The sequence below is a fragment of the Amblyomma americanum genome, chromosome 9 (assembly GCF_052857255.1).
Source record: "Amblyomma americanum isolate KBUSLIRL-KWMA chromosome 9, ASM5285725v1, whole genome shotgun sequence".
In the NCBI taxonomy this organism is placed as follows: domain Eukaryota; kingdom Metazoa; phylum Arthropoda; class Arachnida; order Ixodida; family Ixodidae; genus Amblyomma; species Amblyomma americanum.
The window spans coordinates 71068618-71212796 of NC_135505.1; the positions used below are offsets into that span (position 1 = coordinate 71068618).

Sequence of the window (144179 nt, forward strand, 5' to 3'; positions counted from 1 at the left end):
AAAAACATTGAGGTGATTTTGCAGGGTTCGATAAAGAGGGTGAATGTCACCTGCTGATGCAAAAAAATGCAATATTGTTGGCATACACACACGTTTTCACAATTTAAATGCATTAAATTCAGTTTAGAAAAATCCTAAAAAGAACAAGTGAGAGAACTGATCCTTGCGGTACACTTCTTGTCTGTGGAAATCTCCTTGAGGAGACACCATTTTGGCACAAGTAAAATTTTCTATTTTCCAAAAAAGACGGAAATTCAGGCTACAAAATAGCTTGGGAAGTTCAGTTCCTGTAATCCTAGTAACATAATCGAGTGCTCAACGCTGCCGTATGATTTACTGATATTGAAGGTGACAAGCGCAGCAAACTGTTTTCTATTGCGAGCTAATTTAATACGAGTCTCTAGGTTAGTATGAACACACCAAATCGAACAACCCGGCCTGAAACCAATTTGACATGGATTCAAGAGAGCAGTTTCCGAAATGAATGACATGACATGGCTGAGAAGGACCCTTTCCACCAATTTCACTAGGTTCGATGTTAATGAAATAGGGCGTATGTTGTCTAAAGTTAAGTCCTGCCCTTTTTTTTAAGCAATGGAACTATTTCAGCAAGAAGGCACTCATGAGGTATCCAAGAACCTTTACTAGAATGGTTAAATAGAGCCAACAGGTCTGCAGGAGATTCATTGAACAAAATTTTGATCATAAATGAAGTGGCCTTATCAGGGCCAGGAGCCACTGGGGATAAGTGCAGAACAATTTGCGACAGCTCAGACATAAAGACCTCCGTGAAATCACTTGAGGTGCATGTGAATATAGCAGGAGAAGGTAGAGTAGATGTAAAGTGAAGCTCTAGGTCAAAAGCAACATCCTCTAAGGCCTTTGCGATGTGAGCAGGGGACTGAACGAGTGATTCAATGCTGGCAGCCGCTGGAATCACCTTGTTGCGCCTCATGAAATTAAGCAAAAGCTCGTTTATTTCCTGATTGTGAAAGGAAATTATAATTTGTATTATAGTCCTCCTTTGCATGTGCGACAGTGCGCTTAAATGTTGCTGCAACATATTTATAATCCAACAACGTTTTTGGGCATTGATTGATTAGAAAATTCCTCCAAGCTGCTTTCCATCGTCTATATGCACGCGTGCACTCAGCAATCCACCAATTGTTTGCGATTGCACCCTTGGTTCTCTTAACCAAAAATTCAGACTTTTGCCTTGCATGGTCTAGTGCTGAACATAGATGTGCAGCCTTGCTTTCGGCACTTGTCTGATCGCAAGGGTCTGAAATGATTTGGAGGGCTGATTTTAGCGTGTTTTTAAAGCAACTGTAATTTATTAACGTGCGGTGAAGTCGCTCATGAAAAGTTAATTTACACGCAAACTAATCGGTAGGTGATTACTGTTTGTTGCACTGTCAACAGGCGCCCAAGACATAACAAAGCCTCCTGGGAAGGAGAAAGTTAAATCCAAGGCAGAGCAGCATTGACTCCGAACAAACTTAGGCAATCCGGAATTGTTGCAGATGAAGTTGTTGTCAGAAGCCCGATCAAATAGTCTAGAACCAAAGCTCTTTGTTTTAAAGCCCCCCGTCACATAGTGCGAATTGAAATCTCCAAGTAATGGAATTTGAGATCGGCCACTAGACATGACTGAGTCAAGGGGCCGAGTGTCACGAATACCAGGCGGGAAATATGCATCAGCTACCGTAAAGGGCTGTTGACTTGGGACACTGAGGTCAACCGCTAGGATTTCACATTCATTGTCCGCATATTGGAAAGAAATGCATGCCCTGTGGCAGAACTTTGTAGAGATGAAAACTAACAACCCTCCCCCTATGATGACCGGTCAAGGTGGAACGGACTGTAATCCTTAAGATCAGAATTGAAATTTGTAGTTAGTCATGTTTCCTGTAAAGCAACTAAATTTGGTAGAAGCTGATTGCATAGGCATTTTAAATCTGTTGAAGCTGAGACAATTCCACTGGAGTACACTTACGAACCCTATCTTGGCAGGAGTACCGCAGTCGCGACTGCGTTTTCTACAATCCTGGTCTTAGCATTTCGACTTGCGTTACTTTTCTTTATCTTTGACTGAGGGCAAGATGGACCTGAAATATTCAGAGGAGACCCACTTCATTTCTGGGCGCAGAGATCAGACTCCATATCTATACAGTCCATAGAGGATGCGTCCATAACGTTGTTCGAAGGAGAGGCCTGAGGGGTCTTTTGCTGCTCACATTGTTTTTGGACCTGTGGAGCGGGATCGATTGATACAGAGGGAGGAGTAGCTTCCGAAGCCAAAGAAGGCAAGAGCGGAGCGGTGGACGCCTGCAGAATATTGGTCATCTGAGCAGCTATGACCTGCGGAATGCACGTGGACACGGTTTCCATAATGCGATCCATTACATTTGCCACAGCCTTCTCAACTGCCGCTGTAATAGCCTGGGACCAACTAGAATCCGTTATGGGTGGGTATATGGCGGCCACACTAGAGTAGCCTGAGACTTTCTCCTTGTCTTCGGCAAAAGCCTCTATCCGCGTGCATCTGCACTTGTCTATAATCTCGAGCACCTGAACTTCTTGTGCTCGTGCAGGACAGTCAGGCGAATAAGCAGAGTGAGCATCACTACACAAACAACGTTTCTCTTGCTGTTCAGGAGATTCTTCTCTGCAATCACGTTCCCCACAGGTACAGCAGCGTAAGGCCGATTTTCAGGCTTTGCCGCTGTGGCCAAATCATCAGCACTTTTTACACTGAAGGGGCCGCGAGTTAAAGGCATCTACTCGAAAAACCAATGGCCACGCCTTAATCTCTGACGGGCAAAATATTCCAGCAAATGTGGCAATGACGGGCTCCGTAGGAATTTTTACTCCGTCAACCATCCTGCTGCATCGATGGACAGCAATCACTCCTGCAGACGAGAGGTTCTCGAGCGTTTCCACAGGGCTCAATCGAGAGTCGAGCCCTCGGACCAAGCCCTTGGAACATGCTAGATGAGGCGGAATGAATGCGCTTAGCAGGTGGTTGGCGAAGGTCGTACACTTTAGCAGGTCTTCAATACAGTCTTTATCCGGTGACCTGCACAAAATACCACAACTGCCGAGCTTCCGGACATCAGTAATGCGCTTGAAGTTCTTCGATCTGGACTGAAGAGCCGCCTGTAGTCCTGCGGGTTGTTCAGTCGGATAGCGTCTCCATCGGAAGGCACTAAAGCGACCGGAATGCTCGAAACTTCACTGCGGAAAAAGAGACCAACTGGGAGCTGGTCTTGAGGAAGAGATGCCGACCAAGGGGAAAACCCCTGGCCGGGAGAAGAAGCTCTCGTCGTGCGCCCATTCACCCCAGAACAAGAGCAAGAAGGCATAGACAAAAAGGAGAAACTTGCAAGCTAGCGCAGCACCGCCAGGTACATAGCCACTGCCCCAAAGCCTGGATTGCTGGCCCACATCACCTTCGCCGATTAAGACCGGAAACAACAGCCTTCTCCTTGCCGAGCATGAGACGGAACCAACCAACTCGTTCCCCTCTTCTTCTGTATATTCATCAATTCCGACCAAGATGCCGGCCATATAGACTAAGCATCGCCTTTTCTTGGGCGTCACACTTCCCCCATGGCCGAGACACTTGTCTCGCCGAAGAGGCCCAGCGCCTTGCCCGCCTTCGTATCCTCGCCTTCAAGATCGGTACAAAGTGCCCTACGATGCCCACCGCCGTCACATCACTTACAGCCTTGGTGATTTTGTCGCGTTGTGGTCGCCTGTCCGAAAGCAAGGACTGTCCCAGAAGCTGCTGTGCCACTACGAAGGACCCTATGTTATTATTCAGAAGATTAGTGAGCTCAATTACCGCATAGCCCGTACCACGGCAAGCGGCCGTTGTTCTGCACCAACTCAGGTGACTCAAGTTGCCCGGCTGAAGCCCCGCAATACTCGCCTTGCGTGTTGTAGGCAGTAGCCACATGGAGTCGCTAGGCCATCTGCGTGGCTGGGCTTGGCTGCGCGGGTGGGGGGGGGGGGCGTCCACGTGGGGCTCGCGGCGGCTGGCAGACGTCTTGTGCTAGTGCCGGCATTCGCTGGGCTGGAATAGAACTGTCCGGTTAGCGTCTCAACGCTCTCGTTTTTTTCAACCCAACATGGTGTCAGAAGTAATGCAATTCCAACAGTAAGCCCAGCCGGGGCTGTTTCCTTTCGCTCGGATACGCATCAATGGTGGCACACGTCACAGCAGCGTCTATGGCTTGGACAACGCGGCCAGTATATGGCGTCCTTCGTCATTCAACCGCCCGAAGCCTTCTGCTTCACGACTCCTGCTGAGTGGCCTGGCCGAAATGGAGGAAGTGGTTCGAGCGTTTCTGCACGGCTTGCGGTCTCTGCGACAAATCAAGGTCACATCAGGTCGACACACTCCTTTACATGATGGGCGACCAGGTCGATGGCGTCTTCGCAACCTTCAAACTCTCTGGTGGGAACGCTCAGAACTTGGAATTCGTCCTAAAGCTGTTCGACAGCTACTTCATACCGCGGCGAAACGTCATTTTTGAACGTGAACGCTTCAATACGAGGATCCAAAACGTCGGCGAATCCGTGGAAGACTTCGTAACACTTCGGAAGACTTCGTAGCTTCACACGCTTTCAAACTATTGTGAGTACGGCACCTTCCGAGAGGAACTGGTTCAAGACAGACTGGTCGTCGGCATTCAAGACCAGAAATTGTCAGCGAGACTGCAACTAAATGCCGATCTTACTCTTCAGAAGGCGCTTGAGAGTGTCAGGCAGGTCGAAAGCATTCATCAGCTGCCAGTGGCGCTTCACCCCGAACCTTTGACCGTCAACAAAGTTGCATCAGGCAAACAGCAAGTCAGGCACCCCACAATCGCTGCTCACATCAACGACTGCCGAGAGCACTTGGAATCAAGACCACATCAGCGTCCAGCTGACAGCGTTCCATGATCGTGTCGTTAGTGTGGGAAAGAACGACACCCGCGTTCACTGTCTCTAACGCGGACGCTGGTATCCAGGGGCTGCCCCAAAAAGGGCCGCTACACGTCTGTCTGCATGTCACGCCGGGTTGATATCGTTCAAGCATCTGGACCCCACAGTGAAGGGGGCTTTATCGGAACCGTCTCATCCTTCGAGTTTCCTTCAAGACCACGGGTGAAAGTTGCAACGGACCTGTTCTTCAATAGCCACTCGTGGTTAATCGTGACTGATTATTACTCCAGATACCCGGAACTGACTCGTCCAGAGAAGCTGTCATCTAGTACAGTGATCAATCACTGCCATGCAATTTTCGCCTGGCACGGCATTCCAGAGGTTGCAGTCTCCGATAATTGTCCGCAGTTCTTGTCCTCCAACTTTGCCGAGTTTATTCAAGAATACGGGTTCAAACACGTCACATCAAGCCCACAATACCCTCAGAGCAACGGACTCACTGATGCTGCGGTAAAAATCGTCAAAACTTCATTCAAGAAGACCCAAGACCCGTACCTGACCCTCTTGTCCTGCCGGTCAACTCCATTGAAAAATGGTTGCAGTCGTTCTGAACTATTGATGGGGAGGCGGTTGCGGAAACAAAGATTCCTCTGACTCCTGGAAGGTTTGTTCCTCATTTGCCAGAGGCCACTAAACTTCGGAATTTTGAAACTCAATACCGCGAACAGGAGCGAAGAGATTAGGATAGACGACATGGCGTACGGCAACTTCCGACCTTTCTGGAAGGAGATGAATTATGGTTTACAGAATTAAAGCGAAAATGGAACATGGTGTCGCCCGCAAGCGAGCCTAGGTCATATATAGTTGACACTGGGAGCGGCACTATACGGCGAAATCGAACCCATTTTATCCCTTTTCTCAAGCCTGCGAAAGAGGGGAGAGACTACCAAGACGTTGCATACGACGAATCTCTCCCTGGGAGTTCAGTTTCTCAGGAAGATTCCCAAACAACCTGCACTGAAGCCCCTTACGAGGAATCTCCCCCTGTGACGTCAATTTCTCTAGAAGATTACCAAACAACCTACGCTGACGCCTCCCACCGGCACACCAAGTGTGGACGTTGCGTCATTCCTCCAAAGAGGTTGCTTTTCTTTCGGGGGAGATGTTGTAGGCAGTAGCCACATACAGTGGCTAGGCCGTGTGTGAGGCATGGCTTTGCTTGGATGGGGGGGGGGGGGGAGGGCGCCCGCAAGAGCCTCGCGGCGGCTGGCAGGTGTCTCGTGCTCGTGCCGGCATTCGCTGGGCTGGAATAGAACTGTCCGGTTGGATTCTCAACGCTCTCGTTTCCCTCAAGCCAACACTGCGGGCTTCGGCTGCGTAGGGACAGTGTGACACCCATGTAGAGGCGATGCTTAGTCTATTTGGTCAGCCTCTTGGACGGCATCGATCACTATGCAGAAGAGGAGGAGAACGAGGTGTTTGGTTTCGTCTCGGGCTCGTCAAGCGGATCCAGCTGGTTTGAGTCGCCCGTCTTGGTCTCATTAAACGCTGGGTTCTAATATTATGTTCCGAATTTCTATATGCTTACGCTTGAAGGTATACATATTTACGCGGCTGTTGAAAAGAGGAAAATCATATTTCGGCCCTTCAAACCACCGTCTCATTCAAAGGAGATGGTAGGTTAAATGCTGAAAAAAATTGGGTTTTAATGCAGATTTTTATTGCGTAGGCGCTGTTTTCGCAATAAAGGCAAAGTATAGAAGCTAAATTGGGCTTCCTTCACAAGCTCTAATGACAATACTACACAAGTGTTACTTTCAATCTGTTCATTTTAAGGCTCGCCAGCGGTATTATTACGTTTGACCGCCTTCACTGGTTCTGCTTGTGTCATCAAATATTTCGAGTCTGCGATGTCTGCTAACTGCTTTCTACTTTATAATTACACTACAAATGCAGCAATGTCTTCGTGCTGTGCCGATGCTCGAAAGGAGTAAATCCTCAAACAAACAAGTGTGTCAAACAAGATGCATTTTCAATCTGCCGCTGGATCGTATGTACGACCACTTGATAGCAGATAGACTGGCAGTGCTGTGATGAAACAAGCAAAAAAGGAAGATGAAGAAAAATTGCACAAACGAATTCAGGACGCTGTGCAGTGAAACGACGCTCAAAAGAATGCTCCAGATGGATAAGAGAATTGTGAATTCGAGACATATCATTGCGACAATTTTCAAACCACAAATTTCGAATTCAGAGACCATTCCTCAGCAGCAAATTCAACACTTATTTCGAGTTTCTGAACTTGAATAGATGTTTGGGGCATTTACTGCACGAATGAGCTATAGGAATTTTATTTTCCTGCAACTTTTTCAATTTTTTTAACACTTTGTCCTTGAGCTCAGTGCAAAAACTAAACTGCATGCATTGACCGCATGACACTAGGACAGAAATAGCAAAAACTACAACAATCAGAAAAAACGAACGCGCAATATTTAGTACATGTTTGGCATAACTTTCGTTGCTGTTGATGACTTTGTGCCAAAATTGTGTTACTAAAAAAAGGAGACATTGAATTTGTTGTTCGATAATATTAGTGGGCTTCGGTAGTTTTGCATGAAATTCTCTCTCTTATTTTTTATTTTGTGAAATAAATGACACCAAACTTCATTCAACGTATTAAAACCTACTACAAATACACAATATTCACAAAAGAAATCGCCGGCATTCAAAGAGCAAAAGCAAAAAAGTCGGTAATTACTACAGTCTCGGCATACCAAATACGTAAAGCGCAGAATATTCCGGAAAAGTGGCGAGCGGTAGAGGCAAGACAAAAATAAGTTGAAAGTGCCAAAACCATAACACAAATATATGTAAACCCACAGTTCGGACAGGCAAGAAAAATATTTTTCAATAACGCCGCAAAATTATGTTTGAGTTTGATATCATCGACAACTTCATTCCATATCTGTGAACAATTGTATTCTAATAGCCCTTGATCATAAGTTTTATGGCGGGGGGGTAGGTTAGATCTATTATTAATGGTGCCACTTGTTTCTTTCAGTGGTGATCTAAAGAGTGAAAGAGCAGAGGAATCATTCGTTGCAATTACAATGTTTATTACTTGACCTATGTTTAGTTTGTATGCACCTGATACTGGTAATATTCGCAAGTGTTATAAGAGTGGTCGGCTAGGGTCGAATTTCTTTGCCAAGGTTATGGGATGAGCGGCAAGTTTTTGGTAATTCATAATTGGTTCTACAAACGTTTTATGGGCACCGCTTTATGTCTCTAGACGGTAAAACAAGTTACTATGAACCAACGCGAAATACAATACAGGTAAAATCGCTTCACGAAAACATTGCCTTCCCTTAATGAAATATGAGAGCCATGAGCTACTTTAGAACAAAAATTCTAAATTTGTTGCAGCCAGTGCATATTCGATTCGAAGACGACACCCAATCGCTTAGTGCGTGATGTGTTAAGAAAATGTTTACAATTTAATGTTATAATTGAATTATCACAGCTAATATCTTTTTTCCTTGAGTGAAATAAGGTATAGGTTGCTGCTCAGTGTTAATTGTGAGCCAATTGTGTACAAACCACTGCGAAACTTCGCTAAGTTCGTCGTTAATTTTTCTCTCTGTTTCCTATATTATATCCCCTGTAAAGATCGCACAGCCTCATCTGCATATTTACAAGCTTGAAAGACATTTAAGAAACCGTGGCAACCCATTAACGTGCGCACAATTCTGGGCGCACATTTTATGTGATTTTTCATCATGCTAATATATGTTTTTATCTGGATGGATAGAAAAATGTTGACAATACATATACCTTCATTTAGTATCCTACCATACCAGCCAAAGACTGAAGATGTAATTATTAAAGGCATGGCTTAAATCTGCCTCTGCGCTTACTTTCTGGAAGCCTCTCGTGAACGCATGAGAATCTTCCTATCGAAGTAATGAGTGGTTACATATCACTGCTATCCCTCTCAGTCGATGCCAATCGTAATTTAACATTGCAAAAAATACATACCTGTGTTTAGTCGAGTGATCCCATTTGTTAAAATTTTCACGTTGCCGAAAATTAAGAGCTATTTTTCGCGGCACTTTCTCTGGTACCGACTACGACTAGGTAACATCTTTATCTGCTCTAGGTGGAGCGCTTTTGACATCGGCTAGTGTCAAGGTAGATGCTTCGCACGTCTTAGGCATAGATGGAAAGCTTTCTAAAGTTTTTTTTTATTTTTTGAAGCTCCCGGCCGCGGCTTCATCGCTGTTTCTTGACTGTCGCCACTACAGGAGAGTCTCTTGTGAGGCGTAATGCGTCATTTAGGCTCTGAAGTGCACGCTGAGTCGACGTACACATCTCATGTTCCCCAGAGAACTCTGAAAACAGCTTCCGCCACAAATACCTGTTTGCGTGCCTTCTTCTGCGGGAATGTTACGGCTCCTACTACATCTGCACGCTTAGTTAATACAGAAGTCGAGACGTCCTCCGCACTTGAAGCATGCCTCATATCACTGTGGGCTATACGGGTGGATGTCTGTAAAATTGGAGAAAGCGTGTAGAATTGCTCCGTCGTTATAGCCAGTACGTGCGAACAATATGACAGCACCTAACCAGTGTATCCCAGACGGCTCGCAACGTGTCACTGCAAAAAAAATGTTAAAGATGTGCGGATCCTCTCATTACTAAGCACTGCGCGATGTCTATATTTTTCCTACTATCCAAACATAAGTAGCAAAAGCTGCAATAAAAAGTCCTTCGTATAACAATCCACTTGTTTCATTACGTCAGGAAATCGGCATCACCAAATGGCGCTGAATTTTTTCTCAGCAGCACTGCACTGAGCTGAGTGTGCCTGACTGATTTAGCTTAGTTCACCCTGTGGTGCGCGACGTAAGTACTGCGAATGAGATATTCAATTCTATGCAGTTTTAATTGAGTTCCCTGTTCGACGCGACTAGGCTTGCTTACCAAACCTAAAAAAGAAGCCTTTTCCGTCATACTGAACCCATGAGAGTCAAAATATTGGTTAATAAAGATGTAGGATGCCCAGAGGACGTGATTTACTGTATGCGTTTCTGCTTGTGATCAAATTTATTCTCTTCAGGCATTAGTAAATTATCAAAAATAGTTGTGTTTAGTCATACTATATACATCATTTCCTGAACAAATCTCGTTGTTCTTTTACATACGTCAGTACAATGAAGGAAGCATTTGGGCTGATATGCCTCAGTGCCATACCTTGCTACACCCTCCCAACGCCTGAGCATTAGGAGTGTACACTGAAATGAAGCGGAACAAAATCTTTCGAACCTAAATCGGTATGCAAAGCAAGTAAAAGACCGATTGCTATTTATGACATCAAGAGGCGTGGGTGCAACTAACAAATCAATTGGATGACACACTATTTTTCACCCGTAACAAACTCTTTATTTTTTCCATGAATCAGTACCGCCTAGATATGCAAGTATTCGTGTAGAAGTTTAAATACGTTGCAATTCATCTGTTTTGATGTAATAGGGCACGCTGCTTGTAGCACTACGAGATGCTGACTTCAGGCATCATCTGAAAGGAAGAAGACACAAAGGAATGGTTCAGAGTTTGCTGACATAACATGGAACAAACATGCGGAAAGGTTTCCAATTAAAAGGTAAATAATTACTACCGAAGAGGGCAAGTTGGCAGTTATAATTTTAGAATGTCGACTTAACGGGAAAGACAACAGAGCGCACGTTTCAACCTAGCATTCACGAAAGGCATCTGAATATTGAAATAAAAAACCCAAACAAGACTCGAAAAGTTGCACGTCGTCTACTACAGTTCCTCTCTCTCCAAATGTGGCTCGTTTTCTCTCGGGTATAAGCACTTCCAAGAGCTCTTTGTATGCCTCACGTATTGTTTAACATCACTTTAAGCATTGGTCCTGCTTAGCAAGGAATATACCGGTGTAATGTGGTGTGTCTGGTTTGAGTTTTTGCTTCACTGGTTCGTCTTCTGACTAGTCTGCGTTTCGGCCACGGTTTTCAAAAACTTGGCAGAAGCAGGGCCGACGGTGAAAGAATCTCAGGGTGAGGAGGAACTATAGCCCAGTTTAAAAATACGACAGAGCCGATCGCACAATACAACAGAAATTCTGGTCGTCCTGCCATTACAAAAACTTTTTCTGTGGTGTTGAGATTTTGCCTGTTCATGCAACAGGCCTAGCTCTCTTGATACCAGCAGAGAGTTCTCAACATGACAGATAATCTTGTTACTACAATAATTGCCCTTTTTAGGTCCCAAAATACTGCAGGAAAGTTTGTTGTAAGAAGAGAAAATTTTCTGTTGTGTTTTTCGATAAGGTAGGGAGGGATTCAAGGAGACTCGGAGGACACAGAGTTAGAAGAGAACGGTCCCTGCTGTCGATCAGAAAGGCGGCATTCTAGTCGATAACATTTGTGCCGCACTCGCATGTTAATGAAATAAATTCTGTAATCTGTAATCTTCGAGTGGCTCATCTTATTAAACAGGAGACTTGAGAGAAAACAGTGCATGTTCTTTAATTGCGTGCTTTTCTTTTTTGTTTTTTCTCTCATTTCCCTGCCTTGATGAGAGTACCATCTTCAGGGAAAGAAAAAGGTGGCTGCTTGTCTAAGTCGGCGCTTTGCTTCTTTTCAACTGTTATATTATAGTTAGGGCCTGCTGCTGACGCTGTGAAAGTTAAAATGCATTGCAGAGAAATTGCTGCGAAAGTCATTTTTGAATTTCACTAGAAAATGGTCACTACATCGGCTTATTTTGCATCTAAAGACAGCAACACAAAAAATATCGTTACAGTGCCCACAAATGAAGTCAGCGACGTATTGATTGAAAATTAAACATGGCGCGACTACACCACATATACAACGATTAATATAACCGTCGAATAAAAAGCGAAAATCAGTGATTTTTCTATTTTTGATGAGTGGCATATAAGGCTGAAAATCTCACTTATAGCACTCTGTCGCCCTCTCCAGCGTCAGTAAAGCGGGTATCCATAAAGGCACAGCACATATTCTTTAAAATGGCGCCAATTTAGGAATTTGAATGGGTGCTGTGGTCCAATAAATTTTATTATTCTGAAGCGTTTGTTAGTTGTAGCCAGTGCAGAAATTTCATGCATGAAAACACAAAAACAAATTCAAAGTCTCATTAATATTTGGATGTAACAGTAATGTACGACGATAGTAATAATGCTCAAGGGAATCTATGGCCAAAGAGCGCCATAACACAAGGTGGTTTCGTGTACTGAAGGTGGGGTTGTTGACAGATTTGCCAAACAACTTCACTTAAAGAAGCCCAGCACAAAGCCAGGAGAAAGCTGGCACAATTTATCACCGGTGGGTACCCGGCGCAGCTGGGGATCGAACCCACTAAGCCACCGCTGCGGTGTAACTTGCTGTGAGCAGTAAATGCTACAGTAATTCGGTTACACTTTTCAGGCTTGCTGAACAATATTTGGTCATCTAATTTAATTAACTTTCAAAGATTGGTTTGCCACTCATGCTAATGCATTTACAAGGCTTTGAAAAACAACTGGACCGTTCTTTGTGCAGTTGAAACACATCTGTTGCAACTATTACTTTAAATTTATTATAGTGCGGTTGTGCAGCGGCAGGGTTATGGGGTTTATAGGGTCAAATTCTGGCTCAGGTAGACTGAACTTCTGTAGAATTTTAGTAGAGCGAGACCGGAGGCTCGCTCTTTTTTCTTAACATTAACCTCTCCTTTATTCTAAACATTAACCAACAGCAATTTTCCTTGGTGCAAACGCGCTAAGCTGCAAACGCACAGCCGATTTGACTACGCAATTTGCGTGTCATTTTTATCATACACCCGTATTTGAACCGGAACAACGGAATCGATCGGCTGTCATACTCTCGTCTAATGGTTCCGCAATTGTGCATAGTACGGGCCTTATTGAATAATTTTTGTTATAACGGGACAGAGCTAAAGGAAAGCGCAGATAATTGACAAAGCATGATGAATATCCACTTGAGCGCTTACCTTCTCCGCTGCTAGGTGCCATTAAAAGACAAACATATCGCAAACTGAGCTTGGATGAAAACATCAGGCACAGTTCCTAATAATATTGAAACTAAAACTAACCTGTAAGATTTCCGAAGCAGTTCTACTTGTTCTAGTGTCAGAAATAGTAAATCAGGTATAAAAATAACCGGTAAGTTTCAGCCAAAATTTTCACCTGAGTGCACCCAATATTTAACAAAGTTGCGGAGTGATGCGCGCTAACCTGCCATTTGTCAGATTTTCAAGGGCAATCAGTTTTATGCCAAACATAATGGCTCTCCGCAGCATGACTTTGAGCCGCTTTGAAAAGGCAAATATATCGCGAACGCAGTTTGGATGAAAACATCATGCACAGTCCCTAATAATTATGGAACAGAAGTGACTGTGGAAGATTGTACTCTCATAAATAGTTAGTCAGATATAAAAACGGCCGGTAAGTGTCAGGTTCAAAGCAAATTTTCACCTGAGTGCACCTATTATTTAAAAAAGTGGTTGAGTGGTACACACTCACTTACCATTGGTAAGATTTTTATGTGCAAGAAGTTTTATGCCGAACATAATGGCTCTCCGCAGCATCACTTTGAGCCGACCATAGACATGTTCTTTTAGGGTGAAAATCTTTTTAGAGCTTCCTATTTACAAGACAGGGAAAACTACCAATGAGAAAAAGCAACTCGAGTATGTCCGTTCGCTCAAGCCGGGACAGTGCAATATTTTTGGCAGTAATTAAAGAAATAAAAGCAATACGTACTGCTTCCACTTTAAAAATATCCACTTTCTCTCCAAATGAAGCTTTTATGTAGTCCGGCTTATCCACCTTAAGGAAGCTGTATTTTTTGTTTGGGTTAAAGTCGTTGGTAACTAAGTACCCGTTGGTAAATAAGCGTACTGTGTACATTAAAAATTGTCCTCTTTTCAATCCACGTATAGTGAAGTATGATGTTTGGCCACCGATTGTGATGTAAAGGCTAGAAAAAACGCAAAGACAAGCTGAATTAATAATGCGAAATTATTATCTACTACACTTCAACGCAAGTTATGTGACAAAGATGCAATCTGAAGCCATCCCAAGTCACGTGACAATGATAAATTCGATGCTATACCAATTCCCGTTATAACGGCATAATGAGAATAACAAGCAACGTGAAAACGATGTAATTCGACGTCATACCGAGTCTTGTGACACACAACTGCAATTAGTTCAGGCCACGTAACCAGTAAGCTAATGCCAGAGTTACGAAGATACCCTATCCCTACTCCCTAAAACATGAAGGTGTGCATGAAATCCCAGCTATGGATCACGAACAGATCTCAATGTGGTGGCGGTATTCTCCAATACATTCGCATCAAAGTGTTCAGCAACCGCTTGTCGTACAGCGTTCCGGGTGATGTAATAGAATCTCTCTTTTCATACAGCTTTCACTTAAGAGTGCACGTTGTCGTACATATGTACCTAAGCAAAGAAATGCGCAAAAAAAGAACACGAACGAGAAGAGCAGCAGGATGAGGGTGTCCTTGCAACTGACTTTATTCAGGAAAAACATATATTCCTTTATGCATGTCAATTTATTGCCTAAGGCGCACGTGCCAGCAAACCTTTTTAAACCAATTTGATTGATATGATTCGTACGCAGTTATCTCTGACCTGAACCCTGTGTGAAAAAAGCCTCTGCCATCTCAAGTGCCGTTTGCTAACGACTGCGCATCTAGATTTTGAATCTAGCCGGCATGTCTTACCAGGCGTAGCCAAATGGCCAGCGCCGCAATGTAAAGGCAAATAGGACTCTTTCTTTTTCTTCATCGCAAGGTGATGCTGCTCCATTCGTTGGTTAATACAACGGCCCATTTGGTCTATGCATAGTTTTCCACATGTCAAGGGAATTTCGTGCACAACACACGCCGAACACCTGCCAAACTGAGGGGCGTGGCGTTTCGTGCATTCTCGCACGCACCTTTCCCCGGAGACGTTTCGGGGGCACAAAAAGGCCAACTTGCGTGGTGCAGAAAAAACCACCGCTACACCGTAGCGATTGGCTACGTTCTTCGGGCTGAAGAACACCCTGTGAATACAGGGGACACATAGCCTGTCTGATATTTGACCGACCGCCACCAACTTGTGGTGCTCCAGCGTTCAATGTTTGTAAAAGCTTCTCTGCCAGAGAAGCCTCGACAGACAAAAGAAAACCAGCTTCCTGTAACCTGTTGAGGCTGTCATTCACCAGGTGAACACAAATACACAACATGCCAATGGCTTGACTTGATGTCTTGGAATATGCAGATTCTAAAGGCAACAGGTCGTTTCGGGCTCGTGGCGAGAACATTGAACACATGTGATCTGGTGTTAAGGTCAAGTTATTTACTATTATGGTGAGGTAGTTCGCAGGTCAATGTTAGATTCATCCCGTGTCGTTCAAAGACGGATATCTTGCACGAAGTCCTTGTTTGTCAAACCAGGTTGCTCTTTAAAAAAATGAAATATTCTTCCACGTGCCTAAAAACTTTAAGCTTGTGGTCGACCAAAGATTAGACCGGTGGTTGTCGCCTAAATTCGTAGAGTGTCGTACAGACCGAAAAATGCAGGGAATCGATAAGGTGTGCCGGTGGCTTTTTCTGCACAGAGCAATTTGGCCTCTTTGTGTCGCTGGATCGCCTCCGAAAAATGATGCATGCGAGAATGCACGAAGCGTCACGCAACTTAGTTTGGCCGGTGTGCGGTGGGGATTCTGCATGAAATCCCACTGACATGCTGAAAACTATTCGGCCCAAGGGGCCGTTGTATAAATCATCGAGTGGTACAGCGCCAGCTTTCGATGAAAATGGGAAATGGTACAATTTTCCTTGACATTGCGGCGCATGCTCTTTGCCTACGCCTGGTAAGCAATGCCAGCCTTTTACTGGCTAGAACCAAACTGTTGAGGCACAGTCATGACGAGATGGCACTTGAGCTGGCAGAGGCATAAAAGCAGGTATAAAGGTGTATGTGTTTTTCTGAGTAAAGTCGGTCGCGAGTATGCACCTGCCTTTGCGCTCTTCCAGTGCGTGGCAGTGCGTGGCATTTTTTCTTGTTTCACATATCTCTTCCTGAAGTATAGCTTGCATGTTTTAGTTGAATGAGAGGCCAGTTTGCCAGCGGAGTTCAGACCGACGACATCTTCAGCTTCATTTTCGTGCTTTAAGGCGTGGCGGAGATATCCACCTAGATGTCAAGACGTAAGAGCTACTGCTCAATTTTCTTTACTCAAAACTTCTGCTTTACTCAAAACACAAAATGTCGCATTTTTCAACTTGAGTAGACAGATGTGCTTCATAGATCAGAATTTTACTCACGACACCGGAAGAAAAAAATTGGCTGCGGTAAAACTTAGGTTAACCCTGGAGAGAAGCGAAAGTTTTATTGGCATGGCTATGTTCAGAAATGCCAAGCACACTGCCGATCGGATTGTCTGTAAGCGTCGATGAAATGCCCGATGCCCGATGGGGCAGTTGCCACTTGCCACGGTGGGCAGAATGTGATGACGTGAGTAGGTTACATGACACCATGCGACACCTGCGATGACAACAGGCGACACCTGTCACGTGACTGCACTTACGCTTCTCTCTTTAAAGCCTAGCATATTGAAGCTTTTGCTTCAAAAACGCGTTCGGAAGCAGGAGGAGGAGAAATAATGACGCATTAAGAAGCCTGGCTAGAAGAAGACTGAGCAATGAAGCATAGAAAGTTGAAGCATAGTATAGAAGAGGCCTAGCTTCGTGGCCCAGTTGGTAAGGAAGAGAGGTAAGACTTTACTTTCCACGGCTGTCGGGAAAGAGTTTAGGTGGATCCTATGTTGTCCCCAGCGCGGGCGACTTCCCGGGCCCACGAAATTAGTTCAACTTTCGAGTTCTTGTCTGGGTGGGTGACGAGTTCGTGCCAGCTTTCCACAGAAGGAGCTTGTAGCAGGGCCCGTGGGAGCGGGTTATCTTTGCATCTTCAGAGAACATGCGCCTTAGGGGCAGGTTCGCCGTGGTTGCAATTTGGTCATGTGGAGTCATATTCTTTGTTGGTCATTACTGGTAGCTTGGAGTGGCTATGAATTAAGTAAATCGGCTGTCAGGTGAACAGCGTGGCTTGAGCTCTGTGAATGACAGGGTGAAGAGGCAGGCACCTCCGGCTCGTCTCGAAAGACGCCCAAACATGAAGCCTACCATTGAAGGAGATTAGCTTCAAGGGCCAGATTAATAATAGAGAAAAATATTAATCATGCTGCTGTATGATATTGAAAAACGCCACTAGGAAAGACTCGTTTACAATACGAATAGAAAGAACGGGACTGAAAGCTTCGTCTAGAGGAGACAGAAAACGTAGAGAGAATCTCTAAGGTGAAGCATAGGGTTGAAGAACGTAGCTTGATGGGCCAGTTGGGGCATCAATTTGAAAACACTAGTAGAAAATACGCGTTTTAAGGAATAAGGACTAGAGAAGATAAACAAGGAAGCAGGTGGTCCGAAGGCGACTAATCATATAGAAAGACACCCAAACATGAAGCATAGCATTGAAGATCAGCTTGATGGCCCATATGGTGCACCATAGCTGAAGACTCTAGGATAAAAGACGTGATGGCAAGAGGAAAGAGCAGACACGACGGCGCTGAAAGCAAGTGATCTGATAGAAACTGAACATGAAGAAAGACGCCCAAAGATGAAGGTAGTAATGCAGAAACGTAAGTATATCGGCAGTCTGGTCATCATTCTGGAATACTAAAGTATAAAAGTTAATAAAACGTCTAGGTGTATCCCACATGATGCAGTAGGTTTGTAATACGGGAGTAGATTTGTAATAATTCATTGACATCCACCCGAGCGCAGCTATCCGGGTACAAAAAACTACACAGCTTTCTCAGAAACTTCGAAGTAAAAGAAAAATTCGTCCTCATCCGGGGTTCAATCCCGGGATAACCGTTTCACTGGAGCAGTCCCTCTACCAACTGAGCTAACCGGGACTGCAAGCTTAAGGTTGGGCGAGAGCGAGTTTATCAATAACTCGAAGTGGGAACAATTTTGGGCAAATGTTAAGGGGAATCCCTGAGGATGTAACGGGTTGGTCGAGGATGTAGTGAGGACGAGGATTCAGCGGGTTGGCACAGAACACTGTGCGCCATACCTTAAGCTTAGACAGGCATGAAGACCCTGCAAATGTAGAGATAACATCATCATCATCATCATCATCATCAGCCCTACTACACCCACTGCAGGGCAAAGGCCTCTCCCATGTCTCTCCAATTAACCCTATCCTTTGCCAGCTGCATCCACCCTTTGCCTGCAAACTTCTTAATCTCATCCGCCCATCTAACCTTCTGCCGCCCCCTGCTACGCTTACTTTCTCTTGGAACCCACTCCGTTACCCTTAAAGACCAGCGGTTATCTTGCCTTCGCATTACATGCCCTGCCCAAGCCCATTTCTTTCTCTTGATTTCGACTAGGATGTCATTAACCCGTGTTTGTTCCCTCACCCACTCTACCCGCTTCCGATCTCTTAACGTTACACCTATCATTTTTCTTTCCATGGCTCGCTGCGTTGTCCTTAACTTAAGCTGAACTCTTTTCGTTAGCCTCCACGTTTCTGCCCCATAGGTGAGTACCGGTAAGATTATGCTGTTGTACACTTTCCTCTTGAGGGAAATTGGTAAACTGCCACTCATGATCTGCGAGAATTTGCCATATGCACTCCACCCCATTCTTATCCTTCTAGTTATCTCCCTCTCATGATCCGGATCAGCTGTCACTACCTGCCCTAAGTAGACGTATTCCGGCACAATTTCTAGGCTCTCGCTGCCAATTGTGAACTGTTGTTCCCTTGCTAGGCTGTTGAACATTACCTTGGTTTTCTGCATGTTAATTTTTAGACCCATCGATCTGCTCTGCCTGTCTAACTCGTTGATCATGATTTGCAGTTCACCTCCTGAGTGACTCAGCAAGGCAATGTCATCAGCAAATCTCAGATTATTTAGGTATTCTCCATTTATTCTTATTCCCAACTGTTCCCAATTCAGGCCTCGAAATACCTCCTGCAAACATGCGGTGAACAGCATTGGCGAGATCGTGTCTCCTTGCCTGACGTCCTTCCTTATTGGAATTTTATTGCTGACTTTATGGAGGACTATAGTAGCTGTGCAGTTGCTATATATATCTTCCAGTACTTTGACATAATGCTCTTCTACCCCCTGATTACGCAATGCCTGTATGACTGCTGATGTTTCCACTGAGTCGAATGCTTTCTCGTAATCAATGAAAGCTATATATAGAGGTTGGTTATATTCTGCGCATTTCTCTATCACCTGATTGATGGTGTGAATATGATCTATTGTAGAATATCCTTTACGAAAGCCTGCCTGATCATTTGGTTGATTAAAGTCTAACGTTGCCCTGACTCTATTAGCGATTACCTTAGTAAATACTTTGTAGGCAACGGATAGTAAGCTGATCGGCCTGTAATTTTTCAAGTCCTTGGCGTCTCCCTTCTTATGAATTAAGATAATGTTTGCATTCTTCCAAGCTTCTGGTACAGTCGAGGTCAAAAGGCATTGCGTATACAGGGTGGCTAGTTTTTCTAGCACGATGTCCCCTCCATCCTTCAACAGATCTGCTGTTACCTGATCCTCCCCAGCTGCTCTTCCCCTTTTCATTGCTTCTAAGGCTTTCTTTACTTCATCTTTCGTTACTGGCGGGATGACGCATTGCTGTGCACTGCTGTCTTTCTCATTAGCGTTCTGATTACATTGGCTACTGTACAGGTCTGTGTAGAACTCTTCGGCTACGTTAACTATCTTATCCATATTGCTAATGACATTGCCCTGCTTGTCTCTTAATGCATACATCTGGTTTTTACCTATGTCTACTTTCCTCTTCACTGTTTTTAGGCTACCTCCGTTCTTTAGAGCATGCTCGATTCTCTCCATATTAAACTTCCTTATGTCGGCTACCTTGCGTTTATTTATCAACTTTGATAGCTCCGTTAGTTCTATTCTATCGGTAGTGTTAGATGCCTTCATGTTTTGGCGCTTCTTAATCAGATCTTTCGTCACCTGAGATAGCTTCCCGGTATCTTTTCGAACTGTCCTACCGCCTACTTCTACTGCGCACTCCGTAATTATTGATGTCAGGTTATCGTGCATTGAATGAACATCAAGATCATCTTCCTCAGTTAAAGCCGAGTATCTGTTTTTCAGCGCTATCCTAAACTCCTGTGCTTTCCCTCTTACGGCTAACTCGTTAATGGTCTTCTTCTTCGCTAGCTTCTTCCGCTCCCTCTTCAAGTCTAGGCTAATTCTAGACCTTACCATTCTATGGTCGCTGCAACGCACCCTTCCGAGGACGGCCACATCCTGAATGATGCCAGGTTTAGCGCAGAGTATGAAGTCTATTTCATTTTTAATCTCACCATTGGGGCTCTTCCAGGTCCACTTCCTGTTTTCTTGTTTGCGGAAGAAGGTATTCATGATCCGTAAATTATTTTTATCCGCGAATTCGACTAATAACTCTCCCCTGCTATTTCTAGAGCCTATCCCATAGTCACCTACCGCGTGGTCGTCAGCCTGCTTCTTGCCCACCTTGGCATTGAAGTCGCCCATCAGTACAGTGTACTGAGATTTTACTCTATTCATTGCTGATTCTACGTCCTCATAGAAGCTTTCAACGGTCTGGTCATCATGGCTGGATGTGGGTGCGTAGGCCTGCACCACTTTCAGCTTGTACCTCCTATTCAGCCTAATTACTATAGCTGCTACCCTCTCGTTAATGCTGTAGAGCTCCTCTACGTTGCCAGCTATATCCTTATTAATGAGGAAACCCACACCTAGTTCTCGTCTACCCTCTAACCCGCGATAGCACAGTATGTGTCCGTCCTTTAGTACTGTATACGCCTCACCTGTCCTCCTAACTTCGCTAAGCCCTATCACATCCCATTTAATTCCCGCTAGTTCCTCGAACAGCACTGCTAGTGAGGCTAGTGAGGCTAGCCTCACTAGCTAAAGTTCTAGCGTTAAACGTTGCCAGGTTCAGATTCCAATGGCGGCCTGTCCGGAGCCAGAGATTCTTAGCACCCTCCGCTGCGTCACAGGTCTGACCGCCGCCGTGGTCAGTTGCTCTGCAGCCGCTGGGGACTGAGGGCCGAGGGTTAATTGGTTTGATCATAGAAGGTTGTGGCCAAGTACTAAACCAGGGTGGCCAAATCCTGCTCTGGTGAGAGAGTGCGTAGTCGGTTCTGGTCACCGAGATAAGGCCGCACTCCAGGCCTGGTTATGCAATTCCATCGACACGCGGATTTTTTTTTAACCCGGTGAAGAATTGCGCGGCACCAGGATTTGAACCCCGGTCCTCTTGCACGTGAGGCGGATGTTCTACCTCTACGCCATCGCTGCATCTCTCAGAGAGAGATAACAAACGCTCTATTAACTCACGAGAGCCATCAGTATCTCTGGTACACTCAATGTCACCGGTGTCCTGAAAGTCTTCAAACATTTCCTGAGGAGAGGACGATGGGTCCTCGTCGCGGATTATGCTTTTGGTTTGTGAAGAATGCCGCTCCTGCCGAAGCCACTCACTTCAGAAATTTCCAAGTGGAAGCTGATTACAGCCGTCAGCTCCTCCTAAATCATATTAGAGTTTTTGTGTTTTAGGTCACAGTCTCCAATAGGTACAAGCGCTACTGGAATCTTACGTCATTCCGCCCAAATGAACCAAGGGGAAAACTCTGGGATGCCAGACTGGCAACCAGGATGTCGTACTCCAACCCGCGCAGGCTAAAGGCATAGCTCGAAGCCTAAAGAAACATATGTCTAATACCGCATCAATAAAAAAGCAATGCCTGGCCAGAACCTCAACACGTAGAACGGCATCACAGTTGAACAAGTGGAACAGCCTTATCCGGGAAAGGCAACGAGATCGCGCGGAGAAAAAACCATGGTGTTCACGATGGCAGCTGCCCTGTTTTAGTTGCCTTGGTGACATGGCACATACCCACGACAAGAGGACGGCCAGGGTTCAATGATGAGAGATTAAAAAAGAGGGTAAACTAGTGCCAAACTATTGGTTGTTCTTTGCGCGATATATTTGAATAATTAAAGAGGAAGAAACAATATAACGGAAGAGAATTTCATAGAATTGGAATAATAAAAACTGCTAAAAGTTTTTTTAAATGAGGAAATTTTGCATACAATCAGCAAGGGAATCTGATGCAGCTGTTATGTAATTGAGGAGGTCTTCGCAAACTTGATGCAATGCAAAGCCTCTGGCGCTCGCACCAAAAGAAAGAAGCATGAATGACAAAGTTAGTCCCAACTTTGTATTGGAAGTTTCTAAATGCATCCTTCTCTGATGTGCAAACCTGCGACAAGATATCAGAATATTATCCGATGTTTCTACTTATTTACACGCCGTAAAAGGTTTGTGGGACTGATCCAGAGTCTACATAAGTAAAGATTTCCGCGGAGGATACTCCCTAACATGAGGGTCATCGCTACCTCAAACTGGCGGTATTCACACACGCGAGCGTTCCATGGGTACATGAGATGTTAGTAGTCAATGGTAGACAGCAAGGGATCGTTGCACGTGGCAGTTGTATACTGATAACGCTGAAAACGAGTCTTTCCGGAAAGAATGAGATTGGGGACGCTACAGGCGACAGATGCATTGAGAGCTCAGTTACTACGTGTGCTGCATCATTCTGGAATACCAAATCTAGGATTTTCCTACACTGCTTGTGATCCGCGAAGTCTACAGGATAATAAAAAATAAGCGCGTATACAGAACATGGCTGCACGCTTTGTCACTGAAAATTACGAACGACAGTTCTGCGCTTGAAGAATAAAACAAGAATTATAATAGGAGCTGCTGGGCGTTAGACGACGAAAATTACGATACAATACAATACTTGTACAATAGTGTATACCATTCACCAGTAAAGATAGGAAGATACAAATATATTAAGCGGCCTTTTTATGTCTCTGAGTGTACGGACCATCATTTAAAGGTGCACGAAATTTCTTGCCGTACAAACTTATTTAAGACGTCATTTTTCCCCAAAGCAATTCTAGAGTGGAACCAGTTGCCTCGTAATGCTGTCAGCGTTGTATCGAATGATGTATTCTTTTTGATGTTGAGTGGCGCGTTGACTGTGCCACTGAGTATTCTTTTCTCGATGTTGACTGCCTTTGAGTGTTTTGTCTCTAAAGAGTACTTCATTTCGGCATGGCACGAGCTCATGAGTCTGGTCTCCTTTGTAAGCTTATATCCCTTCAACCCCCCCTTTCACTTTAATGCCTACACTGCTGGGGTACTGAATAAATTAATAAATAAATGAATTTTGTAAAATGCCACCTCTTTCACCCATTCAAGATTAAAAGACTTTAGTGAGCGGCTCAAAAGAGCGTCCCGTGTGAACTGTGGCGTCAACAAAACAGTGAGACAATTTGAGAACAATATCACCTGTGAAAAATTTGCGCAAAATTTCAACGCAGCCGGCAAATGACAGATAAATATTGCTAGAAATATGGGTGTGTAATCCGTAACTCGAACCGAAAAGCTCCCAGAAAGAGACTAAAAACATACTGAACGCTGCCTTCTGGCCGGCCCTAGACGCATCTGTAGGAATCACATTCTGGTGCGGGAAATGGTCAAGGTGATCATAAAGGAGACCAATTAGTGGCGTGGGAAAATATAACCAAAGGCAGTACTCAGAGGAGACGTAGCGTAGCCAACTCTACATACAAAATTGAGATCAATACCATTGTTCGATAAAAGGTTCAGACTAAAAACAACTCGAGGGAGCCAAAATCTTGGCCAAAGGTGAGTGAGAAAGAGGGCTGGGTGGGAGACAAAATTATGTGTAGACACACCAGAAGCAATCTCAAATTCGCACAAAAAAGTTCTCACAGTTAAAAGGAAGAAACGAGTATTAAGATCGGGATTACGAACCTCCAGGTGCAAGCTAAGGTGGAAACTGATTGAGGGAGACGTAGGCAGAGGTGGAGTGCCCGCCTTTTAACAGAGGCAACGAATGAAGCTTATATTTCAGGGGAGCAGAAAAGAGTATGGATGCCAAATTCCAAAATGGGGCTGGCATAGGCTTTGTAATGAAATGGAAGCGTGTCCTGGCACATGATAAATTTTGTATTACTTATTCTTAGTAGCCTACCTAGTGCACGCTCACCTTTCTCAACGTCAGTTTTGAAGTGAGGCTGTCAATCTATACTGGCGTGATAAATAACGACTAGAAACTTAAAGATTGCAGCTTTGGTATGTCGTGCGAGCGGCAGTATAACGCGATATATAAATTCATGTTGGATTTACTAACAAGCAAAATAACAAGCAAAATTAATGTTATACAGCCAAACATCAAGTGCACTGAGGTTAGCCCTGAGAGAACGATATAGGGCATAGATGTCGGTTCGGGATGCAAAGAAGGCTATGTCGTCTTCATAAACATGAACTGCAGCGTCACTGTGTACGGGAGTGTAACACATCAGCATATTGAAAAGAACTGGCGAAAGAACCCAACCTTATGGAACACCTATGGTCTGGGCATAGGTGTTTGAGGTGAAGGAACCGTAATTACAAAAGTACTGTCGTTCTAAAAATTCATCAATTTACGCATAAATGTAGAACGGCGGGTTTGGTATTGACAATTTGGTGAGAAAGATGGAATGATCAACACTGTCATATGCTTTAGCAATGTCAACTATCATTAATGCTGATACTTCGTTCTTGCGCCTAGCAAGGCGGATTCTGCTCTCTAAATCTACAAGGGCAGACTATCCGGAGCATCCACGGTGAAAGCCATTCTGGGCAGAGCTCAACGCGTTTTTTTCTCAAATATGCTTTGATAGGTATCTGTGCACAAAACTGTCTATGCGATTTACCAAATTGTATGTTAGAGCTATTGGTACAATATTATCGATATGGCATCCGTTCGTTGAATTTTTTAAGGGTAATAATATATTGGCCACCTTCCAGGAGTGCGGCAGCCATACAGTTCCCAGTAGTGCATTGGCCAGATTGAGGAGGTCTTAAATGAATTCTTGAGCTAAGATTTTCAGCCTACAGACCGTGACACCGTCCCAACGCGGAGACGAGGATCCCATTCAAAAAACTAGTTTAGTAACTCTGATTTATTAACCGCAACATATTCTGTGCAGGTAAGGGGCGACCAGAGGGATTCTTTGCTTGTGAAAACGTGATGCGAGCTTTTGTGTGATTCGCTCTAACTAATCTTCCGCCTCCTGTGGAGAGAGCACAAGCGAGCTTGTTAACTCCCGTAGGGCGCATTAAGACACGAGGTGATGGTTCTTGCAGCCACCACTGACTCTCAGCCCCGATACCGAAGCTGTAATGTGCACCATAGAAATAGCTAGTAACGTGAAGGGTAGAAAACATCAATGGGGGCGGTAGAGGACATAGTCAAGGCCCGGTCAACGGGCGCCCGATTTGTATACCGGGGGGGAGGGGTGGCTCCAGGACCTTATGTTTATAAGGGTGAAGCACAAGCGGCAGAATAGGAACCCTTAATCTATACATGACGCATAGATTCTCATTTTCCCTCTATAAAAATTATCGGAGCCAGAAACGGTACGGCACCGAAGGAATGAAAGTTTCAACTCCGAAATCTGCTGAAAATTTCCCGCAGTTCCTGATAATGCAGATAAGGCACGCTGCTGAGCAAAATGCTCCAGTGGCCCGGCAATCAGTATTCTTAATATAAAAATGGCAAGTGACCAACTTACGCGAGGAATATGAAGCAAAAAACTATCTTCCGGAGACCTGCTTGTACACGTGAAGTCGAAGAAGCATAGTGATGTATTACTCACAAAATGAAAACTTTCTGACCGTGAGAATACCGTAACACCTCACAGAAGCCTTAACAGCGTTCGGATGTAATGTCTGAGCGGCTACTAATGACGGAGGATGAACACGATCTCCCCGTGAATTCGTGAGACCAAGGCGTAACATCCCTTCGCCGCATCACTAAAAGGCGCAAAGGAGAAGAAATAACACCTCACGTCGTTCAAACATTCGACAGCACTCGCTTACCATAGTCTGTGCAGGTTGAATTCATTATGTGCCCTGTGGGCCCATAGATCTATAACCGTAAGAGATGTTTCAAATACCAAAGGTATGGCCATGGCAGCAAAGCAAGTAGAGGCAAGGAGACCTGTGGCAAATATGCCGAAACCGAACATAATACAGAGCGCTACTAATCAACAGAAACAAAATGTGCATATTGCAAAGGCACGAACGCAGGCTACTCGCGAACCTGTGAAGTCGTCAAAAAATAAAAGCAGATCACCAATATGAAATTACGTCAAAATATATCCTACCTTGGGGCGCGAAAAAGTGAAATGAAAGGACATCCTGGTCATATGTGACGCCATGTGCCGGATGGCCGAGCGACGTCTGGTGACAGGGGGCACACAGGACACCTTTATTGATGTGTTCCTGCCCCGTCCCCCCCCCCCTCGAAAGGCGCTCCGGTGTCGGTGCAGGACAACCAAAGTAAGTTTGAAGGCTAAAATATCACTCAAACTTCAGGCCATTGTCCAAGTAAGGCATGAAGTTTGGCTAGTCGGTTCTTAGGATCAGTCATGGTAAAACTGCGTGAAGAAGACAGGACAATTATAGGAAGCACTTCAATCGGTGCGAGTTCAGTAAATCCATTTCTGAAGTGATCTACGAGATCCCCCTGTCGTGCGGCCGGTCGTATATCATCAAACTGCCCGCTGTTTTAATGAGCACGCACTAGAAGATACACGATTCGTGTGCACCGACACGGGCAGTAATCTTCCCCTGCACTGAAAAAGGTGTCAGAGCAATAGCAGTACGCCTTTCCTGGAATCGACAAAATACCTATCGAAGGCACACACAAAAACCGAGAGGGAAGTAATCGAGCCATTCTACATTACCAAAAGGGGTCAAAACTGTATCAGCTCACACTCTTTGTTTTTATCGAGCAGAGATCTAATTCCTAGATGGGCACATCCGGGCTATATGTCGGGCCTAGTGCACAGGTGGCATTGTTACTGCCTTGTATTTTTCCATCTGGCTGCCTCGTGCACAGGTGATATTGGTTTGTATCTTGTCTTTGTCATGGTAAATACCCTTATAAGCCTCCTTCTTTCACGCAATAAAACTAGTTAGAAGTCTGCGCTTTCTGTCTGCTTCTGTTTGTGCCTCTCATTATTGTCCTCTAATCTTCGCGCAGTTTTAATATGACTGATTCATTGCAAAGGCACAGCCATCCACAACTCCAACAGGTGCAGCCAAGGCTGCCCTGCCATCTCACGAGAAAGACTCACTGGCCCCTCAGCCGAAATGTCCCACGACTTTCCCCCATCGGGAGAAGCGACAAATTCGTACCCCCGCGGGTTCCCCGCGGAAATCAAACGCCTCTTGCGAGGCGATGAATATAAGCAGTAGCTCGCCTCCACAGCAGCCGTGGCGCAGCTCTTGTGAACAAAGAAGGGAGGAAAAATACCAGTAACGGCCCCCGCAAAGCCTGGAGCATAGGCTTTTAAATACATCCCCAAAAGGCGTCAGATATAGCGTTACTGATTTGTTGAAACGGTCGGGGCATGTTAAAAAGCAAACGTTACGTGAAAGATATATTAGGTATAATCCACGGTTCTTTCGTGTCTCCAGGAGAGAAAACTTGGTATCAAAACATCAAAATATTTCAAGTAAATAGATAGTTTTTTGCCACGATCGAGAGAAATCAAATAGACCCTCTGGAGTTACTGCCATAGTCGTCAAAAATAGTGTGTCCACTATCAAAGTCAAGCTTCAGACACTGTTGTGCATTTTAAAGCAATATAAAACAATATGCTTTGTATATCTCCACGCACACTTGACAGTAACAGTTCATTATTTAGATGAACTTTTCAAACAATTACCAGAACCATTTATGCTGATGGGGAATTGTAATGCTCATTCCGATTCATTGGGAAGCGAACAAACGGGCTCTAGAGGCCATATTTTAGAATATTTTGTTTTGTGCACTATTATAGGACTACTTAACACAACCATGCCCGCCTGCAGCTCTCCTACTCAGGAAAACGGAGCTGCATTGATTGGTCTCTTAGGTCACCTTCCGGTTTTACTTATTTTAAATGGGATGTCGTAGACAACCTGTATGGCAGTGATCATCTAGCCGTTCTTATCCCCCTAACAACTGCTCCGGAAATTTTTCCAAGAAAACTACGACGTTGGAAGCTGCATCTGGTCCATTGGGGCGCTGTTTCAAAAAAAGGCACCCTATGTAAAATAGATCCAGAAAAATTATGTATACATCAACTTTAAAAAATACCAAACTGATTTACTTCCACTACGCGCTTGGCTATACCGGAGTCTTCAGGAGTGGTGAAGCAAAAGCACAGAACCTGGTATACAAAAAATGTACAGTAACAGGAAAGAAACACAAAAAGCCTAGGAAATCGTTCGCAGGTGCCCTACGCAGAAAAATCGCATGATCTTTAGAAAGGCAAGAGCAGAAGTCCGATATATCCACCGTATTGCCGAAAAGACTTCATGCCAAAGTTACGTGAAATCCACAAATAGCTAAACCACATCAAAAGATGTGTGGGAAGGGGAGATTTCTCCTTTTAAGAGCGCTCGTATGGAGAAAAGCATCAAAGAGCAGGCAGAAATTTTAGGTGAACATTTTTCGGCATTTTACAGCTCATCACACAACACGGAATTCTTTCTATCCACACAGTTCGGTTCACTGGTAAACAGAGTGCTCCCAGACCTGACAAAATACAATATGTAATGGTATTCCCTCTCTGTGAACCTGCCGTTAAGGCCCTTTTAGGTTTTATATTAAGGTTTGAGGATCGCGTAAACTACCCGAAGCCTGAAAGGAGGCCATCATCGTTGCATTTTTAAAAGCCGGAAAATCATCAACCTCTTTCAGTAGTAATAGGCATATAGCCTTCAACAGCTTCCACGCGAATTCCTTTCAAAGTGACGTAAATATTAAATTAACCTTCGTGCTTGAAGCTCGCGAGCATCTGGATGCCAATCAGTGCGGTTTCAAAAAGGTATGCTCTACAACAGGCCACCTAGTTTGCTTTGAAAATGCTGTAAGTGAAACATTTGTACACAAACACTGTCTTGCTGTTCTTTTTAAATTTAGAGAAAGCATATGACCCAACCTGGATGTTCGGGATTCTTTAAAACTAGGCTAAACTTGGGAATCGCGGCAGTATGTTAAAGAGCCTAAAAACGTTTTGTCAAACCGCTCATTCTGTGCACGGCTCGGTTCAACTCTCTCGACAATTCTCACTCTGTAAAATGGAGTGCCTCAAGGGTGTATTTTAAGCAGAATGCTCTTTGTTATTAACATGAATTCTCTTATTAATATTAACCCAAGGTCCATTAAGTATTCTAGGTCGACGACCTTCAGATAACTTTCACGTTATGAAACATATCAACATACGAAAGACAAGTCCAGTAAACAAACAATAAACTTCCAACATGTGCTGACCAAAATGGTTTTCAATTCACCCCGCCGAGAACAGTCGCCACTCAAACGTGGCCTACACAGAGATCCCAGCCTACATCTCATCGAAACAGAATTACCACTAAAAAGTGACCACAAATTTCTGTGCATAACTTGACAAAAATCTCAACTTCTCGCCCCAAATCAAGAACCTGAAAAAGAAAGCTTCTCGATTCTTATATATTACTTTCTCGTAAATGCTGGGAGTCTGATAGGAACTGCCTTTTACACATCTACCGCAGCATAGTTCGCTCTTGCCTAGATTATGGGTGCATAGTGCACTACCTCGATGGAAAGAAACGCGAACCCGGCGCCAACACTCCCCGCTGTTGGAATTTATTTTCATCGCACTTTTACATGAGTGGTGCGAAAAAGACGTTAGAGTCGTCCTAGAATGTATCGTGGACGATTCTAGGGTCTTTTTGCTATCACCGAAGTAAAAGCGCTGTGAAAAGAAATTGAAACATCGGCGCGAGTTGGCCCCAGGTTGTTCTCGTTTCTTTCAATCGAGGTAGTACAGCTCCGCTCGGGCGTCCTATCTGAAGCATTTAGGTTCAATATACAACTCAGGTCTGCGCCTTGAAAGTGAACCGGACATAGCCCATAAAAAAATTATATATGTAGAATGCAATTAGCCACCCCTTGGAGATCGAAGAGCCTTGCTCACATGTTCATACGTCCTAAAACCCCATTCACTACGAAAGCATCTCTGCTACTCCATAGTTACTCAGTGCCCGTCCAAGAAGCTTTTCAGTATCAAACCAAATGCAACGAGACCCTTTATCCTCCGCTCTGCAGAAAATTAGCCAGAAATTTGGTATTCTGGACACATTACCTAATATTGTCCATAGAGCCGATCTACGGCCACATTCGTACAACTTTCCTGCAACACACTGACACAATTTCCAAAAAAGCAAACTCCACCTGAACAGACACTACAAGAACTTTTTGCACTAGACGAAAAATACAAAGAGTACACAGCATTTTATACAGAGAATTTTTCGGAAGTGCTGTAGTGTAGGATAAATGGGAAAATATAGGTTGCCTCAGTGGGCGTCAATTTTCTCAGCCAAATGTTAGGCCATTTCCGTGGCTGTAGCAAAAATAATTACAACAACATTCAAAACAGCACCATCTGCACGGACTCAATGAGTGTGATCACTGCACTGCAAGCTAGAATTGTAAGAGAACCTTTAAAAAGAGATATAACACACGGAACAATGGCTGCTGGAACACAAGGACATGAAATTGAGTTCTGTTTGCTACCAAGCCATATTGCAATTTGTGGCAACGAGAGAGCTGATGCGTACGCTGCTCAAACTCGCCATAAGGAAGCCAGGACGGTAAATGCACCCTATGCAGATTGCATATGTTAGTAAAAAATAAACATACAAAAAATGGCAGTCTGCATGGCATAGTGGTTAAAATAAGAAACTAAATTTAGTAAGTCTATTCATTAAATTAAAAATAAAAATTAGTTGAAAAAACTAATTTTGCATGGTGGGACTCGAACCCCCATGCTTCCGTTCCGCAGCTGACCGTGCTACCAGCTACGCTACTTTGTGCCAACGGATACGTTGTTCTTGTCTAGGACGCTAGAGAGCGTTTGCAGAAAGTTGTCCAATCAGACGGATGCCTCCCTAACACCCTCCAGTGTCTCCAGAATTTAAGATTCACAGACAATAGTGTAATTAATTTAAAACTTAACCACACATCAGTGACGCAAGCAGCTAGAGCGCGCTATAGGCTTTCGCTTCAGCGTACTTTAGGTGAACAAAGTTCCTCTTTGAATTTTTGTTCGTGTTTGTGTTGAAGCTAAACGGTGTGCGTTGGGCGAGCTCTATTTTGGAGCCGGGTGATTTGAGCCATGTGTATGTTAGGGTTTTCGCTCTTCAGTAGTTTCCTATGCAATAAAGAAACAACTGCGGTGAGCTCAAGTTGTCTAAGACATAGGCCCACAAAGCTGCCTCTGTCTACGATGGCGGTATTTCATATCCCGCTCGCGGCAGAAGCTTTTTTGCTGAATATCACTCGCTCGAAACTTTCGGCAGTAATTCGGTTATTTCGTCTTCATGTTTTAACTGTGCTCATTTTAAGGCTCAGTTGTTGTTGGCCTCTAGTTGCTGACAATGGGTCCTATTGGCATTTTATGTATACAATAACGAAATACTCACTCTGTTGGGTTGTCCGCATAGACACGCAAAGTATACGTAACACACGTATGCAGGGGAACTGGTTTGTTCCAAAAAAGAGACTTCCAGTACTATTAAAAGAACAAGGTATAGTAATTACCATGAGCGACATCTGGCACAAAATATGCAGCTCGAACTTCTGACGAATAATATGTGTAGTATGCACTCGCCAGAAGGCAAGTGGAGCACAGTCACTCAAAAAACCCTGTTTCGCTAGTGCAAATTTTGTCTAGGTCCCTCCGGCTGAAAAGATGGTGTGGCCTAATTTGTAGTAACGACACTGATAATGAGACAGCGGTTAAGTCTTAGGTCTGGAGTACGATTATCGGTTGCGATGCTCTTATTGAATTCATAAAAGAGAGCACTGTTGCTGCCTTATTGGAACAGTGCACATTCCGTTCGATTGAAGCACAATTCCGTCTCCGCGTGGAATAGAACAAGCGCCAGGCGCTCTTTGTCGCCGCTGAGATGAATCGGTACACAATCAGGTGCCTCTACTGCAATTAAAGAAGCACAGTCAGGCTGGGGGTGTATCTGGTTTCCTAGTGCTGCGAAGTTCTCAGTAAGAGTGAAAACCGATGTCTCGCGAGAGAGGGTTGATGATGGCAATGACCGACTCCTGAAAATGTTGCGCCACTCAGAAAACGTTCAAACTGAAGGCACAGCGCACTAAGGACGGCACAAAGAGGGAAACACAGCACTGAAGGCACATCGCTTTGTCCGCTGTGCCTTCAGTTAAAACCATGTGACGACTATCCCAGACAAATAACTCATTAGAAAACGTTTCATGGCAGTCACTCGGAGAAATTTCGCCTGCATGATTCTATTTTCGTGAGAAGTATAAATGAGGCTATCAAGTATATCTCTGAATTTCTGAAGGAGCTTCACACTGCGAAAAGAAACACTGGTAATGATGACGACAGTAAGCTTGTAGGCTTAACGCCTCAGGAGCGAAGGAAACGAGACCACTGCTACGAGCCGACACCAGAACAGAACTACCAGCCCTGGCTGCACGAGCCACGACCAGGTGCCGTCTTTATTCTCTTCGCAGGGTGGCGCGCGCTAGCCGGGTTGTCGGCGCCGCCCAAGAGAGGGTGCTACAGGGCCCCCCGCCTAGACTGGAAGTCGAAACGGACGAAGGGCCGGCGATGGCACTCGAGCACTAGGTCAGGCGGCGCTGGGAGTCGTTCCAGGGCGGTCTCTATGTAAGCCGGCTTAAGGCGGTCTAGACTGACGGTCTCTTCGCGGACGTTTTGGAGGATGGTGGCTGTTTTCGAGGTGCGGCGGAGAACGCGGAAAGGTCCGTCGTAAGCCGGTGTGAGTGGAGCTCGGACAGCGTCGCGGCGCACAAAAACGTGGGTCGAAGTGGCCAGGTCGGGGTGTACGAAAATGGTATGGTGGCGGGACGGACGTGGGGGAGTAGGCCGGAGGTCTTTAACGCAGTAGAGTAGGCGTTGAAGGAATTCTTGGGGCTGGGCTGGAATCTGCTGGGATGTAAAGAAGTCGCCTGGAAGACGCAAAGCACTTCCATACACGAGCTCTGCAGCTGAGCACTGTAAGTCTTCTCGGACGACGACCCTTAGACCAAGCAGCACAAGGGGCAAGGAGTCGACCCAGGAGGCGCAATTCAGGCGGGCAGCGAGGGCGGCCTTCAATTGGCGGTGAAGGCGTTCCGACATGCCGTTAGCACACGGGTGATACGCAGTGGTACGGCAATGCCTGGCGCCGAAAATATTAAAGGAAGCAAACAGGGAGGACTCAATCTGGCGTCCACGGTCGGTTGTCACAGTGCCAGGACAACCAAATCGAGATACCCACGCAGAAATGAAGGCGCGCGAAACAGACTCTGCGGTGATGTCAGTAATGGGGACTGCCTCCGGCCAGCGAGTGAAGCGGTCGACTATGGTCAGGATATAGCGGTAGCATCGAGAGATGGGTAGAGGGCCCACGATGTCGAGATGAACATGGTCGAAACGACGGCCAGGTGGTAGAAAGGCTTGGGAAGGTGTCTTGGTATGTCGACAGATCTTGCTACAAGCCTAAATGCGAAGGTAGGTGTTAACTGTAGCCAACATGGTCGCACATGTTTTCACAAGACACTCACCGCACTTTTTTAGCTGCATTGTAGACCAGTTCGAGTGCTGAGCAAAATCATCCGTTCTCTTCAACCGTCAGGCCTTAGTATTTAATGGAGCATTTTCACAAATGAACGGCGTTGGCTTCCGGGTACTCTCACGACGCGGAAAGGGCATCTTCACATCCGACTCTCTACTCACCACCCACGTACCCGCCTCCACTCTCAAAAGGCCTCCAGCTAACTCCATTCTACAAACGGGGTGCAGCACGGCGGAGATGACGGTGATCCGGCTCGTGCTGGACCTGCTGCTCAGTCCTCCGCCGCCCAGGAGTGCTATGCTGTGCGACTCCCGCACCACCCTCAGCCACCTGCAATCCAACGGCTGTGGTACCCGACTAGTGCGGGACATTCGCTCGCGCATCGAGCGCCTCGCGCAGAGAGGATGCGCCATGCGTGCACAGTGGGTGCCCGGTCACTGCGGCATCGCCGGAAACGAAGAAGCTGACGACCTCGCGGCAGCCGCACACAAAGTACCTCCCAGCGATCTTCCCCTTATGCTGGAGGACGTGCGTGCGGTCATCCAGGACAATCTCCTAAAGCAGCACCCCGGCCCACGCATCGCAGGAGAGGAGCACATTGACAGCACCACCGGCTGTCGCGCACTTAGGCGGTCGCAACGTGCCATGAACCTACGCGCGCACATTGGCTGCGTGTGGCCTGGGGAACAACGGGGTGTCACGGAATCGCGATGAGTGATATGTGCGACGAATGCGGCGCGGCGGAAACACTGGAACACCTGCTCTTTCGCTGTACCGCGTTCGCCGATGCTCGTCGCGATATGCTTGCGGCCTATAGGGCCCTGGGCATACAACCAAACTCCCTCAAGACGCTATTTTGGCCGTAGGGCAGTGCGCGCCCCAGTGAGCTAACCTTGGTGAGCCTTTGTGTATTCCTCGAACAGACGAGCTTGACGTCCCGTCTGTTCTCCGTCAGGTAATTACAAGCAGTGACCCAGCGCTCCGCGTGTGCTACATTAAACGATTAACAACTGGACGCCCCACTCCAGTTGTAGTGAACATAGTGCTGTGCGAGGGTTTTTATTGCTCCATCATGAACTAATCAGGCGCACAACCTGTACACATTTCTTATTGTGTAAATAGTTTTTGTATATTGCCTCTCCCTCTGCCCCTATTCTTTCTTTCTGTCCCCTCACCTCATTCATTTAATTTCTTCACTCTGCCTGCAATCCTTTACTTCCGCTGCCCCAGCTCCGGTGTTTCAGTATCAATGGCAGATGCCGGGGCTAGCAATAATATTTTCTTTCCTTTTTAATGTAATTTTATAAAACCACTTATAAATGCTGCAGATAATAACCACCCAAAATCCGGTACCGCAAAGGAGTGTCACAATTCGAGTTACTGAAGCTGCCGCTTTCCAGGCAATATTCGACAACCAGCAAGCGTCCAACACCCCCTGCATACATACATCCGCCCTTCAAAGGGCCATGCTCCTTCATCCGACCTCCAGAAACAAAGCCATCACGCACTAACACACTCCACATGTGACCCGCACAAAAAAGTCACGCCGAACTCAAATTCAAACTCCCGAATAGGATGAGTTGGATGGCAGCTGAAGCGCTGTAGAAGAAACGCAAACGAGAGGCAGAGTCTAGTCATAATGCAAAACCGCCACACAGATCGCAACGATGGTCTGTGAATTTTTGTTCCAAACAATTGTACCACGCACAACGCGCGAAACGCATACAGGGAGTGGCTGAAAAGTCCTGAACACCATTACCCCTCCAGGAAAGATTACTAGCCCCAGAGTAGCTAAAGCGCTGACCATCTACAGGACCTAAGAGGGCCATCATAAGGAATTCGTGTATTTTAAAGCAGGTACTGCAAAAATCCATCAGTTTTTAATGTCAATGACCGCACGGGAATATATAGCCCAAGTGAGGCTCACTGAAGCGCTGTACTAGTCAGGGTCTCAGCGCCAGGGTCTTAGTGTTTCCCTCAAACGGGATGAGTTCCTTTTAAGGCAGCTAAAGCAAAATCAATCATTTTGAAATGCCTTGCACACTAGCACTGATTCACTTTCAATACCGATCACCGCCTGAGAATATATCCCAAGCTTCTTCAAATTACGGCAGCGTCTTAGTAAGCATATTTTGTCTGCAATCTGTAGGGTACGGTGAATGGTAAAAGGGCTAATGAATAATCCTCGTTTTTTACGCGCACCGCATGCTGTGATTAGCACCCACGTGGTTGCTGCCGTGATCATCCTCAGCACGGGAGCTGAAGAACTGTCCTGTTTTTTCACCTATGCAGCATCCTCAGAAACGTGCTGGCGCCTGCCGTTACAGCAGCTCTGTGCAAGTACAGACCGCAGTGCTCCTCCGATGGTCGGACTATGCTTAGGTCGTGCGTTGATCTGTGTCCGGAATACTTCCGTTTCTTTATAATTCTCAGCCACCGCCTCTACTTGATGAATCCTGAAGTTGAGTGGCTTTCTCACCACTCTGTTATCTTTTTTTTATGATGCGAGTGTCTTCCAGGTTCACCGTTCTCTTTATGCGAAGCCGCCTTCTCCCGTTGTGTTAGGTCTTTCTATACTGTATAGCTTGTCTTTCACCCAAAAGCGTCACTCATGTATCCTCCCCTGTTTTCTGTCCTCTTACTGACAGTCTCTACATCGTTAGTCAACCTTTAGCATGCCCGTTACACGAAGTTTTGAGCTATAATATACATGAAGTAGTGTGAGTAGAAAAAAAGAACTTGAAATAAAATTGCCCTGGTCTCCTATTGGCTGAAAACAGTAATTTTGTCAGTTTCTTAGACGATGCACTGATTATATTGAAAACATTTCTCAGAACCCTAGAACAATTGTCTAGCACTGTTTCCAAGTCCTGCAGGGGCTGACTGCAGCTCAACTCTTCGAGATGCCAGTTTGGTCACCGCCGATTCGCAACTCTCAAACATCTGGTTGACACCATTGCATTAGGCCGGGCCCTCCTAAATTTGTGTTGAACGAAGACATTCGTATTGTTCGATCGCCGGAGAATGTGCAATGTTTTACTGGCCTGTGCTGGTACTGAAGAAGTTGCATCAGCGCTTTTGTCGGCATCGCTCGTCCTCACTAAGACGTCATTAATAAATACAACTGTAATAATTGGGGAGTTGCCACGAGAAGCCTTTTCTTCTCCCATGTAAATTTTGACATTCAGCCCAATATACTTGTTTAAACTCGCCGCCTCATATCGAATTACGCTAAACGCATGTGTCTATCCCAACGCCTTATTTCTGTTACCGAGCGCAATCACTCATTTACAGACTGCTTGTGTGACACCTTTGTCCGGGCTGTAGTAAACTTCCTACCCAACCTGTTCGGTAGTAAGTTTCGTGGTCGTGACCGATTCCTGCCTTTCTTATTGACTGAAGGACCCGAAAGACCGGCATGCATGCTGCCTGCTACGCCTTCAAAAGGTTTCATGCACCATTGCCAAGATGGCGTCTTCATCAAGACGATGATTCCCGGTCTCGGCACTTTATATAGATAGCAAACTAGCCTTTCCTCTTCGTTATCTCTGATCTGCTTAACATCGCCGACTGATAGCGCCACTGACTCCCCATTTCGTCGACTCATTCATGGCCTCCGCAATGTCAACCCAGCTCCTTCACTCCAAATCTTTGTTCCTCAGGATAGCATCATCTGCTGCCGTAGCCTCCTCCCTCCAATATTTCCGCTTGCGGTTCCTCATCATCCCCCTCTTTGTACTAGAGAAACTTCACGACCTGTCAACCGCCAATCACCTTGGTGCGTTCCGCATGTACGATCGTTTCCGGCGCAGTGTTTTTTCTACCTGTTTAAACCGTATTGTTCTTCTTTACCTTACCTTTTGCGACCTCTTTTGAAGCAGAAAAGTGTCATTCGAACTGACCTGCTCCACCTCTTCAACGCCATTATTGTTTTAGAGACCTCTGGGGACCATTTATTGCATTCTGCTATAATTACCGCTGGATTCCTCCAGTTACTGACTACGTGACCCAATTCGCTCTCAGGCATTGATTATCCGCAACTTCAGCCACCAATGGTGCTGATTGGTTGTTGCTCCACAGTAATTGCTCACAAACCATTTCGGCTACGTTTCATTTCAAAGTGGTTCACGACATATTCTGGTTCGATTCCGCGCTCACTAAAACATGCCGCTCTCTCAGAACTGGCTTACCGAGGTGTGTGCAAGAAACTGAGAGAAATGCTACTAATCTCTCACCCGACCACCCCGATAGATTGGGTCATTGCCTTGTCCTCGTAACCTTTAACTGTATTTCTTGGCTACTAGACACCAAGACCCATTCGCCTTACTACCATGTCTGTCACCGGCATGAATCACTGCTATTTAATAAGCGGACGCCACTTTCAACGGGCTCGGCCGCAGATCTCGGACGTGACGCTATCTCCGAAGCAACTACAGCACGTCAAAGTACACACTTTACCCACAAACGGCTCGTCGCTTCCTGGATCTAACGAAAGTCTATTAGGGAACGTCATAACTGTACAGTACGAAACCCATCTTGGTAAGTATTTTAGAATGAAAACTCCACTCTTCGCACAAATCCCAAGGTCAAGTTAGGTGCGCCTTTGACAATAAGTCGGTGGAGCGGAGGTGTGGCAAGTAACGTCATAACACGCGACTCGATGAAAAGGCGCCGCTGATGAACTCGCTCGGAGCCTCGCCGCGGCTGCACCACGTCACTAGCGGGGTATAACAGCTGCTTCAGTAGCGCTCGGTCGTTCAGTCTCGCCATGAATGAGCGCCAAACTATACGAAACTATTCTGAACAGAGCTTTCGCTCGCATCACTAGGCTCAACAGGCCCTTAACCTTTGCTAGTTTTTGAAGCGAAAAGCTTCACTACACCACCTTTTAGAACCGTGAGCGGGGCCGCAAGATTAACCTTGAATGTTTCTGGAGGTCACAGTGGCCGCAAGTTTCTTCTTGAATGTAGACAGAGGTCAAACAAGGAAACGACGCCTCTCTCACATATCTCGGTGGAAACCCGAACGGTGCCCGTAAGGGAAGGAAAGTAAAGTGAAGTTGGTTTTAAGGAAAGGAAATTACGCCTGTCTCACATCGCACCATTTCCTTTCCTCAAAAAAACCAAATCCTTTTTTGGCTTTCTTAAATTATGAACTCGCACTGTAGCTCAGTAGTTAGGGCACTCGGCAACTGATCTGGAAGCTTCCGGGTTCGAACCCGACCGTGGGGGCCGCGGTTTCCACGGAGTCAGAACGGTAAGGCGCCGGTGTGTTGTGCGATGTCAGTGCACGTTAAAGATCCCTGGAACGTCGAAATTATTCCGGAATGTAGCATCTCTTTCTTCCTTTCTATTTTCATTCCCTCCTTTATCCTTTTCCTTACAACGCGGTCCAGGTGTCCACCGATATGTGAGACAGATACTGCGCCATTTCCTTTCCCCAATAAACAACTTTCATTTTCTTTCTGAAATCTTCTGCAGGGTTGTGCGCGTCCTTTGGAACCGGATTTGGTTCCATATATCCGCATAAAACGAGCAATATAATAGTTGTAAATATCAACGAAGCTATAATTACAGAGAGAGAGAGAGAGAAAGACACACAACTTTATTACCAGAGGCATCGGGAATTAGGGCAGGTACGGCCTGTGTCGGCCGCAGGTGAGGGCAACTTCCTGGGCCCACGAAATCAGTGCAATTTGAGTGGCCTTGTCTGGCGGGGTGAGGAGTGTGTCCCAGCTTTCCGCAGAGGAAGCTGACAGGAGGGCTTGTGGCATCTGGTTACTTTCGCATCCCCAGAGAATGTGCGCCTTAGTGGCGGGTTCTCCGTGGTTGCAAACTGATCATGTGCGCTCATATTCCCCGTTGGTGGTAAGTTATAATAAATATAAGCTGTATACTTCGAGCTCCTTTGATGTCGTTTCTAAGAAAGCAACATGTTCAACAAATAAAAAATGCCTACTACTGTGTGTGTGTCTGTATGACTATGAAAGCCGCCAGTCACCCGTGTCTGTCAGTATGGCTATCGATTAAAACTGCCAGTCGCCCGACCGCAAACGTAGCCAGGGAGATGCAGCTTTTTGCTTTCGAGCAAATTTAACCAGAGCTAAACAACCAGCCGTTTTTCTACGTTTGGTCTCCTTCTCTCCGTCTCGGTTTCTGTCAGAAGTTTCTTGGTCAGGAAAGTGTCCTTTATTGAGGAATGCACCGAATGACCAACGTAGTTTTTGAAAGCGCGCCCTCTGCTTCTCTGCCATCATCCTCTACTTCCTCCACTGATTTCGTCATTGTCAGTTATCTTAGACGAGGAAACAAAGTAGCTACTTCGTGAGCCACTCTAAAAATTTTAGTTCCTTTTTTTTCGCAATTCTCTCGACTTCGTCTGCCTCCTGACGGAATATTATGCAAAGTACACAGTATATAATCTCAACGTGAGATATTTTCTTCATGAGCTTGTCGAAAATGAGAGCTAATCGCATTCCTGTTCCTTCAGGATAATAGCAGATTTCTTTGGTTTCCTGCCATGGAGCCCCGCTAAAGAAATTTCGCTATAAACAAATGTGATCAAATTTTCAGCTGCTTTCAAAGCCGCATTTCTTCGAACAAACCCGAAATAATGCGGGGTGATAAACGTGCCAACGGGGAATAAATTTTAATGAGGGTTTTCTCTACGTTCACGTCTTATGCGATTGGTAGCATTTATATCCTGGGTACTTTTTTAATGCATCAAACGGTAGCCCTTCTGTTCGCGGTACATGGAACTATGAGATGCAGTGGTGTGCACTAAAATACTCAGTGTTTTAAACGGTTGCGGGATAGTTTCTGTAGGCTATTTTTTTCAGTAAACCGTCCAATGTAAATACCTGTGGCGCAGGTTACTTTTCTATTCATATGTTAAGGGCACATAAAACACAGGCAAGTGCTTTATTGCTCAGAACAAAGCTTTCTGATAATGCTGACATAAAATATTTGTGCAATTTCTCCGTAACCTTTTAACGCGTTTGGATATAACTTTATGAGGTTTGTAACTGTAATATTTAAAGTACTAGCCAAAACGAAAATGCCTTTTTAAATTTGTGTAAAACGTTCCATTTCTTTGCGGAAGGTGAGTACATTTTGCATCGTAAAAAACTGCAAAGGACACCTGAGCATCCGCCTTAACGTATTTCGCGATATCCTTAATTGTTAACGCCCCATCTCTCTACATTACATTCATAGATCCCTAAAAATCCTGATACAACTACTGATGCAAATGGTGCAGTGGTTAATCCATGCGCCGATGCTCCTGCAGGTACTGTTTCCAAGTGACCCACAGGTGACGCTTGAGAGACCCTAAGTTGCTCTTGACGAATAGCCACTCTTAACACATAAATAAACTGCCACCTGACATGGTGGGCTGTTTACTAATAATCCGGTGGGTAGGTTGTGTTCACATCGCAAGATTGCAAGAACAAGGTGGCCCGTCTACCACATCGTTGGCCCAGCTATATTTATTCTCAAGGGATTTTGGAAGGATGCCGCCTAAGCGCTGTCCTGTGTCTCCAGCAACAAAACGTGCACGCGCTAAAGAAAGTCAGCGAAAGTGTCGTGAAGCGAACAATTGTGTAGCGTTTAATCAACATCTTCACCACACATCAGCGACAGAAGCAGCAAAACTGCGCTAAAGGCTTTCACCTCACCACGCTTTGGGTCAACAAAGTGCCTCCCTGAATATTTCTCAGGTGCTGCAGTTTTTTCGTCAGTCAGCAAGTGTCCCAAGTGTTTTCCACCTACCGTCGGCCAACATGCTGAGTGTGTGCTTGGCCCCATGCATTGCAGATTTCGAAGAACTGAACGCTGTTCCTTGGTGTAGTGCCTCCTTAAGTGTTCTGCTCATGTACCACGCACATTTTATTTGCTGCTTCAGTGAAAGAGAGGATAGCACCAAAATGTTTTCCATCTAGAATCATACTGTTGACTGGACATGCTTTCACCAGTGCTTTTCTGTTTGCTTTGGTGTTTGTGGAGAGCCAACAGTTCACGCCATGCTCAACGTACAACATGGTCGCTGCGTCTGCGGTCATTTACAACATCTTTTCAGGGTGCAACGCATCTTGTGTGGTACTTTCTGTGGGATATGATTGCAACATGCTTTCCCTCATGCCATTTGGTTGGCTCTCTGTGTTTGCTTTCGACTGTCTCTTTCACATGTTGCATGTAGTTATGCAGCAGTGAACTGTTTTTCTTGAAGGGAAAGTCAGGCGATCGTTTCATGGTCATTATCTTTGAGATGAAAATTCAAAGCTTAGGCAGAGCTTTGTCAAGCTACCCATTGCCATCTTCTAACTGGAATTTGTACCCAAGACGAAAACCTACAAATTCTACATTAATTCAGATGCAGCTGACGGAATTTAAATAATAAAGCTCCAAATGGCATTTTGCAGCTCGAAGGCTAACATTTAGTTGAATAATGCATCTAGAAATTTTTAGTATTAGTATGAGTAAGCTTAACCTCTTTCCGAGATTCCGGGTCACGGACCGTTTTCTGTGCTGGGCTATCAACCTCTCAGTCAAACTGTGTTCGATTCTAATTTCAAAGAATGAGTCACAATTTAGTTCATGTAACTTGGGGATGTTGTCCGGTAGCTTTCAGAAAAATCCCAGACAACCTGTTTACCCTCTACATCCTTAGTGTGACTGGATCGGCAGTGTACGTGCTGCCACTTGCTTGTTTAGCAAAAGTTACTGCTGCGTATTCCTCTCTGCAAATTAGGCAACAATAATGTGCGTGTACATTACTGTCGAACGTTTATGAAAGTCGGGTCTGTCCAAAAAAATTCTTATCTTTGTACACAAGGTATATTGTTGAATATGTAATGTTGTACTAAGTAATGAATCTCTATTAGCTGCATAATGAATATTAGTACGTATGAAGCAAAATGATAAAAATTAATTATTTTGGCAATACAGGCTCGAACTAACCTTTCGCTAAACATGTATCACACCTCACTTCTCTCAGAAAAGTTGCAACACCTAAGAGCCATAGAAACTTGTCTCGCTCCTCAATATAGTAGGGGGACAGTTAAGCTCAGCATTCAAGGGCATTACGAGAGTGTTAACAGCTCCCTGGAGTGGTTTCTTTTCACACACACGGCCCCTGTTCTTCATTCATGTTCGCACATGTATCACAAATATCTCAACACTGGTTCCTCATTCTTCTAGTTCAACTCTTGCACACTATTTCACCTACATAATATTACTGCAACTGGCTTCTCAATGATTGGCACATCTCTATTTAACTGCAGTAATTACATGACTAAGCTTCAAATCAAGACAACAGCACACACACATCTCCCCTTTGTACCCCAGTACAGTCGATGTGCCTGCACGGTCTACTTGGTAGCGTGTGCCTGGCTAGTGACCCAAAGGTCTTTGAAGCCAGACTGGAATTTAATCACAATTTTTGCACGCAAAATCTATTACTTTACGAGGTTAAGTAGTTCTAGACATGCGCTTACATATATTTTTATCACAGTTCCTCTTTTCAGTTAGTTTTATTCAGCAATGCACGCGTCGCGCGGTTTTTTTTAATAATGGCGGCTGAATAAGTAGGTTTTCTGCTGAATGGCAGTCTAATGTTTTTGTGTTATAAGCCTCTCCTCGACAGTTGTGCGCGCAGGCTTTCCATACCTTTCTGTTCTGGTTGCACATATCGGCTAATAACGCATTAACACTAATTACGATGCCATCACATGCCACGCAGCAGTAAAGGTATTACCTGATAGTAATCACAGAAAAAATTCTCACACAGTCCAAAACTAAAGAGCAGCTTATTTCCACCTGCCTTGGTTTGGTTTCGTTCTTCTGCTTGAATATCAGGAGAAAATAGCCAGCAAAGTTGTACCAGAAGGTAATTTTTCAGGGAGCCTAAATATTATGCACAAGCACGTTCAATAATTAAAATTTCATAAACTCGCAACCTGTTCTACCGGTATATTCGGGATGAGTACTTTCGGTTTATGCCTGTTGGAAACTACTAGTCACTCTGGCTTACTATGTTACAAACTGCTTTAATCCGGCTGAAAAACAAAATTTATCCTCCATGTGCGCACACCCCTGTGCGTCTGAAGTGTTCCATTCTATTCCTTTCACGTAGTCAAGGAGTGCAATAGCTTTCTTGCAAATGCAGTTCACCACGGTACTCTTGCGCACTCCAAATGCGTCTTGGAACAAATAAAATATAAGCTGCACACGAGCTTTGTTCTCATTACAGGCATGTCTTTTCTTATTTGAATGTGGTTATATATTGTTAAAAAGCAACTTCGATTTGTCCTCAGTGTCCTTTTAGAATTCTGCCGACATTGAAACGCCTACAGATGGTATGGTGGCCTTCATTTAACTGTAGAACGTCATGTTTTTAGTGTGGATAGAGCTTTTCGGGTGTTTATTTTAATGCACTGTAAAGGAAACTACTTTGAAAGTGAATGCAATACATTGGAGCATTACTCTCCTGCAGTGCGCATTAGTGCCAACGAAGGGTCTTCATTGCATTCGTGTACTGTGTAAATGTTTCCCAACAGCATTGTGATACACCGCCTGAAAGAACTAACAATGGCCCTAATATCTATGTGGTGAGGCGTGTATACAGAGAAGGCCATACTCCCGCACATCTGTGTAACAAACACTGCTGAAGCTTGCTGTAGATTCCTCGTGCAGTGCACAGGGCTTGCCAAAACTAATACACATCCAGTGTTATCATGCAGCATTAATGCACCTTTACCAGAATACGACTGCCTGTTTGAGATGCTGCCTTTGTGCTGAGGGCCACGTTCGCCTTGCATTTCTTTCCTCCTTTGTGTGTTATCTTGCTCAGCATGCTTGTGCTTTTCTTGTCGTGTTGCTGTTCTTCCTTCTTGATAGTGGTGCCCGCAACTACACATTTGTTTTTATTCTCCTTTTGTTCCTTTGTCTCACAATGACACGTGTTCTTGTTTATTGCGCCACGTGCACTAGATGATGCATGTGCATGTGCACATTGAGATAAACACTGGCGTGAAGCTAATAAAGCAAGTGTCTTGCACACTGCACCAAGCTGTTTGTAATGTGGTATAACACTTCACCTTCACTCACTACCTCAATATTGGTCCCATTCCCTAAGGTCGACTAGCATAAGTGAAGACTTTTTCCCTAGGGACCTGTTCACCTTTCCAGACATTAAACTTTTCTATCTTACAATGAATGTTGCTGCATTAAAAGGAGCTGCCTGTTGCTGCTGCAGGCGCTTAACGGTTGCCTTATAACAAAGGAATCGCGGGCTCTGCGTAACAAATTTTGTTTCACCTTCTGCGTTGTGGTGTTAACTTCCATCAGACGACCAGTCATCGTCATCAACACCAGCCTGACTTCGCCCACTGTAGCGAAAAGGCCTCTCCTATGTCTCTGCAATTCAACCTGTCAATTGCCAACTGCTCTCACAACGCCCGCCTTCACTAAGCCGATATGCTACCATCGGTCGCGTGGGCGAACACGCGCTGATTCTGCATAAAGTGTAGCAGACCTTCCAAATGAACAGCGCCGCATCTCGGCGCCTACTTCTCTCTTCAATTTTAATTCTGGCGTGATTGTGCGCTTTGTAGAGCTCTTCCCTCTATGTTCCTAGCGAATGTCGTGTATGGACAAAGGTACAAATTTTGTAGCGCGGGCTTCACTGGCTGAGGTTGAGCAGTTTCGCGTGACCTCTGAATAGCCGTGCTGCGCATGCGCGAGGAGCAGTCGTATCGCGCACAGCTGGTGCGCCAGAGCTGACGCCGCCGTGCGTGCCTCGCCGGTCCGCGTATTCCACAGGAGTGAAGTCATAGCCACGGCAGACGCACTGGCACCGGCGCGTGCTCAGCTGTGAGCCTCCGTTGCGCAGTAGCCAAGTCTGACGCTGCGCCGCAGCCGCTTGATAGTGCCTCTTATTTTGTGCGCATGCGCAGAAATCTGGAGGTATCCATATAGCCGGGCTTTTGCCTGTGGGGTATAGCCATGGAGCAGGAGAGCAAAATTGCTGCTCAGAGGCAGTTGTTGCTCAGCGGCTCAGTGTAGTTCACGCTAACCCTAACTTGGCAAAACCGAGCTAAGCCACTACTATTTTTTCATTTAAGTTGTTAATTCCCTTTATTACATTTTTTTCATGTGACCAAAATATGTTATAAAGCGGCAAATTTTAATTATATTATTTTCTTTTGCCTTCACCGTATGGGCACGAAGACTCTCCCCATCAGCGCCGAGTGCGAACGAAGCGACAGTCAGGGACCGGCTAGTAATTTTTAGTCATAACGTTTTTCACGCTCTGCCGCCAAGTTTCATCGCTTCTTGCAAGTATAGCAGAGGCAGCGTCGCGAAGAACATCGGTTCACGCAGTTACCGTTAAACTATCTTCACTATTCTTGCGACTATTCGCGTGGCGTTGTGACCACTGCCACAACATATATTCCTTTGCTGGCCGACGCATATGTATGGATAGATACGCTGAGACCGCAACGCATTTCACTGTATCGCTCAGCGGCTGTTATGCGCGAGGCGGGCGCACCTACGCACCGCAAATGCTCCGCTTCAGGTACGCTTTAGGACATCGGTGTTTTTTGAACTTGGCACCAAGCAGCAGAAGACAGTATATACGGTTGTCATACTTTTTCTTCTCTTTTTCAAATTCTGCGTTTACGTACCTTGGCACCGGCCCGGTGTACGCGTCGCGGGTACGCCCCGCTCTGCGCGGATCGTCGAATATAGAATAGAGCCCCTGGTCGCTATCATTGAGTGTCGTAAGGGAATCATACCGCTGGCGTGAACCGCACAGCCAGCAGCTGCGTCGCTGTCCTGTCACCTTTTAAGCGGCAGCACACCAGAATAATTGACCTGTTCGTTTAACACGGAGTGTTCGAGGCCACTGGTATCGCGGTGCGAAAGCGGGCATGTCAGGTGATACTTTTTGTATTTCGAAGGCATCTCCAGAGAACAAAAAAAGTCGACGAGTAATAGATCAAAGGTTAACAATTCTTCCATGGGACGTTTCTCAGGACCGTTCTACAACTTTCTCATTTGTATTTCTGCCTATCTTCGTTGCTTGTGAAGTTGGTTAATTAGCCTCTACAAATAAACCTGCAATCAAGCCAAATGCGAAAAGTAGTGTGACTTACTCCAAACAATAACCAGCAGCATGCATTTGGTCGTTTCGTCTTACAGTGCCAGGGCGTATTTTTAAACTTTGGCTTAAGTTAGCTGGGACACCCTGTATATTCAGGGAAGGGGATTTACTCGGGCAATCACGACGACGGGAGCAGCTGCTTAAACGGCGCCAGGTTAACCAGGACGAGCTCAAAAACACAAGTCGTGGTGGGAATTCTCGCTGAAACGACTGTTGATCCATTTCTTCACAACGGCCGCAGCGAGAACGTAAAATATCGTGGACATTTGCGGCGACTATATGATGGTGGGCTGTAGTACGACTTGAGGCGCTGGAAAAGTACGGTTTCGTGCCCACAGATGCGACTGCTCGTGGCGGGAGGGGTTCGCTTTTAAACAAGCGGTAGGGTACGTGACACTTCGCAAAAAAATTCGAAGACTACAGAGTGTACTTCGCGGGACCGAGATCGACACAAGGTTGCGAGAAATATAAATGGGCTGTGATAGCTGTCCTTGTGTAACTTATGGCAATGCTCGATGGCAGTCGGGAACCAACGGGTGATTTGGCGCCGCTTGAGAAAATGGGGTAAACTCGGATGCGTCAGGTTTTTCAGAGATAATTGTATACACACGAACTGGATGGCTGACAGCACTAAAGAAGATAAAAAGTAGAGGAGCCGGTAGGCCGACTGCGTAGAGCTACGGTGAATGTAGGTGGCATACGAAATAACCACACACAAATTTCAATAGTTTTATGCGACTTACGTAGACAGCATGCCCTTAGTGTGTGCTTAAATCGCTCTGTGAGACGGCTAGTTTGGCGACCAAGACACACCTCGTTCGCTGCGCACAAAAACCAACGCTACCACCAAAATACGTCACTTTACCTTATGTGGGGGGTGTCAGCGAAGCCATCGCCCGAATCCTAAAAAAGGGGGTCTCCAGGTTGCGCACAAGCCCACAAACACTGTTGCGCTTTGTATTCCTGTTCCCAAAGACCAGCCGCGGAGAGAAAGAGCCCAAGGCATTCTCTACAAAAGTCCTTGCGCCGACTGCGACGCAAGCTACATGGCGAAACCAAAATTTTCAAGGAAAGAATTCGGCAACATAAACACGACGTCCGGAACTTCGCAAGAGAGCGCAATCCTGTAGCCGAACATTCCGAGGACTCAGACCATAGAATCAACTCCAAAGAAATCTGCCTCCTCGGAACCGAAACAAATCACCACAAAAAGCTCCTACTGGAATCCTGACACATCCAAACCAACCCGAACATGAACCGCACAAAAGAAACCTGCCCCCAGTGTATGCCCGGGGACTTCGCTCTTCAATTCAACGAAAAAAAGTCGCCATTGATCGTCTCACCAAAGTGCGAAAACGTGACTAACAGCCTTACCCCCACCTCCTCCTCCCCGACGCTTTTCGCATCACAGCTGTCGTTCCTTTGACACCCTACTCCTTTCCATACTTAAAAACGCTAGCTACAGCCCTCAGTCATCCCTGATAAAGGAGCCGAGACGGCTTCGAAACGTTGGGTCATAATAAATGTTTTCTTGGTGGGAGGTGTGCAGTTTATTTTAAGTCTCTTTCACCCTCAGCTGTAGCTCCATGCTAGGCTAACAACCAGGCAGACCTCTCCTGTATTCATTAGTCTCTCCTCCTCCTGCTCCTCATCACACAGTCAATCAACACGATAGGTGAAGGGTTTGGGGCTGCAGTCTATGAAAACTGGCCATATGGACCAATGTCGACGCAGTTGAAAGGGCGTTCTAAGCGAAGTGGCGCTTAAAATCGCCAACAGGCTATCTTTGGCATGTGATACAGTATACTTGATCAAGGTTTACTATCAACAAGAAATGAAACACGGACAAGACAATTGGCATGTCGAATAAATGGATCCGCGTTAAATTACCGCATTTGTGCAAAGAATAGTATCGTGGAATGAATAACAACCACTTCGTACCACCTGAGTTGTGGTTCCTGCGATTAAGGAGATTACGAAAAATTGGAAAAACACGAATTATGGAGGCGGGGAGAACGCGAGGCAGAAGCAGCCGTTGCGTTCAAAAGAAAATCTAGAACCGAAGCGATCTAATGCGCCTGTACGCTCAGCAAAAGCATGTCGCTGTTGCGGGGCAACACGGGCAAAGCGATGGATGTGGAAAACTTCGCAACCTCAACTGGCAGCGTGTGCGGTCAACAATATGGAAATCTGCTCCTAAGGTTTGGGATCGGAGCGAGATAGTACGCACGTATTATAGTCATTCAACTGAAGACCGCATCTGGTGAGGGGCCCGGGTGGCTGTCCCAGAAGGCAAGCAAACAAAGAGCTTGGTTGTCTTACACAAAAACAGTGGGAACAAAGCGAAGGGCGAAATACAAACTGCCAAATATTGGTCGAACACTTTTCTTGAGTTACGGAGTAATCAGATACAGCGTTCGCGAGCGAGCGGCTTGTATAGGCAACGACGTAGTCACTGTAGGTAGATTTGCTTTGGTAGGCAACAGGCCGAGGCAAATGTCATTGGCGTCCGTGCTGACCAGAGTGGGGGGGTGGGTTCGAAAGTCACACAGTTGGGGCGGTGCCATGAAGTGGCGGGCTAAAGTGTTGTGGCGTGTGGTCGCACGCTGGAAACCACAGAGAAATATGGGATCTCCCCGCCCGAAGTGCCGTTTCATCATCATCATCATCATCATCAGCCTTACTTCACCCACTGCAGGGCGAAAGCCTCTCCCATGCCTCTCCAATTAACCCTATCCTTTGCCAGCTGCATCCACCGTTTGCCTGCAAACTTCTTAATCTCATCCGCCCACCTAACCTTCTGCCGCCCCCTGCTACGCTTACTTTCTCTTGGAACCCACTCCGTTACCCTTAAAGACCAGCGGTTATCTTGCCTTCGCATTACATGCCTTGCCCAAGCCCATTTCTTTCTCTTGATTTCGACTAGGATGTCATTAACCCGTGTTTGTTCCCTCACCCACTCTGCCCGCTTCCGATCTCTTAACGTTACGCCTATCATTTTTCTTTCCATGGCTCGCTGCGTTGTCCTTAACTTAAGCTGAACTCTTTTCGTTAGCCTCCACGTATCTGCCCCGTAGGTGAGTACCGGTAAGATTATGCTGTTGTACACTTTCCTCTTGAGGGAAATTGGTAAACTGCCACTCATGATCTGCGAGAATTTGCCATATGCGCTCCACCCCATTCTTATCCTTCTAGTTATCTCCCTCTCATGATCCGGATCAGCTGTCACTACCTGCCCTAAGTAGACGTATTGCGGCACAATTTCTAGGCTCTCGCTGCCAATTCTGAACTGTTGTTCCCTTGCTAGGCTGTCGAACATTACCTTGGTTTTCTGCATGTTAATTTTTAGACCCATCGATCTGCTCTGCCTGTCTAACTCGTTGATCATGATTTGCAGTTCACCTCCTGAGTGACTCAGCAAGGCAATGTCATCAGCAAATCGCAGATTATTTAGGTATTCTCCATTTATTCTTATTCCCAACTGTTCCCAATTCAGGCCTCGAAATGCCTCCTGCAAACTTGCGGTGAACAGCATTGGCGAGATCGTGTCTCCTTGCCTGACGCCCTTCCTTATTGGAATTTTATTGCTGACTTTATGGAGGACTATAGTAGCTGTGCAGTTGCTATATATATCTTCGTACATTAAATGTGACAAGGATAAGTATCGCCACTTATCTTTGTCACGGATCTCTCCGGAGAACACTCGGACCGAAAGAATGGACTAGGCGACGGGTGTACCCACACAAACGCACATTTAATACACCCTACGTGGCACACACACTAGAACACAAAACTAACAAAAATAACACAAAACACAAAGACTGTAAATACACACGACCCGGGCACACTGCTACTAGCATCGACTACTAGTGATCTATACTATTAGCGGTCGGCGTTCGTGCTCACGGTTGGTTCGGTGTGGCTGCGTCGTTGTATGGATCCAGTCGGCGGCGTCGAGGCGGCGTTCGCCGTGCATGGGCTGGCGTCGCTGGCTACGTCGTACAAGCTCCAGGTCCAAGCGCCCGTGGAGATGATGCCAGTGTTGTTGGCGTTGGGGGCACCACCCGGATGTGTTGCAACAGCGCTGGAGACACCCCTGGCCGTAGCAGGGGGTAGCGTCCTCTGTTGACTCCCCGGAATGGGCGCAGGAACGGCAGAAAGTCCACGATGCGGAGTCGTAGAACGCGAGCTCACCGGAGCAGTAGCCGGCGTCGCTCTCTTCCAGCCAAAGTGTCCCTGACCCGCCGGAGCCTCCGCTTCTCTGCTGTTCCCCCCTGTGCCTCGCTCTCAGTCGCCCTTTTATAGCCTCGGTGTTAGTCCACGTAAGCCTTGTCGTCGTCTTCTTCTCTTCTCCACCAATCATATCTCTCCACCTCACCGAATGCTTCTCCACCAGTCATCTTCCTCAATCTCACCGAATGCTTCTTCTTCCTCTTCTTTATTCTTCGGATAATTCGCGTCGTCTTCTTCACACCTTTTTCCTTTAAAATCTAATTTAGGCTCCTTAATATATGTGAAACCATCACGGCGGCGTCTCTCATAGCCTGAGTCGCTTTGGGACGTTAAACCAGTAAACCAACCAACCTTCGAAGATCTGCCGAGGGTGCGGAATCTCCAACCCCTCCGAAGACCACGGATGTGTCCCGATGTGTGGCCTGTGTGGAGGCAAACACCTGACAGATGACAAGGCCCGCAAAGCCCGCATCAAGACGCCATACGTCGTCCGCCGGCAGCGCTGGGAACGGCGCCGAGCGGGGGAAGAAGACGCAGAGAGAAGGAACCGAGACAAGAGAGATGCTGCAGGCAGACCCCGCCGGAGCGCTTCTAAACATCGGGGCCGGTCACACACGCCAGGCCGCAGCAGCAACAACAGTAGCGGCGGAAAAGACGGCTAGAGTCGCTCCCGATCGAAGACACCATCCGGGGGCGGCAACGGTGGCGCAACCGCCGCTTGCGCTTCCGGGCCAACTCGGGATACGGGGCCAGTTCGAGGTACCGGAGCGAGTCAACCGGACGCCGAGGGATCGCCGAGAAAAAGGTAGGCTGCAACAAACTGTCTCCCGTCTCTCGAACCAGCCACACCGAATTCTCAACCCTCACCCCTTCCCAACCCCTTAACTCACAACCGAATCCGCAAAAGGACAGTAGCGAAGTGATAGAGCTTATGAGGATCACAGAGCGCCGAAGCGCTCAGATATAGGAACAGAAAGCCCAAATACGGGCGCTTAGGAATAAGATCACAATGCTGGCGAGTAACGGCAGCTTGGAAAATGCAAGATCCCAAAACAACAGCACGCGGCAAACAACGCCTCATGCTTGCACAGGATGCCGCAGAGAGATCCCTCCTCGCCCTGCCTAGGGCGGGTGGCGGAAGAGGTTGATGCCACGCAAAACGCATCAAATTATCAAGAGGCGATGGACACCGAAGAAAGCCCTGCGAGAGAAGAGGAAGCGGTGACCAGAGACAGCGACCACGTAATCGACACAGATCTCGTGAGAAGGAGACCTGACGGCCATTTTGGCCACATTTTCCCAAATTAACGAAAAGAGGAAAAATGGACGCCCGACACGTAGCTGCCTTGAGTCGGCCTCACACGCCATCGGTGAGGCACAAGCGCTTAGCGGCAAAAGGAGTTTGAACATCGGTGAGGAACCGCTTCGCGTCCTTGAAAGAGCGGGCAAAAAAATCGAAGAGGCGATCGCGAGAAGGCGCAATCGACTCAAGACGTCCGGAAAGGATCATGCAGAAACCAAGTAAGAAGGACAAGAAGACCGGGGGGGACACCACTCTAATTTATTAATGGAACTGCCGTGGGTTTCACAACCAAGAATACGAACTAAGGTTACACATTGGCGGGCAAGAAAATAAGCCCGATATAATTGCTCTACAGGAAACAAACAGGAAACCGAAACTCCCGGGGTACCTCACTTACACGGACCACACGGTGAGCGGAACAGCGGAGCCCGTCCGTAACAACGTGGCGGCAACTCAACATTTCACGGCACAGGGCGGGTGCGAGCACACGCTGGTCGAGATCCATGCCAGAAAAATTGGTAGATAGGTCAATTTATTTCTAATTAGCGCGTACTGCCGTCCGTCACAACGGCAGTACGAATTTGATTGCATCGTGAGCCAGGCGAAAGGGTTGGCAGGGAACGGGCCGCCCTGTTCCTCCGCGACTTTAATGCCACTCACACAACGTGGCGCTATAAGCTCCAAATGGAGGATCACGACGAGATGCCCTCCTGAACGAGCCGGACGTAACCGCTAGAAAAGGCAACAGCGTCGCGAGGAACACCACGCCAGATTTGTTGTGGTTATCGTGCACGCTAGGCGTATGCTGGCGAAGCGAAGAAGTGGAGATGGGGTCAGACCACAGCGTGATCGGCATCACGACTCGGGGCTTCCAATATCGGACTGTGCTGGGGACGGCACGGATCAGGATTGGGACAAGATGAGAGTTTACCCAAGAACAAGAAGAGACATCCGAGGAGTAATCGGGACAAGCTGAAACACAACAGACCTACACCAAATGGGCAAGGGACCAGAAGAAGGCCCTCCAAAAATTTACCCAAGAAATCGCAAACGACGTCGCAGACACCGTGTGTGGACGCCAGACTGACCCACATGTGGTGGCCCTGCACTCGTTAACGCGGCGGTGGAAACGTCAGAGATACAACCGAACGCTGGCCAAGCGCATAGCAGTCTTGAACAAATAGATCTCTGAGCACGCGGCCAAACGATGCAGGGAAAATGGGCTGATGACCTACGACAGTCTGTAGGGCAAGCTCTCTACGTGGAAGACGTGGTGTCTCTTGAGGCATCTGATGGACCCGCTGAGTAGCAGAACTGCGACCAATCGCAACCTCACCAAAGTATTGAACACGTACAATGGAGACGGCCGCAGGCTCCTGGAAGACCTAAAGGCGAAGTACCTAAAGTCAGGGAAGGACCAGTACCCGGTCCCCGAGAGGTACGAAGGGCCCGACAACAAAGCGCTGGACCGGTCGTTTACCATGACGAAACTGTGGACAGCGATAGATGAAAGTAACAAGAAAAGTGCACACGGCAGGGACGCCATAACTTACACACTACTCGGTAACATGACTGGTACAGGGGCCCGCGGTCTCCTAAAGCACATGAACGAAGCTTGGGAAAGCTCACGGTTGCCAAAGGAACCGAAGGACGCCGAGGTGCGCTTTATTCCAAAGCCCGGCAAGGCCCTCACGGTAGACAACATGCGACCAATCTCCGTCACGTCCTGCGTTGGGAAGGTGTTGGAGCGCATGGGCCTTCACCGTCTGCAGAAGCACCTCGAAGAAACGGATCAGATGCCGGAGACGATGTATGGCTTCAAAAAACACCTCAGAACCTAAGTCGTGATGATCCAACTTCACGAACTGGTCGTCAAGCCGGCAACGAGGCACGCGCCGCGCGGGATACTCGCACTCGACCTGAAGGGAGCGTTTGACAACGTGTCCGACGCGAGCTTGTTGCAGTCTGTATAGGTGCAGGTGTGGTTGAAAGACATAAGGCTACATAAAAGATTTTCCGTCAGACCGAACGGCGACCATCAGGATAGGGGATGAGAAGTCGGACCCTGTAGAGCTCGGCGAGAGGGGCATCCCTCAGGGATCGGTCTTGTCACCCCTAGTCTTCGACCTGGCCCTCCTGCTGCTGCCCGATTTACTCAAGCAAATCGAAGGCGTGGACCGCGCGTTCTACGCCGACAATGTTATGGTGCGGATGGCCGGGTCTGATGTCTGGACGGAGGAAGCCTTGCAGCGGGCAGCAACGACAGTGCACGAGTACGCAACGTTGTGCGTTGTGGGCTGCTCACCCCAGAAATCAGAGCTGCTCATGATCCAACCGAGGAAATCCAAGAAGGAGCTGCCGCCGAAAGTGATCATACCATCGACGGAACGGCCATCAAGCCAACAGAGCAGATTAGTATTCTCGGCCTACTACTTCTGTGCGATGGGAAGGCACACGCCGCGCCATCACAAAGATGAAGACTACAACCGAACAGATACTTAGTATGATTTGGAGGGTATCTAACAGAAACGGAGGCCTTAAAGAGGACAACGCCATGCGCCTGGTACGCGCGTACGTCATATCGCGTGTTACCTACTCCGGCCGTATCTCCAGCTGGCGAAGGCGAATAGGGACGCCCTAAACACGATTCTTCGAAAGGCAATGAAGAAAGCAATGGGCACGCCAATATGCTCGTCCACGCAAAGGCTGCTAGACATGGGCGCCCGCAACACGGTGGCGGAGCTCATCGAAGCTCACGTGTCTAATCAGAGAATCCGGCTCAGTCACACGGAACACGGACGAGCCGCCGTACGCAAGATAGGATGGCAGATCGAGCCAGTACCCGTGAAGACGGCACTCCAGAAGACTGGAAGACGAACATTCAGTCCAAACCTCTTCCCCAGAACATGACGCCGGACAAGTATGACGAGAGGCGCACCGCGCGGGCCAAAGCCATAGCCCGGAGGCTCGAAGAGAACCCCAGGGTCCTCTACGCGGACGCCTCGCTCCGAAAACACAGTGACTGTGCAGCGGTAGTGGTTCCGACAATAGACAGGCTGATCGTCAGTGCGTCCCTGAAAAAAACTCACCCTGCATTTGCCGAAGAAGCGGCTGTCGTCCTCGTACTCACACAGCTTAGCGTAGACACCGTGGTCACCGACTCAAAGACAGCCTACGGAAGCTTCCGCAGGTGGAAGATCTCCTCCGCGGCCCGAGCCAATCCATCCAAGTGCAAGCCTCCGGGAAAAGACATAGAGCTTGTGTGGGTCTCGGCTCACTCCCAGGTAGCGGGCAACGTCATCGCTGACTACAATGCCTGAGAAATGTCAATGCGGGCGGAGCACTATCCGGAAGAGCTACCGCACCCGGTTACCAGCTATCGGTACATTATCCGGATGTACCGAGAAGAAATGTGCAGACTCTCAGAACTGCACCCCTGACTCACCAGGCAACAATGGACGATCCTGAGTAGAGCGCAGGCGGGATCGCTTGCGCATCCCGTACTGATGAGCCCCATGTGCCCCGCGGAACACGATGTCCTCTGTGCTTTTGCAAAAGAGAAATGGGCACCCTGCAGCACGCCTTGGCACAGTGCACAGAACTCAAGGCCCCCCTCCTCCCCTTCCGGCCAACACCCCCAATCCCCGCCCCTTGAGCGATGGGATAGCTTGGTCGATGGGAGACCCCGCCCTACCGATTCAGCTCGCACTGACTGACAGGGGCCAGGAGCTGCTGGGAACGTATGGGTCCCGTAATTATGGAACTACCCCATCTGGCGCCTGAGTGCATCACTAGTTTATGTCGGGTCTAATATATGTTAATTCATCATAATCCGCCTGTTTCATTTGCTTGTTAAATAATATTATCATCTTATAGTCAGAAAGTTGTTTTTTGGCGCGCACACAGCCGTCGATAAACCAGTGCGAACACAAACGTGTGGTCCGTCAAAATGCTACCCTTTAACATCAATTACTTTTCCCTGGTTGAATTTACATAACCGTTTTGTTCACTCCTGTACTTCAGCTATTCACTTCGTTCTGTTCAAATCACTTATACAAAGAACAGTCAGGAAGCTTTCATGCAACTCTGTCTTGCACAACCTATGTACGAAATTAGGCTTCCGCGGAATAACGAAATGCAAGTTTAACAACCACGCGGGGAAAGGTGAAACTTCCTATGCGTACAGATGCACGGTTTATTGCATCAGCGTTCGCGTTTCGTTCTTCCCACCGAGTTAGAAATCAATTCTACTAGTACAGCGCCTACTGTGTGACTCTTTTTGACTCAAAGTGTGAAAACCTGTGTATTTATGCTCTCCTTTCCTCTTAGAGAAAGGAGATAGCATGTGCGGCAGATATATTATATGAAAAAGAGAGAGTAAAAAACTTTAGTCAGTATAGAATCTGACAAAAGGAGTTGTAAAGATTGAAATGCCTCAATATTTTTCACCGTAGCCTGCTAGAGGCAGGGGGGGGGGGGGGGGGTTAAAACTGAAAACAAATATTGCTTCTTCCCATTGTATAATTGTAATGCTTACCCATGGCGAATCACCCGCGTCGGTTTCAATTGTGCAATGGATAGAGTGAATGTAATTTGTCACATTCTTTAATTTTGGAGTCAGTCCATCATAATCTGGAAAAAATAAAGGTATACAAATAAGTGAACCCAGTTCTGCTACAACTTATTCGAACCGCTTGACAGCATATTAACTACTCATTCACAGAATACTTGCCTCGCCCGGAGGCATTATCGCACGGGAGACATTTTAGAAAGATTTAATTTTCACAGTAACTCTCAATAGCGCACAAAAAGAGTCAGTGGCAACGTAATACAAAGCAATGAACAAAAAATGAGAACATGTTAGATAAAAAAGTACAGCCGGGAACAAAATTCATGGTTATCGCAAAGTAAAACACACTTTTCTGGAAGCAAGCGCCACTGTTTCATTGTTTTTGGAAAAAACAAGTGAGTTGCTGCTTATGTTGTGACTATACACTAATCTCCAAGAATTTAGAAAAACACGACGCTCTGAAGGAAGGTAATTAACTGTCATTAACTAGAATTAGCTGCTTTTGTTCTTGTTCTAAGCTGATTTAGACTTTCTGTATATTGTGCGACTGCGCAGGTTTCTCACTGGCCTGTTCGCAGCACCTTAATCGAATAACTTGTACTTTGAGTGCAGGCAGCTCTTTTCGGGAAATGATAAAAAGGTATCTCTATGGTGACTGCTACGTATTACCAATAACAAGAGCACCTAAAAGAACTCTTGTTTGCTTTTTTAAATCAAGACTGGTAGGGGCACTCTCCAGAGCCCATTTTCACATCCTTACTTATGAGATGTAAATGGCAAGTTAGGACACTGTATGGAGATGACCGAAAACCTCTTAAAACCACTTCGCAAGAACATTTTTGGAGTAAAGGGAAGGCGAATAGCTGTCTCATATTTCAAAGATTTAAAGACTCACATTTCAAACACACACATTTCACATTTCAAAGTGGCCGCATTTAAGAGATTTATATCCCCGCCCCGGGTTTCCAGTCTGCACGATCAGAGACTGTGAGGCGGATATCCACCACCTCTTGTCGGACAGCCCGGCACTGAAACTGACAACAATTCGGCACCTGGCGGCAGTGGGTCTCTCACCGGGCAATCCAGATTCCTATATTGCCTGAACACAGGGTTCATATCATCGTTCGCTTCTTGATTTCATTAGGTCAGCCCACCTTTTTTAATTTTTTGAAGCATCTCACTCATGTCTCGCTTCGTAGTTTTTATGCCCCTAGGCGATAAACATAGCTTAAAAAAAACTGTCTCATTTCAGGGCAAATCTTCACAAGTTTTGGCTGCATCTAGTCAGAAAGACAGAAGGAAGATTCCATGCGTGCAATTGCGCATGGATGCACATACAGGATACTCGACGCAGAAATAAGACCCACAAAAAACTAGTACACAAAAGAAACCAAACTTTAAAAGAAAAAAAACTTATTGCATTGCAACATGTCTAACGCCTAAAGGGCGAACAAATGTAAGGCACGACAAGGTGGGACCGGCTATTGACACCTCCAGTTGTTCCGAACCACGTGCACGTGCGAAGGAAGCTGCGAAAGGTGGTCAGTGCGCTAAATAGAACGTGCAGCAAAGGAAAAAATGTTGCAAGAACATTTACGCTGCGTTTTTAAGAAGCACGCCACCATTCGGAATGACACCATGACACATCTGATTAAGAAGAAAAACGCACAATTTGAAGTTAGGCAAGTTTATTCGTCCTTATTCTCTTCACTTTTGTTGCGGTTTTTATGTTCGGTTCTAACTGTTAAAACAAATGCCCTGTGCAAAACAATAGTGGAAGACGCATTGGTGAGTCCTCAATTTGACTCCCTCAATCAGGAACTGATCGATGAGACTGCCAGGTTGTGTTGTTGGCATTAAGAATGCTTTATTTTTGTCACATCAAAGGCCTCCTTCTTGTATTTTGGGAGTTAATGCTTTTTGTTGCTGAAATCCGCCCGTCGAAATGCTCTATTGAGTTTTTTTCGCACCTATGTGTCTTTTGAGTGACATAATGGCACTACAGCACCAACACTATAAGTAACGAAGTAAGTGAATTTTCCAGGCTGCTTCGTTGATGCATCGACATTTATTTGAAGCACCCTGAGAACCACATCGATGTAGCGGCGCTTCGTCTGCACAAATATATACAAAGCTACAGAGTTAACTGATGTAAATCTTTCCCTCTCTGTATCAATCCGAATGTTGTTTGTCAAGTTGTGAAATAGACGATGTGCAAAATCTGGTCCTTTCATAGGTATCTGAGGGCATGTTCACTGTAAATATTGAATTTAGGCAGTACAAACCTCGATATGTGCAATGAAGACACCCCACAGAAAACTAACTAGTCGCAGGTTAGAAGTAAAGCGCCTGAGAAACTGGATAACAAGCTCAGAGCATCCTCTGTTCATTTTCCGATACAAGAAGGGTCGCTGATTACAACTTCTTATAGCGCAAACTGGGCTACCCACACAAAACCACTTCTGGCATTACATGGGACTGGCAGACTGGAAAGCCGGCATGAGTTTATGGCACCTAGGTGCTCTATTAGATGCATTAGTGCATTGTAGAAAATTCGCCAACCCAAGATGGGACAGGTCACAGGAATCCACTGATAGTCCTGCATTAGGCGAGATGGAGGCCAGAATCCAGTATGCGCGTATGGTACCCCGTATGGTCCTCTACATATAGGAATGGGAAGATTTAATGTAAACTTGCGCATCTTATAGGAAAACCTCCCCAAGCCCAATAGGGAAGCCAACACAAATATTTCCTCAATTTACAGAGGGAGTTGTGAAGCTTGAATGTGCACTAACCCCGGCAGCACAGAAGAGTGTTCCATTAATGGGAAGTCATTGGCTCAGAGCGGCCCTACACAGGACCAGACTTTCCCGCGGCATGCCAACATAGGTTAAGCCAATACACTGTTTTCTCGACATAGGCTCTAGATTCCACACATCCGCCCTAAAACGGCGAGGCTATATAAAAAGGGTTACTACATTTGCCCACGTTGTATTCTGTCCACAAAAGGCAGACCTCGCCGACTTTTATAACTGGCCACATTTGTGTACGTTGACTTCTTGTCATCCAACGTAGGCCTCACCGACATTTATAACTGGCCCCAATGGGCCGGTCTCACCTCTGTTCATCCAACGTAGGCCTCGCTGATTCTAAAAACTTGCCACAGTGGCCCAAATTGACCTTTGCTCTTCCAACGTTGGCCTCGCCAATTCGAAAAGCTGCTACGATGGACCACCAAACTAATTTTGTTGCCACGAAAAAAGTTTTGTTCGTGATGTTCTTAGAAACGAGTTATGATGCACCAATATGAACGTCTCATACTCTATTGCCTGCGCCGTATCGAGAGAGATTAAAGGTGATGTGGCCATCGCAGTGGCTCAGTGGTTGCTGACTTGAAAGGTTTTGTTTCGATCCCGGCCGCTGCAGTTTTATTTCGACGGAAGCGTAATGCAAAAAATCGCCTGTCCGTGTACTGTTCGATGTCAGCGCACGTTAAAGAACCTTGCATATCACTTATCGCAGATCACGCGATAATAGAACTGAATGTGGTAACACACTAGACTATGCTAAGAGCGGCGCCGCCACTTCGAGACGGTGAGCGCGCATGCATCGTTCATTCAGAACGCGCTTGAGCAGTGCTACAATAGGCTGGCCTGGTCAGTGGGCAATCACGTGTTTGTTTTTTCATATTTCGCGGGCTTCCTTCAAATTCTGAAAAAAATGTCCACGTCGAAGATATCTTGCTACAGAAAGCTGATTGGTTCCTTCGTGACTCCCTCTACAACATAAGGCAACGCACGTGTCCCTTAAGTGAATATTAAGAGTTTTTCCTAATTATTCTTCGTAAATAATTAGGTGGAATATGAGGAGTTATCTGAGGAATACCACACGAGGGTAAAAATACGTGGTTGGTTTCACCTAGCTAGGCCACTACAGACATTTAGTCCTCTGTTAGTGTAAAGTGAATCACCCTTTTCGTTACAATAGACGGTGTGATTAAAGCGGGATTGAGGCTTTATCAGAAATGAACGACAGCAGACGTGATCACTTGCTGTACATAAACTGCGTGAAGAGATAGCTGACGAGAAAGAAAAGAGATGTAGCTTATTTTTTTTAAATAGAAAATCAGGAAAGGCATCTACCTTCTGGAACCATGAAGGTAACGTAGCTAGCTTTTCTGCAGTTGTATACTGTTTTTGTCTTTTTACTGTGCTTTCGAGTGTTTTGCAGCTTTTGCTCTTGCGTACGTTTTTACTCACAAACATCGCCTTCATTTATTAAAAGCATCAGAAGTTGTCACCAGTCGCAATTGCAGTTGTTTCTCTTTGCTTTCTCTTTTCTGTCTCAAACACGCTTTGGCAGGCCGCATGACCATTCCTGAGTCGACCTGTCTACCTTGCTGTGCATAAAACGTACAAGCTTTTTCACTCTCTCAGCGAATTGACTCACTGTGTTTCTTGGGCGTGTGTTATCCTACTTTGTTTGCCTTACGTGTCATACATGAAACACTCGAAGAACGGACATTTTCAGTTACTGTTCCGCATTTTTGCCTTTTAATACCAGCGCTTTTATCTTGAACCAACTTGAACTAAAGAGGTTACAGCATACGGGCGCAAACATTACGCTAGTTTTTGGAGCCTTTTTTGGTGAAATCAATGACCGAGCTCCAAGTTTTAGCTTCAAAAGTTTTCGGCACCGAACATGACGCTCGTTCTTCATTCTTGATTTTCCTTTTGCACTGAGGCAGGAGTGTGGCACCTTCGCGTCCTCCCTTATTTCCCTCTTATCTCATTGTCGTCTTCCTATGACGCACCCCCCAAGGAGTTCAATATCCTGTCACTCGTTTTATCCCCTCCCGGTTTCTTCAAGTCTCAAGCAGTCGCCTTCTGTCCCGACCGAGCCGTTTTCTTGGAAGAGGGCTGGTCCCTTCCGAGCAAAGCGCTGTTTTTTCTTTGTGATTTTTCGCACTCACAACCTGTTTTCCCCTCACGCCCAGCTGCGCGCGGCACCGCAAGTCACCCTCTCTAGATTGCCCTCTCGCCACTTTAAGCTGCCGTTTCTCCTGCTACAAGAAAATTCTGCCGCCCCCCCCCCCCCCCCCCCAAGTGAAAGATAATGAGCCTAACCCCTCGTTGTCTCCTCGTCTCCCCAGCACTCGCTATGGTGTAGCCCGATCAACTCCAATGCCGCAGCTTGGACTAGACGTGCTTGGCGTGTGGCTGGCACGGTGACGAATAATCATACAACTAGTGTGCCGGAAAGCATGTGCAGTACACTCGAAGTGACGTCAATCGTACTCTGCCCAAGCAACAATCCACACCTGAGGCGTTACGACATTTCCGACGTAATTAAGTAGCCTGGCCTGCAAGATCCTTTGTGAGTACCACCTTTCTTTTCATCTTTAAAATGTGTTCAAAAATCAATATGTTTCTAAGTGTAATTGCTGCTTTGTTTACGCGCCTTTTTTTTTCAGCAGGAAAAGAGAAATCGACAAAGCGCTAGGACGACTTGTGTGTGCCAACTCTCATTGTGAAATTTCCAGCTTGACGGCGTGGGAAAAGGAAAGCAACATCAATGGTGAGAACAATTTTTTTTAATCTTTTGTGCAATGCATTTACCGAACATTGAGCACGCTTTCAACCAGCGGGGTGGTGTGTCATTGTAGCCCGACAAATACTGTGTTCGTGAAGACCTTGGTCGTCTATCATGTGTGTAAGATGGGAATCGGACATGCTTCTGCTTTCACTGCAGCAGGCTAGTCAGAAAATACGTAACAGTTCCACAGCGTTTCTCTTTCGCTTTCCCGCTTGCAGGTGTACCACAAAATAGGGAATTCCTTTTCCAGCTGACTCTCAGAGGAGTGTTGTGTTGTTTTGAAGTAAGAGTTCCGTCTCCCATGTTACACATACGCGAAGCGACGTAAACTGCTTGCTTTTTTCAAAACAAAAATGCCCTCAGTCTCTCGCGTTCAGCTCATTTCACTGAAGTGTGCAAGCCTTCTCTGCATGTAATAATTTAGTCTATATAGAGAAAAAGCTTCGTTCAAAGATGTTTTGACTTCAATTGAGGGGAGATGCTACCTCTTGTGGCATATCACTGCTCGAATAAAAACGCAAAAAAAACTCGCTATTTATAGACACGTAAATATGATAATAAAGCGAAAGATCAATCCATTTGTATTCAGTGCTAAATATAACTTCTTTGTTAATTTTAATAAGTTTATTTCGGGTTGTGAAACGGCGCCTTAAGATTACTAATCGGCCATTCACTGCATGGCAAACACTATTAATTCCGTTACACATTTTGAAATTAATTTGGCGGTACTTATTAAGCATCATTTACAAATTATTCTGTAGACATGTTCTGCGAAAATCTTTTCGCGCACTTTGCACCGCAACGTGCACAGTGACTATTCGCGTTTTTCTGCTATGGTCATACTTATGCTGATATCCACAACCTGCATCTCTTTACAGCTTCAACGTATTGCGAGGTGAGAGTGCAAAAGCTGTACGAGGAATTTGTTTCAAGGCTCTGCAAAACTTCTGTTGCAACACAAGTGCCATGTGTAGTTCTGATACGACTCATGACTTCACTGAAGTACAGCGCCCCAAATAACATTATGGGCGTATTGGCCGTGCCACGTCAGCATGGGAAGCTGCGTAGCCTGACCTCAGTACTCAAAACGGCACCAAACTAGATAATAAATGGCGCTTCAAAAATTCTGTCCACTAGAACAGTCTGATACGCTTAATTTTTTTCAAGTGATACACTCCATCAAGACAGATTCCAGTATTACTTGAAAGTTTCATGACTTACAACAAATCCCACATTACAATACAAAAGGTCCCAAAGTGTGAAAAAACATAAACGGGACCTCAAATTGCATGCATTAATTCCCCACTGGTGTTGTTGGGAAAGCCAATGGTTTGCCGTTTTGGAAATGCCTGTAGGCAGCAACCCGATGCCAAAAACTGAAAAGCCACCATTCATGCATACTGTGCCCTGCACAGGCCCATTGTTCGCAGTCAGAGTGGCTGAACATCGGCCCATTTCTGGCGCTAACGATGGGTCATGCTTGAAAAATGTAGTAAGTTGCCCAAATGCCAATCAAGGGCCGAATTTGGCGCCCATTTTCGCCACTCTTATGGTATCGGTAGTTCATTATTGGCGTGATGCTTGGGAACGTGTTTGGTGCAGCACCGTTTTGTTGAGGGGACCCGATGGCTAGCTAATCCGAAGTATGGTTTTTATGCAGGAAAGCGTTTCAGGCTGTTCCGTAGTACACTTGTATTATCTCCCTGCAGGAATGTAAACGTGCTCATTCTGCTTTGCTGTCAAGCACGGAAAGCGAATGGCGACACTAAATAAACTTGCATGTCACAGTAGCAGCCTGTTCTGAATGCAACAACAATGAAGCAACCTCTACCACACGCTTTCTTCTAGTTTTCTATCGCAATCAGCGTTGCGCGGCGTGCATTCAGCTTCTGTCTCAAATTTGGTAATTCCCTTTGTGTTGCGCGCTCAAGGTTTCATTTGTTGGTTTATCGGGGTTAACCATTCCAAAGTGACTCGGACCTGAGGGTACCAGTTGTGAAGGGCTCCGGAAATTTTGACCACCTCGGATTCTTTAACGTGCACTGTGTGAGGTGCACACCAGAGCGTCGGAGGATTTTCGAGTGCGGTGCCTCGACAGTGGTGAGTCGACAGCGGAGCGCTGCGCATGCCAGCCCAACTTTGCGCGTGTGCACGTGCGGAGGATGCGTGCGAGGCAACGACGACGAAGAGCGCGGCGAGCGCAAGGAGCGCAGAGCTGACGTGTCAGAAAACCGAGGCATAAAGGGAGACAGCGCAGCGGAGGTCGCGTCATTCACGCATGGAGGTGGCAGCCGTCGGTCGTCGGGTCCGTGCTGCCGCGAGGCTTACTTCAATAGCCTGCATAAGCCAACAACCCTTCAAGACGATGTCGACAGGTCCTGACTGCAGACTTTCTGCTGCTGCCATGTTCTTGGGGCGGCTGACAACAGCCCACCGGCGTTTTCCTGTGGTTCCCTCCGTTCTTACTACTACCTGGCTCTCTTCCGCCGCTTTCTTCGACGCAACGCCAGCGACGCGTCGCTCTTCATCTACCTGGGTCTTCCCTGTCTACAAGGCACCCCCGCTTCACCTGGGACGTAGATGTTGAACTCTTTCCTTTAAACAGTAGTGTTGTACGCGTGTTGAGCGCGTGTTTCTATTGGTGCTTTCATTTCTTATTGGCTCTTGTCTTTTAAATTTTAAATCCTGCTTTGATTTGTTTTGTATGATGTGTTTGTTGTTTTGTTCGAACCTGCACGCAATAGCGTTCCCCTTCAGAAAGTCGTGGAAGCTTTACCATTTCGCGACATGTGGCGTCCGCGCGACAGGACGGGCCCGTGCTTTTTTTCCGCTTTCGTGGGTCCGTAGAAATAAATGACGAGCATGCTAAAGGACATAATTGCTAGCGCACAAGGTAGACATACACAAGCAGAATTCAGACAGGAAAAACGCAAGCCATTATGTACGTCTACATTGTGCGCTAGCCACTGTGTCGGATTATAGGAATAAACTGGCGCAATTGAAAGCCTTGATGCTATACGAGTTAACTGAATATGGCAAAGAGTTGTGGTTAAAAGACGTTGAGCTGCGCACGTGGGTGGCTGCCCAACAAGAGAAGGAACGCACAGCACGTGCAGCCGAACGTGAGGCTCAACGCGAGCATCGAAAGGCGCTAGCAGAAGCTGAACGCGAACACGCCAAGGTGCAAGGAGAGTCTGAGTAGCGGAAAGCGCAAGCAGAACGGGAACATGCTAAGTCGCAAGCAGAAGCCGAACGCGGGCATGGAAAGTCGCTAGCAGAAGTTGAAGAGCGCAGAATGCGCTCACAATTTCTGCGGGGGCCAAGCTCTTGGTACGGGTCACGGGAGCCCCCTGGCGTTTTCCTGCGGTCCTCTCTGCTCCTACTACTACCTGGCTCTCTTCCGCCACTTTCTTCGACGCAGCGCCAGCGACGCGTCGCAGTTCATCTACCCGGATCTGCCCTGTCACAAGGCATCTCCGCCTCACATGGGACGTACCAGGCGAACTCTTTCCTTTAAACTATAGTGTTGTACGCAGGTTGAGTGCGTGTATTTTCTTGTGGTTTTCTTTCTTATTGGCTCTTTTCGTTCAAAATATAATTACGACTTCGTTTCGTTTTCTTTTACGTTTGTTGTCCTATTCGAACTTGCACGCGATAGCTTTTTCCTTCGGAAAGTCGGGGATGCGTTACTAATTCTCGACACACTGACATCGTACAATACAGGGGCCTCTATAATTTCGCATCCATCTAAATTCCTCAACCACGGCCAGGATCCAATCCGCGTCTTTCGAGACAGCAGCCTAGCACCAAAACCAATGAGCCACCGCTGCGGGTGTTATGCGTTCAAGGTCACGTTGCTTACACGCATGCAACGAAGGAGTGCACCAACGTTGGAATGAAAACAAAGATTTTATGCCACACAAATGTCCACCCGCGGAAACCTCAGAAGACCATAGGAAGTCTTCCTGTGACAGTTCTGGTGGCTCTGCTCACTTAGCGCGTTGCATCTTCTAGGGAGGCGGGGGAGGGAACTTTCGGATCCCATTGGGTTAGGGCACAGATGTGCAGAATTTTGTCTTACCTTCGGGCAGTCGCAAAGAACAGCGATTCACCAAACTCTACAAAATGCCGTTTCTTGAAGGGAACATTGGCAAACGTGGATGAATCCTAAGTAGTATGTATTTAAAAATTTACTCTTAATGATTCATGGTAATTTAAGTTAACTAATACTCACACACAGCGCTCACAATATGTAATGCTTTCCTGGTGAAATAACTGGAATAGGAATTGAATGGAGCGCATTTGCAGCTTCTCTCAGAAAGTGAATAGCACTTTACTAGTAACCTTAAGAGCAAACTACATCAAAGCCATATCTTACCGATGCTTACCTAGAAGGGCGGAAACGGGGAGAGAAACAAAAAGTAAAGGAGAGCGCAGCGAGCTACGGGACGAGAAATTATAGGTGTAACACTATGACACAGGAAGCGGGCAAAGTGGGTCAGGGATCAAACCTGGGTGAGTGGAATCCAAGTCGAAATTGAGAGAAAAAAATGGGCTTGGGTAGGGAACATTATTTGGAAGCAATATAACCGATTGTCTTTAAGAGTAACAGACTCGATTCTAAGAAATGGCAGAGCCGCCGCGGTGGCTGAGTGGTTACGGCGCTCGGCTACTGGTCCGAAAGACGCGGCTTCGATCCCGGCCGCGGCGGTAGAATTTCGATGGAGGCGAAATTTCAGAGGCCCGTGTACTGTGTGATGTCTGTTCACGTTAAAGAACCCCAGGTGGTCGAAATTTCCGGAGCCCTTCACTACAGCGTCCCTCATAGCCTGAGTCGCTTTGGGACGTTAAACCCCATAAAACCAAACCAAACCAAACCTAAGAGATGGCAGGCGTTGCAGGGGCGGCAGATAATTAAGAGGACGGATGAGATTGAGACGTTTGCGGTGATATGGTGAGCGCAGCTAGAACAGGAGACGCATATTTGTTCATGGCACAGGCATTTGCCCTTCAGTGGGCATAGTTAGGCTGATGATGCTGATGTTGAATCCTGCTGGTTTCTAGCCTGCTCTGCACCTAAAAAATTGACTGACGAACTCAGAACTGGCGTGATGAAAGTGGAATACCAGGAGGCGGTTTATATTCCATTTTTACTATTTAGCGTTTACATTTTCAAATTTAGAAGAGAAAAAGAGAAAAACAAAATGGGCGTTCTGACTGGTTCAGCATGCTTGCGACAAAATATCAAAACAACGGGCGCAGGTTTAATGAACAGCTGCATTTAAGAGCAAATGAGGGTGTTCTTGTGGGATTTAGCTTGATTCAAACCCTTCTGACCACACAGGCTGCCCCTCAGGTGGTCCAAACCTGGGCCGCCAGCAGGTCTCGGCGGCCTTTGACAGACAAAGGCCGAGCGAAACCGACGGAACGTTGCCCCTCAGGGCGACCGACCGCGGGAGTAACACGCGCCGGAATACAGTAGAGACCATCTGCTGAGAAGGCGTCAGGGCCCGCGTCACGGCTCCATTCTGTCATGATTTCGTTCTGCAAGCGACTTAACAAAGTTGTTTCCTCCTCCTCCTCTTCCAGGTAGGCCAGAATATTGGCGCAGACTAGAAGACGACGCGTGCAAAGGTGCGGGTGGGATCGCCTGCGCTAGGCCCGCCGCCAATAAATTAAGCCATCATCGTTAGTCAGATTATCTTGTTTTCAGTCGCTTGGCGTCACGAAACATTTCGTGTAACGTGCTGGGTAACGTCACCATCGTGGCCCTGGAGATTTAGCTTCCGGCGTCTCTATGCTCGCCAGTCAAGATGTTCCTGTCCGCTATACCCGGCTCTACCCCAGCCCGCCAGAACAGAACTAACTGCGCCATTCACCTCGGCCCTCTTTCATCGCCTTGATCAGGAGACACGAAAAACTGACCACGTAGTTGCAACAAGGCCCTATGAAACCACAGACCAGAGAAGTCGCCTGCTTGCCATAACAAAGCCACCCTACCCTGCCATTCGGTGCATTTATGGGTCTCGACTCTCGGCTCAAGGGGACCTGGTGGCCGAAATCTTCGTGGGCCAGCGCTCATTCCATCATACTCTCATCCTCCGTGTCGCCAAGCCATTCACCTTATTCATTTCTCCGGTCAACCATTCCTTCACGACTATCGTCATGGAGTTCTTCACGTCGTGAACTCCACGCTTCTAGTTCGCAATCAGGACGATTGCTTGGTGGCCCCGGGTCAACCCACGGACTAGACGAAGCGGGCAGTTGCGTTGGCGGCAGCGTTCGCGATAGGCCCACAGGCATTTCATCATGCCACCACCATCCGTCATATCTTCCAGTTCTGATCGGCTTGCCGTCACTAACAATGTGATGCTATCTGTCACGACCGAGTGGACGGTCCATAAGCATCTGCTATGGCCTTGAGCTCTGGACAAACAAAAGGTCGTTCTCTTGAAGTGACAGACACCCTTGTAACACGTGAAGGTCGATTTCCTTTTGTCGCCCGCTTTAATTTCGACCTGCAGGTGTCCCTTGCGTTCTAGAAGTTTACTGAGAGTTTAGCGCCTCTGTCATTTGAAAGGATCTCGTATACTCTCGCGAACAACTACGCCTCTTTTACTGTAACTGCATTTAGTAGCCCATTCTCAGTGCAAAAACATCATACGCGACCTTTCTTCAGCAGAAAACCGTCCGGGATCCCTAGAAGACAGGAAGAGCGGCATATGAGGCCAGCATCGGGCAGCTCATGAAGCTAATCGCCGAGAGCTTGCCGTCTGGCGGCACTGACGATCCTTTGCCTACATTTTCAGGGCAGCGCGCAGCCCGCATCTTTGCGTTACTGCACCAAACTAGCGCATTCCGACTGGTATGTAATTATCTTGCCGAAGTCATATAACAAAGAGAAGAGCCGGTCACGTTCATTCCATCACAGCGTACCGGCATCTTTTAGTTTTTGTGCAATTCCTCGTCTGACCTTGGAGGAAAACCATTCTGACAACCCAGCACTGCAGATCCTGACATTTGACAAGAGAACTCGCAATCTCTTAGTTAAGCGTCATGAATTCGCTTTGTGTTCATTTCCTTCTGTGACATTCGAGGGCCAGTACTGAGACGACCCGCCATTACCAAGCTCCTCAGCTGGCGAGGAGGGCAACGCCGTGAGAGGTAGTTCGCTGATAACAATCTCGCTACAGTCGGCGGGTCTACAAACGACACGAGTGGGGCACATAGGCCTCCCGACAACCATCACTGGCACCATCTACGACAAGTCCAGTTTTCGCCAACAGCTCTCAGCATAAACTAAACGGTACTGTGAGAAAAGGAGTGTGAAAGAAACGCATCCTGTGTTCTCGCTGTCCCCAGCATACTAAGCGGCGAGCGTCGCCACCGAATCGCACCTCTCCGCAAGCTAGCTGCAATACCGTCCTTCGCTATCGCAACCGAACGGACCTCTGGCCGAGCTGAGAACCAACCTCGTCTTCTATTAGTCAAATGCTTGCCCCATGTCCTGCAATGCCTTCAATGTAGTGCCTGCAGGATTACTAGTTGGGTCTCAAACTTTGAACATGGACTTCATAGGAATAGATTTTCGAGCGTTGGTAGTCTCCATCGGTTCTGCTGCAGGCTGCGTCTATCATTTACGGTTTCCAGGAGGAGGCGCTTGCTAAGCATCCGCTATGGACGCAATGAAAGCATACAGATCTCCATGCTTCTCACTGCGACACTCGGCGGTCTGAGAGGCAGTTCGGACATCTAGCGTACAAATACCTCTGTGGGTGCAATCTGAGCAGTTGTTGGCTTTTGCGTCAACACCACGCAGAATTCAGCGCTACGTAGCTGGATTCTATACGGGTCCAAGACGGGATTCAATATTTCGAATGGCATCTGCTCACTCATGAACTGACCTGTCATGGTCATGACCTAGCAGCTTGTCACAGGGACGATCATCCAGACAAACCTTCTCTCTAGGCACTCATGAGCTGGTCGAAGAGGCCGGCGTTATCGGGCACATGAAATTTCAGCCTAGAGTCAGTGCCGTTCAGGGCGAGCTAGTTCTAATCACTGCGTTCGGACACCCCTAAGGTAGAAGAAAAAGATCGGATGCAACTGTCGGATGACGCGTTCCATTTACTTGAAGTAATAGGCTTCTGGATGATCTTGGTATTCCTACAGGCTTTGCAGCGCTCACACGAACCATTGAAGTAATCACCCCGCGGCCTCTAACCAAAGCTTCATGTCATTGTCGCATACGCAGCTTGGATGTTTAAGGAAAAGATTTCATTCCGAAAAACATGGACCCAAATGTCAACGCGCCCAGGAGCAAGGCACGGGCAGATTATGAGCAGAGGTACTTAGCCAAATTAGAAAACAGTCTTCACGGATGCAACCATGTATCCATGGAATACACGCGAAAGCTACTACAAGACAGCTTCGGTGGTAGTTGATAACGCAGGCATTCTAATCACCTGCGCAACTACACGTAGCGTCAGGATAGCGGAAGCGGAGGTGGTCGCTGTTGCGCTGGCAGCGGCTGAAGGCTATCGAAAAGACGAATCATTGGCCATCCTAACGGACTCAAAAGAGACAAGCAGAAACTATACGAAAGGTAGAATCTACAGGGCTGCCTTAGATATCCTCCGCGAAGCAGTACACCTCAGAAAAACAGCAACCGACAAATTAATCTGGATTCCGGCACACACGGGGATAGAAGGAAACGAAAGGGCAGGCAGCTTGGCTTGAGAGATCACGTACCGAGCCGAGCGGTCATACGCCCTGAGACAGCACTTCACCGTGGAGATCGGATTCTCAGAATACCTAAACTATCACAGAGGCAGGAGAATTAGATACTCCCCGTCACATAAGGGCCTAACACAACAAGAAGCAGCTTGTTGGCGGAGGCTGCAAACGGGATCATTCTTTAACCTACATATTGTCAGGACTCGGTAGAATCCCGAGGAGAGCTGAAGGTAAAACGGTTTACTGGTTAACCAGAAAAAGTCCCTGCGCACTTCAGCTTCTTCTTCTTCTTGCCTCGCGCTCGTAGACCAAGTCTTCACCTTTGGCGTCTACTTGCATGCGGCATTTGCCCCCCTCCTCAGGAAGCATCGCCACGGTGGTAAAAAAAGGAAATAGGAGGTCATGATCGGTCCGAGTAGTACGGCTTCATACGTACAACATGGACGACGTCGACTTGCTGCTGGCGTCGCCTGGATGTCGATAACCCGTCCGGCACCACCTCATACGTGACGTCGGTTAAACGTCGCAGCACAACATAGGCCCCAAGTACCACCGTATTAATTTTTCGGAAAGTCCACGACGGCGAATAGGCGTCCAGACCCACACTTTGTCGCCAGGTTCATACATGACATGTCTGTGGCGAAGATTGTAGCGTCGTGTGACAGCCTCCTGCTGAGTTCTGATGCGCACACGCGCTAGTTGGCGAGTTTCCTCTGCGCGCTGTGCGAATTCCTCGGCGTCCTGATCGACATCGTCGCCATCGGCATTCGGGAGCAGCATGGCATCTAGCATAGTTGTCACTGGTCGGCCATGAAGAAGGCTGAAAGGCGTCATGCGAGTGGTGTCTTGTGCCGTATTGTAGGCGAACGTGACGTAGGGGAGAATTTCGTCCCAATTCTTGTGATCTACGTCCACGTACATACAGAGCATGTCTGCGATTGTCTTATTGAGGCGTTCCGTCAATCCATTAGTTTGGGGGTGATCGGCCGTCGCTTTACGATGACTGCTACCGCTGAGGCGGAGAACGGTTTCCAAAAGCTCGTAAAGGCAGTTCCTCGGTCAGTTATAATGAGTACCGGAGCGCCATGCCTGAGGACAATGTTCTCAACGAAGAACCGAGCTGCTTCGGCGGCGGTACCCCTAGGCAGAGCCTTTGTCTCCGCGTAGCGAGTTAGATAATCGGTGGCGACCATCATTCATTTATTCTCGGCAGTAGACGTCGGAAATGGTCCCAGGAGGTCCATGCCAATTTGCTTGAAAGGTGCCTTTGGCACTTGAAGAGGGTGGAGTAGACCGGATGGTTTTGCAGGGGGTGATTTACGACGTTGGCAGTCTACGCACGTCCGTACATAGTGCTTCACTGTCGCCGGTAGTTTCGGCCAGTAGTATCCGCGCTGTACTCTAGCCAACGTGCGGGTGTAGCCTAGGTGGCCGGCGGTTGGCTCGTCGTGACACATTTGCAAGATTTCCGTGCGAAGAGCTGTTGCGACGACGAGTAGATGACTGTTCCCCCAGGACGGAAGTTCATCTTGTAAATTACGTCGTTGTGAAGAAAGAATGACGAGAGGCTGCGGGCAAAAATCTAAGGCACATCCGTAGTTCGCTTCTCCAAGAAACCAGTAAGAGGGAGCAATTCCTGGTCCTCTCTCTGCTGTTGGGCAAGAGTTGCGTCATCTATGACTCCTAAAAAGACACTCTTCATCGGTCATTGTGGAGCGTCCGACTGGTGCTCGCGACAGGCAGTCAGCATCCGCATGCTTCTTTCCGGATTTGTAAATAACCGTTATGTCGAACTCTTGTAACCGAAGGCTCCAACGCGCGAGTCTCACTGAACGGTCCTTTAAGTTCGTCAGCCAACAGAGAGAGTGATGGTCGCTAACGACTTGAAAGGGGCGAGCGTACAAGTAAGGGCGGAATTTCATAACCGCCCATACAACTGCAAGGCATTCTTTTTCTGTTGCCGAGTAGTTCGCTTCAGCTTTAGACAGAGTCCTGCTGGTATAAGCAATCACTTTTTCCACACCATCCTGGCGCTGCACCAATACAGCACCTAAACCCACATTGCTTGCTTAGGTATGAAGCAGGGTAGGGGCGTCGGCATCAAAGTGCGCCAGGACTGGTGGCGTCTGTAGGCGTCTCCGGAGTTCATTAAAAGCTTGGTGCTCTTCTTCACCCCAGCGAAAGACAGCGTTGTCGCCTGTCAGTGAAGTTAATGGCCAGGCAATTCGTGAGAAGCCAGCAATAAATCGACAGTAATAGGTGCAAAGCCCCAGGAAGCGCCTAAGCATCTTTTTGTCCGTATGTGTTGGGAACTTGGCGACTGCGGAGAGCTTTTCGAGATCAGGTCGGACACCTTCTCGTCTAACAACATTTTCTAAGAATTGCAGCTCCTCGTAACCAAAGTGGCACTTCTCGGGTTTTAGTGTGAGGCCCGCAGATCGTATGGCCTGAAAAACAGCTACCAAACGGCGTAGATGCTCCTCGAAGGTTGCCGAAAACACGATCACGTCGTCAAGATACACCAGGCATGTTTGCCACTTGAGTTCGGAGAGCACAGTGTCCATCAGCCTCTGAAATGTTGCTGGTGCCGAGCATAAACCGAATGGAAGATCCTTAAACTCATACAATCCGTCAGGAGCGATGAATGCTATCTTCTCATCTACTTCAATTTGCCAATATCCACTTTTCAAATCCATTGAAGAGAAGTAACGTGCATTTCGAAGCCGATCAAGGGAATCATCGATGCGAGGAAGGGGGTACACGTCTTTTTTGGTCACTTGATTGAGCTTGCGGTAGTCAATGCAAAATCTTAAGCTGCCATCCTTTTTTAACAAGTACCACGGGGGAAGCCCAGGAACTCTGTGACGGCTGGATAACGTCGTCTTGAAGCATTTCGGCCACCTGACGCTGAAAAGCCTCGCGCTCTTTCGTAGCCACACGGTAAGGATTTTGTCGAATCGGGCGAATCGCGTCATCCGTGATAATGCGATGTTTGGTCAAAGGTGTTTGGCCAACCCGCGATTCTGAAGCAAAACAGTCTCGAAAGTGATCTATGAGATCCCAAAGACGTTCCCGTTCTGAAGACGAAAGATTTGGGCTCATATCGACTATGGGTGCGGGCGCCTTGCTCACTGATCCTTCCAGTTGCAGCACGAAATAGTCTTCGTCACTTGGGACGCTATCGAAGAAGGCCACAGTTGTGCCTTTCGGAATTTGCCGACGCTCGTCGCTGAAGTTTGTCAGCAGCACTTCGGCGTACCCATTGGCCAAACTGACTAGTCCTCGAGCTTTAGAAACACCTCAGCTGAGTATCAGGGTGACGGCCTGTTCGGCGACGCCATCGCCGGTATGCGCCACGTCGCACTTCACTTCAACAAGAGAGCACGATCGCGGAGGTAATGTCAGCCCCTCATTGGCAACTCGTAAGGGCATCAGTGGTACTTGCGCATAACCAAAGTCTCCATGATTTTTGGTGACGGCAACGACGTCGCAGAAAGTCCATGCCCAAGATGAGGTCTTTGCAACAGTCTGAGAGGATAACGAAGTTGCCAACGAACACTGAGTTTCCAATTTCTATGCGGGCAGTGCACTTCCCAGTCAGTGCCAGTAGCTGACCCCCAGCACTTCTTATTACTGGCCCAGTCCATTCGGTTTTCACTTTGCGCAGCTTGTCAGCCTGATTTTGCCTAATGATTGAAAAATCCGCCCCGGTATCCACCAGAGCGTGTACCTCCAGCCCATCGATGCAAACGGCGAGGTCAGCGCTAACAACGACGTCTGGGTTGCTCGTCTCTCTCGGCATTTGCGGCGGAAGTGCGGTAAGGTCGGCGCTGTTATTTTTGTCGTCGGGGCTGCTTATCTGGCTCGGCATGTTCGGCGCTAATGTAGGCGGCATTTTCGGTGGTAGTGCGGCAGCGTCAATGTGAACAGAGGCGTCACCGTCTTGGGATGTGGTCGACAGTTGCGGCGGTAGTGAGGGCTTTGAAACTTTTCGACTGGTTGCAACCTCCCCTCGCGAGGTTGCGGTGGTTAGTTCCCCGGCGAGTGCTCGGGGCCGCCATCCGCTAACGTCAGCATCGCTACGACGCGTCGGTGAAGAATAACGCCGTGGAGATGGGGAGCGGCGGCGGAAGCCTGGTGAGTCGGCTTCCCTGCTGAGCGGCGGGTCCTCGAGTTGGGCACGGCCAGCGTCGAAATGGCGTCGAGCAGAACCAGGCGGAAAGGCCTGCCCCTCTTGGCGGTAGCGGCAGTACCGATACACATGGCCAGATTGTCCGCAGAAGAAGCAGAGTGGTCGGCTGTCATAAGAGCGCCACAGGTCAGTTCGACGCGGCTGAGGGCGGCCGGGACGTGCCCACTGAAGCTCCTGGAAGAACCGCGTTTGCTGACGGTTCGCTGAGCTCGGCGGGGCGTGGTTTAGCGGCGGACGACGAAGGACTTCCGCATAGCTCTTGGGTTGCGGCTCCGGCTCATAGTAAGGCGCCGTGTTGACGGCCGTGTTGCTGTTGGGTTGGGGCACGTGGTATGGTTCGCTAACGGCTGCCGCGCTGTCAACTGGATGAGACTCGTGGTATGGTGCAGATGGTGACAGAGCATGCCGGAGCTCTTTCCTAACGGCTGCTGCGACGGCCTGTGGTGACTGAACGCTAGTAGCAGTAATTCGCTGCAGCTCCTCAAGGACAATTTCTCGAATGAGGTCTCGATGAGTGTTCTCATCGGTTGCAGTGAGTGCCGCCGCAGTCGGTGGAACACCGGTGAAGGGTCGGTCGTACTGGCGGCACCATTCTTGGAGGGCTCGCTCTATAGCTGTAGCGTCCTTGACGAACTCACTGACGGTTTGAGGTGGGTTGCGCACCAAGCCGGCAAACACCTGCTCCTTGACGCCATGCATGAGATGTCGTAGCTTCCTTTACTCAGTCATATCGGGGTCGGCACGGCGAAAAAGTCGAGCCATGTCTTCCGCAAACATAGCTACGCTTTCATTTGGCTTCTGGACGCGCACTTCAAGCAGGCGCAGCGCATTCGCTCGTCGATCAGTAGTGGCAAAAGTGTCCACCAGCTAGCGGCGGAAGTCATTTCATGTGGACAAGCTGGCCTCGTGGTTTTCATACCAAGTTCTAGCAGTATCCTGAAGTGCAAAATAAACATTGCAAAGCTTCTGGTCCGCGCTCCACTGGTTGAACTTGGCCACTCGTTCAAACTGGTCGAGCCAGTCTTCCACATCTTCAAACGCGTTCCCGCGGAAGCACTCCGGTAGCTTGGTGTTGTGAAGAGTCACCGACGTAGGGGCGGGAGGTGCCATGGCTTGGAAGACCCGGCGAACTTTGACGTTTGAAGAGCCGCCCGGTAGATGATTGTACTCCGGGGAAAGGTCTAGACGTCGGCGGCTAGCGCGATGGACCGGCGAGTCTATGTCCGGGACTCGCTGTGGACTGCCGGAAGGAGTCCTGTGCATACCCAGCACGCTCCACCAGTGTCAGGACTTGGTAGAACCCCGAGGAGACCTGAAGGTAAAACGGTTTACTGGTTAACCAGAAAATGTCCCTGCGCACTTCAGCTTCTTCTTCTTCTTGCCTCGCGGTCGTAGACCAAATCTTCATCTTTGGCGTCTTCTTGCATGCGGCAATATACTTAGCAAGATGTATCCTACACAGTATAGGAACACATGCCCGTGGTGCGGGGCAACCCCCACGCTTTACCATATAACTTGGGAGTGTAAGCGAAACTACACGTTCCACCAACACAAAACCCCGAGCGCGGAGCAGTGTGAGAACCGGCTCACCAGCTGCGAGCCGAGTCTCCTCTATATACATGAGTGAAATCGCCTATATCGCCGTGGAGTAGAGAGCGTGTCAGCTGTGTAAAGGCCGGGGTCAATAGAGCCGATTTCTTCGATATCCCCGGAAGCGTAGGGCGCACATATGGGTCCCGCTGAAACCATTGCGCAGAGGAAGGCCGCGCCACCGGAGTTAAAGGCGATAGGTGGACGACTTGTGGGCTGCGATTATCTTCGGGAGCATAGCTTGTGAGCTCTCCACAGATACTGTGACAGGATGATGCAGAATAGTCCTTGTTAGATGACGTATGCGAATCCGCAGTTTCCCAAAGACTGTATTCGTCGAAATATGTCTTTGGTGATAGCAATGGTTGCAACTCTTGATGAGCTGCAAGGGAGACCGTTGCAGTTGCGAAGAGCTTGACTTATACTGTCTGATGTGCGCGTAAATTTCTCTAGCATGTGTTCGAAAGCGCGGCAGTACTGTATCGCAAAAATTCCAAAAAGATTGCTGTGTACTGCTGCAGCTTTGACTGAACCAACGGGCCCCATAAATTTCTACCCAGAGGTTAGCTTTTCCTTTCAAAATCTGCAGTGTGGGTTCCACGACAGACTCCGGTTTATGACAATTACTAAAAAATGATCAGAGGTACAATAGAAAATGGCATAACCATATATTGCTACCAGACATGGAGTGATGCATTTGAGCGTAAATACCACTAAAGCGCACTCCTCAACTGAAACGCTCAGACGTTGCTCTGCTAAGAAGTTATGGTTGCTGTCTACTGATGTCTTGTTCATACCTGGAGTTAAGTCACGGAAGAGGCCCAAATACAGACGAAATACATGAGGCCCAAATTCAGGGGAAGACACGCTGCAATTTTTGTGAATTATGTAATCTCTTTATTATCTATAACACGCGCATACCGATATTCATTATGGGGTTTAACGGGGTTGGAAACGCACGCAGAGTCGGTGCGGATCTAAATCATAACTTCGCTGCGCTCCCCGCATGTGGGGGCGAAGTAGGGTTCCTAGTCGGAATGACTCATTGCTTGGGATAATTTAGGATCGCAGATTAAGTGTGTCGGGAAGTGACTGTTAAAAACATATTGCCGTAAACTTAATATTCGGCACATCAGGCCTCTTGCTTTCCACTGTAAGAGCGCAGCGCCTCGGACTTATAAAACGTGGGAAGTGTAAGCTTCAAATTCAGTGGCAGATCGGCGTGTGATGTGCCGTTTGCAGAGTGGGAATTAGACAAGGCCATAAGACACACCGAACTGCTGCAACCTCAGAACCTTAGTACATAAGCAACATATTTTTTTTTAAATAATATTCAAAATAAACTTGCGATTCTTTCTTTCCTTATTCAGAGCTTGCAAAAAAGCAAGTTACTTTGCTATACACTGGTAGTAGTTTAAAATGTATAAACCCCAGAGCTGGGAACAACAGGACTAAAGGCACACATAAATTAGACGCGTAGCTACTAACACTTTCGACGATACGGACTTGGAAAGTTTGTGAATGAGAGTCAACATATATAGAAGAATATTTCCTATTAAAAACACCAAATACCTTTAAATATAACACGTGCGCAACAGCAGGCTCTAAGCCTACGCTGAACTGTCTTCGGGTAATAGTTATATCGCTAGCAATTTAACATGTGTAATTTAATTAGACGATATGTTACACCTCAGCTTGTCATGGGCGATTGTCACTTTTTAGCCTACGAGCGGCTGGCATCGTCATGGATGTCTCGATGCTTTTTAAATATCTTTTGACGAGATGTGTGCGCAAAATGGTGCTCTCACTACAACATGGGCTGCCGCACTACTTTTATCCGGCCTTTTATTCAATTAAATTTTTCACTCAACTTGGCAGAGTGCACTCTGTGTGTAGAGGCTCAATCTGCTAACATGACACTTTGCCACGCTTTCAAGCAAACATGGCATCGCCCGTACAGTTTTATACTGGGAAGAATATCCTCCGTCCATTGATGTGAATGCCGATTTAGAGTTTTGTCATTTAAGTGAAGAAGGTATATCCAGGCAACACCCTCAGTAAAACGAGGATCTAGTTCAGATGGCGCGAAATGGCTGTGTGAAGAGCGGTGTGTTTTGATTGCTCCCTTTTAGTTGGTAGTCTCCTGCAGTTTTGGGAGAATTAATAAAACAGCAGCGCGTTTCTGTAATGCTAATTAAAGCGAACCCTTTCATTGTGAGGTTAAAAGGATAGACAATGCGGAATGGCTAATGAAACATTCTTTGTTATGCATTGTTCTTAACGCACATCTTTTTATGCCAACATGTCATTGCATTATTTAATATTATACGAAATAAGCTATTTATGAACACTTGGTATTTAATGATTCTATAAGGGAATAGCAGCAAACACAAATTGGTAAGAGTTTACTATCTACGGTATGTTCAACGAGTAGACGTGCAAAAGAAGGTGTTTATTCTTGCATTGAAGAATGCACTTAAGCTCCATCTTAGGAGCTTAACTGCATAAGAGCTTAAGAAAGACCTTAAGCTCCTTCTTAGGAGCTAAATTGCCTTCTTCAATGGAAGAATGAACACCTTCTTTCGCACGCTTACTCGTTCAACACATCGTGGATATGAAACCCCTACCAATTTTTGTTTACTGCTACTCAAATATAGAATCATGCAAAACAAAAGGTTCAAAAATAGCTTATTTCCTATAATAATAAATGCTGCAATCGGTATGTTGGAAGCAAAAGATGCGCGTTACGAAGAATTCATGGCAACAAAATGTTTTATTAGCCATTATGCATTGCCCAGTCTTTTAACCTCAGAAAGAAAGGGCTCCCTATTTAAAAATCCCGTAACGCGGCAAACCGGATTTTACCGGCACATGTCGGTTACATATCGGTCTGGTATAGATCCCAAACTGAACAGACCAGTCCGGTATGTAACTCAAAACCGGACAGGCTGGTCCGGTACGGAGCTCAAACCGGACAAACCAGTCTGGTTCAAAGTGCAAATCGCCCATATGGTTCAGAGCGCAAATCGGACAGAGCAGACCTGTATTCACAGAGCTGTGCCGAGTGGTTTTGTCACCTGGGCTGCACATGGATTGCTGTAAACCTTTGAGGGGGGGGGGGGGGGGGGGGGAGCAGCCGGTGCATAAGCGCGATAACACAAACATGGTATTGTTGAACTTTTTTTTTTATTCTGAAAACACACCCAGAACACTTCCTGTTTGCAGAGGCGCGTTTATCGAGCAAGCAACTGCCCCAGAGAAAAAGAGTAGCATGAAAAGCTGGTGCGTTGCCTGCACCGGCGCCTTATCAAGCAATGTGCGCAATGCCGCGCTTCCTTATCATAACCATGTGCTCGCGCGCTGTCGGATTTCGCTTTCGTGGAGCTCGCCGCGATGCTGATGCCATGTTTGCTGGCTGACGCTGGACGGAGGAACGGACGGACAAGGCTGAACCCGAGCTGTTAAATTATCCACCTACCCATCGACTCAAGAAATTTTTCTCCAACTGCAGTCAGTCAGCCAAATTCCGAACCTGTTTTAGCACATAATACGGAGCTGTCTTCACTTTGCAGGCAGCATGTAGTAAGCAAATACCTTACGTAGATATACGTCATCTGCCCTTAAGGCGTGCCCTCCCGAAAAAAGTTTCTGGCTACGCGCCTGCCTGTGTTGGACGAATCATCTTGCAGAACAAATCTTTCCTGCCCCCCCCCCCCCCCCCCGGACGACTCGCGCGTCCGCGCTGGGCTGGGCCGTCTGCTGTGCAGAGAACAGTAGCGTTGCTTCCGTCGGCGTAACGCGCAGGTGTGCGGGACTACGCTTTGTGCATCGCTTCTCGGTATATCGGCATAATGGTCTGTGGCTTGAGTGTGCGGGAAACAAAGCTTTATGTTCTCGCACATTTCGTGTTGCCTTTATATAAGATATTCTGCTTACAGTGGTACCTAATAGATATCGCACTCGTTTGTAGCAATAATTTTGATTATCAGCGACTTCGGTCTGTTTTAGACAACAATAATAATAATTGGTTTTGGGGGAAAGGAAATGGCGCAGTATCTGTCTCATATATCGTTGGACACCTGAACCGCGCCGTATGAGAAGGGATAAGGGAGGGAGTGAAAGAGGAAAGGAAAGCCGTTTTTATTTTATACTATTCTCAATGCGCTACCTGAATTTCTAACAAACAAATTGCCTTTTTCAACTTACGCGTATGTGCGCCACGATCCTCGCGCCCGCTATCCTGTTTCAAAGGAGATGGTACTGTCCTCCATTCATCCATCCTTCCATCCACCCATCCTTCCATCCATCGACCCACCCGCCCATGTATGCATGCATGCATGCATCCTTCCACCCACACACCAACCCATCCATCCATTCTATCACCCACCCACCCACCCACCCACCCACCCATCCATCCATCCATCCATCCATCCATCCATCCATCCATCCATCCATCCATCCATCCATCCATCCATCCATCCATCCATCCATCCATCCATCCATCCATCCATCCATCCATCCATTCACCCGTCCGTCCGTCCCTCCGTGCGTCCGTCCGTCCAACTGTCCATTCATTCTTTCTATTGCGCTTGAACAGTAAATAACAGAATAACTGGCAACGAAAGATTCAGTGTTGGGAGATAAAAACATGGTTAGGTAAAATTGGGATATTCCTCGTAGCTTCTCTCAAGCTGCCTTCCAGCATGTCTGTTTTATGCTCAAAATGCTTCTGAGTTCAAAGACGCGTAGAGCGCATTTATACCATCGATCGCTGAATACACGCTTGAAAGAGTTGTCCACGAGTGGTCAACGGGGAGGTTGTCGAAGAAGTAAAAGTGGCACTCTGGTACCCGCACGCGGTTTGCGCATTTAAGCACAGCAAGTTTCAGAAAAAAACTCGGCCGAAAGCCTCAATAGCACATTAATAGGGGTATTTTTTGTTACCAGGTGCGAATATCATTAAGGCGCCCTTAATAACCCCTTTTTTAATAAAAATACAACTTTCATCATAAAGCTTTAGGTAATATTCCGTATATTACGCTTACGTATCATGGACCAACCATAGTTTTCTTGATGGTATGCCGTTTTATTGAAGAACGCCTGAAAGAAACAAGAAAAGAATCATTAACTTCAGCGTTCGCAGCATTGCAACATCTGACAACCAAAATGGAACATATTGCCGACTGTACCATAACTGAGATCAGGAGCACATGCCTGTTTAGAACTGGGATCCAGTCACGCGTGATGTACTCGGAAGGCCATGCGGAGGCGCATCTCTTTAGGCAGAGGTTAATCAATGTTCGGTTGAGAGATGATATTTTGTTCGAAGACAGAGGAGACACTTCATATAGCGACGGAAATACGGCTGTACTTTTTTACTGATGCCTTCATTGCCTAGCACCTGCGTTCACAATCTCATTGTTTGAACCGTGAACATACGGTGTGAGCATAAAATATCATGACACCGTGAAAGTATTGTACTCGAAATGCCAACGTTGTCACTTTATTTCTGTTTTTGCTGGAAACCTGGCTGCGACGAAAAACCCCCGCCTTTCCCTCCATGCACCGCACTTCTGCCTGGCCTGCCTGGCCTGCCTGGCCTGCCTGGCCTGCCTGGCCTGCCTGTCTGTCTGTCTGTCTGGGAGGTGCGGGCTGGGCAAAATTATTTTTCTTTCTTTTTCTTTGCCCACACTAATATATATCTGTCTGTCTATCTGCCTCTCTGCCTGCCTGCCTCTCTGCCTCTCTGCCTGCCTCTCTGCCTCTCCGTCCGTCCGTCCGTCCGTCCGTCCGTCCGTCCGTCCGTCCGTCCGTCCGTCTGTCTGTCTGTCTGTCTGTCTGTCTGTCTGTCTGTCTGTCTGTCTGTCTGTCTGTCTGTCTGTCTGTCTGTCTGTCTGTCTGTCTGTCTGTCTGTCTGTCTGTCTGTCTGTCTGTCTGTCTGTCTGTCGGTATTTCGGTCTGTCTGTGTGTCTGTCTGAAGTCAGTTATCTAGCAGACTGCTCACTTGCCCACCGGGTGATGGGCATCCTGCCCACCATATCAGGAAGCAACAGCTAATTTAATCGTGAGAGGATACTCGAGAATAAGAACCTCGGTCGCAACCCAACCCAGGCAACCCAAGTCCCCAGAAGGCAGCACTTGCCATCGCATCTGCCTTGCGCCACTAACCACTGCTCACCTGCCCACCGGCTATACCTTCGCAAGAAAGTCACCCGCGGGCAGGTTAGCAGGTGTTGCCATGTCCTCCTTTCACTTTTAAGGCGGAAACCTTTAATGGCTCACCGTCCGTCCGTAACTCTGTCCGGAAAATCTCTCACACTATGACGTCATCAGTAGCATAATTGCTATAACCCATATAACCATAACAAATACTACGCAATGGGTGATTAGTAATTTGCCATTATTTAGTAAATATTGATTGTTTTGTACTTAAAAATTAATTATAATAAATAACGGAAGCACAAATGGATAAAAGGAAAATAGGAATAGAAGAAAACAATGAAATAAAAATTAAAGAAATAAAAACAAAATAGAAAGGCATAAAAAGGTAAAAATTACAATAAAAAAAAAATAAGGCATTAAAAACTTCAGAAAAAGCCGCTGAAAAAGGCTTTCACCTCGCACACTTTAGGTCACCAAAGTTCCTCCTGAAATGTTTTGCTCGAAAGAACACAGGCTCCAGTAACCACCTTAACCTAGCAGAGCAGCGCAGGACCGAACCATATCATGCAAGCGCGCATATGCTCATTTGGGTAATTGGCCTAAATTGACTGCCATTTTTTAACACGGTTTAACATCTCAGAGTGACTCCGGCTTTGAAGTAAGCAGTATTGCAGGCCTCCGGATAATTTCAGCCACCTAGGGTTTTTAACGTGCACTAAGATCACACAGTACAAGGGCCTCTCGCATTTCGCCTGCATCGAGGTGCGACTGCCGTGGCCTGGATCGAACCCGCGACTTTCGGTTCAGCAGCAGAGTGCCATAACCACTGATCTACCGCGGCGGCTCCTCAGTGCGTTAAGTCCACTAATTTCTTGCAAAATAATAGCGACCAAAACATCTTTTAACGCAACAGCGTTAAGAAGCTCGTGTCCCAGTGAAGCTAGTGTCGTCAGCGACGGCCACGAGCGAAAAATTCATAAAGCATGGCGTGAGTGAAGAATCCCAGAAGCATTAATAAATTAAACGAGGAAAAAATTGGTCGAGTTGGCATCGAACCAGGGCCACCGGAGTGTTAGACGAGCACGCTAACCACTTCTCCACGCCAGCTATTTTTTCTCTTTATTTCCTTTTTAGACAGTTTACAACAGATCACAAACATGTTCTGCACTACATCCTCAAAGATCAGGAGCGGACATGCGTTTCACTCACGTGAGAAAATCATATCTGTTTCAAAGAACACAAGTCTTCCATGAACTCGATAACTTCAGCTCCAAAACAAAGCTCCTTATACACTTCAAGGAGCTTAAATATGTTTTCCACGAACTAATCTCGGACAGACCGCGCATCTTCATCGTAGTGTCGTACAAGCATCCTGCTCGCAAATGCTGTGCAGGCCGAGAAGGAAAATCACATCGTATTTATAAAGATCCGCCTCAACGTCCAGGAATCGTATCTCATACGGCTTCAAGGGTAAGTCTTTTTTATTGTGCGCTGGAGCACATCCCAAAACAGCACCGCATCCCAGCAATGAATAAAGACGTGTTCCATTGACTCTGGTTTGTGACATAACGAGCAGTCAGCACCCCATGGTAAAAACAATCCATTCTCCTCCATCCGTGTTTTAACCGGCAACGTACCAGTGCGCAACTTGAAGAAAAATGTCTTCACACCAGCTGGAACTACCAATTTCCTTACTCTTTATAAAACATTTCCTCCTTGGCCTCCACTATACAGAGATCGATATATTGGCTCAGGGAAGACGTAGTCAAGCAAATCTTTCAGCAATTTCCTAAGCGTGACATTTGAAAGGTATCCCAAACGGAACCAAGCATTCAGAAAGTGGAAAGCAAAGACCACTTCTTTCAAAAATATACTTGCACTGTATCGCATCCCATCTACAGTGGAAATAACATAGTTCGGCAAAGTCGAAGAAAGCCTCACTTGAATAAAAGTCCGCAGGAAAGGGTCGCGTTGTTCTCGAATAAACAAATATTGACACCACCTGCCTCAGGTATAAGTTTGGCAAAGGAAGACCCCCTTTTCTCAAACGCAGAAATAAATTATCACGTTTAGTACTCTTCCATGATCACTGCGAAACAAAAACGGCAAAGAGACGATGAAACTTATGAATCTTAAGTCGAGAGCACAAAAGGACCTGCAGCAAATAGCACGGTTTTGAAACCAGGTATACACTACTTAAGTTTGCGCGCGCGAAAATGGACAGTTCTTCTCCCGACCGTTTCTGTGTACGCGTGGACAGTTCTTGAAATTTCTCCTTCCAAAAGTCATCGTTTATCTCGATACTTGTCAAGAGGAACACCTAGGTACTTGGAAGAGACTTGTGACCTTTTTACACTTGCATAAAACAAAGGAGGGATGTCGAGTTCCTATGCTAAAGTCCCGCACATTTGTCCAGATTAACTACGCTATTGGTTACATCACAAAACCTGCGAACAACCGACATCGCATGTTCTATGCTGCTGTGATCGCTACATAAAACTGCCACATCATCGGCATAAGCCAAGACTTGAATTTCACATGCTCCTATTTCTAAACCACGAATAGAGCTGTTATTTGTTACATTCTGGCAAAGTGGCTCCAGGTACAGAGCGAAAAGTAGCCGTGACAATGGGCAGTCTTGCCGTAGGAATGCTCTCACGACAATTCTGTCCGTGTGCTCTCGGTTAAGCCATTTTAACCCATTTTAACATTACTTCCCCAACCAAGACACATTCCACGTTTTTAAAAAGAATGTCATGACATACACGGTTAAAGGCCTTCTCTAAATGAACCTGCAACATGGCTACTCGCCTAAAGTCAGCGTCACAGCATTCCAGTAAACTTCGAGTGACATGAACATTCGTGAAGATGGTCCGCTCTTGAATTCCACACGTCTGGTGGGGGCCGACCAAGATGTCCATAACTGACTGCGAACGTTTCGCTAATACTTTCATAAAAATTTTATAATCAACATTAGTAAGCGTTATCGACCGATAACCAGTAACCTGCTCAAGGTTAGCAGGATTGTCAGTTTTCGTTATAGTGCTGTATGCGCACGAGAAAGTGACGATGCTAAAAAAGCCATTCTAAATGACTCTTCGTAAACGCGTTCTAAAATGACAGAAAATTCGCATTTGAACTCGATATAAACTTCTGCCGCTATCCCATCAGGACCTGGCGATTTCCCCAAGGGAAGATCATCAATAGCGTATTCCAATTCCGCTGTTGATACGTCAGCAGACAGGATGTCAGTGTCTTCACTGGTCAGTTGGGGTAATAGATTTAAAAATTCAGCCTGAAAGGCCTGTACATCCGCCGATTTGGAAGCGAAAAAATCACGGTAATACTGACTGAAAGCCTCCCTTATCACCTTCAGATCGTCCGTCAGAGTACCACTGTTTTCAAAGTTCTTCGATATCTTTCCTTCTAGAATATCTTTTTTCTGTCATCAAATTGCGCCAACTGGGCATATCATCTCCCAGCAAGCGATCCGTTCGCGTTCAGATTGAGGCTCCCAGAAACCTGGTCACACCGATAGCCTCAAGCTTATCTTTAACTACGCTGATAAGATCAGTGTATAGACCCGGAGCTCTAATTGCTTCTACAATTAATTCTTTCAACGTCTGTTTTGGGTTCTTTTGCTCAGCTTTTTCAGAGTGTTTGATTTCAACGACCTTTCGATAGCCCTCATTTTGAAGTCAGCTTTAAATACCTCCCACTTCTCTGTCCAACTTTTCTCATAACTCAACCATGTTTTTCTAACACGTTCCTTGCTTCTAAAGAAACGTATCGTCCTTTAATAATTTTCAATTGAGCTTCTACAAGTCCCAGTTGAATTTCGCTTGAGGTGAGAGGTTCTTTCCCATGATTAATATGACGCAACAGTGATCGCTAAATGGAACCGGTTCGAAGATGGAGTTATCGCTACACACCTCTGCTTGTTTTTCGATACCAAGAAAGTTCTCAATTAACAGAACACAGCCCGCTAATGTACCCACTGCATGACTAGCACGCACGATATAACGCGACTTAAACTGCGCAACCACAGCGTCCGTCGCACTCTCACACTCCATCTTTGTTTCTTGTACTGCAAGAATGTCAAGGTCTTTCTGGCACAACAAACGTGTTAGCTGGCATTGTTTACGCCTAGCTGCTAGTGCACGCCCGTTTAACGAGCAACATTTTAAATTTGACGGAAGACAAGCCACGCTGAAGATCGTGAGCACGAACAGGATACAGGTGGCTTAGCAGGCGTGCCCCTTACCCCATGAGAAGGAATGATTAATCAGCGCGCCTTGCGCCGCGTACGGGAGACGCGGACGAATACCGAGACTCGGGCACATGCTTTCCTTTGGCCCCGGTGGCTCTGCGCCAATGGCGCTCGAGGCGTTGCAACCTGACCTCGGTGGAAGGTTGTGAAGGGGATGGCAACACCTTCTTGGAACGCTTAGCCAGGCCGAAGGTGTCATCTTGTGATGCCGTGTCATCCTGGACGGACTCCGCTTCGGTGTTCATGGCAGACACCTGGTCGCTCATCGGCTGTGTTTCAGTCGCGTTGTTCACAGGACCTTGCTCGTTAGGCGTCTCGCTCGATGCTTTCGCATTTTCGTCACGGACGTTTCCTTGTTACCCAGACGCACTCTTATTCCGTCAGTCAACAGGGGCCGCCGTTTCAGCTTCTTCGATGTCCATTATGTCCTCTTTATCGTCACAGCCCTCTGAGGCGGCCTCTGTCACATTGGCCTACGTACGTATGCAGTCCTCACGGACATGACCAAAGACTCCGCACTTAGTGCAGCGAGGCGTCTGGCAGTCGCAGCGGATATGACCGCATCTGCGACAGCAGAGACAAACAGTTGCCCTACCGGGCACAACAACAAGGACGATGCCCCCGTAGAACTTGAAAAGATCCGGCAGCTCCTCCACCGTGAACCCCTCTTTAAGCATCATTCTAGGGACGCGTGTTGTTGACTCAGCTGATTGAAATCCTGGAACATTCCATTCCTCATGCCGAATTTCCATCGCTTCTCCAAACTCGCTCAGAGCCTTCCGAAGGGTCTCATTGGATATTTGGAATGGCACCCAGCTAATCTTCACCTTGAACTCCTTTCGACCAAGGTCAATAATGGCACAGTAGCCGCCTTTCGCACTTACGCTCCCGGCCGCATGTACATCGTCCTTCGCCTTATGGGTGCGGAAAACCACGAGCCAGAGGTGGCTCATCTGGTAAGCACCAATGCCGCTGACATCCATCCTTCAGGACGCCGTCCTCTTCTAATGGTTGATGAAAGTCTTCTGTTCGATTGGGACGCTTCGAGGTGTCACCGTGCAAGAAAACACACAAACGCATACTTTCGTCAGACGGCAGCGTCGGAAGCAGAAGGAGTTGACCAGGAGGTGGTCCAGAAACTGATTCATTCCGGCCATCAGAGGCCGTTGCAACACCTCGCTCGGAGCGAGCAATTTCTGCCTCCGTCTATAAGGGTAGCCAATAAATAGGCGCATATGTTCGTGCGCAGGTGGCGAGGAATAACGAGTGACCACTTGCGGTCGTCGGTGCTGTAGTTCCGGCGATAGAGGAGGTTATCGCGAATCACGAAGTGGGAAGCATGGCGGCGGAGAGCACGGGATTGAGAAGCAGCCGTGGGGTTGGAGAGAAAGTCGAGAAGAGAAGCGATCCAGGGGTCAGTACGTTGCGCTGAGGGCATGTCGCTAATGTGAAGGGACGACGGGGAGACGTCAGAGGTGGAAAGGCTGGCGATCTCAGCTGGAAGTGGGCAGCGGGGCAGGGCATCAGCGTCTTGATGCTTTCGGCCGGAACGATAGACAACGCGGATGTCATATTCTTGCAGACGAAGAGCGCACCTGGCAAGGCGACCGGATGGGTCTTTCAAGGAAGAAAGCTAACAAAGCGCATGATGGTCCGTCACAACGTCAAAAGAGCGGCCATAGAGGTACGGGCGGAATTTGGCAAGGGCCCATACGATGGCCAAACACTCTTTTTCGCTTACGGAGTAAATAGTTTCAGCCTTCGTAAGTGCGCGGCTTGCGTAGGCCACAACGTATTCATCAAAACCACAGATGCGCTGGGCGAGTACGGCGCCGAGGCCGACACCACTGGCGTTCGTGTGGACCTCGGTAGGAGCGGTCGAGTCGAAATGGCGCAGTATGGGCGGCGCTGTGAGGAGGTGGCACAAGGTGTTATACGCATCGTCGCACGCCGGAGACCACATCGATAAGTCGGAACTGCCGGACAGTTGTGTTAAAGGCGCAGCAATCGAAGCAAAGTTGCGAATAAACCTCCGAAAGTAAGAGCACAGACCTAAGATGCTGCGCAAATCTTTGATGGAAGTGGGTTTGGGAAAGTCTGCGACAGCGCGAAGTTTAGCTGGGTCGGGATGAACGCCTTGTTTAGAGACAACGTGTCCTAAAATTCTCACCTGACGCGCTGCAAAACGGCATTTCTTTAAGTTGAGCTACAGACCAGCGTCAGAAAGGCAGGTCAAAACGTGCTTCAGGCGGGATAGATGGGTTTCAAAGTCGGGGGAAAAGACGACAATATCGTCGAGATAGCACAGACACATATTCCACTTGAGTCCACGTAAAATGGTGTCCAGCATCTGTTCGAAGGTAGCAGGGGCATTACAAAGGCCGAATGGCATCAGAGTAAATTCATACAATCCGTCGGGTGTCACAAAAGCAGTTTTGGGACGATCGGCCGCTTCCATGGGTACCTGCCAGTACCCAGAACGTAAATCGAGGGAGGAAAAGAGCTCCGCCCCTTGCAAACAGTCCAGAGCGTCATCTATGCGGGGGAGCGGATACACATCCTTGCGCGTTATCTTATTAAGGCGGCGGTAATCGACACAGAAGCGTATGAAGCCATCTTTCTTTTTCACAAGGACCACAGGCGATGCCCAAGGGCTACTTAAGGGCTGAATGACGCCGTTTTTAAGCATTTGGTCGAGTTGCTCTGTAATAGTCTGGCGCTCGGTTGGAGACACACGATAGGGGCGCTGCCGCAGCGGCGCGTGGGCGCCATTGTCGATGCGATGGGTGACGGTGGAAGTTCGGCCCAAAGAAGTCTGGTGAGCGTCGAAGGAGGAGCGAAATTGATGAAGGAGGTCGAGAAGCTGTGTTCTGTGCGGCAGGGGAAGATCGGCGTCGATGGAGCGCAAGAACAATTCGGTAGAAGAGCGATCTGGCGTAGAGGCAGGAGGGCTGAGCGCGTTCATGGCGAGGAGCGGTGTATCGTCGGTCTCCTCGCGGATGAGCAGAGATGCGATGGGCTGCACACTGCCGAGGCATTCACCAAAGTGCCGAGCGGTAGGGCAGGAAAACGTGTTAGAAACCAACAGTATCGAAAGGCCAGCGGACACAGTCGGTACGGCGTATGGCAGAGGGAGACACTTGCGGTGCAGAAAAGTATGGCCTGTAGTAAAGAGGGTAGTGACGGCACCGATAGCGTCGCAAGACAAGTGTACAAGAACGGAAGAGCACGGGGGAATGTCGATGTCTTCGGCGGCGAGGGCTTTAACACAGGCAACTGGAGGAATAGCGTCCAGAAAATTATTGGGCAGAGAAGAGAACCCGACTTCCGCTCGAGCACAGTCGATGATAGCTTCAGGGACGGAAAGGAAATCCCAGCCCAGAATAACAGGATGGGAACAGGAAGGCAGCACGACGAATTCTACCGTGTAGAGGGAGTCCTGAATCACAACTCGTGTGGTACACGCTGCGGACGGCTTGATGTGCTTAGCGCTGGCCGTACGGAGCGAGAGTCCAGCAATCGGCGTTTTTACCTTCTTCAACGAACTACAAAACTTTTCGTCCATAACAGAAATCGTAGCAGCGGTGTCCACAAAGGCCAAGGCAGTAATTCCCTCGACAGAAATTTTGATCACATTAGCAGGAGATATGTGAGGCCTTGGAAAGTTCGACGGGGACGCAGTTCTCGCCTCAGGAACTGCGGCACCTAGTTTTCCTCCTGAGGGAGATTGGGGCGACGTCGCATAGGAGAAACGGAGCGGCGCCTCGGTGAAGGTGAACGGCGTCCAGAAAGGGCTGAACGGTCAGGAGAAAAAGGACGACTAGACGGCGGCTCAGCAGATCCGGAGTACTGACTCGTGGAAGGCCAGTACGCGGGAGCTGGAGGAGGGGGGGCGTAGACTGGGAGACGGCGGCGGCAAAGCCGGGCGACATGACCAGGCAAGCCGCAATTGTAGCAGATAGGCCGGTTGTCGATGGCGCGCCAGGGATTGCTGAGTCGCGGAGCCGGCCGAAGAGAAAGAGCCACCGCTCGCGCAGGTGTTGGAGGCAAAGCATAGGTATGCGGTCGAGGTCTGGCGACGACGTCCGCGTATGTCAGCGAAGCGGCCATAGGGGGCGGCGTCTGGTCGACAACGTCCGCGTATGTCAGCGGAGCGGCGACAGGTGCTGGCGGATGGGCGGGCGGAAGAGCCTCGGCAACCTGCTCTTGGATGCCGTGTCGAAGGTCCGGAGCCAAATCTGGAGCTTGCCCTGTAGGGTTCGGCAGAAGAGAAAGCTGACGCGCCACTTCTTCCGGAACAAAGTCATTGATTTGTTGCAGCAGTGATGAGGTGTCAGGTGTTGGCGTTAGTCAAGCAAGCGACTCAACCTGTCGAAGGTGCTGTCGAGTCAGGAGCCTCTGCTTCCGCAGCTCCTCGAAGCTTTGGCAGAGGGTGACGACTTCAGCAACGGTGCGCAAGTCCCGCGCTACCAGCATCTGAAAGGCCTCGTCGTCAACACCCTTCAAAATGTGTTTAATCTTGTCAGCATCTGACATGTTCAGGTTGACACGCTTGCATAGGTCAATGACGTCTTCGATGTAACTGGTAAAGCTTTCGCCGACCAGCTGAGACCGTTCACGCAAGCGTTGCTCGGCGCGGAGTTTCCGGACAGCAGGACGACCAAACACTTCGGAGAAGGTTGTCTTGAAAGCAGACCAGGTACGAATGTCCACCTCGTGGTTCCGATACCACAGGTTCGCAACGCCGCTGAGATAAAAAAATACGTTATTTAGTTTGGTGGCATCGTCGCATTTGTTGTAAAGGCTCACCCTCTCGTAAGACGTGAGCCAATCTTCGACATCCTGCTCATCGATCCCACTGAAGATGGCCGGGTCCCGTTGGCGAAGGGAGCCGGCGCAGGTAACAGCTGGGCCCACTTGCACGGCTTGATGTTGAACGTCGTGAGGCATCGCAGGTGGCGGGAGAGTACGGTTGCGCAATTCCAGGGCTGTTACCCAGCAGGTCCACCAAATGTAAGGCGGGGGTTTATTTAAAAGAGCTGGGAGGAAGGAAGCAGCGGCGAGAACAATCCGAGGGCAACCAGGTCGGGCACAGACACACGTCGCGATAGCAATACGGCTGACGCGAAGGGCCATATTCTTCGTTTTCACGAGTCATCTGCTTTGTCTGGGTCCTCATCTTCTTCACAACGCCTAATTTGTTCATATCATGAACTCTCGGATATCGCTTTGCGAAGATAAGCAGGTTATCTTTTTCTCCGTTACCATTGTTCATTTTGATGAGGGATTGCGAAATTCTTCATATAATGCATTAATTATATGAGACCGTAAAAGACAGTCGGATTTTTTCATAAATTTCATTGCATTGGGATTTAAGGTACTTTTCAATGTTTAATAAGGCTAAACTTTTATAAACAGATGTCTTCAAATCTTTACCAAATTGACAACGTGCGAGCAAAGAGCAATGAAATCGTTCCTACAACTTGAGATTCCCGAGTAATGTGTATTGTCATTCTTTATAGCCTGTTCGAACCCTGTACTGGTAAGCATTGTTTTATTGTTATTTTTTATGCAATATATAGCTTTAATTCTGGTTTGGTTTATGAGGGTTTAACGTCCCAAAGCGACTCAGGCTATGAGAGACGCCGTAGTGAAGGGCTGCGGAAATTTTGACCACCTGGGGTTCTTTAACGTGCACTGACATCGCAGAGTACACGGGCCTCTAGAATTCACAGCTTTAATTCTGTAGTAAAAGAAAGTTCCATATGGTGTAATACAGTAAGTTATACTGATTCACCTAATGACATCTGTGTTATCCTTACGTTGATTATGGCTGTATCTCTAAGGTTGTACAAAATTCTAAAGCAGCTCTGAGTCGACTACACAAGTACTTCACGCCACTGTTTTCGATGAAAGGTCACATAAATGAACCCAAGATACTTGGCCACTGCTCCAAATGCAATGTAACAACTACGCAAGGATTGCAATACGAATGATTTAAGAGAAGCGGCTCAATTAATACAACTTATTTCGGCGGGTTGCTGAAAGGCATAAGCTTTATTTTCTGGGATTATGTAATGTTGGGACTTTTTTCATTACGTTGAAATCTGTGTCACCCGCCGAAACTTTTTTACGTCCCGAGCCAAGTCGTGGGATATCTAGAGATCTAGTGCAGTGTCTTCTGCATATAAGAACATTCTTAATGCGTTTTCAACATCCCAAAGCACATACACAAGTAGCGAATGTTATGGCTCCAGTGTACAGTCGCGAGTAAAAACGATTATGGTGATGACGTCCACGTAGCGGTGAAAATCGCATCATGCGTCTGGCGAGGCGCCATGCTTTGCATTCACAGTTGACACTTTTTATATAATGGCGTGCTCGCGCGAGGCGTTGCTATCGGCCGCTCCTGTGGCCCGTCAGTGGTGCTAATCTTTTTTGCTCGCGACTGTACTTCCTTTTGAATCCCGAACTCTGCGCGTTTAAAGTGGCTGTATTTCTCCTCGATTTTAAAACACTGCGGTCTATCCACGAAATGCCCCTGATGGAATGGGTGAAATTTATGTCTCAAACCAAAATTTTCTTGATTTTTAGTCTCTCTGACAACATTTCTGTTTTTTAAACTCGGGTTAGTATCTTAAGAACCACACCTTACAACACATTGACGTTGTAGGGTAGATGACAGCATCAGATGTTATTTTTTTTAAATTGGTTTTGGGGGGAAAGGAAATGGCGCAGTATCTGTCTCATATATCGTTGGACACCTGAACCGCGCCGTAAGGGAGGGGTAAAGGAGGGAGTGAAAGAAGAAAGGAAGAGAGAGGTGCCGCAGTGGAGGGCTCCGGAATAATTTCGACCACATGGGGATCTTTAACGTGCACTGACATCGTACAGCACACGGGCGCCTTAGCGTTTTTCCTCCATAAAAACGCAGCCGCCGCGGTCGGGTTCGAACCCGGGAACTCCGGATCAGTAGTCGAGCGCCCTAACCACTGAGCCACCGCGGCGGGGCATCAGATGTTATGAGAACCCGGTGGCTTGAATCTGTTCATTCTGCTTGTGATATTTCATAGCACTGCTCCTGTCTACTGTGGAAAGTGCGGTGTCTGTGCTCATGACCAGGTCGTCTTGTATTCGGAACAGTCTGTATCTCGAGCACGACGCCTCTTATCTATCGTGCAAATAAACTGTGACTGGGTAGCGCTTTGCTACAAAGCTTTACTGAGTAAATTAAATTATGTTTGTCACAAAACGGTGGCATTTTTCGCCATGAAAAGTTTTTGCTATCGTTTCTTTCATTGTAGGCTGCTTTACACGCCCCATTAAGCTGTTTTGCGGAATTCCTATTCTTATTTCTCGATCATTCTGTTCAGTGCAAACTGCTGCATCTGTTCTGTGACCATATATCATGATCGCTGCTACAAAGAACAGGACACTGTAGGAAAGCATGTGATATCAATGCCGACAGTCGAAAACGACTTTCAGCGCCAATGAGGTTCTTGTGCGGTCACATAAAATATTTCACAACAATCAGCGTATTTTGCAGCTAGTGATGAGGTCATCGTTAATGCATATTTTTGGACCGAAAAATGAAGACCAGCACAGATCAATGCCTTACTTTTGTTTAACAGGCACTGCTGGTGGTTCACATCATATATGGTAGCTTCATTTTCAAATGACGCGGCGTTTTTATAAACGTACAATTCAAATAACATACCTTCAAAAGTTTCTCGTTCTCTAGTCTAACTGCGAGCGAAAAGAATTGTCCTTCCTTTATATATATGTTACTTCTGATTGTAGTCGAAGAGTTGGTCTTTCCTCTTGTCGGGGCGTCAACCTGGCCTCCAAAACGACTACGCACCCTCGCCGACACGCGGAACGTGTCTTGGTAGTCTAGCTTCACTTCTGTCCAGCCGCTGAAAGCAGTGAAGAAAAAAAACTTGCTTCAATTTATGCAGAGTAGATTGAGTCAGGTGTTACGTAAAGAGAGGCTTCCAAGTGCCTTGTGGTTCAGCCAAAGTGTTCATCTGAAGGCGCTAAATGTGATGTCTTAGCTGATGACCATACAAGTGATAAATAAAATCGTCCTAATGATGTCGCTGGACGTGATTATGAGATGATAGTGCCGAAAACTAAATGGCATGCTGCATGGTTCTGCATTTATGAGCGAACAGAGCGTCGGATCACAGCGAGGAATAAATGGCGAGAGTATGATTCTAATTATAACGTTGTAGCCCCTATCGCATAGCAACGATATCTACTGCGACAATTCTTTCGGCTCGGAATGCAATCGTAAAGGTGGAAGAAAGGACATACCACTCAGTTTATAGGTTCTCGCAAGGAATCCTGTCCCTTCCAAGCCCACTCGGTCTGCGTTCTCTAGCGGAGCATAGCGGAGCAAAGATGATGCCTTAAGGCGCTTCGTTCCTTCATCCATGGGACAACGCGGGTGACCTGTTTTGATCTGTGGCTACTCGGTCACTTTTGTATACAGCGGCGTCTTTTATTTCAGACGACAAATCAAGAGAGGCATTGAGATATCTATTTCTTTCTGCGATGAATAGTTTTATTTTTATACTGCCAGTTGTTTCGATGGGACTATTGTATGTGGCGTAAAGCTATACCGCTGAGGATTTTTTTCGAAGCCATAGCCGATTCAGAATAGGCGGAGGTACTTTATTCGTTTCCTTTAAATAGCGCCTTTTATACGCGCGTCGTTTTTAGTGAGTAGTTCGGCTGTCGCAAGAATTTGGTCGCGCTAGTGTTCAACCCCAGCTGCACACTGCCCTGTATCACCCAGAGAAAGGAACCGTGAAATAATAGCAGAAACGAATTTGCTCAAGAAATTCACTGAACTTCGATAGCGTTCCTACGTAATTTTTTTAGTAAAGCGTCCAGAATAAAACAAATAGCGGATTTGTTTGGTTGATTCGTTCAGGCGTTCATTCCCGAAATAAAACGCCCTTTGTCTCTCTCTAACGAAAGCGGTGTACTGCAGAAGGATTCACACCGTGTTAATAGTCCGGCTCTCAGCCTTATACCAAGGTGTCGGCATAAGGAATCTCAGTTGGATTGAGCTTTTTAAGGCAACGTGGAGGCCACCACATATTACTGCCGCAGTCTCATGCTGTTGGAGCCACCTTCCTTTAGCAAAGAAGAATTTGATCAACCTCTGTCCCACACGTAACGAGCGATGTCTGGCGACAACCGTGGTTCAGAAGTTTGAGAATAACTCCTATATGTGGCTAACTGGACACCAGATATTCAGTAGCTGCTGATGTGGTTAACTGAAAATATAATATTAAATCGCTGCAAAGACACCGCGCACCACTAGGGACGTACAAGAACTTTACGTATAGTAAAATAAGTAAAACATGAACACTCGCATGCTATATTTTTCTACTTTGTTCCCAAACATTATGGTGCGACCAGACAAAAAATATTTACTTTGTAGAGTTAGGTTATTTTGATACTGCACCTGAAAGAGCGCAGCTGAAAAAATTGTATTTGTTCTTGGGCGCTGTTCGTGTTTTATTCCACATTGACTGCCTTAAGTTTACATCAATACTGATGACAGTGATACTATGGTGTTGGAATGGGATATGAATCGTCCATAAACTGTACATGGGCTTACGAAACCTCGTTGTGCATCCTCCTGAATTAATTCAAAATGTCGGGTGTCCTTTCACACGAACTTTTCTTGGACAGTAGACACGGTTTTCTTGATTTTAAGTCAACCAATATTCATCAGTCAGGTTCAGTTAACCTCACCCTCAGCCGCCAAATTTCTTAGCCACTACGACACTACGGTGGTTACGATACCAATAGAGGTTCTTTGAATCCCTCTCGCGCCAACAAGGCGTGGTGCAAATCGCCTGTGTTTATTTCCTTGCAGCAGTCGCGATTTTTTTCTAGCGAATACTAGGCTAAATAGGAATGCCCTACGTCCAGATCATTAACATCGTAAGGCATCAAGCCATTTCATTTTAGATTCACTACGCAGGAACACCGCGTTCTCAGTTCAACTAACACAGTTTTAGGAGTAAAAAAAAACATGCTTATTTTTGCCGTCAGGCAGACGAGCGTGTCAGCCGGCCGCCACTGTGCAGCAGAATGCGGTGAAAATTACGTAGCAACACTCTCAGCGACAACTCGTTTAGTAGCCGTGCTATAATTCTGAGATTAATATTAAATGGTTTTACGTACGTTGGCGGACATTTAAAGTGAAGAAGCGGCATTTCTAATTGGACATTCGAGAGTTTCTAAATGCATCGGCGGTACAAAAAAAAATTCAAGTACCACTGTTTGGACTTTGCTCGCTTCTAAGAATAGCTTGCCATGTCAAGCAGACAATGGTACGAAACATAATTGCAGAAACTTTAGCAGGATAATGAGCAAGCACATAATTAGGAAATCGCTCAATTCACGAACTTAAGGCACTGAATTCAATGCTTTCTTGCGATAATTTCTCGGCTATCTTGAGAAATCACTCAATACCACCACTGTCTGTTATTTTTGTACACGTGCCTTAAGCAGGCAAAAGAAATCCCATATAACCTCAATCGCATTTATCCGCTCAAACTCCCCCTTTTGTTTTCAAGGTCTTCATAATCACCTGAAAAGTGCACACCATAAAAGTGGCGCGCTTCATCACCACGTAGGTATACTTGTCAAGAGTTACCAACGCATAAGTGGGCCTAAATATGAGCTACAATTTACCATTGAAAACTGAAACATGACGAGGAAAAGGCGGGAGTTTTTGTTTAGGCAGTCACAAAACACATGCACTGTTTTTGCCTTTCAATATTCACACTTAGGAGACGCGACAACATGATCTCTGTATTTCTATTATATCGGAATCCTTGTTGGTATCCAAATGACTATAAGGGACTTACTTTAGTGATACGCAGTATGCGAACACACGAAACGTGAAGCCCACTACATTTGGCCCAGGCCTTTGAAATGAAGTCTCTCTAGTGATGTCCTTCAGGTTCTGTAATTGAGAGCAATGGTCGTTATGCATTTGCTACTTTTTTTAATATCTCTGCCGCTCTTCTTCCTGGCACGCGACTAAATTGCATGTAAAACGTGATTACCAGACCAAGCGACAGCGCGCTGAATCGAAACAATACATATATATCTTCACTATATACGATAAACAGACAAAGATAACATAATAAGGGCTCCTTAATACTTATGTGAGAAAAGGCATAAAACATACTACAAAACAGACCTTCAGTCAAACATGATAGAAGAATCACTAATTCTATATTGAAAAACCGTGCGTTTGAAAGAGTAAGCGAATAGGAATATGCATAATCGCTTTGGCTTTATAAGATTAACGTCCGAAAGCGATTAACGCTATGAGGAACGCTGTATTACTGGGCTCTGGATAATTACAACCATATAGGGTCTTTTACGTGCACTGGCATCGTACAGTACACGAAAGCGTCAGGTTCAATCACGCCTGCGATGGTCGCATTTCGATGGAAGCTCAGTGGTAGCGCTCCGCGGTATCGGTAATGTTACAGAACCCACCGTGGTTGAAGTTATCCTGAGCACTTCACTACGGTGTCCCTCACAGGCTGGCTCGCTTTGGTATGTTAATGCTTTAAAGCCAATCCAAATGTGCCGTGATCCAAATAGAAGACCCTCCAAGCCTACACACAATTTAGTAGGGTTGGTACCGAAGACAAGTTGAGAACATGAATATTCTCTCCTCCAAATCGATAAACTAAATCAACCGTTGTAGAATTTTATGGAACGTATCACACCTCCAGTGCATCATCACAGTTTTCATTGGAGCATCTGTGGTGATAGCAAATTTCCACCCATTCGCATAAGAAACATTTTGCCAGGAGAAGAGAAAACAATTCAGCATTAGTCGAACGACCCTCGATCAGATGAAATTGTCACAGTGGCAACAAAAAAGTGCCAAGCGACGACGAAACAATTGACACTGGGGCCCACTCTCACTCTTCACACCTGTCTTTCCTCTGGGCGCTGATATCATGTCCTGTGGTGAAATGCCACCTTTGTGTACTGTCATCGCACTTGAACTGGGGAATCCAGTTCAAAATTATCACTGCCGCTTTACTCCTACGGCACGTTTCGACAATCAACTTAAGAAAACCACTGAGTCAGCATCGACGAATACGCCACACTGATCTGCAAAAGCCACTACCACTTGTCTTTGGCGAGACTCGCTGCAACCTCCACCACCTGAAAAGATGGCCACAAGACGAGAGCCTCGTCTTAAGAAAGGAAGGAGGCCATAGCGCTTCTTTAAAGCTCTCCAACAGAACAGCAGCGATTTGACGGACACCTGCCTGCACCCCGGATCGACAAAACACAGCGCACTCTGGAACGCTACGCAGTGCAGAACAGAGGATCTCTAGAGCGCCAAAAGCAGACCGATTTTAAATAATGAGAACAAGGGCCAACCGGCGTAGTCAAGCCAGATAGCCTCATAGAGTTCTTGATAAATTCATTGAGGCTACCTTAGCAGCAGCCTTCCAGCGCGTTATGAATGCAGTTCTGGCTGGCTTGATGTGGTGAATTTGTCCTCCTTACTGAAAGGACCCAGTGCCTTAATTTGGAACCTATAAATTTTACTAAACGTCTTCTGAATGTTCTCTAGGTATTTTTGTCCTCGGATATAACACTAAAGCAAGAAAAATGAAGCATTACTTAAGACCAGATTGTTTTGCCCAAACAGTGATCGTAGAGGAGTAGACCTGTCCCGCAAAGAGGCGGCTAGTGTCGCAATTTCCTGAAAATGCAGAAAAGAAGCAAGTCCGCATAAATGTGCGCTTGAGTACTTATGATGATTCTTTAGGACATTTCAACGAATACCAGCACGGCACACACCAAGCAAACGAAGCAGCGATGTTGCGATGAGAAGTGGCACGACAGCATTCAAAGCTGTTCTGCAATGCCTGCAACCTGCCCCACCACTGAAATAGAACAAACGCAAAGCGCAAGTAAGGCACCAACAAGATGGAACGTTTGCGGATTTAGGTCCTGTGCTTTTCTAGGGACAGGGGGACTCGAAAGATTTATAGCGTATGCCATTCGCTTATACCAGCAGGGATACTCGTTAAAATTTTTCACGGATCTTCACCTGTTTTTATACCTTTTAGAAGTTTCCTTGGCTCTGCTTGTTTTATCGCTGAAACCTGAGACCCGGGCACTTCAATTTTGATATCAGTATAATTCACAATTCTTGGCGCAAGCCTTCCAAAAAAAAACTGCCTGTCGCGAGTCACTGTGGATTCAATGTTGGATGAGCACTCTAATGGCGCCTTCCTCCTTCCCGCTTCACTGTTGTCTAAAATTATTGTTTGGCACTACGAGCTTGAAAAATGCAAAATATCTTTGTCTCTCCTTAAGTTCAGGCACCACTATCTCTGCTTAAACGAGCACGAAACGGTGCCCTCGTAAAAAGAAAGCTTTCATGACGGTAAACAAGCTGCATATTAAAGCCTACAAAAAGAACAAAATTTGTGTCTTCAAGAATCCAGGCCGGTATACACATAGGATGCCTTTTTCGCACACCAGTGTTAGGCAATAAATTCAAACTATATTGCTGGAGCAGCATTTTTCCTCAAGCCGCCCTCGTCACCACATAGCGCTGCCGCTACGTTGCGAGCACAATACGACGGTGTGGTGACACGTGTGGTTGCCCTGTCTGCAGAGGTAAACAAAAACAATGCGCCCATCTTTCTAAGCCGAATGCAAAGAACCCCCGGTTGTATACGAATTTCTTACTCGTCCTCCTGGATGCCTGAGCTTTAAATCTGTCTCCTCGGGTATTAGCCTGAACAGTGGCCACAATCAGCAGCACAGCGCCTCTGCTACGCTTCTGCAGGCGCAAGGCTCTCCGAGAGGAGAAAGCCATAGCACTCTACAAACAAGCCGCGATAACAACATTTGCCATGCCGACACCCTATCGGCTGACCGACGCTTCCTCCGCGCCACCATAATAGCAGCTTGAAACTCAATCAGATCGGAGAGAAATGGTGTCCAGTAGCTTGTCGCTTAAAAAAGAGCTTGGCCACTGGAACAGCATCCGGGACTTAAGCCGCTGATCCAGCTTCTGGGCACAAGCGGCCACTTTGTGAGAAAGCCCTCCAGCCGGGCTCTTAATTCACGTGGCCGCGGAATAGTTCGAAATGGTTACTACGTGCTTCTTCTCAAGCGATACCTCTCTCACTGAGTATTCGTATTGGATTTCGCCGTTCCTGTTTATTTCTCCTCCCGCGTTGCCTTCTTGCGGCTTATGGCTTGTGGAGGGAGGCAAATTGGTGGTTTGGTGGTGGGAGGGGTTCTTGGGGGGCTCTCAGGAGCCTAATACAGTCGATGATTGGATTCTCAGTAGTACGGAGAAGTACTGGTATCATAATAAACTGCATTGTACGGTATGTGCTTGTTCACAGAAGATTGTGGCCAAATACTACAGCAGGGTGGGCCCTGCTCTGGTGAGGGAGTGTATTTTCGGTTCTGGTCACCGAAATCAGGCTGCGCCTCACGCCTGGTTATGCAATTTTATTGACATGCTCTTTTTTCAAACCCGGTAGAGAATTGTGCGAAACCGGAATTAAAACCCCGGTCTTCTTGCATGCGAGGCGGACGCTCTCCCTCTACGCCATCGCTTCATTTGCTTTTTCTATGAACAAACCAATTAACCCTCGGCCCTCAGTCTCTAGCGGCTGTGGACCTACTGACCAACGAGGCGGTTAGACCTGCCACACAGCGGAGTGTGCTAAGAACCTCTATCGCCGAATAGGCCGCCACTGGAATATGAACATGGCAACGTTTAACGCTAGATCCTGACCTAGTGAGGCTAGCCTAGCAGTGCTGTTCGAAGAACAAGCGGGCATTCAATCGGATGTCACAGGGCTTAGTAAAGTAAGGAAGACAGGTGAGGTGTATGTAGTACTCAAGGACGGGTGCATACTGTGCTATTGCGGATTAGCGGATAGACAAAACTAGGCGTGAGATTCCTCATTAATCAGCATATAGCTGGCAACATAGAGAAGTTCTATAGTACTAACGAAAGGGTGGCAGCTATTGTTATTAGTTTCAATGGGAGGTACAAGCTGAAGGTGGGGCAGGACTAAGCGCCTACATCCAGTTATGATGACCAGACCGTCGAACGCTTCTATGAAAACGTGGGATCGGCAATTAACACAGTAAAATCACAGTACACTGTACTGATGGGCGACTTCAATGTGAAGGTGGGCAAAAAGGAGGCTCGCACCAGGCGTCAGGCGACTATGAGCGGTTCTAGGACTAGCTGTGTAGAGTTATTAGTAGAGTTCGCGGATAGAAATAATTTACCTATTATGAATGCTTTCTTTCGTAAGTGCGTTAACAGGAAGCGGACCTGAAAGAGCCTCCATGGTGAGACTAAAAATGAAATCGACTTCATACTATACGCTCAAACAGGCATCGTTCATGATGTGGACGTCCACGGAAATGTGCGTTGTGGCGACCACAAAAGGGTAAGGTTGTCCCGCCGAACAGTATGAGGCCGGCACAGTGAAAGAAAGTATTGATTTACCGGCTGAAGTTTTAGAATGTATGATAAAGTGCAGCCGAACCGCACGTGGCGCCGGCGCGACGAGGGAACACAATTCAGCTGCAGTTCGGCATCATCATCTACGGCAGCTGGTGCTGCTTCTGCTGCGTAAAGCCACCGTTGCTGCTACAGTAGACCCAGTAGACCCCCCCCCCCCCCCCCCGCTAGTGAAGGAGTCCGGTGAAGCTGGGACCCGGAACGATACTTTCCGCTTCTGAGGAGTGGCAGAGAAAGATGGCGCGGGAGGGCAGCCGGCCGGTTGGGGCAGAGAAAGCCACATAAAGGTCCAGTTGGCGGGGCGTCCTCTGTGAAGGCTGGTATCAAGTGGTCGATTGAAATGATATCGGTGCGCCCATGAATGTCGACGATGAAGAACTTCCATGTTCTTTCGAGTACGCGGAAGGGGCCGTCGTTGTGGCGCTGAAGAGCCTTGCGTATCGGCGAACAAACACGTGCGCGCAAGTCGCAAGTTCGTATGGAACATGTGAAGACGGTCGACACTGGAGTCGGAGATGTGGCGCTCTGAGACAACGGCAAAAATAGCGGAGCTGCGTCAAGTAATCGGTTGGTTTGGAACTTGTAGATGTATCGGTAGACTCGAAAAATTCGCCACAAAAACGCTGAGGTGAGCCGAAGACAATCTCTTCCGGAGTTCAACGAAGACTTTGTTTCAGTGTAGCACGGAGGCTGAGCAGAACCAGCGGTAGGGAGGCAGTCCAACAGGTGGTGTCGAGTTGGGCTTTGAGGGATGTTTTCAGCAAATGATGGAAGCGTTCGATCATACCGTTGTCGGTGGGATGGTAAGCAGTAGTTCTAATTCGAAAAGTTGCACCTAAAGTCATAAGGGTATTGAAAAGTGAAGACTCAAACTGGGTGCTACGGGCAGCGGTGATGGTCGAGGGAACCCCGCACCAGCAGACCGAGCCGGCAACGAAGGTTCTGGCGATGATGTCACTGGTGTCGTCAACCAGAGGGAACGCTTCGGGCCAGCTAGTAAACCGATCGATGCAAGTAAGGAGATACGACTGTAAAGCGGAAGGTGGCCAAGGACCGAAGATATCGATGTGGACGTTGTCCAAACAGGCTGAGATCGGAGGGAACAAGCCTAAGAGAGAGGCCGTGTGTCACTTAGTCTTAGACTGCTGGTAAGCCAGGCAGGCACGGGCCCAGGCGCGCGTCCTTGTTTATGCAGGGCCAGGCTTAACGGTTAGTGAGAAGATGCTTTGTGCAGGGCATCAAAGACAAGACGGCGAAAGACAGAGGGGACCAAAGGGCGCGGAGTGCCAGCCCAAGTGTCGCAGATGATGGGGACGGGGCACGTAGGAGGAGAATTTCCCGGAGAACCAGCGAACGAAGGTTCTTCCGAAGGTCCATAACTTCCGAATCGTGTTGCTGTGCATATTCGAGGGCGGTGAAGTCGAGGTTCGGTACTGGAGCAGCAGAGGCGAGGGAAGCAGTAACAGAGCATCCGCCTTGGCTGTATCCAGATCTTGCACATGTCTGACGTCGGTCGCGAATTCTACCACGTATGAAATGGGACGAATTTCACGGGGCGAGAACTTACCGCTCCCCGATTTGATGGCAAAAATAAGTGGTTTGTGGTCGGTGACGATGTAGAACTGCCGACCTTCTAGGAGGTGCTTGAAATTCCGCACGGACATGTACATGGAGATAAGTTGGCGGGCGAAAGTACTGTAGTGGATTTCGGCAGCTGAAAGCTTGAGGGAGAAAAAGATAGAGGGCTCCGAGAACCATCCGCGAGCTGGTGTAGCAGAGCTCCAAAACCGGAGTCGAAGGCGTCGGTCATGAGGTGTAGGGGTGCATCAGGGCGTGGGTGGGCAAGGAGAGTCACGTCGGATAGTTTCCCTTTGGCAGCCTGGAAAAAATCCACAGCAGCTGAAGACCAGTTCCGTCATGCGTATTATGCTTTCCTGCCTTGAATAATGTCTATCGATGGTTTTAGGAGAGCAGCACAGCGAGGAATAAAACGGCGATAAAAATTGATATGGCTGAGAAATTCACAGAGCTTGCGGATTGAGGCAGGCTGCGGAAAGACTTGGATGGCCTGGACTTTTGATGGGAGAGGCCAGATGGCGGAGCGGTTCACACGGTGACCAAATAAGTCAAGCTCCGACTTGCTGAATTCACATTTTGCTCTCTTGGTGATCATGCCGTAATCAGAGAGACATTTAACAAGCTGCCGGAGGTGTTGCAAGTGCTGCTCTGTATCGCAGCTGAATACGAGTAGGTCATCGATATAGTCATGCAGAAGGGGACACCTTTTGTAACTGTGTCCACGAAGTGTTGAAATATCTGGCCAGAGTTACGGAGGCCAAGTGACCTGCGGAGGTATTCGAAGAGGCCTAATAGTCTGATGATTACAGTTTTGGGAACATCGGATGGTTCTGTGGGGATTTGGTAGTAGGCCTTGACGAGATCGGTTTTAGAGAATATTGTTGCGCCCTGCAGCACGGCGGTAATATCTGCGATATGAGGTAGGGGATAACGGTCTGCTACTATAGCGTTGTTGATGACGCGGTAATCGCCACAGGGGCGCCATCCCTGGGGATTTTTTCGGTACCATGTGCAGAGGGGACGCCCATGGTCTAGATGAAGGGCGGATAATGCCGAGCTCCAGGATATGTTCGAACTCGAGGCGGGTGATCTGTAAACGGTCTGGCGCAAGGCGACGGGCTCGAGCGTGTGTGGGCGGGCCAGTGGGCACAATGTTATGCGTGATCTAGTGTTTGACGGGAAGTAAGGAGTTTGAAGGATGGAGAAGCGAAGGCTATTCTTCCAGGAGGATCTCGTAGGCGTATTGGTGTGGGCTGGGTATACTGACAAGTGGTTCTCGAAGACGAGGCCCTTAACAGAGAGGTTTGTCGCGCCGTCCACGAGACACTTGACCAGCACGAGATGTTGGCCAGAAGATTGTAGTGGCGCAAGAAATCAGCTCCGAGGATTGGGTAACGTACTTCCGCTACGAGAAAACCCAGCGGAACCCTTCGGAGGCCCAAACAGAGTGTGAGACCATGTTCGCCGTATGTAGCGATCGGGGTGAGGTTTGCGGCTTGTAGCGATGGGCCAGTGTGGCGAGAAGGTGAGGATGTAATGCTGCAGGTGAGCACGCTCACCTCTGCTCTGGTGTCGACAAAAAAACGGAGGCCCGATATGTAGTTGCCAATGAAGAATAAGCGGCTGTTCTACGGGGTGACACCACTTGCCGATTCTAGTGGTGTCGTGGGAAATTTCCCTGGAAGCGACTGGGAGGAGTACACCGACGCGCTGCTTCGCCAAAGGTGCGGTGATACCAGCACTTGCTGGTTTGAAGAGATAGGGCAACACTACGTCGGGAAGGCGAGGTCTGGTGACGTGAAGTCGAAAGAGAGCGGGAGGTCGACAGTGCGGCGACTTGGTCGGAGAGACGTGTGATCTGGGCGTGGAAGGCGTTACGGGGGGTGTGAAGGTCCACGCGGGAGGGAAGAGATGATGGCAGGGTGGAAAGGCTGGGATACTTCGCCGAGAGAAATTTTGCAGTAGGAAGCGTTTACGACAGAATCCGCCAGCTCAGCGAGCTTCTTCAAAGACAACCCCTGGGCGGGTACAAGCACCAGGCGGACCGACGACGGCAAGCGCTGAAAGAAAAACTCACGCAGGAAGGCTGGGTCAAAGATTTCAGCCTTGTGGCCCAGGAGCTGCTAGAGCCGGCGCAGCAAGTGTGTTAGTTTGCGGTCACCTAGTTCTTCGAAGGAGATGAGCTGCTGCAGGCGGCTATATTCCGAGACAGCTGTTCGCTTGATGAGCCTAACAGGCAACTTGTCATACGAGGCCGAGGCGGCGGAGTTATGAGAAAGTCGCGGACATCGGCGGCCATCTCAATTGGTAGCGACGCAGCGACGGGATGAAACTTCTGCGTCTGGGTGGTGCTGCGGCCAATAGTGAACTAGCTCTTGACTTGAGCGAGCCAGAGTTGAGAATCGGCTTCCGAGAACTGGGGAAGGCAAAGGGACAGAGCAGAGACTGCGTTGGAAGGCCCGGCACCGGGCATGGCGGAGGCGTTGTCGTCGGCGTTGGCCATGGTAGGAGCGGGTGTTCGAGCGGACGTCCAGGTCCCCAGATTGCCGCGCCAATCAGTATGAGGCCTTCACAATGAAGGATATGATTGATTTACTGGCCGAAGTGCTAGAACGTATGATGATGTGCAGCCAAACCGCGCGTATCACCGGAACGAGGAGGGAGCTCAATTCAGCTGCAGTTTGACGTCATTATCTTCGGCGGCTAGTGCTGCTCCTGGTGCGTAAAGCCGCTGCTGCTGCTACAAGGTCTCCAATTAGCTCGGACTTGAAGAGGGAGCGGAAGGAGCTAGGGAAAAGGAAGCCCATTAACGAATTAGCGGTAACAGGAAAATTGAGGAATTCAGGATATCACTGCAAAACAGATATTAAGCTATAGCTGATGAAGACAATCTTAATGTTCACACAATGAAGGACAATCTAACAGCTATCATTACGGAGTGCGCAGTAAAAGTAGGTGGTATGGCAGTTCGACAGGATATCGGCAAGCTATCTCAGCAGCCGAAAAATCTGATTAAGAAACGCCAAAACATGATGGCGTCTAACCCTACAGAGGGAATAGAACTAGCAGAGCAGAGCTATCGAAGTTAATAAATAAGCGAAAGGTAGCCGACATAAGGCAGTTTATTATGAAGAGGATGAAGCAAGCTATAAAGAAAGGCGGCAGCCTAAAAGCTGTAAGTAGAAACTAGGCTTATGTAAAAACCAGATTTATGTTTTAAGAGACAATGACGGCAATGTCATTAGAAATATAGATAAGAAAGTTAAAGTAGCCGAAGACTTCTACATAAATCTATACATTGGCATGTGTAAACAAAACGGTATTGAGAGGGACAGTAGCCCACAACAATGCGTCATCCCGCCAGTAACGAAAATAAGAGGATGTAAAGAAAGCCTTAGGAGCAATCCAAAGGGCAAACGCAGCTTGTGAGGATGAGGTAACAGCAAATCTGTTGAAGGGTGGAGGGGAAATTGTGCTAGAAAAACTAGACACCCTCTATATGCAGTGCCTTATGACCTCGGCCGTATCAGGAGCTTCGAAGTACGCAAACATCTTAATTCTTAAAAAACGAGACGCCAAGGACTTCAAAACTTACAGACCCATCAGCATACTGTCCGTTGCCTGCAAAGTATTTACTAAGATAATCGCTAATAGAGTCAGAGCAACCTTAGACTTTAATCAGGCAGCTTTCGTAAAACATATTACAGGATAGATCGTACTCACACTATCAATCAGGTGACAGAGGAATGAGCAGAATACAACTATGCCCTAAATAGAGCCTTCATTGATTACGAGTAAGCATTTGACTCGAAAGACATGTCAGCTGTCATAAAGGCATTGTGGAATCAGGGTGTAGAAGAGAATTACATCAAAATACATCGATAAATATATATATATATGTATATATATATATATATATATATATATAGATTTAAGAGAAGTGGGCACTTCTACAAAGACACTTTTATTTATCAACGTTTCGACCGCGGTGCGGTCTTCTTCAGGACTGTAGTGGTCTCGCGTCAGATGGACGTTTTAAGTTTGTGAGCTCAAGAGGAGGGAGAAAGGAGTGTTACACGCAAATAGCAACAACGGTTCAAAAAACTGAAAAAAAAAATAAAGATGGGGGTGCGGGGAGCAGACCGGGACAATATTGGGGGAGGAAGCAAAAAAAATAGAAATAAAATAAAAAAGGGGGGAAAACTAGTATAGTAAGGAAGGGTGGGGTACAAAAGGGGATGGCGAAACGAGAGAAAGGGTGAGGAAGACGGTGCGGGGGACATGGGCAGCACGGAAACAAAACACAAACAAAATGCACTTGTGCATTTTGTTTGTGTTTTGTTTCCGTGCTGCCCATGTCCCCCGCACCGTCTTCCTCACCCTTTCTCTCGTTTCGCCATCCCCTTTTGTACCCCACCCTTCCTTACTATACTAGTTTTCCCCCCTTTTTTATTTTATTTCTATTTTTTTTGCTTCCTCCCCCAATATTGTCCCGGTCTGCTCCCCGCACCCCCATCTTTATTTTTTTTTTCAGTTTTTTGAACCGTTGTTGCTATTTGCGTGTAACACTCCTTTCTCCCTCCTCTTGAGCTCACAAACTTAAAACGTCCATCTGACGCGAGACCACTACAGTCCTGAAGAAGACCGCACCGCGGTCGAAACGTTGATAAATAAAAGTGTCTTTGTAGAAGTGCCCACTTCTCTTAAATCTTTATTCTGCGGAGCCAACGCAACCTACGTTCGTAACATATATATATATATATATATATATACATATATATAGCAACTGCACAGTTGCAATATTCATCCATAAAAAATCAGCAAGAAAATTCTAATAAGGAAAGGTGTCAGGCAAGGAGACACGATCTCGCCAATGCTATTCACTGCGTGCTTGCAGGAGGTATTACGAGGCCTGAATTGGGAACAGTTGGGAATAAGAATAAATGGAGAATACCTAAATAATCTGCGATTTGCTGATGACATTGCCTTGCTGAGTCACTCAGGAGGTGAACTGCAAATCATGATCAATGACTTAGACAGGCAGAGCAGATCGATGGGTCTAAAAATTAACATGCAGAAAACCAAGGTAATGTTCAACAGCCTAGCAAGGGAACAACAGTTCACAATCGGCAGCGAGAGCCTAGAAATTGTGCCGGAATACGTCTACTTAGGGCAGGTAGTGACAGCTGATCCGGATCATGAGAGGGAGATAACTAGAAGGATAAGAATGGGCTGGAGCGCATATGGCAAATTCTCGCCGATCATGAGTGGCAGTTTACCAATTTCCCTCAAGAGGAAAGTGTACAACAGCATAATCTTACCGGTACTCACCTACGGGGCAGAAACGTGGAGGCTAACGAAAAGAGTTCAGCTTAGGTTAAGGACAACGCAGCGAGCCATGGAAAGAAAAATGATAGGTGTAACGTTAAGAGATCGGAAGCGGGCAGAGTGGGTGAGGGAACAAACACGGGTTAATGACATCCTAGTCAAAATCAAGAGAAAGAAATGGGCTTGGGCAGGGCATGTAATGCGAAGGCAAGATAACCGCTGGTCCTTAAGGGTAACGGAGTGGGTTCCAAGAGAAAGTAAGCGTAGCAGGGGGCGGCAGAAGGTTAGGTGGGCGGATGAGATTAAGAAGTTTGCAGGCAAAGGGTGGATGCAGCTGGCAAAGGATAGGGTTAATTGGAGAGACATGGGAGAGGCCTTTGCCCTGCAGTGGGTGTAGTAAGGCTGATGATGATGATGATGATGATGATGATGATGATGTCACTCCGGAGGTGAACTGCAAATCCTGATCAATTAGTTAAACAAGCAGAGCAGAACGGTGGGTCTGGAAAACATTCCGAAAACCAAAGTAATGGTCAACCATCTAGGAAGAGAACCGCAGTTTACAATTGGCAGCGAGATGCTGGACGTGGTAAGGGGATACGTCTACTTGGCGCAGGTAGTGGCTGCAGATCCGGACCATGAGAGGAGAACTAGAAGGATAAGAATGGGGTAAAGCGCTCATGGCAGGTTCTCTCAGATCATCAATGGTAGTTTACCAATATCCCTGAAGACAAAAGTGTAGAACAGCTGTATCCTGCGGGTATTCACCTATGGGGCAGAAACGTGGAGGCTAACAAAAAGGGTTCAGCTTAACTTAAGAACTCTGCAGCGAGCCATGAAAACAAAAATGATAGGTGTAATGTTAAGAGAACGGAAGCGGCCAGAGTGGGTGAGAGAATAAACGCGTGTTTATAGCATCCTAGTTGAAATCTAGAGGACAAAATGGGCTTCCGAAGGGCGTGTAACGTTAAGGCAAGATAACCGCTGGTCCTTAACGGTTATAAAGTGGATTCCAAGAGAAGGCAAGCGCAACAGGGGGCGGCAGAAGACTAGGTGGGCGGACGAGATTAAGAAATTTGCAAGCAAAAGGTGCGCGCAGCTGACAAAGGATAGGGTTGATTTGAACCACATTGGAGAGGCCTTTGCCCTGCAGTGGTGTACCTGGCTGATGATGATGATGATGGTATGTTTGGCTTAACACCTCTAAGTAGAGACGTGGACTACTATAAGGCTGCTGCAGAGGGCCTTAGATTGTTTTTTCCACCGGGAGTCCTCTCGCATGCGCAAAGGTCTCTCATTTCAGTGGTGTCTTACCTTCCCTATGAGCTTAAACGTGGCCGCGGAGGACAGGATCGAACCCATGTCCTCATGTTCGGCAGCATTTTGCCTTAACATTCTTGTACACGTTACGCAGAATAAGTAACCCATTACAATTACTCTGCTACAGTGGTCAGTTGTAGCTCCGGAACAAAGGCAGATCAATTTGAGGAAACTAATCGATAACTACCGCGTTATTATCCTCCCAACTTTTATTGCCATAAAGCGAACTCAGAATGCACTGTGCTACTGCGGCTTCATTGATGTTTTGTTACACCTTGTTAATTTTTACCTTTCGAAGTTGTCTTTACCAATTTTCCAAAATTGCCTCGCGAAGAGACTAGCAGCAATGCTGAACCCTTAAAGCAAGTGCCAAAAGAAAGGCCAGTATTATAACGTATGAACACCTTGCTCAAGGGCTCATGGTTGCGCATTGCTTCCTTTGCGAGCGCATAGCTTCGTTGTTGCTCTATGCTTTGTCCGTGAGCCTCTGAGTTTGCATGAGATTCCATAGCACACAGCGAGGAAGTGTCTCAATACGAACGTTAAACTTCTCATAAACGACTTTTATTTAGCGCTTACAGCTTTATACAGCAACGAGCAGGGTACGAGCAGGGTGTTGTGTCCCTTTCTTGTTGTACGCGATGAAACCTCATGTCGATTGCCCACAACCCCAAACCCTAACCCCTCTGAGTTGGATGCAGTGAGGAAGTAAGCAATGGCGTCTTCTGAGAGGGGGGGGGGGGGGGGGGGCGGGAGAAAGCGGTGCTTGCAGAGCGTTCACGTGATGTATCCCGGTACAAGCACTGCCCTAGAAAATGGTGGTGACCCGGTTATGGTGTGGACGTGATCTTGCGCGACGCTTCTTCACAGTCGATCCAGTTTATAACGATGGAAACACAACCGTGTTTCCCGTTAAGTACAGGTTCTTTAAGTTGCAACATTCCTTATTTCTTTTTGAGAAAAAAATTAAGTAATTGCCAGTAATCAAATACAGGAAAACCTAATGAATTACCCGAAAGGTTACCCTTTGAAAAAGTAATGAATTAATTACACAAATTCTAAGAAAATGTAACTCATTACAAGTAATCAAATAACTGCAACGCGTTCAGAAAAATATTTGCCCTCACTGCTAAAAGAGGAATACCAGAAAAGCAAGAATAGAAAATAATACTTATAAGAAAGCATCAACTCAGTTTCTTCCCTGCCTTAATACAGCATGGTGAAGTTGGCGTATTTGCGTTCAGAGATGTCCAGCCGTGTATCCCTAGAATGTGTTTTAAAGTTACGTTGCCAAAAACCTTAGTGTACCTACCTGAAAGTAGAAATGATGGCCGCTTCTATTAGCGATTTCGCTCCTAAGAGCCATTTGCTCAACCGGGACGTCCCTGAATATGTTGAATTTGGACATCTTCTGTCTGTGCCAAGCGTATCTTGAAAGCGCAGGGCAGCAAGCACTGTCTTCAGCTCTTGCTGAATGAAAGTGTGGGAAGCGCGAGAAATTTTCTGGAACATACGCGCCGTTTCAAGCAGTTGATGCATAAGGAGCAAATGTATCAATCTGGCATCTGCATAGCGGATGCCTCTATAGCAGCAGCTGAACAAATTGACATGTAAAGGCCATACATCCTCCATAGAAAAATGCAGTACTTGCTGTGGGCCCCGCAGGACTGTGCCTTAGGAACGGCAGCAGAAATACCTAATACAGCAGAAACATTCAAAACAAAATTTAAACAAAATGATCCACCCCATACTAATGAAAGTGATCTTTATAGGCATCCCATTTGTGTTACTTATTTAGTGCTCCACTCGTCTCAGGAGAAATAAGCATGCCTTTAGTCTCCGAGTGTGGTTTCAGTTTACAAGGCGATGCCTTTCAAATGAAGGAATGTTTTGTTAAGGCATAGTGTCTTCGTAACTCAAACAAATATCAGAATGGTTCATGATCTAAAGGCTGACGCATCACCAGCTTCAACAAATCCAAATGAGGGCAACTAGAACAGACCGAAATAAGCTTACAAACATGCTGGTTTCTGAAGAGGACTAATATGCGAGTCGAGTTACCACTTTGACGCAGTTATCTTCATACCATCAGCTCTAACTTAACTGCACTAGTGCTCAGTATCCATCAGCCAGGTTACTTTTATGTTTATGCTTATGTTGCAGCTGTATTATTTGAATATATTTTACAATTATAGCACACAACTTCTGCTTTTCTGTTTCGAATTTGCGATTATTTATGAAGAGCTGCTCTCAAGGACCTGTTTGCAATCGAGAGGCATCAGTCTGTAATATAACGAGATCACACCGCTACACCCAAGCATACGTTTGGCTCCTTGACTGAATACTTCATGACTCATATGAAAATGATATCCCCATAAATGCAAGCTTATTTAGAGATGATGTAAAATATAGCACACAGAAACACGGAAGACAGGCAGGACGACGTAGTCAAGCGCTTCTCTGCGCCGTCCTGTCTTTCCCGTTTCCTTTTCTCTTTATATTACATCATAAACGTTCACCAACTCGCGCAACTTTCCCCTCTGCTTATTGGGAGAGCTGCACGAGTAATAAAAAGTGTGCTGAGTGACCAACATATTTCGGATTTTCCCGGATCTCCGACGTTCTTAGTAACATGGCTCGACAGAATGAGAACGTGGCGTACTGGTATGTAACGTCATGTCTTTAAACTTCTTTTAGCCGCGTCTCCATCTCACGCTCATAAGAGGTAAAGATTGCAGCGCTCTCCCTGGAGAATATCTGGCATCACCGGACGCGCCTTTGTTATTTGAGTACGGACGAGCATTGAAAAACGGCCCGTCGAGTAGTTGTTCTGTGCCTTTGCTGCAAAAACAACTCCTGTATCTTAGCCTAATGAGGGCACCATCTACTAGTCTCGATAGACTACCAGAGAGAAATTGAATTTCTACCTGATGAAGATATTCGGGTACGGGATGTCGAGATCAAATAATAAAGGAGATATTTGGGAGCGCCTGTTTTTTCATTCCTTCCACTGCATTGAGCAAAGACCATTTAACTTCTTGACTTAATTTCTAATTTATCTTGAAATTTCGCCATAGATGTAATAATTTCTTAAGTTCTAAAACCCCAGACAAAAGTTCACAACCAGTTCGCTGAATAGTTGCGCTTGGTAATCATCAATTTTCTGGACACAAATTTGACTGGTGTCTGCGAGATGTCTTGTTCCACATGGCTCAAAACGAGTAGATGACTGTAAGGGCAGGCATCGCAAGTTAGCACCAAAATTGGGTTAAGGTCGCAACAAGTGGACTCTGATGGTGACTGTATTAGTGGTTAGATTTTCCCCAAAGTTCTGGCTTCTTAACCGTCATCCTCAAGGCTCCTTTCTCTCGAAGCAAGCAGGGAAGGGTTTCAAGGTTTTACGATGCCCTGTGCAGGAACTTGTACTGAAACTGAACGGCCCAAGAAATTATTCTAATGGTCGCTTTTCTTTCAGTCCAGAAGCTTCATTAATCGCACTGCATCGAAAAGGTGGAGAAACTGCACTCCTGTTGATAATGAAGCGTGCGGGGTGACCTCTGCAGCCGCGAGTACAGATTCGTTCTTGTTTAGACGAAACTTGCTGCCTCCCATCCTAGCTAGTATGGCATAGAGATTCTGGCGCTGTTCGTTCCCCTCTCCACCTCCCAAACCAAGAACCGGCTCGGACGTGGCGTGGATCGTACGCTCGCGCGAACGCTCCTCGCTTCACCCATGCCAACCGCTGAATTCAGCGACGGTCAACACCGCTCTTGCCTGGATTTCGTCTTCGAAACTCGGATAACGCCGTCGGACGCATCGGCAAGCCCCTTTTTGTCTGTTTCTGCGGACTTTTCTGCGTTTCGGCTCTCGCCGGTACGCACGGCCCGCTAGGCCCACGCCAGGCCTAGCGACCCCGTTCTGACGGGGGTGTGCCGCATTATCTGAGTGGGATCTTCCTCCAACATTGGACATGGAAGTCACCGTGGAGGGGACTGACATTAGCCCCGAAGACGTTTCGCACCAATATGGTTGGCTCACCGTCGGTGAATCGAAACGCTCCGATCACGAACGCCAAAGGAATAACCCCGCGGCACACAATGGAACCGATCGCGCCCAGGGACAGGGCAGCATGCAGCACTCTACCGACTCCTCTGCGAAAAAGCTTGGCCGACGACTTGCTCGACAATCAGTGGCGTCGAACCTACCTCGCCTACCCAAGGGCCTAACCAAGGTGATATTCCGGCCATCGGGCGGCCTCCGTATACTCGAGAGCTGCGGCCAACTCGGCATCTTTCAACTCATCCGGGACGCCGCGGGCCTCACCTTGGCAGAATCATCTGAAGACTGCATGCTACTCAACTTCAAGCAACACACCATACTGGTGGCCACCCATTCCGCGGTACGAGTGGAACGCTACTTAAACATCAAGGAGCTCATCTACGGCGAGAACAAGATCGCCATCACCTCGTATGTCGCCACGCCGGATGGCAGTGGTAAAGGAGTGATCCAAGGCGTTCCGAAACATCTATCGGACGCTGACATCCTTGCGAACCTTCAGCATCCAAGGAATCCTCCAATATGTGGAGTCCGGCGCATGGGTGCGCAGTCGCAGACGGTCCTCATTCTCTTCCACGGTGAGCGAGTTCCCCGTTGGATCAGCTTCGGTGGTGGCATGATTCGCTGCTGCCTCTACAAAAAAAATACCAAGTGTGTTCTTTGTGCGGACAACTCGAACATCGCAGAGACGTTTGCCCGGACCCGAAAAACGCTCGCTGCCGCGGATGCGGCGTGGCCAGTCCTCCTGAGACGCATAGCTGCGAGCCTGAGTGTGCCTTGTGCGGTAAGGGCCATGAACTGGGCAGCAACAAATGCCGCGAAATCTACCGCACTCCATACAATGTCAGCAAACGCCGCTGGGAACAGGAACGCCAACATCTGACCCAGCATAGCCAAGAGTCGCCGCAGTCTAAAGAGCGACGCAGCCGCTCCAAAAGCAAGGGACGAACAAATTATAGACATCGATCCAGCTCCTTTCCACGACTGGAACCGAGAGGCCGGTCCACCTACAAATCCAGGGCTCCTTCACATCAGCCACAGAACCCCGGTTTGAACCAGGACGCCGTCGGCACGCAAAAGGTAGGCTGGGCAGATAAAGCCTCCCAGAAATCTAACTCCAACCCCTCTGAGTTAGCAGACCTGAAAGCGCTGGTAGGGAAATTACTTCGTGAGGTCGAGGACCTAAAGAAAGAAAATGCCGCTCTAAAACAGCAACAAATGCAGGCTGCGTCACCGCCTACGACAGATGGCGCCAATAACCCTACCCCCTCTACCTCCGCCGGAGCGGACATGCATGCTGAATCAACGCGGGCACCCCCGCCTAAGCGAAAAGCAGGCGATTCCCTGTCCGAAGGCCAAACACTAGCCGACACCATTCACAAAATTGAAGAAGCGCAAACGCAGACTAACAGCACCCTCATTCAAGTGCAGCTTACAATGACTTCCATCATGGAAGAATTATGCAGACACCGGCAGGAATTAATTAACTTAGGCAGCTGGCAGCAGGAAGCAGAGAGCAGGCTCCTTCCTCACAAAATTCGCAAACCCGCTTCTTCTGAAGCGGTATCCGACTAGCAACAACATGGCGCCACAACCCAATTACACCATCTGGCAGTGGAACTGCCGAGGATTTAGCCGCAAATGAGCTGTACTCCAACAATTCTTCAACAATAGGGACGGACCGGACTTAATCGCACTACAAGAGACACAAACTAATAGCAAGCTAGCTGGGTATCAATCCTTTTCATCGGGGGGTGGAACGCTTGGAGTCACGACTCTTGTCAAACGAAATATTACGGTAGTACAGCACGATACCCCAGTCACAAATGTCACACACGTGCTAGTCGAATTAATTCCGCCTAGGAAACCCGACCACAGTCTGTTTCTGCTGAATGTCTATAGCAGCCCAAAGTTACGGAAAGCAAGCTTCGGCCCGCTTTTTCAGGCGACCCTGAAGCTCGCTGGCAATCACCCCGTCATTTTCACGGGAGACTTTAATGCCCAACACCCGGCTTGGGGTTACGCACAGGAGGACATTAAAGGTAGAAAACTGTGGCTCGCCGCCCAACAGTGTGGGTTGACTCTTCTTACAGATCCACTAGTCCCCACCCGCTGCGGTAACAGTGTTTCCAGGGATACGTCTCCCGATCTGACTTTTGCTAAAAATTCGGGCACTCAACAAAATTTCGGCAGCGATCACTACATATTGGAAATAGTGACCTCAACTGGCCCCAAACGTCGTAGCGCTCGAGCCCCCACCCTTGTCGATTGGGACACATTCCGCGCTAAAAGAGCCGCCCGAGAAGCTGATACCCCCGAAATACTAGACATAGATATCTGGGCACAGGATCTTTGTCAAGATGCCAAAGCAGTCACCCATACGTTAGACCAGGCTGACCACCTGGAGATTGCGGACAGCCGGCTTCTTCACCTATGGGAGGCAAAGAGAGGACTCGAGAACCGACTCAAACGACAGCGGTGGAACCGCAATCTGCGCAGAAGAATAGCTAGGCTAAACAAGGAGATCGAGGATCATGCAGCTAAACTTACTCAACAAAACTGGGATGACATATGCAACCAAATGGATCGCAATATGGGACTCTCTAAGTCTTGGCACTTGCTCCGTCCTCTACTTGACCCTACAGGTAGCAGAACCACCCAGAGGCAGAACCTGCAGAAGCTTGTGCATGAGTATGCAAGCCCAGCAGAGGACCTTTTCCTTGAACCTAAAGATAGATATATTGGCAGTGCTCCTATCCAAGCCTTCCCAGATTATGCTGGTCCGGAAAACACGCAGCTCGACTCCCCCATTACTGTGGATGAGGTTAGGGCAGAGATTGCCAGGCTAAACTGCAAATCCGCCACTGGCCCAGATGCAGTATCCAACAAGATCCTCCGCAACCTGGATGAAGTGTCGCTACAGTCACTAACTGAGTATATGCAGAAATGCTGGTCGGAGGGCTCCATCCCACAAATATGGAAAACGGCAGAGATCATTCTCATCCCAAAGCCAGGGAAGGCACTCAGCCTTGAGAACCTCAGGCCGATTTCGCTCACGTCTTGTGTAGGTAAGCTCATGGAGCACGTAGTTCATACCCGCCTCAACCGGTTTATGGAGGAGAACGAGCTGTACCCTCCAACCATGATTGGATTTCGACCAAAACATTCTGCGCAGGATGTAATGCTTCAGCTCAAACATCAGATTATTGAGGCAAAAACGCGGGACACCAGAATAATTCTTGGACTTGACCAGGAAAAGGCCTTTGACAATGTCAGACGTGATGCGATCTTGGAGAACCTTCATGAACTCGGGGTGGGAGCCCGCACCTTCAACTATATCCGCGACTTTCTCTCAGGTAGAAAGGCGCATTTTCAAGTAGGAGGTCTCGACTCGCATGAATTCCCCCTCGGCAACAAGGGCACCCCGCAGGGATCGGTCCTATCACCATTTCTCTTCAACGTTGCAATGTTGAAACATCCACACCAATTAGCGCAGGTTCCGCAACTCCACCACAGCCTATATGCTGACGATATCACCTTGTGGACCGCCGAGGGCAGTGATGCCGAAATCGAGGAGAGACTACAGCATGCAATAGATATCGTGGGGAACTATGTAGACCCTAGGGGGCTGCGGTGCTCTCCAGCCAAATCTGAATTTCTCATATTCCGCAACATCAGATCCCTTGCGCAAACCCCACCGGCCATCGAACTCAGTATTCGCGGAGTCCCCATTCCTCGAGTGCCCAAAATTAAAATCTTGGGCCTAACTCTACAAGAACACGGCTTCAATGGTGACGTAATTCGGAAGCTTCAGGGAACCTCGAAGCAAATTATGCGACTCATTCGCCGCATTAGTAACCGCCACTCGGGCTTGAGGGAAAGCAATGCTCTCCGTTTAGTACTAGCCTTTGTGATAAGCCGCATAGCTTCGTATGCCCTTACCTACATCTCAAGTCAGCTGAAAAAGAAAAAGTGTAGGCCATAATCAGAAAATGCGTCAAACAGGCAGTTGGGCTACCCATGCACACAGCGACTGAGAAAGTGTTAGGTCTCGGTCTTCATAACACCCTAAGCGAGATTATTGAAGCGATAACCGTCTCGCAGTACGAACGACTATCGGCCACACCAACTGGCAGACACATTCTGTCCACACTAGGCATAACATACGAACGACAAGGCGGACCCACAACTGACCTTCCCAAACATATACGCCAGCTTCTGGTCATTCCTCCACTACCTCGGAACATGCACCCAGATTTCCACGCTGAACGTCGTACAGAGAGAGCCAAATCATTAGGCAAACGCTTTCTTAATGATACCTCTGGGGTATATGTAGATGTGGCAGATTCTTCGGCTGACAAGATGGTAGCTGTGGTAACCACGGAACGTGGTACACTCATAACTGGGGGCACTATACGCACTCAGCACACACATGTTGGAGAAGAAACAGCCATTGCTCTAGCCATTGTGGGATCCTCGGCAGAAACCATTGTCAGCGACTCAAAATTGGCTATACGTAACTACACGTTTGGAAGAATCTCCCCACAAGCAGCACGGATTCTGCTAAATTATCAGCCCACGCGGCGCATTCGCCTAATCTGGACGCCTGCTCATGCTTCCCTTGCTGGTAATGAGGCGGCTCATAACCTAGCTCGAGAACTGTCCCGCCGAGCTGGGTCGTGCAGCCCACCCGCCCTATACTCTGGCAAGGACAGGTTGTTTTCTTACAGAGAAATCCTGCAGCACTACAGGCTTGCAAGACTCAGATTCCCCCCAGCAGATAAAACGCTCTCCAAGGAACAGGCCAAAGCCTGGCGTAAACTTCGAACTAACACCTATACCAATCCCCAATTGTGTAGCTTCTATTCGAAGAGACTCTACTCAAACAAATGCAAAAATTGTGATGCGAAAGCCGATCTAAATCATATGATCTGGAACTGCCCGCAGTCCCTACCCGCGAGTCACTTCATTACCGACTCTGCTCATTGGGAGGCTCTATTGCTCAGCACCGACCCGGGGATACAGATCAAGCTCCTCCAGCTGGCTGAAGACGCCGCCGCTGCCCAAGGGATAGCGGCCGCCGTTTAAGCGGGGGGCGACTTCGTGTCGCTCCTCTATATCCGCTGGAAATAAAGTTTCACAACCAACCAACCATTCAAGCACACAAGCATCTTTCGAATGCTCGTCAAAATTTGTTATGCTTCCTTTCAGATATATTGGGCGCACAGGACACTAAAAAAAAATTCTTCGTATATTAAAATCGCCAGTTTATGCATTTCTAGTGCGAACAAAACCTGTGGTCATCTGTACCACGAAGACTTGGTAGGATTCGCTGAGGTCCAGGCTTGAAAACAGTGAGCAGCTTGGTATATTAGCGAACAGTTTGTGAGGCTTCCACGCGCTGACGATCCGGCACACATGCGCGTGCGGCACGGGCGCCTCACGTGCGCGTTCTTTTGTTTGTTCAAGCTCAAGAGAGTGCAGCCATGCTCGACACGACGAATCATGCTTCGCCGGTTTATCACCAGGTGGTATTGAGCTAATCGCACCGCCTACGTTTGCTTATGACGGAAAAAGCACCATACTGTGAAGTTTTGCACAAGCGCTGCTGCGGCTCGGTTATGCTACCAGTTGGCATCCAGGTGGCGGCGTCGTAATGGAGCTTGATTCTTACCTACAGTCGTGCATCATTGAGGCTTCGTGTATTTGCTTCGAGCGTATACTCCTCTTGTTTTCATGGCTTCGTTTCATTGGGCTACACCTTTTTTTCTGTCGAGCGGCCCCGGAAGGATGAACTCGGCAGGAAAAAGCAGCTTTAGTGAGCAGCTGCGCGTTGATCTGCGGGTGTTGATGGTTTGTTTGCAGACTAGCCGGGGCCGCAGACGGCCGGCTTCAAAGAGGTTGTTCCCAGAACCTGCTGCCGACCGAAGTGAATCTGAGGTGAGAACAAGGAGCGGATGACTGCATTAACTGCGCCTGCTCTCTTGAGCGGTGTGCTAGATCTAGCGATAGTATTGTTGCCAACATCGGTAACAACTAGGGAAAACGAGAGTCCGGTAGCGTGCAGCAGCACCCGACACTCGATCGCAACGGAGGCGGAAGAGTTGGCCATTGCGCTGTCTCTAAGTCAACAACGGGTCAGAATAATTGTGACTCAAAGTCAGCGATTATAAATAGACGTGGGCCGCATTTCAACCGTAGCAGCACTCGCGTTGGTCGGTGGCCTGCCAGCGGCACAAGTCGTGCTCTTTCGACAACTGTCCACCAAGGGTTAAGGGGAACGAGAAAGCATATGTACTGGTTCGAGGATTAGCTACCATCTGGGATCTCAATGGTGTCGCATATGCAACCCCGTCCAATTCGGGCGATGATGAGACCCTGCAGTTCTCTGAAGATCTTCGTGCGTTTCTAGAAATCGTAAATTATTACAAATGAGGCAGAGCGGTACTTCCTATAGTGTATGAGCAGCTCAACAATAGCGAAGAGTCTGTGTGGCGTAAGCTACAAATACGACTATTCCCAAATCCCCAGCATTGTATCAAGTGGCACTCGGATATTTCCGGCCCCAGGTGCAAACCTTGCAAGGGCATACCGGACATGATCCACATAATATGGACGTGTCCTAGCTTTGGAGAACCTGACAGACCAAAAGATTGCTGAGAGGTACTTCTTCTCAAACAGAAGAAAAGGCACAACGTAAAATCCTCCGCCTCGCCCTGGCCGCAGTTGAGATCAAGGAGATCGCGGTCGACGGCTGAAGGGGAAGGGGGACATGGCTGAGACCGGGCTGCGCCTCGGAGGCCCGTCAACCTCTGGACACGTTCTAATGAAAGTAATTGCTCTCCTTCTCTCTCTCTCTGTAGTGTTGCAGCCATTCTATCTCGATGTAATGTAAAGTAACGTACTGAATTCAGTTTGTACCTCTGTTACTCGTATCTCCACTTCGAATTCATTTCTAATGAAAACAGCGCACATCGGGCCCCTCTTGGAAGCCGGGGCTGTAAGCACGAGTCGAACAGCAGCTGGAGCACCACTTGGAGGCCGGCTTTCACTAGATTTCTTTTTTGTTATGCACCGTAACACTCACTGTAGCTTTTTGTGTGCGCCATAATTAAGTCGCCCTTCATCTGTTCTTTGCTTCGTTTTACTTTTGGGGTAAACAATGGGTCCGAAATCCGACTAGAAAGAGTCAATCAACGGGAAAGCACGCGCTCCTAATTTCTTAAATTCTATACTTCGCTAAAAAGTTCAGACCACTTGATAGGAGTCCTAATAGACGTGTATAGGCCCGCTTTTAGTGAAAAAAATATTTTTCCTGAAACATTATGTTTCAAATTATAATAATTTGCCTTAACCTGAGTATTCCTAGATGTTTTTCAGGGACAATTCCGTACCGCAAGGGATTGTCTCGGCACATAAGCACTTATTGCTAAAGCTTGTCGTCCCAGGAGCGATACATCGTGTATGACATCATTTATGTTCAGAGCAGAAGCGTTAAATAAGAGGAAAATTTCAACCTTTGCGCATCTTTAAATAAATTTGGAGTGAAAATTTTTGTATGAAATATTTTGCAGTAGTTTCCTAAGACATGTATAGATCGAATTGCTAGGGTTAAAGCTAAAAATGGTCCCTAGGTTTTTGCTTTATTTATTTCCAATTCTCCCAATTTCTGCTAAATAGGCTACACAGAGGGTCAAAAAACGCTACATGGCTGGCTCTACTGGACCAAACGAACATAACCAAATGGTCGAGTAATTTGATTATCTTTACTTACAAAAACATTGAAAAGTGTAATTTGTTGTTCGCAAAAAAAAAGCTTTTTACTTAATGAGTCCTTCAGGTGTGGCAACAAAGCACCTAAACTGCTGCCAACGCATAGCGGCGTTTGGTACAGTCGTCTTCAGGTACTTCCGTTTGAAAACACAGATGCTGCTCCAGCAGCAATCATATCTGCGGTAAGAATGACCCTCCTAAGCAGTCGCCATCTTAAAGTTCCTTTGATTTGCAATGCTGTTCAGGTCATAACTGAAACTACGAGTGGTGAAGTGCTGCTCAGTGCGTCTGGACTACAAATTCATGCAAAGAAGAATGGCAATACTAAGCGGCATCCCGTGCTGGCTTTAATATGTGTAGACACCAATGTCTGGTGTGCATACACAAAAATCCCATTTACGGCTGTACAAATTATTTAATAACCACGTTTTCTGTACACCACGCATTTTGAAATATAATTAAATTATCCGGTCAAGATAAAGCGTTATTAGAGCGCAATATAAAATTTCCGATTTATTTAAAGCGTTCGGAATGCTTTGCGGAAAATCTCATCAAAATAGTGAATAACATGGTACGCACTAGCTACCATAAGCATCACACCCAAACACTTTTTTAACCATTAACTGAAATCACTCTATTTGGCCGTCACCGCACATAATGTTCCACACTGATCGCAGCTGCTAATGTTATGAGTGAGAAAGAAATAAAATCCTGGCTTTCCTCAACATATCTCAGACGCTGGCACTGCAACAACTTGACTCTCTTTTTTAAATGTTTCTGGCCTACAACGAAAAGCACTTTTTCAACTTTAACTTTGTAGTGGTCAGTGACAATTCGGTTATTTTTAATTTGTAGCGTGCGGTTGTCCACATTATATTTTTTTTACTCTTAATATGGGAGTTTACGCCGAAAGTGTTATATTGACACTTAAAACAATTAGCTTCACAAAGACAATTTCAAAATTTAATGAAAATAGTGGCGCTTCGCTGTTTCAGAAGAGATTGCCAGTGCTGGCGAAAAATTTAACCTAAAATTAATTTTCAGACATGCGAAATTCTCAAAAGTTTATTCCTATTAAGAGCTTATAGCTTCAATCTAAATTGCCTCTACTACTGTTTATCATGTGAGGCGCCCGAAAGTTGCTCTCTTCCTGTCTATGTGTCGAACAATCTTGAACAATAATTTTCTAGAACTGCCAATGAAGACGCAATTTGTTAAACTTTGGAAGACAGTACTTCGAAAAAAAGGCTTTTGCCTCAAATTGACGGCCTCTGCACTCCTATTTGGACTTGTCTTAACTTGTGTCATTCCTTCAGCCAGATGTAAAATCTAGGCAACATGGCGCGTTTCCTTTCTTCAGGCGGTGACATGCTCTGACGTGGTGGCTTCGGGCACAAAAAAATTAGGCGCTGCCACCTATTCCATCTAAGGCCTCCACAACCATTCGCCTCACCTACGCACTTGTGGTCCATACAGTCACTATCGTACTGTTCCCACTCCATCAGTATACACAATATACAGACTCCATGCATACCACTCACTCCCTTCAAAACCACAAAATTCCTGCAGACCTCCAGGATGACCTCACTGTGGCCCTTGCTAATCTACCCCCTTCTACTGTCACAGTTAGTGGATTCCTGGCCATGCTGGAATTGAAGACAATTAGCTGACGCACAAGCTCACGCACGAATGTATTATCTGGGTGCCTGCGATCTCCTGGCCAGCCATTAAGAAATACTACACAAGCTCCGTGACTTTTTTCAGAAACTCCCCGAACCCCAGACTCATGTTCTCGCCAAGCTTCACATCAGCACCCTTCTTACCCCAGCTCGCCTGCACCAATTTCGCATGCTTTCTGACCAATCCATCCTTAACTGCCTCTCACCCTATGCCAATCACCAGCACACATTCAGTGCAAAATAGCCATACTATAAGCCTTCGCCTCAAACCCTCACCTTCTACCTGGTGTATTTGGCTGGCGTCGGACGACCTTTCGAGCACTGGATATCTAGGCGCTTAATAAGCCTTTTCCCCACCATCTTCTTTGTCAAAAACAAAACGTTCACTAACTTTCTCACTTCTCGGTCCACGTCTCACCTAATGAAGCAGATGGATCATGGGAGAGACTGCAAAAATTTGAGAAAGAAAAGGAAAAAACATGCACGTTAGCGGAAGGTAATGGTTTATGTCAGTTTAATGTCCGAAAGCGACTCAGGCTATGAGAGACGCCGCAGTGAAGGGCTCCGGAAATTTCGACCACCTGGAGTTCTTTAACATGCACTGACATCACACAGTACACGGGCCTCAAAAATTTCCGCTCCATCGAAATTAGACCACCGTGGCATTTATGGATGCCGCGTCATTCGGACCAGCAGCCAATCGCCATAACCAGTCAGCCACCGAGTCGGCTGGAAGGTAATGGATATATTCTGACCACCTGCGGTCGTGCAAGAGAGACAAATAACCCATATGTACGTAGATTCAAGAACACTGCACCGTATTTGTTTTCTTCTGGAATTCAGAAATTGGTGACAGGAAAATAGAAGGCAGCATGTCCCGAACAAGAGAAAAATTCTCGTAATTGGGTTTCTTATTTTATGCGTCATGGTTACACAAGACCGGCCGGTAATGTCCTCGTTTGTCTAGATCAAATTCTGTTTAAAAGAGCCTTTCTGCCATGTACCTTTTCATACACCCTTCACGTTCCTTCGTAAGCCTATAAACGAAGAAAACTCGATTCTCAGTAACTGATTTCTTGCTTGGGGTAATATTTTCAGCTAGAGTAAAAGTGAAGGAATTGAAGAAGCAAGAGAGAGGCATTCAAATAAGGCCGCCGCTTTGAATGGCTGCTGATATACATTAACTGTTCGCTATCTTGCCATCGAAACCAAATGTACCTGTTGTCAATTCATTCAAATCTATCGATGTGCATGTATTTTTATTTTTTGCAGTCCAATGCACTAACTAGAAGAAAAGCTAAGGCAACAAGGCAAGGACTGCACACACATATTCCCGTCTGTATTTGCTATGCTGGCCGCCATTGTATAAACGAGGCCTGAGGTGTATCTCTTCTTTAATTTAGGGCAAAATGTACATATAGGACGCTTTCTGCGATGGGGCTAACCGTATGCCCTTCCCGCTTCTTTGTACGCCTAGAAATTGAGGAGAGTTAGAGTGCCTGTCTAACTTCTCAGTTGATATCACTTTTTTAGCCACAGAAAGAAGAGGTTGAGAGTTTAAAATGTGACAGCGGGAAAAGAATAAACCAGCCACATCTGCAGACTGCCGAGAGCAGTCGAGTGCCCGCTGCAAGCGAACCAAACAACCTTCCTGTCTGCTCTGAAAACAATTCTAAGGATTTCTTATTATTCCGCACTGGAAAAAATTCTATTGAGAAGAAGAGAGAGAGATAAAGCGAAAGAAAGTATAGAAAGAGGCAAAACCCCACTGCGGATATAGTTTTTCATCACATGCGCTTCTGAATCTATATAAACAAATAAAACTTTTCCTCGCTTTGAAAAACAAAGCTTTGGGCTTCGGTTCCTTTGCAAATAGATTCATCTGTGAAGTGTAAAGAAAGGGAACCAAACCTACAAAGGTACAAAAATATTCAAGCACGAGTTTTTTGTATCGACCGCCATTTGTAAACTGGGCCTTACGTGAAGGTTGACATGTTTTTAAGGAAACATCTGTTTAGAGAACGGTTTCTGCGATGGTGCTAACAGCATGCTATTAACATTTTTCATATCTAAGAAGCCTGAGGTGTAAATTCTCAGTAAGGCTTTAACTTCTCAGTGGACTACACAACTGCGGCTGAAGGAAAGATGTGAAGTTGAATAAACAAGAGAGAAAGAGGAAAAAACCGCTGTCACACTTTACGCTTGCATGTATATTACGTTACAAATAGAGGTTGAGCAAATTTTTAAAAATATTACACTGCTGTCGGGCATATCAAAAACATTGCTGGCAATGTGGTTCTTGGCAGTTAAAAGAAGTGGCAAAAAGGTAATCCAAGGCAATAAATCCAGAATTACACAAAAATACTCGTGTCTGGGTTTGCTTTGTTCTCCGTAATTCGTAATCGAGGTGAGGCTAACTTCACTGTTGAAATATTTAAGGCGAAATCTATATAGAGGAGCCATTATGTGATGCAGATAAAAACAACCTCTTCACTCTCATTGGTTTGTCTAGTACGCCAGAGATGTATAACCTCAGTAACGCTTTAACTTCTATGTGGACAACACAATTACCGCAGGGGTAAGGAAGGAGGAGGTTTATTGAAAAAAGTATGAGAGAAAGAGGGAAAAGGCCGCTGTCAATGTGGACGCCTGCGGATATGTTTTTTTTTTAAACGGGATTCTGCACACGTAACAAAAGTACGCTCCTGTACGTTTTTTTTTTACTTCAACGAGGCAATTAAGACAACTTACATGCGGTAATGCGAAAGCATAAGTGCTGGCATTATGGCGCCATACATCGTACATTGCAAGGGGTTTTTTTCAGTGGATGCCGCATGATGGCCCTACGACACGCCAAGCAAGAAGTAAATTTGCCGGAAGCATACTTTTATACTTTCTAATTACGAGATCTGCACTTTATATGCTCGTAATTGCTCACGTACGCTTCTCAGACAACTCTACATTTAATAGTCGTGCCTTTATTCAGCTGCAAACGTGGAACCGGTCTGTTAATGCTGACTGGAATGTTTAGCCTGTGGAAGAGTCGCATGATGGATCGACACGCAGCACCACCTCGTTCATCTAAGTCTCTGTTCAGTGAACAGTGCGCTATGGTGCGGGGGCTTATTTCTGCGCAGTACCGGCCACCTGAATGGTTGCCCGTTCTTGATACATGTGTATGTCGCCCGAAATTTTGATGAACTGGTGGAATCCAGTTCACGAATACATGAGAATATGTGTCTTCATAGCGGGATAGTATGCGTGTACGTAAAGCATTTGGTAGCTTAGCGGGTTCTAATTCCATGCTAAATTTTAGCCTATGCAGATGATGTCGCTCTCTTTTGTTATGTCAAAAAGAGTGTACTTATGACATTACATTTTACTGAGCAGTTTTGTGAGCTATAAGGCGCGGCTCTTAGCTCAGATAAATCCAATGGGTTTTGATTGGGTTTTTGGGGTACAACGCCAATCAATCTGGCGGCATAAGCTCAGACTGCGTGACCCTTCACTACCTAGGCGTTCCTCTTCACCAAATTCGCAACAGTGGAGCCTACTGGGATTCACAGATCATCCACATGAGGCGACAAACCCAGGCGTGGATGGCTAGGGACCTGTCAGAGTTTGCTCGGGCTCAAATCTGCCACACTTTTTAATTCGCAAAACCCGGCTATGCGCTGTAAGTTCTCCACCGTGCGAGGTAAAAAGTGCAGGTGATGCGCAGAATATTTGATGCCTTCGTATGGCCTTCGCAATGGGAACCCATGCGTTTTGATAACATATTTCTTTCTCTAGAGTCTGGTGGGATAGGCCCTGATCACTTATTCGTGCATTAACTTGTTTCGCGTCTTTTTCTTTCTCAAATTGGCGAACCACACCTTTTAGTAGCTGTGCATATTAGGCGTCTCAGTGCTCATTTGCCTTTCGTATTCGCACCGACTGGACACACTCGTGGGGGCTTTATGGGGATTCCTTAAGGAAGCTGGTGACACCTTCAACTTGCCCACTGTGCGCTTTTCTTTAGACTGCCTGTATATCCTGTCTAAAAGGCAGATAACTCAGGCACTTACAGAGAATTTGCTTCCTGTGTTTGTTTCCTTTGTGTCTTGTATCGGTAACCATTTCTGGAGTTCCTTGACCCCCAGTGTTTTAAAACGTGTTAAGCGAATGTGCAGGTCTTCTGCTGCAATAAATTCCTGTAAACTGCACACATCCACGCTCTCTATGAAGGCAAGACTTCATGATAAGTAGATGATTGCGCCATAGACGGTGAATTGCCGCCTGTGCAATACATAAGAGACAAATGACCATTGTTTTATTCTGTGCATTGATGCTGTGTTCTTTTCGATTATATTACATCGAACAATGAATCCAGATGGACATTTACATCACAGCCTACAGTATTCGCTTTTGCCTGTGTTGAGAACCTGCGTTACGCCGTATTATCTATTTATCTTGCTGGGACAATTTAGTCGCTGGAAGAGCCACAGGATGGACCGCCACGCCGAACCAGCACTGTCGTCGAAATCTTTGTTTCGTGATCAATGCGCTTTGGTGCGGGGATAAAAATCTGCCCTGCAAGAGCCGCCTAGCTGACTCCTCTATCTGGATGCATATGCGCGCCTCCCAGACTTTTGATCGTTTTGAAGGAGGGGTCATGCAGAGGTATGGTGGCCTGGAGTTTTGTGGCATAGGCATGCTTACATTTTGCTTTTGGGCGCTATTTCCATGCAATATAGAAAAAAAACCGACGTGGCGCAGTGTACACATCCCCGTCTTACACTCCGCAGATGCGCTTTCGGTTCCCGCCAAGGCCGCAATTTTCTTCTTTTATTTTTCTTCATTGACAGTTCATGCCTTTTTCTATTAATAATTGGTTTGTGGCTTGTAAAATTGGACTATGGATTAGAGTTTGGATTGGTGAAAGCGTGGCACATCCGGTCCACGCCACTCATCATCATCATCATCATCAGCCTTACTACACCCACTGCAGGACAAAGGCCTCTCCCATGTCTCTCCAATTAACCCTGTCTTTTGCCAGCTGCATCCACCCTTTGCCTGCAAACTTCTTAATCTCATCCGCCCACTTAGCCTTCTGCCGCCCCCTTCTACGCTTACTTTCTCTTGGAATCCACTCCGTTACCCTCAGGGACCAGCGGTTATCTTGCCTTCGCAATATATGCCCTGCCCAAGTCCATTTCTTCCTCCTGACTTCGACTAGGATGTCATTAACCCGTGTTTGTTCCCTCACCCACTCTGCCCGTTCCCGGTCTCTTAACGTTACACCTATCATTTTTCTTTCCATGGCTCGCTGCGTTGTCCTTAGCTTAAACTCAACTCTTTTCGTTAGCCTCCACGTATCTGCCCCATAGGTGAGTACCGTTAAGATAAAGCTGTTGTACACTTTTCTCTTGAGGGAAATTGGTAAACTGCCACTCATGATCTGCGAGAACTTGCCACATGCGCTCCACCCCATTCATATCCTTCTTATTATATCCCTCTCATAATCCGGATCAGCTGTCACTACCTGCCCTAAGTAGACGTATTCCGTCACAACTTCTAGGTTCTCGCTGCCAACTGTGAACTGTTGTTCCCTTGCTAGGCTGTTGAACATTACCTTGGTTTTCTGCATGTTAATTTTTAGACCCATTTTCTGCTCTGCCTGTCTAACTCATTGATCATGATTTGTAGTTCACCTCCTGAGTGACACAGCAAGGCAATGTCATCTGCGAATCTCAGATTATTTAGGTATTCTCTATTTATTCTTATTCCCAACTGTTCCTAATTCAGACCTCGGAATACCTCCTGTAAACATGCGGTGAACAGCATTGGCGAGATCGTGTCTCCTTGCCTGACGCCCTTCCTTATTGGAATTTTATTGCTGACTGTATGGAGGACTATACTAGCTGTGCAGTTGCTATTTATATCTTCCAGTATTTTGACACAAGGCTCTTCTACCCCCAGATTACGCAATGTCTGTAAGACTGCTGAGGTTTCCACTGAGTCGAATACTTTCTCGTAATCAATGAAAGCTATATATAGAGGTTGGGGTATACTCTGCGCATTTCTCTATCACCTCATTGATAGTGTGAATATGATCTATTGTGGAATATCCTTTACGAAAGCTTGCCTGATCATTTGGTTGATTAGTCTAATCAACCGTAAAAATCTTTCGTCGTACAACAATGATGAGGATTTGGTTTCCTTTGAAATAAGGTGAAAAGATGCCCCAAATGGCGCAAGAAATATTAACCTCTCCGCTTCCTTTGTCAGCCGCCATTTATACCCATAACCTGATATGGATATTGTCATTTATATTAGGCGAAATATATTTAATATAGGCATTCTCTGATTAAGTGAAAAGGTTTATCCTCACTCTCTTTCGTGCTTTTGCAAAACCGGAGATATAAATGCTCAGTAACGCCCTAACTTCTTCGTGGACGTCACAATTCCATTGGTAGAATGAAAGGAGCAGGACTGAAAGAAATTATAAAGAAAAAGAAAAAACAACTCTAACTGTGGACGCCTCTAGATATATTTTTTTACAAACAGCGCGTGGCTCAACTTAACAAAATTGTACTCATGTTCCCTATTTAATAAGCAATAGTCGTGATATGGCTTCCTATGTAATTAGATTAAATGTTCGCATGGTGATCAAAAGCACCAAACCCATAATTGCGCAAAAATATTGGCGCCTGTGCTTACATTGTCAGCTACCATTTATAAACTAGACCCAACTTCTATGTTCTCATTTTTTGCGAGAAAAATTAAGAAAATCTTTCTGGTTTATTGATATGAGCATCCTCTTCACTCTGATTCGTACTTCTAGGAAGACGGAGAGGTAAAATCTCAGCAACCCTCCAAATTCTAGGTGTAGATCACAGTTTCGGAGTGTGAAAGAAGATAAGCAGCATAACTGCAGAGAAAGAGGCAAAAGGCGATGTCAATGTGGACGCCTTAGAATATGATTTTTTTACAAATACGGTTCTGTAATCGTAACAAAGTTCCACTCCTCTCTGTTATTTAAAAATAATGCTGGGGATTTTTTTTTTCGGTTGTAATCAGGTGTCATAGTAGAATGAAAATAAAAAAGAACAAACCCAAAATTGCAGAAACATTATTTGCCTCCGCTCGCTATCTCAGTCTAAAATTACTAAAAGAGCCACAGCTTGAAAGTCGTTGTTTTTAATGCGAAATCTTTTTAGAGGAGCTGCTCGGTAGTGTCGGCAACAGACTTCTCTTCACTCTTATTCGTTCTTCTAGGAAGCCAGAGAAGTAAAAGATCAGTAGCGCAGGAACTTCTCAGTGGACTACAAAATTGTGACGGGAAGAAAAAGGGAGGGGCGTTGAAGAAAAAACAAAAAAGAAAGAGGTAGAAACCACTCTCACTGTGTACGCCTGCGGATATATTTGGTACACACAGCGGTTGCGCAAACGTAACAAAATTACACTGCTGTACGGTATTTCAATATATCGGTTTGCTTTGAAATACAGAGAACAGGCAAAATTTTAAGCCAAAGAGACAAGTGGAGAACCCTGCAGATATATTCAAGTCTTTGTTTCTTTTCTCAGCACCGATTTATTTCAATGTTGTCATTGTAAGGCAAACTCTATTTAGAAGACGCTTTCCGCTATGCAGCTAACAGCACCCTCTTCACTGAGATTCGCATGAGTGGGAAGCCAGAGATGTAAGCGCTCGGAAACGATCTAACTTCTCGGTGGAGAATATAACAGCGGCGAGAGCAGCGAAGGAGGGGGAGTGAAACAAACAGCATAGAAAATTGCAAAAAGCCGCTGCCAGGATCTTTCAAACTAACACAATGACGCTCTTCTACGTTATTTAACAAAGCAATGATGGGGATTTGGCATCCTTTGCAATGAGATGAAACGGCAGGATGGTAAGCAAGGACACTATGACCCAAATGACCCAAAAGTTATTAACCCCAGCGCTTCCTATATCAGCCGCCAATTACAACCGAGACCTAACGTGAATAGTCTAACTTTTAGGGCAAAATCAAATGACAAAGGAAAGGCATTCTCTGATTAAGCTAAGAGGATCATCGTCACTCTCTTTCTTGCGTTTATGAAGCCGGTGATGTAAATGCTCAGCAACGCTCTAACTTCTCGGTGGACATCACAATTGCTGAGGGAGGAAGGGAGGGAAGGAGTAAAGAGGGGGTGTGAAAGAACAAGAAAGGAAGAGCGAAAAACCGTTGTCTCTGAGGACGGCTGCCGATATATTTTGTTCCAAAAAGCACCTTTGCAACCCTAAACAATATTTCGCTTCTGTCCGCTTTTTCATAAACACTGCTTGGAGATATCGTTTCTTTTACAATTAAGTGAATTTCGAAGATTGCAAGACAATACCACAAATGCAGAATTCTACAAAAATATTCAAGTCTGCGCATGCTATGGCAGCCGCCATTTCTAAACGAGATCTATATTCAGTGTCTCCATTTTTAAGGGGAAATCTATGTAGATGAGGCTTTGTGCGACGCAGCTAACAGCGTCACTCTAAATCCTACGTGTGCGAAGCCATAGACGTCGACGCTCAGTAACGCTCTAATTTCTCGGTGTACATCAGAACTACGGCGATAGCATGGAGAAAAGCAGGCCGAAAAAACTACTGTACAAGAATGCAAAAAGCCGCTTTCAGTCTAGACGCATTGGGATATAATTTTCTACAAATAGGGGTCTGCAAACGCAACAAACTTACACTTCTGTCCCTTATTCAAAAACATTGCTGGGGATGCTCTTTCTTTTGTAATCAGGTGTAAAGATCGGATGAAAAGCCAAGGCAGTAAACCTAAAGTTGCACAATCATTTTTCTCCTGCGCTCTCTACGTCAGCCGCCATTTGTAAACGAGACCTAACGGGATTGTTTTTATCTTTTACTGCGAAAGCTGTTCAGAGTATCCCTTGCGCAATGGAGCTCATAGCATCCTCTTCACTTTATTTTTTATGTCTCCGAAGCCCTAAATGTAAAGGTCTAACATTTTGGTGCACACAACAAATGTGGCAAAAGGAAGGAAAGAGGAGGAGTGAAAGAACACGAAAGATTGATGCAAAATATGGCTGTCATTGCTGACGTCTGCGGATTTATCATCTTACAAACCGATGTTGGACAAAAAAAAAATCAATGCCTTCCGGCATTTGAAAAACAATGTGGGGATTTCGTTTCCTTTGTAAATGCGTAAAATTATCGGATGGTAACCGAAGGCGCCAGACCCACAATTCAGCAGTAATATTGGCGTCTGCGCTTGCATTGTCAGGCGCCATTTGGAAAAAAGACGTGACGCGAATACCTTCATTTTTTAAGTTGAAATCTATTTAGAGTAGGCTCTCTGCGATGAAAATAAGAGCATCCTCCCTCTTAACTTTCATTCGTACGTCCAAGAAGCCGGAGATGTAAACGCATAGTGACGCTCTAACTTCTTGTTGGACATCACAATTGCGGCGCAAAGAAAGAAGAAAAGATTAGTGAAAGAAACATGAAAGAATGTGAAAGAAACGTGAAACGAAACGAGAGAAAGCGATGCCAATGTGAACGAGTAAGGGTATTTGGAACAAGCATTGGTTTGGCAAACGCAGGAAAATTACAACGCTGTAAGTTATTTCAAGAACATTGCTTGTGATGTTTCTAGTTCACTTAGAGGTGCACAAAAGAGAAACATGAACTTGTTTTTTACCACGGGAACACGATATACACGTTCAGAGCGTACTTAGAAATTTCCAATTATTGACCTGTGCGGCTTATTTCAATAATTTAAATTACAGTAAACGTCCCGGCTCCGGCCTCTTTTTTCAACTCAACGCTAAAGGTAGGAGTAGTCAGTCAACGCGTGGAGTGCTTTTCAGCCAGTCCCTTGGCGGCTTCGCTTTTGCTTTTATTTTGTTCTAGGTTTCTCTTAATAATAGATTCAGTCGCAGACAACTTAGTCGCAAATGAGGCCCACGGTATTAAAAATGCCCGTCAAATTTTTTTATTTGCGTTTCTCTCCGCCGATAGTAGAGTGGCAAGCCGCCACGGGACAGGCTGAAAGGCACTGTATGCGTTGGTTGACTCCTCCTACCTTCAGCGTTGAGCTCAAAAAAAAAAGCGGGAGCCTGGACATATAACCCTGTTTAAATTAGGAAAATTGGCCGAACAGCACAACAATTTGAAGTGTTTAATACTGCTGGGAACGTGTAGATTTAATTCCTGCGGTATAAAGGCGAGTTCAAATTTCTCTTTAGTGCACCTTTAAATGAATTGGCAAGTGGATAAGCGAAGGGAACAATTGCAGAATTCTACAGAAATATTCAAACTTGTGTTTCCTATACCAGCCGCCCTTTATGAAGGAGACTTAAATTGAATGTTGCAATTTTTGATCCGAAATTTTATTGCAGGTGTCGTTCTGCGATTTATCAAAGAGCAACGGCAAAGAGTCGGTTTCTGTTAAGCAGAAATGGCTCGGAGCTCGGAAGGGCCTTCCTGATTTGGTGCAAGACGACCAGTCTCCTCGGCTGTTTTTTAACGATAACCTGTCTCGGGTTAATCGCGAGCTGTTCCGACTAGCAAGGTTTCGGGGCAAACAAAAGGGTTTTGAGTTCGTCTGGACCAAAAATGGGAAGGTCCTTGCAAAGCGGTCCGAAGGCGCACCTCTCATTCGCATCAACAAGTTTTCGGATCTTGAGAAACTAACATAACCATGTCTGATACAGGTTTCGTGAAGTGTCCCAATTTTTCTGAAGTCCGGAAGTTTTTTCAGTATCAAACAGGCAATTCATTTCAGTTTACTCATGTTAATATTCGCAGTATACGGAAACACTGGGACCATTTTTGTGCGTTAACTCACCCTTTTCACTCAAGTTTTGACGTCGTTGCTCTCACGGAAGTGAACGCTTCGTCAGACGTGTTACTACATTTCTCGCTCCCAGGCTACCAGTTATATTCTTACACTCGTTTACAAAGAATGGGAGGAGGAATCGCAGTTTTTGTTAAGGATTCTTGGTCCGTTTCTGAAATTAGTGTTCCTTTCACTCAAGCAGAAGTAGTTGCGCTCCGCCTAAGTACACCTTGGTTGTCGCTGGTTCTTCTCACAATTTACCGCCCTCCGTGTTGTAACGGTCGAATCTTTTTAGCTGAGCTTGATTTTGCAATATCATCGTTCTCCCGCGAAGAACACGTGTGCATTATCGGTGATATGAATATCGATATTCTACGCCCCACTGTGTCAACGGTCGCAGATTATCTGGACATTTTATCAAAGTGGGGACTAGCGACTACAATCCACAGCCCTACACGTGAGGAATATTTAGCTGAGCAGCTTGTCGCGTCTTGCATCGACCACATCAACGTGCGCTCTCAAAACCTGTCGGTTCGGTCTGCTGTGGTTGAGGTCAAGCTTGCAGACCACTATTTCATTTGCTGCTCGTTAACAGATAGTTCCAGCCATCCTGCATCTACGCACAGCCAGCAAAAGGTATCAGTACTTGATTATAAGCGTCTTGACGAAAGAATAGCCAAGCATGATTGGGATTCTTTTATACACAGTGTGTCCCCTGCGGACTTATATGACAGGTTCGTCGATGTTTTTCGTTCACACAAAGCAGAATCTTCCCGCATGGTGACAGTTAAACAACGAAATTTAGACAATAAGTGGATGTCTTCCGCAATACTGGAAGCCATTAAAGAGAAGGATCTGCTCTGGGCTCGATCAAGACGTGCCCCAAACTGTTCTCAGCTACGACTGCAGTTTAAACGTGAACGAAACCGTGTCAATGCCATGATCCGTCTGGCCAAGCGCAGCCACTTTAGGTCTCAGTTTAATGACGCACGTTTTAACAGCAAGAAAACATGGTCATTGGTGAATAGTCTGAAAGGAGGGAGCGCTGCTATCTACAATGATACATATTTCATCTCGCATTTTCATAAAGATGGACAGAGCGTTGCGAATGACTTCAACAATTTTTTTCCCTGGTCTCTGGTGCATCTCGAACCCCTCCTACCGACTGTCCTATGCCTCTCAGTGTGATGGAATCTGCTTTCCTTCCTGATTTTACTGAAAGTGATTTAAGGTGTATACTTTTCAGTCTTAAACGTAGCAAATCTCCTGGTCATGACGGCCTCACGATTTCTGAATTGTGCAGAAACTTTGAAGTGATTAAAGGTGTTCTACTAGTTATCCTTAACACTATCATTTCTACTGGTATAATACCTGCTTCAATGAAAACTGCTAAAGTTATACCTTTGTACAAGGGTGGCTCCAGAAACATTATGAGTAATTACCGACCTATCTCTATTCTACCATGCATTGGCCAAATTTTTGAGAAGCATCTGTTACTCCCCATGACGAATTTTTTGAATACGCACAGTGTTCTATCACCTTGTCAGTACGGCTTTATAGCAGGAAAAGGAACAACGGTTCTTCTTGAAGAATTCTCTGACGTGCTAAATTCAGCTTTTGATAAGAATCAAGTCGCATGTTCTCTTTTTCTGGACGTAAGCAAGGCTTTTGATAGCATCTGCCACGTTCTTTTGCTTGATAAACTTTCTGCGCTGGGATTTCGAGGTTCGTTTTTAGAACTGCTTACTAACTTTTTACAAGATAGGCGCCAATATGTGTCGATTCCAAGATTCCATAGCGATTTCACGGCAATTACCTCTGGAGTCCCGCAGGGTTCTATATTGAGTCCTTTATTATTCAATCTATACGTTAACGACCTTGATACCAGTGTGCCACCTTTGCTGTTTCAGTATGCTGATGACACTGTTATTGTTGCATGTGCAAAGAAATACACTGATGCTGTTACAGCACTACAGATAGCAGCTATTAAAGTCATGGACTGGTTTAAGTTTAATCCTATTAATGTTAATACTTCTAAAACAAAACTGATCTGTTTTCATAACCCATTAAAACAAGTTGAATTGACTGACCCTGTTTATTTGCATACTTCCTCTTGTTTTAATTGCAACTGTGTACCAGTAAAATATCCGCATTCGGTCAAATATCTTGGCCTGATCTTCGACAGCGATCTCTCTTGGAACTCGCACCTTTCTTTTGTTTGCCAAAGGCTTCGTGCTGTATCGTGTGTCCTGTATAACATCAGATATTTTATGCCTTTTTCTGTCCGTAAATGTGTTGCACATGCTCTAGCCTATAGTGTACTTAGGTACAGAATTACTGTTTATGGTCATTGCACGGTTCGCCGGCAACACAGGGTGAATTCGCTTTTGCGTTTGCTTCTAAAGAATATTGCTTACGACCTGTCCATTGGTAATGACATTGATATTTTTAGAAGACTAAAGCTTCCAAGTTTTAACTCTTTATTAACAGAAACTATTGTGCTAAAACACTTCTGGTACAGTCAGTTCACCGTTCCATATGTTCCTGCTCGGGATTTAAGACCAAAATACCGCTATTGCATTCCTCGCTCCTCAACCCGGTACGGAAAGCGCACACGCCATTACTATGTACCTGCCTGTTTCAATAGCTTGCCACCTACTGTACTCCGCATGAAAACTAAATACACCCTGAAAAAAACTTTGCGGTATGTCTCTGGGCTGCTTCCTGCCCCGTAGGTATTTCATCTATTTACTGTAATAATTTCAAATTACTGTAATCTCTCTTGATGTTGTAATAGTTATATATTTGTTTCACTATGTTTGGTGACCTTTTCTTTTTTGCAAAGTTCATTGCAACGTCTCTATTTTCCTTTGTTTTGCCAACGTTCGCTGTCTGCCAGGCGCTGCCACTCAAGCCCTTTGAGGCTTTGGTAGGCCTGATTTATGTTGTCTGGCAATTGACATGAATGAAATTTCTATCTATCTATCTATCTATCTAACCTCTTCACACTGATACTTAGGTGTAAGAGCCAGAGATGCAAATGATAAGTAACGCAATAACTTCTCATTGGGCGTCAAAGTCACGGCAGCTGGTAGGAAACAAGAAAGGCACAGAGGAAACTTTTGTAACTGTGCATGCAAATGCATTTTTTTTTTGCAAAAACAACGGCTGGGAAAATGTAACGAAATTGAACTGCCATTCGTTATGTCAAGAACCTTGCTGCGGGTATGGCTTCTTTTGAAATCAAATGGCAATACGATAACCGAGGGCGAGAAATCCAGATTCGTACAAGAATAATAGTCTGCGGTTGCTATATCAGTTGCCCTTTATAAGTAGAAACAGGTGAAAACAGTCCTTACAGTCGACGACTTGCATATATTTTATTACAAAACAGCAGCTCGGAAAACGTAATCAAATTATACTACAGCCCTTTATTTTAAGATATTTCTGAGAATAATGTTTATTTTTGGAATTAGGTGAACTGGCACGATGGTAAACGAAGGCAAAAAGCCCATATTTTTGCACAAATTTCCCAATATCCACACGCTTTGTCAGCTGGGATTAATAAACGAGGCCTAATTTGAATTTCGTCATTTTAAAGGCGAAGTCTAAGTGCACAAGCCGTTCTGCGATAGAGCTAAAATCATCCTCTTCATTCTGGTTCGTTCGTTTAGTAAGTCAGCCAAGTAAATGCTCAATAACGCTCTAACTTCTCTTTGGACATCGTAAATTCCGGGGGACGAAGGAGGAAGTGAACGAAACATGAAAGAAAGAGGAAAGAACTGTTGTTACCGTGGACGGCTGGAATATATCTTGTTATTAAAAAGGGGTTAGCAAAACGCAACAAAGTTATGGTGTAGTCCTTTATTTGAAGATATTTCTGACATTGTGGTTTCTTTTTCAATTAGGCAAACTGGCAAGATGGCGAGCGAAGGCAAGAAATCCTGAATTGTACAAGAAGTTTCATGTCTGCGGTTGCTATGCAAGCCGCCATTTATAAACGAGACCTAACCTGAATGTCGTCTCTTTAGGGCAGAATTTGTTGATAACAGGTTAGTCTGCGATAGAGCTGAGAGCATGCTGTTCATTCTGAATCGAGCGTGTAGGAAGCCGGACGTGTAAATGCTCTGTATTTTTCCAAGTTCCCGTTGAACATCAGAATTTCGGAGGGAGGGAGAGGGGGAGGAAGGAAGGAAAGAAGGAAGGAAGGAAGGAAGGAAGGAAGGAAGGAAGGAAGGAAGGAAGGAAGGAAGGAAGGAAGGAAGGAAGGAAGGAAGGAAGGAAGGAAGGAAGGAAGGAAGGAAGGAAGGAAGGAATGTATGTATGTGTGCGTTTGTGTGTGGGTGTGTATGTATGTATGTATGTATGTATGTATGTATGAGAAAGTTACTGTGTAAATCCGTTTCAGCAAAAACCAATTTTAAATGCCCTCATGCTGCCTACATCTGATTTTTGATGCTGCCCACATCCGATTTTTGACGCTGCCTAAATTTGGTTTATATACCTTTAAGCTATCGGCGTTTTTAGAGCACGAACGGCTTTCTCACAGAGGAACAAATAAATGCTCGCATTTATAGATGTTTGGCTTGTTTTTAAAGCAGAGTGAAGTGCTTCTAGGCGCTTCGCAGCGCCAAACGTGATCATGGTGAAGTTTCCATGGGGCTTGAGGTACATACCATGTTCACAGATAGGGGTTCACGTGATCAAATTGAAATATGTTTGCGGCGTATCGTTCCGACCCCGAGCTCCACATGATCCCCGTATTTGGCCTTTCCCAGAGTTTCCTTTTAAAATACTTGAAAAAAAGTTTAGGAGCATGGTAAGGAAACGCATGAACGACGGCATTCTTAAATGTCGATTCAGCTAATTCATTAGTCTTCTGTGTGCCTTAGGTAGCAAAATAATGAAGCGCGCGCTGCAGAGCTAGGCTTATCACTGGAATGCAAGGGTTCTGCTTAGCGGGTCTTCTTTATATTGTCAACACATACTCAGCAATTCTGGACAAAATGATGATGACTATAAATTTTAATGGCGCAAAGGCGTCTATAGCCAACGACCATCATGACACAAGGCATTTTTCGATTACTCAAGGGAGCGGGGGGGGGGGGGGGAGGGGGGGACAAAGACCCATTTTCCACGAATTTCAACTCTTACTAGCCGAGCACCAGGTCAGGGGAAAGCTTTTACCCATTGTATCACCGGTGGGTGCCCGGCTGCACTGGGGATCGAGCCCCGCACCTCCCGCATGCGAGGCGGATGCTCAACCACTCGGCCACCGCTGCGGTAATTCTGCTCAAAAGCATTTTTGAGCACGAATTCGGTTATGAGCGCAGGTTTTTCGTATAATGGAGGACCTCACTATAATAATCAATATGTCCGCTGAGCACTCGACGGCAGTTTTGTACTTTCTTATTCACATTTTGCTATCGTCAATAGCGCTCCCCATCGGTTTTTTATAGGAGCATTTACTGTTCAATGCGATCACTGAGAGCGCTTTAATTTGGCTACATATCAGAATAATGGCCATTACCTTCAATACTGCCAAACAGAGTCCTATAATTTCCCAATGTCCTAAAATTTTCTCCAAGAAAGCTGGACTTGGCACTATTGATTTGTCAACGTCAGCCGGATCATGCTGGCACCAGCAGTCAGCGCCATTTTTAAATGTTCGTTTCTTCGGCATCATGGCTAATACCGCGTCTATAATATTAACACACCAATCCCCACTGCGTTGACCTGAAGAAAAATCGTGACTTTCATGCGCAGCCCCTGTAAACGACCCACGTCATATTTTTAATCCACTCTGCACAACGCCAATCAGCACAGCGGTTTGTCTTGTATTGAACTGCGAGTTAGTGTTCTCTATGTTTAAGGAAAGGTTCGTTTGCTAAAAATTTGAAATATTCATTCCTACGTCAAAGAAACGCGCCCTAAATGTAAGTTACACAGTATGAAATACGTCCTTAAATAAATGGGAAAAGGTGAGTAGCTGTCAGTTAGGTTTTTAAATCACATTTATTCATATTTGTCTAATCCTTATTTGGAATTGATTTTTTCAATCAATAATTCTTAGATATTCAAGCAAGACATGATGCCGTTATGGATGCACTAAGAAATGACGTATTGTTTCTGGCAAAAGTAACCAGGCTAAAAGGTTTGCTTGTGAGCCATACATTGAATCTCTCTTTCAAGCCCTCAAGCTATAAATCTCTGTATGGTAAGTAGAAACCTTGTCCTCGCCTTCCAAAGACTTTTTGATCTATATGGAAGCTGTAAGTGCTCTACTATTCGAATGAGAAGCAAACCAAATAGCCTGGTTACTTTTGGCAGAGGCTGTATGAATTTATGATGCCGAAATACAATATTAAACAGTTATATGCCCTCTTTGAAGATGTTATAGTTCAAGACCGGGTTATAACTTCTAATTTATGACCTCTTGAACATGACTTGTGTCTAAAAGATGCTTAGTAAAAAGGTGCATTCATAATACTTTACAGCATACTTCATTTGCTCTTTTGTTAAAGTTTATATCCATACGCAGAAGTTCTTGCTGTTGCGCTAGATGGTTCATCATAAAGTAGAATGGCGCAAGGGAACGAACACAGGAAGACACAGGAAGGCGCTCTTTCTGTCTCTGTGTCTTCCTGTGTTCGTTCTCTTGCGCCATTCAACTTTATTCATACGACACTGTAAAACTGTTCAAGCACTGGTATTTTGTTTTTAAGTCACATGAGCTGAACACCACCCTTTTAACATCTCTCGGTTTGTACATGCAACGGCATACGCGGCATTTTGTTTTCAGAGGTTCTTATATTCGAGAACTACGCGCTCATGGCTGTCGTTTGGAGAAAATTAATGGTCGTCACCAAAAGGAAGGGAGATAAAAGGTGTTTGCGGGAGGCCGGAAATGCTGCATGTATCTTGAGCACCTGGTCATCAGACGGCAGGAATAAAGTAGATAACAAGGGTGATCAGGGCACTAGATAACTAGAATGAGTCTGCCTGGTAGCCGGGAAGTTTTAGATAGTATCTTCATCAGAAGTTCATTTCAAAAGTTCAAATATATTTTGCTCGCAATAAAAAAAGAACAAATAGAGCCCAATAGCGGTATACATTTAGTTCGACGAGGTTCAACATGCCGGGTAAGATTACTTCAAAAAGCGGGATATTTATTAAGATTCAGTTGTTATGGTAAAAGTATAGATTCTATTGTATTGAGCACGGCAACTTGAGAGCAAACAAGCGCAAGTATTATTCTGAATATCATCATCATCATCATCATCAGCCTTACTACACCCGCTGCAGGGCAAAGGCCTCTCCCATGTCTCTCCAATTAACCCTATCCTTTGCCAGCTGCATCCAACCTTTGCCTGCAAACTTCTTAATCTCATCCCCCATCTAACCTTCTGCCGCCCCCTGCTACGCTTACTTTCTCTTGGAACGCACTCCGTTACCCTTAAAGACCAGCGGTTATCTTGCCTTCGGATCACATGCCCTGCCCAAGCCCATTTCTTTCTCTTGATTTCGACTAGGATGTCATTAACCCGTGTTTGTTCCCTCACCCACTCTGCCCGCTTCCGATCTCTTAACGTTACACCTATCATTTTTCTTTCCATGGCTCGCTGCGTTGTCCTTAACTTAAGCTGAACTCTTTTCGTTAGCCTCCACGTTTCTGCCCCGTAGGTGAGTACCGGTAAGATTATGCTGTTGTACACTTTCCTCTTGAGGGAAATTGGTAAACTGCCACTCATGATCTGCGAGAATTTGCCATATGCGCTCCACCCCATTCTTATCCTTCTAGTTATCTCCCTCTCATGATCCGGATCAGCTGTCACTACCTGCCCTAAGTAGACGTATTCCGGCACAATTTCTAGGCTCTCGCTGCCAATTGTGAACTGTTGTTCCCTTGCTAGACTGTTGAACATTACCTTGGTTTTCTGCATGTTAATTTTTAGACCCATCGATCTGCTCTGCCTGTCTAACTCGTTGATCATGATTTGCAGTTCACCTCCTGAGTGACTCAGCAAGGCAATGTCATCAGCAAATCTCAGATTATTTAGGTATTCTCCATTTATTCTTATTCCCAACTGTTCCCAATTCAGGCCTCGAAATACCTCCTGCAAACATGCGGTGAACAGCATTGGCGATATCGTGTCTCCTTGCCTGACGCCCTGCCTTATTGGAATTTTATTGCTGACTTTATGGAGGACTATAGTAGCTGTGCAGTTGCTATATATATCTTCCAGTATTTTGACATAAGGCTCTTCTACCCCCTGATTACGCAATGCCTGTATGACTGCTGAGGTTTCCACTGAGTCGAATGCTTTCTCGTAATCAATGAAAGCTATATATAGAGGTTGGTTATATTCTGCGCATTTCTCTATCACCTGATTGATAGTGTG

General features: G+C 46.6%; 1 protein-coding gene across 1 annotated transcript; it reads right to left on the bottom strand.

Annotated features, from left to right (window-relative positions):
* Positions 1-10369: 10369 nt before the first annotated feature.
* On the bottom strand, positions 10370-112908 carry LOC144105152 (uncharacterized). Its single transcript, XM_077638319.1, has 8 exons — positions 112756-112908; positions 98533-98630; positions 95355-95553; positions 82251-82305; positions 57060-57154; positions 31690-31778; positions 13742-13958; positions 10370-10509 (listed from the first exon to the last, which is right to left on the bottom strand). Exons 1-8 carry the CDS (start codon positions 112849-112851, stop codon positions 10483-10485), a joined length of 876 nt encoding a protein of 291 aa, XP_077494445.1. The 5' UTR covers positions 112852-112908; the 3' UTR covers positions 10370-10482.
* Between the last annotated feature and the right edge of the window lie 31271 nt (positions 112909-144179).

Coding starts and splice junctions, on each gene's coding strand:
- LOC144105152 (XM_077638319.1), bottom strand. CDS start 112,851: ATGTCCAAATTCAACATATTCAGGGACGTCCCGGTTGAGCAAATGGCT. Junction 13,959..31,689: donor TATGCGGACAACCCAACAGA/GTGAGTATTTCG, acceptor CGTTTTTTCTAG/CCTTTACATCACAATCGGTG. Junction 10,510..13,741: donor ATATTTTTAAAGTGGAAGCA/GTACGTATTGCT, acceptor TCTTCCTTTCAG/ATGATGCCTGAAGTCAGCAT.